A 144,179-nucleotide genomic window follows, 5' to 3' on the forward strand; every position below is an offset into this window, starting at 1 on the left:
TTTATGCAACTCTGCTAATTTTTATTTTTATTTTTATTTTTAAATGGTAGTTTGTTACTATGGAGTGGGAACTAAACTACTAATATATGCTATCGAGTGGGTGCAAACCCAGAATCTCCCCGTGAGAGGCGGGTCTTTAATCACTTGACTAACCCATCATTGGCAATGTGGAAATCGACCATTAGCAGTAAAAAATAATTCTATCAAGAGAGAGTTGATAGAATGGAATCTCTCCTCCTTTGCACAAATTTGATGGGTCCCAATTCAAATATATCATATTGCAACTATTAAACCTTGAACCCGAAAAACATTACTAAATTTCCATTTATTTAAATATTTTTGTCTATTCAATCCATTAAATCTTTAAATCACTAATAAGTGATATCCAAAAATGTAAATTTTCCTTTATAGTGTAATAAAAATAATAATTATTAATAAATAACATTAATTGTTTCATTAAAAAAAGGATAACATTAACCTAAATGTAATGATTACCACTGGTTGATCATACTACCTAAAATACCTTGAAATAACCATAATAATAATAATAATAATAATATTACTTGTCCTATTTAGAGAATTTTATTGTTTATAAAAAAAGAGTACACTGAACCAAACTATTGAAAGTTCAAATGAACAAGTCAATAAATAGTAAACAATAAACTTTAAGAATCACTAATCTAAGTATTGGAAGAAAGAAAAAAAAAACCCCATTAATCTAAATCATGATCCATCTAATTCTGGCTTTCCGGATTTTTCTGAAACCCATCAAAATCCAAACCCCATTAGATAGATTGAAACCGAAATAGATATTTAAAAAGCTAAAGTTATTTAGAAATATTTCTTTAAACATGAAAAACCAACCCAAACCAACAAGAAGTTAGTATAGTTAATTAGTTAATATGATTAAAGATTGATTCATTTTACAGATTGAACCGGATCAGACCCGGTCCAGTTAAGATTCTCTATATTAATTTTTTTTTTTAATTATGAGAAAAGTTTAAGACGTCAAGTTAAGAAAAACGAATATTTTTTGAAATCTATCGGTTTCAGACAGCTGTTGAGACGCGTTGATGTCCTCTTTAGCTTTCAATCAAGAGTTTCAAATCCGAATATTCCTTCAAATCTTCTTCAAATCTCTTTTTCAATATTATTTAATCAATTAAAACCATCCTCCTTTCTCTATAAAAGATTTGTTCTAGTGTCCATCAAACCTTTCTCCATTCTACAATCCATATCTCTCATCTCCGTCTGATCGAATCGTTCTGTTCTTCCTCTGGTTTTGAATCTGGGTTGGCTAAGTATTTCTTTCTTTTCATCTTTCTGGGTTTTTTCTTTTCTTTGATAAATTGTTTGATTTCTTTGCTTATTTCATAGATCTGTTTTTCTGGGGTTGATTTCTTATATCATGTTCTCGGGTGTTTTACGTTTTCTTCTCTGGAAATCACATCTCTAGACTTTATGAGCTACGCTACCCTTCTGCGCAGGATTCGTCTTCTCCAATCTTTCTCTGTTGTGTTTCTCTACTGGTTCTATGTTTTCTCATGAACTCGTTCCTTTCTGATTGATCTGCTTGTACCCATTTTTATTTCTTAATCAATTTTGTATCGTTGTTTTCCGAATCCTTGAAAGTTTGATTCTTTAGGATACCCATCTTTCACATCTTCCCGGAGAATTAATTAGGATGTCATCTGGGCAATCACTCACCAGTTCTGGTTCCGAAGGAGATCCCCAATACGCAGGGGTCGATGATAGGAAGAGGAAAAGGATGATTTCCAACCGAGAATCTGCGAGGCGATCTCGCCAGAAGAAGCAACAGCACTTGGATGAACTGATAATCCAAGCAAGTGAACTCCAGAAACAAAATACCGAGATTGCACAGAGAGCCGAAGCCATCCTACAACACTACAACCAGATCGAGTCAGAGAACCAGGTTCTTAGGGCTCGTATGTCTGAATTGAACGATAGGTTGGGTTCTCTGAACTCTTTCCTTGGCTTCATGGAAGATACTAGCGATCCCTTCATGATGGGCTCGCCTGAGGCAACAGATCCTTTGCTGAGACCATGGCAACTCCCCGGTCCTTCACAGCCTATAATGGCCTCTGCTGATCTGTGCCCATTATCTTTCTAGTGCAGCAATTCATGTCTGAGATTAAAGGCTGAGCTTGATCGTGTTTATCCTTATCCAGTAGTCTCTGTGTGGTTGAATTGGTCATGGTCTATGATGTAATAGGCTTTTTGGGGTTAAAGTGTTGCTTGTGTATCTTACTGTTTGGCATCCATGGTTGATTCTAGATTTCTGAGTCCAGAGCTTCTATGTAATGTTGGTTTTCTCCTTGAATACAAATGGGTTGATGGCTTGATGGGTTTTAAATGTTTGTTATCATTTGTTTGTGGTGATGAGATTATTAACCATCGGATAAAAGATCTGAAAGTGGTATTTGTAATCCGTTCAATCTAATAGATTCTGGGTTTGGAACAGATTTGAAAGTTGAAACAAAATTCTTCTTTATTTTGTGGTTTCAGGATAGAATTCAACCAAGAATGGATAAGGAAGTGTATGGATAGAGATGAATCGTTTTGTAAAGACCATCTTAGATTCATGTATGGATGGACCATCTCTTTGGTTGGTGATTTTTTGTTCAGTTTTTCAATGAATCTTGTTTAAGCAGCACCATCTGGGTCAATATTTGCGTGCTTCAATTCATTTTGGCAAATTCTTTTTCTTTTGCATACCCAGTAAAGAATCAAGCAGAAAAATTATAAAATTTATTTTTGGTCGAAAAATTAAAAATGGTTTAGTAACTTTTGTCATAAAAATAAATTATAAAAGGTAATTACATATAGATCTCTTTGTTTTGTTATTAATTACATCAATGATTCCTTAAAGAAAATAATTCAATTATAGACGCTCCTTACTGTTAAGAATTGAAAACTATAACTGGACAGCTATGCTGAAGCAGTAAGGAATATCTGTAATTAATTTTTTTTAAGAATAATAAATATAATTAATTGTAAATACAAGAGATTTTTATGTAATTTGCCTCCTATGAAATAAAAAATAAGCTTGATAAGTAAATAACTATAAATGTTTATTTTTATATGGGATGCAAGTTGTTGATGGCTTTAGGAAAGTCAATTGGAATTTTTAAGAGAAAAATAGGTGGAGAGGGACATGTTTTTCTAATGTAAGACCAAATGAAATCAAAAAATAAGTTTTTCAAGTCATATAAGCACATGCTCATTAAAACTGCTTCAAACATGATAAGAATGAATTTTAAGCCAAAATCATGCCCAAAAAGGTTATTATAATTATGAGATAAAATAAAAAAAAAAATCAGTGTGAAAACAAATATCAAAAGATAAGAATGAGAACTGATTTAAAAAAAATCCCAAAAATGCCACTGATAGGAATGAAAACCTTTTGCACAGTTACACCAAAAAAAAAAAAGAAAACCATTTGCACAGAAGAAAGAATGCTCTCAATTTGCACAATTAAAGATGATTGCATGGATCTAGAAGAAAGTTTTTGAAATAAGAATTCAGACCTAAATTGAAATCTGATCTGATAATCTCAAACCACAGAGCAAATGAACTGTTCTGTGTTAGCATTCTTCTTGGAATGGGAATCAAATTGCAGGGCTGGCAGCCTCATGGATTACCCAGAAAAACAAAAATTGTGGGGCTGTGCTCTGATGCAATTCACAGATCTGACATCCCATTTGGCTACATGTTAGTAACTGCAGCTTTTCTAAAAGCAATGCTGAAGGGCAAAGTATCATTCTTGATCTCAGAAAGAGGAGTAGGTAGAAAGTGTCTTCAATGGTGGGTTGGTGACAGCATGCATCTCATGTTTAATGGGTGGTTTGATGGAGATATTATCAGTTGTTGTACGACCTTAGGCCCCATCATTCTTCAATGCTAAAGAGATGGTTTGCTTTAATGGGTTGGAAATTGTAACACAAGGTAGTGCAAGTTCTATCCATTGAGTTATATTATACCACAAGAAGGAAATGCATATAAAACTCTCTGGTTTTATGTCCAACATAGAGTTTTTGGTTTGGATTAATATGCTTCAATTACAAATCTTAGAAAGAATTTTTTTTTCAGACCTCCATCAAAATATGTCAAAGTAGACTAATCTTTGAACTGTAGCTAAGAATTCGAAATGCACATTGTTGTTCTAACAACCTATTTGTCAATGTAAATTGAATTGACCTGCAAAACAATGTGCTCAGCTGGGGTAGCCATGGAACACTTCCGACAATCAAGTTAGTAAATGCTCACAGCTAGGAAAAGAATGCAAGTTGTAAAGTTCTGAACACTAGAATGTACCTGACAGTGCCAATAAGTTAGGTTTAAATATGTGTTCGGGCATCACCTTGGCCGTGTGATCGACTTCCATAAGTGCTTCTTGATCGTCTGATTTAGGGCACCCCCGCATTGAATGGTTGTTGAGTCCATCTTGGTCTCTTCGAGTGGTCACACTGTTCTTGTTTGACTAGGAGTGCCATCCTAGGGCTTGGGAAAAGCTGGTTACAGTTCTATGTGTGCATGTTAAAGTAGACGGCCCCGCCTCTTGGTTCAACCGCGGCTTGACAATAGTTTGGGCCGTCAAATCTGGTCGACCACGGTTCAACCACATCACATAATTATTTCTCAAAATCAAACTTAAGGAGAAGTTTTCTGGGTGAAATGAGGCTGGGTTGGGACAGCATTTTCCAAACCTAGGTCAGTGCAAGCCCATCATAATCCTGACTCAGAGTTGAAAAATCTCACCCAGGCCCAACTTTGTCAGGTTCACCCCAACCCAAACTCCCCTTGATTTACCCTAATGGGCTAGGCTGACTTGATCCTAATTGACCCTGTTTTAGCTCTGGTTTGCCCTGTTCGACCTTGATGGACCATGTTAACCCTATTTGTCCCCATTTTAATGCATTAAAAAGAAACAGTAAAATGCACCTTATCAATTGTGAATGGTGAAAACCCCTCCAACAATCAAAAAGCTAACGTTTCAATTGGCAAAGACGAACACCTCATAATGTAAGGTTAAGAATTCGAATTGTCTTGAGACAGCTAAATCACAGATTATATTAAATAGTTATTCCACCCTTTTATGTAAAATTACTCTTTTCCCAAAGAAGAAAAAAATCAAGTTAACGTTAGAATCAATGTTAGGTTGGGCCAAGGGTTCTTGCACTTGCCAGTCCTAAGTTCCTAACCCAGCTTAGGTTGGAAAAAAGGAGCTCAGGCCATGTTCATTGATTTATAAACCCTTAATTAGAGCATAATATCTGGGACAGAAGTTTTTACTCGTTCACAGTGAAATAAAAAAATTTTCAAAAAGGAAAGGCTCTAATTTTCATGTAGGTTTTATTTGGTTGAAAGGGTTTCAAGAAAAAATTGAAATTTTCAGACCTAAAGTAAAATTACTAATTGTGACAGAAAATGACAAGCAGTTCATTTATCATTATTTACCAATCTCAATCTATATTTATAGGAAATCAACAACACAGAATGGCTATGGCATGTAACAGTGCCTATATTTGTTGTTACATTGAAACTATATACATCTAACTTATACCATAAATGATCAGAGTTCTGAGTTTTTGTTTCTTCATGTTTTAAGATCTGAGAATATAATTTTTTCAAAAGAACTGCAAATCCACAGATAAGCAGAGAGCTTAAAAACAGCTAAATGTATTGAAGAGAGGATTGCAATAGAGTAGACTTGAATCAATAACAGGATGAAAAAGGCAGGAGTGCCTCAATCCTCATAGGTGCGGCATTCATCAGTCTCAGGGTTGTCCTTGCAGTAGGCCTCCAGTGGGTCGCTCTCCTTCTGCCTTTGTCTAGCATGGCTGGCTGCTGCACTCACCTCTTCCACCTCATCCCATGCTGCCGCACACTCGCCGCTTGCTGGGTCACCTGCACAAGCCTCCTCTGCACCCTTTATGCTCTCTGTCACCTTCTCAGATATCTTATCTGGTGCAGCCCTCAGGTACATGCGACCACTACCTCTCCCTCCAATGTTCAGCTGCTGCTTCATGCTCATGTTCATCTTCCATGGGTGGAGGCTCACCAGACATGGAGAACTGCTCTTCTGAACCTTGTTGAATGAATCTGTCTTAGCCACCACTGCTGCAGTGGAAGATAGGCTCACACCAGCTATTGTTGTTGCCATTATGGTGTTTCTCTTTTTTCTCTGTTCTTAATTCTTACTCTTGTCCAACCAAATAGTATTAATTTTGAAGTGGGATGGAGGAGGGTGTACACAGCAAGCAATTATAGTTTGGTCTTCTTTCTCTCAGTACACACACTTCTTATCACCTCATGACCAACCAAACATCTCCATGTGGATCAGCTTCGAGATACTTCCGTTCAAGAAAAGATTCTCTGAGACACCCGTCAAGCTCGACATCACATAAAATGACCTCATTGCCCCCACCCGATGAATTGAATCTGGTTTTATTGAAAGAATCACACCGACTGATTCTTGGCTATTTCTGGTTCCACTTCCTTGACCTGGATGCGGGACCGTGTTTTTCTGTCATGAATAGAGATTTTGTCTTGGGGATCAGAACTTCCAATTTTGTTTGGCTAGGGACATTATGGTCATAGGAAATGTGGAAATCAGGATATCTTGGCTGAATTTCTAGTTCTCTTCTGTGGCATGAAAACATCCACAGAAAGAGTTATGGACATTGTTGCTTCTGGCACTAAATAACAAATCTTGCCTTGATTTTTCACACCCTCATACTTGTCTGTATTCTGAAATATCTATAGCTCATCACCCTCTTCAGTTGAGAGATGGTTTCTTGCCTCTTTTTCCTTTTTCTTTTCACCTTTTGTTGTGAGAGCAGTGGTGGGAGTAGTGACAGTTGCACTTGGCTCGTTCCTTTCTTCTTCTTCACCATCAGATCATTAGCTCTATGGTTACACATGCTGATTACTTGGCAAAAATTATGTTGAAAATAACAAAAAATATTTAACAACCTTTCAAGAACAGCAACTTGCTTTTTACTCAAGTGTCTGTAGAACTGAATATTTACCCATTGACCCAAATATATATACATATTCCCAAAAAAAAGTCAGAAGAACTGAATATAGAAAACTCATATCATTAGCCATCACACAGCAGTAGGTTTGGAGTGGTTAGGCCACCCAAGGCATTCAATGGAACTCAACCTAGGGGACTCAAGTCTTATGAACTCTAAACAACCAACTAGAATTCTGGATTTTATAGGCTGTGGTTGAAGTTATTAATGAGGTATTCAATGGAACTCTAAACAACCAACTAGAATTCTGGATTTTATAGGCTGTGGTTGAAGTTATTAATGAGGTATTCAATGGAACTCAACCTAGGGGACTCAAGTCTTATAAACTCTAAACAACCAACTAGAATTCTGGATTTTATAGGCTATGGTTGAAGTTATTAATGTTGGCATACCTTCTAAGTTAAAATAATTGACCAAGCCAACCTGAACCTGAACTAGCATATATTTGTTGGGTATACAAGGAAAAATCATCTCCATAAACTCAAAGCAGCACACCAAACAGCTCTTTCCCAGAAAATATGTAACTAAACTACAAACACTAATATTTCTCTTGTTTGACTGTTTTCGGTTTAATACAACATACACTCACGAAATCCACAAAAAAACTAATTTTCTGTATAACAAAGTTCCTGTTAACTATTGATCTCCTAGAACAATACGATTGTTGTTCAGATAACATCGTTTAAATGCCTCAGAGAACATCCAAACAAGAACTAACATACATAGGTAGCCCACCCATCATAATTCACCATAACTCATGTCCCAGAAACCAACTTCATGATCAAGAACAGAAACAAAAGCTTCCTCGGCTTTTCTCAGAATATCCTCTGATGCATTCTCAAGACGCCTACTAACAATTCTCTGAAGAGATTCACAATATTGCCTAAAACCATTGTTTCCCCATCTCTGGCAGGTTTCCATTAGCTCTGCAGGAGTTTTAGTGTTGTTTTGCAGGCAGAGAGAGAAACTCTCCTGGTAAACAGCTTCAATGGCCCAAAATGCAGTCATAGCCACTGTATATTCAACCTCTGAGCCCATCATGCTTTCTAAAAATCTGACAACAGCATTCTTGATCAGCAAATGTTCCAAAAATCTAATCTTTAGCACCTATAGGATACAATAATTTTACATTTATGTACATTTTTTATCTATATAGATAGACAGCAGTTCACAAATGGTTTTGTAGCCCCTGGACCACCGTAGGGGCTGGTGAGAGTGCACTGGGCATCAACATGAATGAGATTTTATATTTCTGGGCATGACATTTAATTCCATATGTTCCTTTATCCGGCCTCAAGATCCATGCAACCAAGCCATTCTTTTTCCCATATATATATGAGAAAAAGAATTCTGTCTGGAGTCTGGCCTACACCAGGACTCAATTGAGTTTGTCACTTTCTTCCCATATGTGAACATACAACTGTCCCATTGTTTTCAGGAGGAGAAAAGTAGACATGGGAGTGCTAGCATAGGTCACACTCCCAGATACAAAGCACTTTATGTTTTTCATCCACCTATCCACTCCTGACTACTCCCCATCAGCATAAGCCACAAATTAAGCCACAATGATACAGCTAGTCAATGAGCTAAGCTGAGCTTTTCTAGGACAATAATGATATAAAGCTTTTCTAGGACAATAATGATATAGAATCATACTTGAGGAGCCCAGTGAGAATCGACATTACCAAATCAAAGTTGCGGAGCCTGAAGAAACAAACCAGATTATAAACAGTTTGACCTTTAATGGAAGAAAAAAAGTGATGCCATAAAGTGGAGAAAAAGTATGCAGGACATCCACAACCTCCATGCAGGCCTTTGCACCACACATATGGTGGAGGATCATAACTAAGTTATGATGGGTTTATAGACTTTATACAGAATTTTCTATACTACTATTTACTTGATTGGAGGATCGTTTACTGGAATTTCATCCTACATAAGTCATCGTACAACTTTTCTCTACCCAAGCAAAAGAATATGACAAATCGAATGGCCACACTGATATAATTAAATAGATTTTGCCCCAGAAGATTGCTTAGAGGAGCCCAACAGACATTATGCTCAGAAAGAAAGACAGACAGACAGGCAATGAAGCAAGAGATAAAGTATGATGATATTTCAGGTGTAAACATTACTTGCAGTAATCTTGATTTGTCTTTTGTGGTGAAATTCCAGATAGCAGGACATCCCATTTTGAACCTTCCTTCTTGAACCATGAAATCTCATCATTCAGAGAAGCCATGCCACCAAGAATTATGTCAATGTCTGATCCATCTTCTGACTCCCTCCAAGCCTTTAGAAGAACACTAGCTACGAATGGGATGAATTCCCTGACAAATATGTAATCCTGTCCCTGTTCATTTTTATTTGAAGCAGATTAATAATTAGTATTACAGCTTCGAGGTAGAGAGAGAGAGAGAGAGAGAGAGAGAGGAAGTAGCGATGCACACTTTAGTATAACAGGGACAGTGGAAAAGCCATTGTGAACAATCAAAGATAAATGAATCTCTGACATACACAACTCCTTCCCCCACCCTCATTCCCCCCCCCCCCCCCAAAAAAAAAAGTAACACAAAAAATCCCTCACCAGCAAAAGGTATAATAAGCTAAAATTGCAAATTACATGAATTTGGAAATAGTTGATGAGGAAATCAGTGGGCAGTTCCGAGTTTACCGGCAAAGCCGACATAGAGATCATCCCACGACAGCATCTTAGTGGGTTGGGTAGTAGTTTGCTATTGAATTTTTTTAATTTTATGGTTGAGTCTTTATAGGCTGGGCCTAGAGTCTATTTTGGCCCAATTTTGAATTATTTTAGGTTTGGGTTATATTTTCTACTTAAAAGTTGGGGTTAATTTGGGAATTAAGCATGTAGGGTTGGGAGGGCTCAATTCTTTTATTTAAAATCTTGTATGAAATTCATTCTTGGGCAGCAATGAATGAAAAAAAAAAAGATTCTCTCTCTTTTGTGCAGATCTCTCTAGCTTGGTTTCCTCTCTCTCTTGGGCAAGTCCTCACTTTTCCTCCTTCTTTCTCTCTTGCATGATCAGACTTATCTCTTCTTCTTTTCTTCCATGTCTAGGATAGCTGCTTTCTTCTTTCTTCTCTCTCTATCGATTCTCTCTATTCTTCTCAGTTTTCTTTTCTTTCTTCCTCTTTCCCTGCTATTCTGTCCGTCAGAATTTTCTACGTTCTCTGTGTACCCTTTCTTACTTTACTTCTTCTTTTCATTGTCTCCTTCTCTATTCTCACTGCTCATACAACAATCTTGATGTATTTCTCCATCCTAACCCTATGCCCCTTCTTGGATTTCATCATTGTTCTGAAATATTTTCCTTATATTATTTCTGTTCCTAGATATTTTCTAACCCCTGTTTTGGCAGATAGAACCAGCAGGTAACTTTATCTTTCCCTAAATATTTTTCATTTATTCTTTCGTAGTAGTTTTCTTTAAAACAAAACTTCCTAAGATTCTCTTTACATTGTTAATTGCTGAATTCTTTGTTAGAAATCTGATATTGATTAGGACAACTCTATTTTCTTTAAGTTTCTTAATACTCTTGCATTCAATTTAGTGTTATGGTGCCAAGATCACATCCCCTTGTTCCCCTATTGATTCTTGTTTCGTTATGATTATCAGTTAGGACTTATTGTGTTTCTTTCTCTGCTTTAGCTGTCTTATATGCATGATTAATCAGAATTCAGGTGCTGCAATTCCTTTTCTTTACTATCTGTCAAGAATAGGTGTTTCATTCTAAGAGTCTAGTAGCCCAATTTATAGATCCCCTAGTTTCTAGGGTTTCCCCTACATCAAGGCGAAGGCACTTTCTTCCTAAAGTGACAGAGGCCTTGTATTCAAAAAAAGAATAATAGAAGCCTAGAAGAATGACCCCAAACTATAGACGGGAAATGAAAATTTTCTTTATACCTCATAAAAACCTGATTCCTGACCACAATCATTAAATCAAATGAAAATAGGTCTTTGAAAGACAAGTTCTTCTAATGGAACACAAGGACTTGAAAGCAGTATAGATGGAGAATGGTCGTATAAATTTCAAAGAACTCAATTAATCACCTATTTCTCTTGTTTCATTTTCTTCAGGCTCCAAGCTCTAAGCTCCTAGAGAACATGGTGGTGGGGAAGGAGAGGAGAAATGGGGTTCAACATCATTACCTCATCTATGATGGAGAATGAAACAAATTGCTCCATCAACATTTAGAAATCTGATCAGTTCAGAAGGATAGCCAGAACATAATCCAGCTCACTGTAAAGCACAAAAAGTAGGAAAAGGCTATAATCAGAAAAATAAGCACAAAACCTTCAGCCCTGTGGTAGACCAACAACTGGTAGTTCTGTCATTTGTACATTGTCTCTTCAAAAGGTTCACATGCTCGGACACAAGGTGTAATAATTCCTCACGACTCTCTAGTGAACTGTTGACACAACTAGCTCAAAGGTTTATTGATACTCAACATCCAAATAATCTCTACAAGCTAAGCAAGGCACTTATTGGAAATAGTGATGATGAAATTTATCTTCGAAGTTAATATTGGCATATGAAAGCTGGTCTTCTTGCCTCTTGGGTTGAATGACATCTTACATCAGGAAGACTTTCGCTGAGACATCCTCTTATTTAAAATGGCAATATCATTGCTATTGGTAATGATAAGTTGGTAATCCGTGAATTGATTTCGATGCAGATCAAAGGATCAAGAAGAGAAAGACCAAAATACATTTCAGGAAAAAGTTAACTATTCAATGTTCATATGGACAATGTCATAGCAGTACCACCTTGTGCAAGAATGCTTCTAGAAGATTCTGTTCCCTATATGTTATTACAATCCTTATTAGTCTTAGCTAAGTTGAAGCTTCTATTTTAATTGCCTACTTGAGTTAGATTTTTTATTGTAGTTAACCTTCTAATTTCGTGTCTAAGTAAAGTTCAATTACTCGTAACACAAGTCTCAGCTCTTCTAGAAGACCTCCTTCATAGTATCCATTTTGGCCTCAAACCTTTAGGCCTCTATAATGTGATGGCCCTATAGGCCTCACAATTGATTTAATGAAAAGAGGGGATTTGTTTAACCGCCAAGTTACTGTAGGTGACAGTTATCTCAGAAAGAGTGTGGTTTAACTGCCACATTACCGATATCTGGTGAGAAGGCATAGGTGATAGACCCATTCCTCCCCCCTCAACCCCCCACCCCAAAAAAAAAATTTGTTTCTTTTAGCTTCGAATTTTCTGTATTTTTCTGATAAATCTGTGGGAAATTGTTCTACTGCAAGTCTGAGAACATTCATTTGATTCTCTTGCAGAATGATTCTTAACTCAAATACTTCTACATTAATTTCTTTGTAGTGTAGGTTTATGCTCTCAAGAACCCTGTCCTTCTTATTTCATTCTTCATCAACAGTAATTGCTTGTTTTTGGACTACAGTCATTCGGGATCTTGTATGTGGAACTAAATTGAATCCTGACTCTGGAGATCTTCTAGCTTTCTAAATTTTATGGAAGCTCTCTAGTCTCTACTCAATATTCATCACCAAGCTTAAATATTACAAAGAGTAACAGTACTGACAGAACTTGAAGCCAAGTTACCAACTCAACCACATACCTACAACAAAGACTGAATATTTAATTCCGTTCAGGGGAAGACAGGGTGTTTAACTTGTAATTCCTTCAATTTAATGATTTGAAGATATTAACTTCTATCTAACCCACAACAAATTCAGTTGCCTATTAGGAAAGAAGACATGCGGGATAAAATACATCACTGAACTCCTTTGATTTGGTGATCCATATGTTTCTTATTCCACAAGGGTAAGCAATTCTCACAAAATCCCCAAAGCGAAGCGTTTGAATCTCCACGATTATAACTTCTAAAAGAGAGCAACGGATGATAAGTGGGTACAACAACTCTCCCGTTCATATTTTGCTCCAGAGAGAGAGAATGAGTGTGTATGACGAGACAGATGATTAAAGATAAATAACCTGATCTTGTTAGCTTAATCCCATCGACTGTGCGACGTTGACTTTTTACCTTCTACCGTGTTTAATTTGAGAAAAATAGCATTAAACAGTGTTAACCCTTTCGAAATACGTATGTACACTCGACTTCTGGGTTTAACGGTTGCTCGTTCTCTGTATAAATTTAAATAAGATCCATGGAAGACGACAATTGAGCAAACTACGAAGGAAATATTACACTGCAACCACCATGGAAGAAAAGGGGAGAAATTGGAGAATTAGGAGTTACCAGCCATCGCTTGAAGGAGGAGATATCGATCGTTCCGTCTCGGATACTGAGGATGAAAGGATGCTTGGTGGCCTTAGTGTACAGCTGATGGTGTCGATTCAACCATGTCTGAATCACATCACCTCCAAAACCCTTTTCAACAACTTCTTCTGCTTCCATTTATTTTCACTTCACTTCGACTCTCCCAGCGACGAGGAAACAGGAAGACTTGAATAGTAATAATAGCTACAGGGGCTGGGGTTCTAGACTTCTAGTGTGTTTGTTTACGTCAATAATAATCTGATCTGTTCATAATTGCAATTGTAGCCCTCAGTTTTACAAAGCAGGCACCATTTGCGGAATTGCGGTGGGTTGAAAAAAAAAAACGGTAAGAGCAAAAAAATGTTGAATCCATATATAACGACACAAGGGTATAGAAAAAGAAATGAAAGACTTTTTGTGAAAAAAGTTTTAAATATGGTTATCATTTTATTATTTTTTACAAAATTCTATATATTTTGTAAAATTTTGAAAAATAATAGGATAAGAAAATTAGCATATCACCTCAGCAAAAAAACTCACTTAAATTAAGAAAGTTTGTCTTACAAGTTTTTCACATTAGTAAACAAAACAAGCAACACTTAAGCATCTTTTGTTTGCAAAGATGCGACAAAAAAAAAAGTGAAAAATAAACATGTAGAACCCATATGTAATAGGATAGGGAACAAGAAATGTTAGGGTTAGGGTTTAAGCACAAGGTTGCTTAAAGCATTACACCATAGATATATCTAGATTGGAATACCCAGATCGTTGCTTCTAACTAGTATTTATAGAACCACACCAAGTTCTATTGGTAATTAGACTCTCCCACAAATGCCCATTACACTGTTAGATCGTAACTAATCTAATGGCCTATTATTAGAACATAAGTTGAGTATAACTTGAATATCTCAACATAAATTGGGTATGACTAAAATATCTCAACAATCTCCTCTTATGTTCTACATATGGCTTTAATATTAGTCCCAGAAATGTAATGTTCAAACTCAATACAGAATCATTCATAACTTTTCAAAATTGAATAATATCCAATTAAATTCAAATAAATATTTTAAACCAGAATCATTAGCTTTAGAATAAATCTAAACAAAATAAAACCAAATTAAGGTTCTACATAAACTATTTAATTTGTATGGACAATTAATAGTTCCTTATAACTTTGAACGATTTTACTCATCAAGTAAATCATCATCATCGAGCTCAGATTAAGATGATCTCCTTCATTTTCGTCATTCCCTGTAATTATCAATGAATTTCATAAGAATATAAATCCAATCATTTAGACAATATATTTACGAAGAACTAAATTCTTTTACAAAGAACTATTCCATGTTTCTATTTAGAATGTTATAGCATCTTGTCCAACATAGTTATTAATTATATCATCAAATTTGGAATGACAAATTTTTCGATGAAGGCCATATCATCAAATGTGGAATGATATAAAGATAACAATAACATCATTGAAACATATTAACAATTTCCATATTTCTTATTTGGAATAATAAGGTAATCAAGCTTCATATAAAGGTTGTTACATCATCAATGTGGAATGACTTCACAAAGCTTTATACTCCACAATCTTACCAAATTATCTGAAAATATGTAAATTGTCATGAATGCTAATAATGGCTAAATCATATTCGAAACAATTCAAAATAACATAGAATTTTGGATTAATACCTACCTATATGATCTTTGTCTAATCCCTTTGTAAGGGCATCTGTCATATTGTTCTTTGATCTCATATCAATCAAAGAGATCACTCCTTTTTCAATAAAATAATTCAGCACGACCTGTCTTAACCTAATTTGTCTCTTCTTACTATTATAGAGTGAGTATTGGCTAATACTATCATTGCTTGATTATCACAGAACAAACTCAAAGAGGTTACCTTCAAGTTACTAATAGAATATGCTGGATCAAATCTCTTTATCTACTTTGCCTCATCTCTTGTTGAGGCTAGAACATATAGTTCTGATTTCATAGAGCTCAGAGCAATGCAAGTCTGTCTCTTAGATTTCCACACAACAACTGCTCCACCTAATGTAAAAATATAACCACTAGTGGATTTATTGTTTCTATATCTTGAGCACCATGATGCATTAGAATATTCTTCCAAAATTGGAGGATGTCCAGTATAGCAAAGGTTATAGTTTGTAGTACCCTTAAGATATCTCATAAATCTTTCGAAGGCTGTCCAGTGCTCTGTACTAGGATTACATGTGAAGCGACTCAGCATGCCTACTGTATAGGCTATGTCTAGCCTAGTGCAACTCATTACATACATGAGACTACCAATTAGTTTAGAATATTTTGACTGATTCACAGCTTTACCATTATTCGATACAAGCTTTTTATTATAATCATATGGTGTCTCACCGGTTTGCAACCACTGTATCCCCATCTAGAAAGTAGTTTTTTATATAACTGGATTAGCTAAGGATAATTCTTTATCAAAAAAAAAAATTTACTTTCATGCCAAGAATGGTGTCTACAACACCAAGATCCGTCATGTCAAATTATTTAGCTAAGATTTATTTGATGTCACTCACTACAAATTTATCAGAACTAAGAATCAGCATGTCGTCTACATACAAACAAATAATTACAACCTTATTCGACCCAGACTTATAGTAAAGACATTTAACAGAGTTACTACTTACTAGTTTGAAACCCAAAGTTCTTAGCTATTTTGTCAAATTTTTTATGCCATAATTTAGGTACTTGTTTAAGACCATATAAAGATTTGTTTAATTTACAAACTTTATGTTCGAGACCTTTCATGACATACCCTTTAGGTTGGTTTATGTAAATTTCTTCAGTTAAGTCTCCATTAAGAAAGGTTGCTTTTACATCTATTTGATGCACAACGTAGTGCTCAATAGATGACAAAGCAAGAAGAATTCTAATCATGGCTAGATGGCAGACCGGTGAGTAGCCGAGCTACAAATTCATCAAGATTTAGTTTCTTCTTCAAGACCCATTTACAACCTACACACTTAGCACATTTAGGTAAATCAACTAAAGTTCATGTGTTATTTTGTAGTAAAGAGTGCATCTCATCATCAGTTGCCTCTTTCCATAACAAAGAATCCTTAAATCTCATTGCTTCTTTATAGGTAGATGGATCATTCTCTAAATTATATGTTACATAGTCATCACCAAAATCTTTGGGTACTTTATCTCTTTTGGAAGTGCGCCTAGGTTTTGATTCAAGGATCAAACTGGGATTAATGTCAAAACTTAAAAGTAACTGGTTCAGATTCCATAATCGATTCTGCAACCATTCCTGTTAGACCTGGTAAGGTCATGCCTTGATCTCGAAGAAACTTATCGTCAAAGAACATTGCATCCCTAGATTTTATCACCACATTGGTTGATAGATCCAAGAACCGGTCTGCAGCAATATCTTTTGCACATCCTAGGTATACACAAATGTTTGTTCTAAGTCCCACCTTTAGTCTTTTTTTTTGTCTTGTATCCTTACATAAGCAGTACAACCCCAGGTCTTTAAGAGGTCAATTCTATAAGGATGTTTATACCATAGTTCATATGGAGTCTCAATCAATTTTGAGTGTGGTAACCTATTTAAAATGTGATTCGCAATTAATGTTGCTTCTCCCCCAATAACAGGAAGGCATGCCAGTAGTCAACAACATGGAGTTCAACATTTCTGTTAACGTCCTGTTTTTACGTTCAGTTATGTCATTTGATTGGGATGAGTAAGGTGCAGTAGTTTCAAAAATTATACCCTCGGAGGCACAAAAATTTTGAATTCTGTTAAAGAATATTCACCTCCTCTATCCCTTCTAAGTCGTTTAATTTTTAAATTTAACTGATTTTCAACTCTACTCTTAAAATTTTTGAATTTTTCAAATGCTTCATCTTTTGATTTAACAGATAAATATGATAATATCTAAAGAAATTGTCTATAAAAATAATTAAATACTTCCGTTCTCCTCGAGTTATGAAATTCTTAAAATCACAAAGATCAGAATGTATTAATTCTAAAAGTTGTGCTTCTAAAAACCTGACGAAAATGTTTTCTAGTAATTTATGTTTGAGCACACACTTCACATCTGTTAAAGCCATTAGATGTATCTAATGGTATGTTATAAGTTTTGAAAAACTGGACCATCTTCCTATAGTTCACATGTCTCAATCTACAATGCAATGTATTATGATCAATTAAGCGTGAACTAGTATGATTTATTGTCTCATTTCCTAAACTTAGTTTATACATATCATTAATTAGATAAGCACAACCGAAATAGTGAGAGTTAACATATAAAGTTACACTACCACTATGAAAAGAAATACACATGCTAGCATTGCAATAAAAGGCTAAGTGAAATTAAATTCTTTTCTAAATTAGGAACTACTTTAACATCTTTTAAAGTTATTCTCTTACCTGAAAATAGAGTTAGATTTGCAGTTACTCTCTGGGTTATTATGATTGATGCTCCATTTGCAATTGTTACAATCTCTGAAACCTCAATGTTGTCGGTCAACAAGTTCTTATTGTGGCAAACATGACATATAGTTCTTAAGTTTAACCACCAATCTGAAGAAGTATTGGTCTTGACCTCCTTTGCGCCCACCATTGCTACAAAATGTTTAGGCTCAGTGTTATCAATTATCATATTGACTTCTTTCTTTTTAGTGTGTCTATCACTCCTTTTTGATAGTCTATAGTCAACTGTATAGTTTCCCCATTTTTCACAGTTGTGATACTTGGCCTTCTTTTTGGCCTCCAACTTATTAGGTTCACTTTTGTATGACTTGGTTTTCTTAGAATTATACTTGGGATGAGTGACCATATCCTTTGTAGATTTTCGTCTATTCACCATCTACAAGTTGTTTTTAAGTCTATTATCATCTTCAATTTGTATGAATCATTTGAGATCATCCAGCCCCGCTTGTACCTTTTTCCTATACATCTCAGTTCTTAAATAAGTATCAGGTTAATGGTAACTTATAAATAATTGTCTCAACAAAAAATTGATCACAAACATTTATTTTTTCTGTGACTAATTTGGATCTTAGGTTTTCTAGATCTGTGACTTGAGGGAGTATTTTTTTGTCTTCAACAAATTTGAAGTCCATGAATTTGTCCACTAGATGAATTTTGGACAATTATTCCTCCTTCTTATATTGAGTATCTAGGTTGTTCCATATTTCCTTAGCACTTTTCTATTTGCTATAAGTTTTTGCAAGTCTATTTGACATGACATTCAACAAATAGTCTCTACAGAAATCCTCATTTCTTGTCCATTATATTTCATCAATATTTTCAATAATATCTTCAAAAGAGGTTTGTACCATATAAAACACATTCAGAAACTTTAATCTAAATTGTGTCTTTCTTTTTTAGGTATTAAACTCAGATCTAGTAAAGGTCTGCAGTTTGATCATATCAATTGGAACAACATCCATTATAATCATGAATATAATAAATATAGTTAATCAAAGAAGATACAAATAATAATTGTTGGGAAATGCCATGTCAGCATTTGCCACATCAGCCTCTATTGGTTTTGATAATAATAAGCATGAATTACTAATTGCTATATTGAGTTGTGATATTTTAGTTTAAGATGAGAACAAGTGGACCAACTCCAAGTCAAAACCATATGCTCAAGTCAAAGCCAAGATCATGCCAAGATGGACATGAAAATGGACATGAAGTCTAAGTCAAGATGACCATGCCAAGATGGACATGAAGACTGTTGCACAAAATCAAGTCGAAGATCAAGACTTAGGCTGAATTAGGGCTTAAGACACTCTCGCATACACATTCATGTAAATGCATCAATTATATGTAATTCATATTACTATAGTGACCTAGGACATGTTAGTGAGGTGTACAATGCTTAAGGTTGACCAGAAAGTCCAAAAACCCAAGCCATGTCCCAGCCCCAACTTAATTCAGCAAAACAGAGCTCAAACGATCAACCGTCTAGTCTGCATTTCTGATTTTTCAGAAACAGAAGGCCAGACGGACGACCGTCTGGCCCTGACTTAGCCAATAATGGCTAGTTTACAACGGCTCTTTTCCAGACCGGCTGACCGTCTTGGCTAAAAACAGGACAAAAATTATGTCCGTTTTCTATCCGTTGGGGATTGGCTTTAGGCACTCAAAGGTGCTCTATATAACCCCAATTCACCTCATTTGAGAGGTTGAACACTCACACTTGATCACCCACTCCCTAAGTGGTCCTAAGCTCTCAAATTGCAAGAAAGCCTTATGGTTTGCCTCTCACCCTCTCCCAACCTTGAAGAAATATACCAAGGTGTTTCTAAGCTTGTGGAAGCCAAGCTTGAGGTGATTGAAGGCGTCGGTAGTGTATACATTTACATTTGAGCATACAACTCACATTGCATCACACTCACACAAGAGGTAAAGTGTCACACCTTTTGTTAAGGTAACATCCATACTTTGTAATTGTTTCAATTCTAGTCTAGGTTGGTAGATTAGAGTTGGTCATTGGGTGCTCTTGCCCATGAACAAAGATTGCTTGGGTGCTCTTGCCTGTGAACAAATATTGCTTGAGTGCTCTTGCCCTACTTGCTAAACAAAGATTGTAAATGGTTCTCTTGCCCCGTAACAAAGATTATTGTAAGGGTTTGATCTTTACCCATTGTATTGAAAGAGAATCAATAGTGGAATACTCTCTTGAGGCCAAGAGAGGAGTGGACGTACACTTGTATAGTTGAACCACTATAAATCCTGTGTTGTGGTTGCTTGTAATTGTCTAATTCGTTTGAATTTCAATTTACATTGTATTTCCGCATAAACCGCAAAATAGGGATATTGCACTAGTTGCAACCGAGAAGGACCCCCCCGAGGTTGCACCAACAATTGGTATCAGAGTGGGAGCTCAAATTAAGATTGAAATCAATCTTTAAAAGAGTCAAAGATCATGGCCTTTCCTTTTTATGAAGTTCCTTCAAGAACCGAAGGTCTTAACATCGCTAGACCTCCATATTTTGATGGAGAAGACTTTGCCTATTGGAAAAATAGGTTTGAGGACTTTGTGTGTGCACATGATATCGATGTGCGGGACGTCATAACATGTGGACCAAATGATGTTCTCAAAACAGATAAACATGGCCATAAGATACCCAAACCTAGAGCTGAGTAGACTTCGACCGACAAGGTCAAAATTCAATTAAATCAGAAACCAAAAATGTTTTTGCAATGTGCGTTAAGTGAAAAAGTCTACAATAGATGTGGCATTTGCAAAAATGCTAAAGAAGTTTTTGATAAGTTGGTAGTTACATATGAAGGGATTGACCATATCAAAAGGATGAACCTAGACATTTACATGCTTCAATATAAAGAGTTTAAAATGTTAGATTATGAGGACATTACTTCTTTATTTAGTAGATTTACTAACATTGTGAACAAGTTGTATAGCCTTGGAAAAGAATTGGCAAATGAGGACGTAACTATAAAAATTCTGAGAGCTCTTCCACCCTCATGGAGACCCAAAAGGACAGCAATTCAAGAAGCGGGTAATCTGTCTAAAATTACCATTGATGAGCTAATGGGATCTTTGCTAGCTCATGAAGCGGAGCTTGAAGAAGACAAGCAAGCAAGCGTGCAGCAGGATCGAAGGAAGAGGTCCAAAGCTCTAAAGAGTGCCACCAAGGAAGAAAAAGAAAGTGAGAATGAAGAAGAAGACTTGGATAGCGAGCTCTACCAAATCGCCAAAGAGTTCAAGAGACTTCTCAAAAAGAAAAGAGGGAAGCATCTTCACAAAGGAGAATCCTCTAAGGAGCACAAAGGTAAAAATCTTTTTCAGGTTTTCTCAAAGAAACCAAAGCACTATTTGGAGAATCCAACACATAGAGACCATGTTGCAGGCGACCACCAACCAATCGTTAGTCCGGTTCTGCTGTCTTGAAAAATTACTTTGTCCTTGGAAAAAATCACATGGCAATTCAAACTTTCAGTGATCCTGCTAACTGATAGTAAATTTATAGACAAAGATGGCACAAACAATGCATCTGTTTTGATTGAAAATAAATTCAACTTCCCATGTCCTTGAATAGGAACAGTGGTGCCATTAGTAACTGTAATAGGAGGGAAGAATTCCGCTTTATCAGTACTCAAATCAAATAAGCAATATGAAGAACGACACATATTTTCAGTTGCACCTGAATCTACTATAAAGTAATTCTGAGATAGAGTAGAAAGGGCAAGGGGAGTACCAGTGGTGTGAGCAACATTGTTTGATTCAGCTACTGGGTGAACAAAACTATTTGATTGAAGGAGCTGTTGTAGTTGAGATGCAATCTGTTCAAGAAAACCCTGGAAATCTGAAGAGCCTGTGTGCAACAATTTTTGGATCTGATGTTTTAGTGGTGGTCTGATCTTTAGAAGGACGCAAGTGAGGGTGCAACTGCCAGCATCGTTCTTTAGAATGACCATCACGATAACAATGATCACAATGATCACAATGATCACAATGATAAGTAGGTCGAGTTCCACGACCTTTCACACGATGATGACCACAAGAGACTTGATTTCCATAGCCAAAATTAGGAAGAATATTTGTTTTTGCAACATGGGCAGTAGTCTCATTTTGATCAATCCCTGGTTTTAAGGTCGATTGCATAACACGTCTTCTAGTTTCTTCTCTTTGAATAATGGCACAAACAGTAGTGAATGTGGGAATTTCTTGATTCATAAGTATCTGTCTTTTAAAGTCTTCGTATTCAGGATGAATACTGGCTAATAGTTGAAAGACACCGTCATACTCATCTCTCTTCATATATTCATCAATAGTTTGGGCTGGGGGACGATACTGACGAAGTTCGTCCCATTTCTTTTTAAGGTTTCTAAGATGGTCAAAAAAAGACTAAGAAGAGCCTTGTTCAACATGGGCAATCTCTTGTTGCAGTTCATAGATTCCAGAGGAATTATCAGCTTGTCCATACATAAGACTCAAGGCATCCCACAGAGATTTAGCCGTTTTAGAGTAAGCAAAAATCTCATATATCTGAGGTTCCATGGAATTAAAAAGCCAAGTCATAACTTGGTTATCATGGGCAAGCCATTCACCATATTTGGGGTCAGCAATATCAGGAGCTTTGGTCTGTCCATTAATATGAACAATTTTAGAACGCCCACCTAAGGCAACAGTTATTGCACGAGACCAAGTCAAAAAATTTCTCTCATTGAGTAAGGTGGAGGTAAGACGACCAGTGGGTTCGTATGAAACCTTTGGGTCAGTCATGATGAATACTTTTTACCCGTGCAACAACTAATCGACAAATAAACAAATAACCCAACCGGTTTTGCCTTTCCCTCCTTTTTTTGGTAAACAAAATCAAGAAATCAGCGTTTGAGACTTATCTGTCAAGAAACTTCGCCGACGTCGGCCTTTGGGAGATGATGAGGTGAGGAAGACGGCAAAAGAGATGAGCTGCTACAACAGAATTTGGCGAGCTAACTGGGTCACGCCGTGATTTGCTTTCTATTTCACTGATTTCTGTTTCGCCCTCAATAATATTTTGATGTGCCGCAACGTCGGAGACAGGAAGTGCGTTGGGAAAGAAAATTTTTTTCTTAATTTCAAGAGAGAGTGCACAACGAGCAAATCCAGGTAAGCTCTGATACCATGTTCAGAATGAATGCACGATTTTAATGTGATTCGATCTTCAATGTGAAGTCTACGTCCACGGTGAAATCCCCAATCAACTATATTCTGGGGAGAACTTTCATTATCTTTAAATATAGATAGTAGTGTACATGATCTAATATTTTACAATGAATGGAGTTCTACAAAGGATGGGAACTTTACAATACTTAGGATTGTTAGTTTTCATGTTGTACTGAAAGACTACTATCTGATAACAATGTGCATAACAGATACCTTCTCAAATCCATCCTCGTTCTTGATCGGGGAAAAAACTATAGGGTTTAAGATAAAAAGACATTTAAAGCAAGAGAAAGAAACACGAATAAAATATCTAAAACAAAAGTTTACCTGGTCGTTTCAACTTCAGCTCAATCCGTCCTCTCACTGAAATCTTCTCTGCCAGCGAAAGATTGACGATTTAGAGAGGTTAGTTCGTCGCTCTTATCTGCCAGCAAAAGTGAATCAAGAGAGGTTAGTTCGTCGTCCTTCTTTGCTAGCGAAAGTGGATTAAAGAAAACCGATTCAAGCAATGCGCAATGGTTCTCATGCGAAGAGCAGCAGCACATATTGCCTTATATAGGTAACAGGTGGGACCACGGATATTTCGATTAATATTTTACTTATCTTGGACGTGAAGTACCGAAATTTCCAATTAACGAAAAAGTAAATAGCATAAAGCTTAGACATTAATTGAATTAAATAACTATTTATTTTAAAAACTATTCATATAATAAATAGTGTTGAGATATTTTTAATGATAAATTAGTCAAATATATTCAATGGAAATTTAAGTAAAATTTATATAATTATTAAATATAAAGTGGGACCTTAATACTTTAAGGCCTCCATTTTAGAGTGTTAATGCAATTTACTCTATAAATAAATAAAAAATATCTAACGTCATAACATTCCCTAAGAAAATGTATCTTTTGACTCATCTGATTCTAAAAGCTCATGATGTATATGTTCACCTTGGTTTTTAATTCTAATCCTTGGATGTATACGGTCGGGTCCACCTTTATGTGCTCTTTCATATCAATATTGAAGCTTTCACTTAGTTATGCATTTTGTATTCCTCCTTTGAATGTATATTTCATATAACACTTTGGCCATCTGTATTTTATTTTGTAAATATAATATAACTACTAATTTTCTCCAATCATGTAGTACGAGTTAAAGGAATTTCTCTATATAGTCTTAGACTCTACTTCCTCTCGAAACTCATATATACACTTTTACATTATTGATAACAAACTTATTTCATCATTTCTTAAATTCTCTAAATGCTTGATTATATTTTTCATCAAGTGCAATGAACATAAATTGTAACTTATTCTACTAAAAGCCTCATGGTGATATCTTGATTGGTAAAAATTGTTTTGGGGGCTTCCTTTGTGCATGAATTTTAAAAAATGTTCTGAAGAACTATTTAATTAACTTCATTCTCTTATACAAAAGAGCCACATTAAATACAACAAATTCTTTATAATGATTAAAACCAGAGAATATACCAAAAATCATATTTTCTTTATTGGTACTAAAATGTTGAACTAAAGGTACCAACCTCACCGAAAAATGCACAATCAATTGCCATATTGATAGCATCCCAAAATATATTTGTAATCAATGAATCAATATCGAATTGTGTAACGTAAGAAGATGATGGATTAACCCTAATATCATCTTCAAAATATTAAAGCATGCTCCCCACTTTAACATAAGTAATTATCCCTTACTTTCGTCTGGTTTGTAGATAATTGTAATGGTATGAGATAATATTATGCATATAACTTCTATTAGGTTGTACACCCATATATGCAATCATGTTTTTTGTTCTAACTTTAGCTTTATCAGCTAAGTCAATTTCAAACACTTGTGCCTCCAAGATTTTATATTTAGATTTCGAATATGACTCGAAACAATAACAAGAATATTTCTAATAGAATATCTTTCACAATCTCTTAAGAGATAATTCACTAATGGATCAAGGGATAAGTAATTTGACTCATTCACATACCAATCATAAATGTTTGGAATCCATATTATGCAATGAGACATTACTTTTGCTAATTCTAATTGAAATGTGATATCAAATCAATCTATTTTGAGCTTCAGATACATAATTAGCGCATTCGTCATAGTTATTAGTGAGTGGTAGATAGATTGTGTAACTTATGATTATGAACTTCAACAAAATCAAAATATTCATATTTTTCGTTTTCTATAAGCATGATCCCCATGCAAGCTTCATAATTAGTCATTGTCTCCCCTCTTGGATTCTTGAGTGTAGATCCATCACACTTATGTTCCACTTTTAAATCATGTTTGGAGCATGCAACCCTCTTAGATTTTAATTTTAAGCTGTCAACCGTATCCTTTTATACATATTGTTTCTTACTATTAAATCCTATAATATAACTGTAAAAATTGTAGAATTGATAAGCATCTTCTTCATAATTAAATTGCATGCCAAACTTAGGCTTAACCTTAACAATTTTATTTGATTATTTGTTTAACGTCCTTTACTTATCTTCTTTTTTCTTAAAGTATTTAAAAATGATAAGCATTCATCACAAACCTTGAAACAAAAAAAAATGCATAAGAATTAACAAATTGGATTTACATAAGTATAAACTTATATGGAACTCATAAAACTTTAGATAAACACATCGCTATGATAATTAATACATGCATTGAGTCGGTTGTGGTAAATTCACAAACAAGTGAGCACATGCAGAAGATAATATAAAATATTACTTAAATTTGTCCACTATTGATCACCAACATTTTGGGGTCCTTAGTTTACAACTAAGGAAATGTTAAGATTGTGAAAAAAAGATTGTCAATAAAAATGCTAATGAAAATTGTGCAATTTTTCCTTATATAAACAAAAAAATTTACTTCCAGAGAGAGTAGGCATTGAATCATGGTTTTATCTTTCTATAGCTATAAAATTGTTGTGATTTCATAGAGAACTTTCAGATAAAAATTGCATGTTGACAAGTTAATTTCACAAGTAGAAATTTAGAGCCTTTCAGTTAACATATTCACATGTTTTTTCAGCTACCCCTTCTCTAACCTTTATTATTATTATTGAAAAATAATATATATATAGGACTTATTAATGATAATTATTTAAAGTGAATTTAAAAAATGACTACATTCATTGATTTTGTTTAAGGGTCGCAATTCTATTTTTGAATTTTTTTATTAAATTCACAAATTTAATAAGACTTAATTCTTATTTTGTCTTGAAATGTCAAGCATCCAATCACATGGATTGTAAAATTTCCTTTTGATATGAATAAATAATTCAAATCCTTAAATCGTGACTAATATTTTGAAGTTAGATTCTTGCATCATATAAATAGTCATGCATTTTCTAGATAATATTGAACTTTTCAATCTTGACAGTCTCAAATTATACAATGATTTAACGTTTTTGCATCTATAATAATTTTGAATTAAAAAAATAATACTTATATAAACTATAATAAAAAACTATAAAACAACCCAAACTATATATATATATATATATATATATATATATATATATATATTATATTAAGCTATAAATATATAAATTCCACGTAATTGAGTATTATTGGAAGTATCGAATATTTAGTCGTTGAGATTTTTCAAAGAAGGAAGCGCCGAAGCGGTTTGGACTAACAGCCAAGTAGACGGTCAAACGGAGTCTGACGCGGTCCGATTTGATCTCTTGCCTGGAAAGAGCGAAAGTCTTCTGTTTCAGTTCTCAGTTTTCTCTCCATTCTGGAATCCAAAGATGCTTTGTACATTCGTTGCTTTAGTTCTGTTCGTTTCCACTTTCCAGGCATAAAAGATAGATTAGGGTTCCATTCCCAGAAAGTAAAGTAAATAGGGTTGGTTTCAAAGCTTCAGAGCTTGTTTCAAGTCCCGGAGGAACCATGGATTTGCAGAACAAGAGGGTGCAACTCTTGCTATTCATGATTGGGCTCGTTTCTCTCTTCATCGTTGGTATGTGGATCTTCCTCCCACTCTTTCAGTTCCTCTAAATTTGGTTTTTTGCTCTTGTGGTTGGTTTTGATTCAAAAAGCTTTGTTCTTTACACATAAAGACCCACGCATGATACTTAACTTCCTTGTCATTATGAACTTAAATGTGAGAAGCAACCAATCCGCGTCCACGTTGTATAGGTTAAGTTACTGTTCTTCCATAAGATGGAAAGTACGTCAATTAGTTTAGAAATAAGTATTATAGTTGAGGTTCAGTTGAGCAAAATGGGTTGCTTCTGTAATTACTTGTTAATTTATTTATATAAGTTATTAGGGAAAGTCATGATTAGAGTGAAAGAGGTTTATAGAGCTGCATATTGAGTTGATCAGTCTGCCTTCCATCCAGTTCTTTTTCCTTGTACAGATTTTTCTCTGTTTTAGACATTAGGCTCTTCAGAGGATTTTATTTGCTATCTGTCTGGGGCTTAGAGATGAAGTGACTGCATTAAACAAGTTTATTTGGACTATTATGCAGATTGAAAACTAGAAATAGATCAGTTGGTTGTTTAAAATGAAGCAAGAAAGAGTAATCAGACAATATCCTTTCCAATTCGTCTGACTTCTCCATTGACATTTCTGAGGCATTATACCCTCCCTTGTCCTGCTGATTTGTCAGCCAGTTCTTGTCCTTCATTGCCTGACTAATTCTTGTTGCAAGTTTGGTCCATTAGCTGAGGAAGATGAACTATGATACTTGGTTGTGCTTCCATTCTTTTAGGTCATGGTGAGGGGTTAGTCAACTCACCGAGTGATTTAACCCCTTTATACACTTTTAGCTTGAGCCACTGTAGAAGTTCTTAAAGGCACTTCTTATTTTCTTTATCTTGAGCTTTTGTAGTCCTTTTATAGCTTGTTCACTTTTCTGACAGCAGTATATTTAAAAGTCTAGGCTCTCTGATGGCTTGCTGCCTTTACGTGTCTGAGAATATGCAAGTTTTAATCTTTTTGCTGATTTACTTTTATAGCTTATGGATTGTACTATTTTCTTAGTGCGCCCATACAATAAGGTTTATGTCAAATTAGATTTTACCAGATATTGTGGTAAAGTATACATTTTTATGGTATTCCAGGCTAATGTAAGTCAGGTATTGAGGAATACAAGATTAGAGATAGAATCCCACTCAAAGAGGAGAAAGTGGAAGAGCTTAAAGATTTAGTGATAGTGAATCCCTGCCATCACTTCAACACCTCAACCACTAAGGAGGCTTACAACCTAGATGTTTTTCTACCCCAAAAAAAAAAAAAAAAAAAAAGAAGAAGAAGAAGAAGGAAAAAACCTAGCTTTTTTTAGTATGTATTAAATGCATGATACCTTCACAATATATGAGATGAGGATTGGCAAGTCCAAATTCATTGTCTTAGAAGTTGCCTTCAAAACCCAGAAAGATCACAGGTCAAACCAAGAGCTAGAAGCAGAAAGTTTGGAGAATCAATGAAAAGAAAACTTTGTTAGAAACCTTTAAAGAGGCAAAGAGAAGTTCATAGGTTACCTCTCACTTGCTTCAAATGTGGAGGAATTGGACATCTAATGTCCACTCCAAGGGATTTTGGTGAAGTAGGCACTGAGAAGAAATTCAAAGAAGGGACTGGAAAAGGCATACAAGAAAATCTTATTTCCAAGAAATGTGCCATTTTATCAAATGGGTTGCTCCACTGCTGGTTTAGAAAATAAATGTGGTCAGGCCCTTGTTGATGGCTTTTGACTTAAAAGCAAAAAATAGGTGAGAATAGTCTGATAAGAAGATGGGCCAAAATAAGATGAGGTGGAGAATGAAGCTGAAGTAGACCTTAAAAATAAGAGTTGATTGCCCCCTTATATGCATTGAGTGCTGAGTGAAGAAGACATGAAGAATTCCAGAATTTGAAGAGATCTACTGTCATTGTCATGAAGCTGAACGGAATGAGCAAAAGAATAAAAGGTCTAATGGAAGCAGTTGAGGCCCAATTCATCTTAAAGAATGAGAACAGCTGCAACCTTGAAAGAGAGATCACAAACCCGAAACTCAAGTGACCTAGTTGAAACAAGAAGGTGTGTGATTTTTATGAGCTTGAAGAAAGGACATCCAAACTTGATGAGATTCTGAAGAATTGAAGACCCAGTCACATCAAGAGTGGACTTGGCCTCTTAGAAGAAACATTTGCAAGGAAACTGAGTCAATGAAGACCAAGCAGAAAGGCTAAGGCACAACTAAGAATCATGTGAGATGAGAAATAGTGACAAGGTAACAGTAGAGAGGAGAGAAAGGCAAGAAATTCAAGGCAGACAAAATTAGTGGGCCATAACATCTACAACAACATAATCCATCAAAGATGAAGGAGGTACACTGGCCCAACTGTGTGGCATGACCTCAGCTAAGTTCAACTTCTAGACTGCAATTACAGCATGGGACCAAGGAGTAAGAAATCATGTCTCACCTCCAATGGGATATTCTGTGGAGTGTTGTACATGTCATAGCCTCATAGGCATGGGCACATTGCAAGAAACTGTACAAGAGTGACACCATACAAGCAGTGGCAAGAAGAAAGCTGTATTATGAAGCAAGACAGAACAAGAGAACTTTGGAGGGACACTGAAAAAGGGTAAAACAGATGTCTCAAGTAGTTACAAGGAATGTATGGAAAGAAGAAGCCACAAATGAGCAGACAACAACATATACTCTGCCAGACATTGCCCAAGAGGCTCCTAGCTGCATTTGAATTTAGGTGTGGGTACATCTTCATAGCACTGAAGTGCACAGGCACACATGCTGAAAGGAAAGCTGCTGTCATTGTTGTATCTTTTGCTCGTGTCTGAACTTAGTGGGAGTTGGTAGCTATGCCCTTGGGATTGTTGTCAAAGGAGTCGTGCAACATCCTGACCTGGGGGCTATCTAGAGTAGCCTAAAGACCCAGGATTTTTACACAGGCTTCCTTCCTAGACCATCTGATACAATACCCGTAATCGAGGAACATTTGTAATATCCACGCCATTAATTTGTAGAATAGAATAATAAAAGGTATAGAGGTAATTACTTTGAGGTAGCCTATTTGGTTTACATTGCATTTACAGTTATCTATAAGTAAAGTTTAAATGATGCTTCAATGTCATTGTCATAAATCATCTATTTTAAAGCACGTGCCTAGCTCTATAGAGTGAGAGAGTCATAACTCATAACAGTAAGTATTGCAGCATCACGTCACGTTGTGCAACAACACAAAGGCTTCCTTTGCCACCCATACTATCTTGAATCCTGTAATACCATCTAAAAGAAAAGAAACCCGAGGGTTGAGTTCCATTGAACTCGTGAGGGGAAACAATCACATCCAAGATGTAGGCTATTTATGCCATCCAACGTATGTGGTATGCAAGTGTTTAACTATTGTTCCACGCCTTATGTAGATACCAGTCCTTGGAGTTGGGTCTCTCAATTCATGAAAAGAAAATTTAAGATTGGAGATATAAGGTAAGGGCTACTCTCCGTACTATGACCAGGGTTAAGGGGAAATCGGTCTACTCTGGTCCCACCATCACACATCATCACTTTGGAAAGAAAATGCATGATCGTTGGTACGGATTGGCGCGTGTCAGGGAATTGCCTAACCCAATGCAAGGTCTCAATTTATTGTGCACTCCATGGCCAAACTATACTGGCCTCAAGCACCCGATATCTTGGCCTAGTATCCCTTGCCATTCTAAGGGCATAGATTCTCGAGCACCTGCTATCTTGGATGTATACTCCAACAACCCTATGCCATTACCTTAGGTCCCAACATCTTCGATATAACATGAATGGAACACTAAGGTACTAAGTGTTCACTCACAACTCCTATTCCGTCTATTGGGCGCCCATTGGTACCATTATTCTATACCACGGGTTACGGGTTGCCAATCTGTTGGTAGGGTGGTTGCACTCCAGGGTTGATCCTGGTCTAGTGCAACTATATGAATGCGAACCATATGTACAAGCATGCATGATCATGTGAGGTGCATCTGTGGATGAGTGTTTGGAGGCAATGGCAATGGCCAACCCCCCAGCATATTATATGAATGCTATCCCCTATATCCACATACATATCATATTCGCATGTAGTGTTTAAGATATTAGACAGATTAAGTATTGAATGGATGGAGTGTGTGATAAGTGTAAAACCCACATTATTATTCCTCATAAGTGCATGCAACATGATCTTTTCATCCCAACATTCACATAACAGCATAAGCATCATTAACGTAATAACATAGCATGTATTTAAATCCTAATTTAGTGTACAATTCCCCTCATCTTGTTTGCAGTTTCAATTCAATCCAGTTGATGTTCTAAAAAGTGAGGTAATAAACTCTATCTCTGGTCAGTTTCTCTATCCACAGTGTATACCTGTTAGTTCCCCAAACTGACCTCCATTGGTTGCCTTTAAGGTAGTTGGTCGATGCAGCAACACCAGCCGGTCGTTACAGCATCGACCGGCAAGCTTGCTAAATGAAACCCAAATCCGAAAGTTGGGATTTTTCTTCCCGCATCCTAGTGGGTTTCCCAACAAAGGTTCCTGACTGTAACAACATATTTTTGGTGTATTCCCCCTCTAATTAGTCTCTAATCCACCCCTTTCACCTAAGGTTCCAAATTACCCAATTTGGTTTGAAAGCTAACTAAAACTTATTCCTTGCTGAAATTAGAGCATTTAGGATTCATCTAGCTTCCTTTGATGCCAATTCTAGCTTTACTCCCAAATTCCAAAAGTCCTTTGATTAACCCCAATTCCTAACTTCAATCAATTCGTTAATGCTTCTGATCTCAACCACATTTAACAAGATCCATACGTGGATGTAGAAGAAAGAAAGCTTTATCTGATTTCAGCATTTTTTGTAGAGTTCTACTTATTCTTGGGTCCCATTTCCAAGGATTCCAATGTTCTTACCTCTAGCCTTTCCTTCCCCTTTCTTCAAACTCCCAGAAAATTAATAAGCAACTTAAATAATGCCATAGGACAGCACCTTGGGGGTATTTAGGTCCTTTTGGGAGACTCCAATTCAACAACCAGCCAGTTGATGTATGGCAGTTAATACTATAGACTGCTATGTATCAACCGCCAACTGTTTGACAGCAACAGAAATTTGACCTTTGCTCGCTGTTTGGGTCATAGCTTCCTTGATACTAATCTAATTGACTTGATTCTTTTTGCATCATTTTCTAGACTCAAAGGGCTTCATTTTATGTGAAGGACACTTGGTCAAATTCTCCCTTTAAGATCCCCTAATATGGGTTGAAGTCTGCTGTTATGCTGTCAGCAGGTTGTTTGGGTGATTAGTGTTAACAGGTCTTTGGGTCCAGACCTTACATCACCCCAAGGGTTTAGGATTTTGGGTAGGGATATCACAAGTCGTGATCTCAAAATGGAGATTGTCCTTATGGAGGGGAAAGAATTACCCAAATGAAGGGAAGAAATAGATACCTCATGAAAGGGGAGGTGTGCTTTAGAGGACAGGAAAGTTTTCTTTTGTCATTGTAGGTATTCTGCATGGAGGGAGTGCTTTGATGAGTTTGGAGTGTGCATTACCAATAATTCCTAAGGGGGAGATGGTTGCGAAGACTGATGATGCTGTGGTCTTATCGTTATTGTCAATATAGGTTATACACTCTTGAGGGTGATGGGTGGTTTGCCGAGGTCAAAATGTGGTCTATTTTGAAGAAGGCCAAGATTCTTGAAAAATTGAGAGAATATACTTAATCAGATTCAATGTCAAACAAGCTACTTTTCATGTTGAGTGAAGGGTTCCTGACATCAAGTTCCACACATGCTCGATGGTGACATCTAGTACATTCCATGTCACATGATGTTACTAATAAGTCTACCCTCTACACATGTTGAACAAATGTTGAACAGTGTCTAGGATTGCCGGAGGGCAGTCAATGGTCTCTTGAGGTTGAACAAATGTTGAACAGTGTCTCTCTTCTGGTGACATGCATGCCTGACAATTCAGTACTTATTACATTTTTCTAGACACTAAGGATGGGTTGACGTGAAGGGGATCAATTGATGTGTGCTCAATATAACAGCAGTCACGTAGTGCATCAAATACAGTTATAAATGACCAAATATTGTAAGTCATCCTTAGTTCAAGTTGGATATTAGGGCATACAGGATTTGGGGGAAATTCCTACTCATGAGAGAAGGAGAGAAAAAGAGAAGCTCCAAGTCATGAAGTCCCTGAAGAGTTAATTCAATCCTAAGTACATGAATAAAGCAGCTGAGGTCCATATCCTTCCCAATCTATCTTGATTAACACTAACAGTAGGGAGCTCTTGCAGGAACCCTCCCTGAGCCGTTTGTCTTGGCTCTTATATTGATCAATAATAAACGCAATAGCCACACACCCAGCAGTAATCATAGCAAATAGCCAATAGCCACACCCTCTGCAGTAAAGAGGTGATTTGGAAGAGTCCTTTTCTATTTAGGAAGGTGGATATAATCTTGCTCGACCCACTTAAGTCTAATCTTTGCATCATGCTTCCATTAGCACCATGTAGTACATGAAGGCACTCATTTGATGCTTGTTGGTCGGCTGATGTGCCCTTCACCATCAAGAAGGGAGGCCAAGAAGAACTGCCTTTGTGGAAAGACCTAGTTTAACTATGCCTCTAACCCACACCGGTTGGAGTTGCTTGACTTGTGTCACAAATCTCTAAGCTCATTTGACAAGCAAGGCTTAGTTTAGGTAATGAAATTTTGCATCCCAACCCCAAAAGATGGGGAAAGATTGCTTTGAAGGGAATCATCATGGGGATACACATAACATTGGATTGACCCAAAGCCATTTGCAGACTCAGATTGAGAACTAGGTTCAATTATGGAATTTAGTCCATAGTAGATAGATGGTAATTTGTTTATTTTATTGGTAAAAATTATGTTTGTAGATTTTTAATTGGAGTAGGATTATAGTAGTTCTAGTCAGTTTTGAACTGTTAAAGAGTCCTAGTATAATTGTTTTCTAATTTCTATTTTTTCGTCTTTTATTAGAATGGTGTTTGAAGCTCCAAGGGTGTTGAAGTGCAGACTGTTAGTAGAATAAGAAAAGGAGAAGCATATCCTTGTAGGTAGCCTTTAAATTTGTGCCTTTTCTACTATAAGCATAGACAATGGACTATGGCACCTTAGACACATTTGGTGCATTGGCATAATGCCATTGGAATATATTGTTGTATGCTATTCACTATCCAGTGATTGTTTTGTAGAGGTTTGTCTTTCTTTTGTGGTGGGAGACACTTAATTTTCGGTGCAGGTTGTCTTAGTGGGTGCTACATAAATCTGGGAGTTGGTATACATAAATATGGGTCAGTGTTCCTTCCAATTGGTGATATTAAATGTGAATTTTATTGTGCATCATACATAGTCTGGATTCTGGTTGTAGCCCAAACAGTATTTGCACCATGAAAGTGGCCACACTTGCAAATCAGGTGTCCTCTATGCATGGGCTTGCTTTCTTTGTGATTTATGTTCTATATGTGGATCTGTTGATTGTGTGCTGGCTCAACGTGTCAGATCTACCTCAGTCAGCGAGAATTTTTTGTTAGACTGTGGTCAGTGAGAATTTTTTGTTAGACTGTGGTCAGTGATTCTAACTCCTCTTGGTGATAGCCTGAGTTCTGCTGTGTTATAGTTTAGTGGGTTCTACATGATTTTTTGGTTTTGCTAACTGCAAAAGTAGGATTACAACAAGGACAGGCTGGGCTAGGCTTTTCCAATTCCACTCCCATCCTATATGTTCTTGGCCAACCCCCTATATGGCCTCAAATCTGCCCTCGGCCCAAGCCAAGCCCATTCTCGCCCTAATTGTCCTTGATTGGGCCGGGGTTGGGACAGGTTGGCCTTGTCCCTATCCCTGATGGCCTTGTCCTTGATTGGCCCTTTCCCTAGCCCCGAATCATATATAAACATATATGTAAAATCAAGAAAATGCATAATCTAACCTGTTATTCAGTTTGAACCATCTAATGTATAAAAATATTGGTCCAATATAGTTAAGTGACAACAACAACAACAACAACAACAACAACAACAACAAGCCTTGTCCCAACTAAATGGGGTTGGCTACATGGGTTCTTGCCTTCCTACAATTCTGTTTGAGGCCACATTAGATACAAGGCCTAAGCGATGCATATTCTTTCTCACCACTTCTCTTAAGGTTATCTTAGGTCTACCTCTAGCTCTTCTAGTTCCTTCAATCTGGATTATATCACTTCTCCGTATAGGGGAGAACCTATAGATCATGCCATTCAAATTTCTCTTGAGAACCTTCTTTTTTGAAATTTTACTTAGATGTTCCAAGTTAGGATTGTTGATCTATAAAAATTACACTTAGGTGCAAGAATGAATTGAACTGGTTTTCAATTAATGTTTATAGTAAGAGGTTGGTACACATATTTACACTTGTAATAAATTTTGAGTTAAACTTGTTTTGTGCTTTGATTATTAAAAAACACCTATAATAGTTTAATTGGAATTTGATCATAAAATGCCCTAACTTAAGAGTAAGGATTTGTGACCTCAAACTTATGGCCTTTAAAACTTACCCCAATTTAACTAGAATTTTGATTCTAAAACGCCCTAATGAAATCGGATTGGAATTATGATTCTAAGTAAGTCAACAATTATTTAAATAAATATTTTTTAATAAAAATATAGGATTTAACAAACTATTTTAGTTTGTTTTATGGTAACATATTAAAAAATAAAAAAAGGACAATGGATCATATATTTTCACTAAATGACAACAACAAAAGAAATATAAAATAATAGAAAATGAAGTGAACTTAATAGATCAAAATGACTTAGGGTCAAAATTAGGGCTTGGATCAAGTTTAATATGAAGGCCAATGTTAGGATGAAATTCATGGTTAAGTCTAGGGTCAGGAGCAAAGGCCAAAATCAGGGCAGTCAAAGTTATGGTTAGAATTAGGGTCAGAATTAGGGTCAAGATCAAGGCCAAAAATCATGGATGGGTTGGGATGGGCTAGGTGAGACAAATAGAAATCTCAGACTTGCCCTTGCTCCTGATTTAGGGCCAAATTCTTGAGCTCAAGCCCTGTTCAGGCTCATGGCAGGTTAGGGCCACTAGTGCAAAACTTTCACACGTATGCAAAAGTGTATCTTGCCAGATCGCGTAATGAGACAATGCACGTCAGCTGTCTGTCTGTAGCTTTTTCTGTAGCGTGTCAGCATATGGATTTGTCTGCTATTTTCTGCTAGCACATTTGTCTTGTAGGACCAAACAGTGTCTCAATTATGTGTTACACTTGAGCATTTGAATGATTGCTCCAAAAATTGCCCCTGTTAATTGGAAGCCGGGGATGACAAATAAAAGGTGAATCCAATATGATAGAAAGGTTCTTCTGATTGTTAACCATTTGATAATATCTAGGACTAAAAATTGGGGATGCAGGATCAGGTCAATTTCCAGTAATTTTGATCCTTTTCCTGACACCTGGGTGGTTATGCGGAGTTCAGTTACTCTTAAGTGTGGGCAGAAACTGCAGTATATAGACCTTTTCTGCTGATTTTTGGGGAAATCAGGCTTCTGCAATCCGGAGTTGATGTGGCCAGTTCACCTGATCCAATCTTGGTACCTGAAACTATGGATGATATCAGTGCACCTTTCACCTTTAGTATGTCAAATTAAAATGGGCATATAGTGCATGAGACTCCTGCCGCTACAGGTTCTGGGGAGGTCACAATGTATGCCGCCATAGCCCTGCTTTCATGGGAAGGTTCTTTCCAGACTCAAATCCCTGAACAATATATCATTATGGAGCACACATACCATTGCACCAAGGCCTGCTTTGTTAGATGCTATACTGGTAAATTATGAGAGATAACATAGATATGTTTGAAAGCATTAGGCTTTGTCTGAAGCATTGGTTTTGCACTTCTGCTTGTAGTTTTCTGGATGTGTAAGTCTAGAACCGCAGAATTTAACTTGGAGCACCATTGAATTTATATGTGGTCCTTGAGAAAATTATCTTTCCTATGAACATGCAAACTCATGAAAACATGTATTTGGTAAAGTTTTTGTATTCAAGAAGATGACACCTGAAGGAGGAGGTTTTGGGGGATTATAAATTATCTGCAACTGAATTTAAGTCTTCTCAGAATATTCAAGCTTAATATTCTTGTTCAAAAGGTAAGGATTGTACTAATGTCAAAAGAAAGTGCCACACATGGATGATGTAAAAGAAAATCCTGTCCTTGAAGAGAGAGCTCCTTTTTACTATTCAAGACAGCATTCCCCACTAGACAACAATTCAAAATCTCATTTTCCCCATGCCATTAAAGTTCTATGGAGATGATAGACAGAAAAATAGATACAATTCCTACTTTCTTCATCCTGTGCGTAGAAGATTTCTTTTCTCAATTACTATTGGGTTTCTCTCTACTGGGAAGTACACCCATGCTGGAAAAGGACAGTTCTCCCATACGAGGTGAGTTGTTCCATCCATGTGACTCATTTCTCATTCCTCTGACACTGAAACTAGGGGACAATACTTGGGGGGGGGGTCCTGCAGAAAAGTAGCTATGCGGCAGGATGAGAAAAGGCTTATACCTCTCTTTCATGTTACATATTTCAATATCAAAAAGAAAATGTAAAATGAAAAGGTCATATAAAATTAAGCCCCTTGGAGAAATCTGGAACTCTCCAATTTCATACCTGAGAATGCATCTGGCTTTCTATAAGAACAAAACATTCACACACTACATTTTCTTAACCCAAAATGGTGGAGGACAGGGAAGGTTCCTTTTTGTGGGTACTCCCAGGAACAGACCACAGGAAGACTCATCCAGTCCCACTGACTCCAGCATCTCCTGTCATACAGGAGCCACTAACCTACCTCTCAGGAACAAGTGATCAACATCCCCTGCTGAATCAGAATAGAACATGTAGTGGTTCCTTAATCTCTATCCCTTTGATGAGATTATCATATGTGAAATGTGATGTTTGTCTCAGCCTTGCTATCCACAGAAAGGCCCCAAAGGCTCAAATAGTAAATTTTCTGTTGGTTAGATTTTCAATATGTGCATCTTGCTTCCTCTTGTTCTTGTACTGTCAGACAGTTGCCCTGTTTCCTATGGTTTTTATAAAAAAATATAATTGCTTTTCTTTTCCTTGTATAAGAAAGTTGTGCTTTAACTATGACATTGACCTTTTACAGCTGAAAAATGCCGAGAGCTGGTTGGAGAGGAGTCATCTTCCAAGAGTGGGAAATTTACTTTGTTGAACTGTTTTGATATGAGTTCTGGATCGGTTGCATGTGCAGCTAAGGAAGGTGTAAAACTTTATACCTATAACATCAGATCAGCTCATGTTGAGAAGGTAAGGCATCGAGCTATTGAAGCTGCCCTTACCCAAGCATTAGCACAGGGGCTGAGTGCCAGTGATGCAGCCAAGCAAGCACAGAAAGAGGCTGCGAAGGCTGCAAAGATGGCATCTCGACAAGCCAAACGCATCATAGGTCCTATTATTTCTTCTGGGTGGGACTTCTTTGAAGCCATTTACTATGGTGGTACCATGACAGAGGGCTTCCTCAGGGGCTCTGGGACCTTGTTTGGAACCTATGCTGGTGGTTTTCTTGGAGAAGAAAGGATGGGGAAGTTGGGTTATCTTGTAGGAAGTCATTTGGGCAGTTGGGTTGGAGGAAGGATAGGACTCATGGTATACGATGTGGTTAATGGAGTACAAACCCTGCTTCAGTTTGCTGAAACAGTAGAAAGTGAAGTACATGAATATCAGGAGTCTTATGTTGATGAAACTCCTAATTACGTACATGAATATGAGAACTCTGAAGCGTCTCAGGAGTCTTACATTTATGAAACTCCTGACCATGAGGAGTTGTAAAGCATCAATAATTCTTATGAAGTTCTAGATGATCTTCTTCCGTGATTCTGTTTGTTTCTCTCTCCTGTCTCTCTTCTCCCCCTGCCTCTCTCTCCCTCCCCCCCCCCCCAAAACAAACAGACACAAACAAAACCCTTTTCCCCCCCCCTTCTGTAATTAAAGTATATTGAATGTAGCAAAATTAAACTGTATTCTGTTGACATATGCTTGTAGAATCTAGGAGAATTTTGATTATTTAGCCATATACTTGGGTTAATTCGTTTGCAAAGTCCAGAGATTTCTTTAGTTCTATCTGCTTAATTAATGTGGACTGGCCTTACTATATTCACTAAAGTAGCTCTTATATGCATCAATTGTTTATTCAGTTAGGCATTAGCTAGTACTAGTTATGTTGAATTTTTGTTCGTTGACTTGCTCATCTTGCTACTAATACTTGGGGTAAGTTCTTCGTGAGGAAATTTCGGATACCTTTCCATACTTTGTATCTGGAATACTTACACAACATTTCCGCTTCAGTCTTCGGTGTTGGTGGTACTTATCATGCACTTCTTGGATTGATTGGGGACTGACAAAATCCACTCTGTTCTGTTAATGAGATGAGTTTTTGAGGCAGCAACATTGATGACAACCACCTCAGTTTGAGCTTTGGCTTGCAGGGATTTATGAGTTTCCAGAATGTGCATCCACCTTACAGAGTGCATTATGAGGGTGAACTGGGTTTTCTGTGGGGTTGTTGTAGCAGTATGCCATGTGAGTTGAGCATGATAGTCTTGTTCTTTGCGAACTCCCTGAACTGTTCATCCTTCATTGTTAGGGTTCTATCTTGCCTCTATTGAACATGAGCATTACGTCCTAGGGAGGGGAACATGTTTGCCCACTCGCTAACTTGGAAGGCCATGTCCATTTCTAGCCGGATGTATTTGCCAAATTTCACCCATTGGATTCTTGAATTGTGCCATCAAGACTCCTTGTGTTTCAAAAGTTCTTCTCATTAAGATTCTGTGTAATAAAAAAAAGAGACAACATAGCCATTACATCCCGACAAATTTTATTAGAGACATGTTTAAGTGTGTGGATGATGAGAAAACATCATTTGTTGTGCACAACAGTACACTTATATATCAAATAAATAGTTGAAAAAAATAATAATAAAAGACTATTGAGGATTTTATTTATTTATTTAAAATCAAGTCTTTAATCAGAGTCTTCTATTTGGTATAAGGTGTATATCAAAGCACAGTAGAGAGATGTGAGCAAAGATAAAAAAAATTCCGTGTAATAATATATTAGATTGTGAAAATATTTTTTATTATTTTGAAATGATAGTTTTTTATAATTTAAATTTCATAATCAGCGAGGTGTGTGACGCGGGTCGAACACCGGATTAGTCAGGGCAAAGCCTTGGAAACCGGGGTTGGCAACCAAAAAAAAAAAAAAATCATAATCAACATAACTCTTCTAAGAAAATATTTGCTTTTAAGACCCTAAATCATGATAAAGTGGGAGTTGTGAGTCGTGTTATCATACCCTTAGGCTGCGTTTGTTTGCAAAGGTGGGGTCGGAAAAAAAAAATATGGGCCCCATGTGTAGTGGGGTGAGGGAGAACGAATGGAAATGAAAGGGTTTTTGTAGAAAAGTAATAGTGGTGGGTCCCACTTTTTACTTTTTCCAACTTTCCCACAGAGTCCCACCAAATATGTGGGGTTTTAAAATGGCTTGGGTGGAAAAGTTGGGTTGCCACATCACCAGCCATCAAGGAAACTTGTCTCTCACTTTCCCACCCCAAGCAACTAAACAATCTACCATTTTGGGATTTAAGGGAAAAGTAAGAAATCTACATTTTTTTTCAAGAATTTTCCCACCCCACTTTTTTTTTTTTGTGGTTTGCCAACCCCGGTTTATAAACCGGTGTTCGACCAGCGTAGCACACCTAGCTATGGTGGGTGAGTCTCCCAGCGGGGATTTTTTGCATCCACAAAGATTCGATACCGGAACCTTGCTTAAACGAACCAATTTGCTTACCACTTGGACCAACCCCGTTGGTCCCACCCCACCTTTATTCCAGCAAACAAACGCAGCCAAAAAAAAAAATAGAATGGATTTCATTATCATTCCTTTCAAGGATAGAGTAACTAGACTCTATCTCTTAACAGAGATCAACTTATCAAGTCTCAAGGTTTCCTCCTTTCTTGCTTTCTTTCTTTTTCTTTTTCTTTTTCTTTTTCTTTTCTTTTCTTTTTCTTCTTCTTCTTCTTTTTTTTTTTTTTTTTTTTTTTTTTGAAAATCAAATCTCAGGTAAGGGTATAAATAGATCGGATAGTGGTAATACCAGATCCGCATCTTATATTCGGATAATCTCCTATCAGTTTTCAGACAGATTCCGTAGGATTCAGATGATAATTATATTTTTTAAATAAATTCTTCTAAATGGGTATAAATACAAATTGAATACAAGTTTTTGACTATTTGTTGACATCTTTATCAATTTATTTGTGAGGGTCAACTTTGAAACTTAAAAATTTAGCAACTTTTGTATTTATTTTAGTTGAAATTTAGAAAAATATTAAAGTATCTCAAGTAAAACAATTATAAATATTAGAAAACAAATCTAGATAAATAACTTAATTGGATAATTTTATTGGACAGATAATAATGGGTCAGAAATGGTATTACCATATCTGCATCTTATTAGTAATATAACGAATTTGGATATCCCTAAACGATGCAAATTCAGGCTTGATGCATGAATTAATGCATTTATAAAATAATAATGGGATAGTTATTATTTTCCCATGTGCTCGATCTTAATTATTAATTGAACCTCATTGTTTGTGAAATTACATTGTCCCTCTCATTTACAATGGTGCTAACAAACGGTTAAGGTATGATGTGTAATATATCGATTTTGCATTTTGTTAGAACATCTACTTTTGTCCCTCTATTTTCTAGCTTAATTACTACCTTATCCTTTGTATTTTTTTAAAATTAGTCTCCAATCTTAGATTTGCCTCAAATTATTGATGCCCCCTTGCCGTTAAGCTATGTTAGTTAGTTGATGATGTGATACCCTTGTACTTATCAAAATATTGCGAAATAACCTTGAGTATTGTTGTTATTTTTTTTTTTGATCTAAGGTTCATCTAGGTCAGCTTGCGCATACCACGATTACATCCTCAAGAGCTTTTATATAATTAATATAGAAAGGAGCTTTGCCCCTGGCCCAGAGGGGATTCTAACTCTGAACTAGTATTTTATTTATTTATTTTTTGGTTTGCCAACCCCGATTTTTTAAACCGATGGTTCTATTGGTAAATAAGATATAGTACAATGGAACATTAATAATAATAAACCTCGATGTTATCTTGGGGTTTTTGAAAAATGCACTGCGTACTACAAAAAGTAAGATGATAATTAAGTTACAGTAGAAAGTGATCATTAATTGTCAATACAGGGTTGATAGAGTAGTAAGATCCATACATCTCAGTGGAGAGGTTATTGGTTTGATCCTTGTGAACGGGCAAAGTTTCCTCCTAAAGATGTAATCGAGGTGTGCGTTAAACTGGCATAAATGAACCTCAATTAAAAAAAAAAAAACCAATAATTTTTTCCAGTAATCATTGTAATTGTACCATCTAACGCATGAGCGTGAAAGTGTTCTTCAGTTCTAACACGCTGTGCATGACACATTTGACGGCGGTGTGCGAAATTTTCCTCCTCTAATCCGTACGAAATAGATTAAAAAAGTGAGGTAAAAGGTTTTAATGGATTGCAGAAAGCCGCATAGCAATTTCAATGGCATGGCGAAGTCACGCACGCGCTGACCTTTCTATCTTTCTTTAACCACCACACACTCTCGCTCCTCACTGCTATTACCTCATTCCGCTTTCATTCTTACCTCTCAATCCACTCTTTCATGCGTGGCGAGGTGCTTGCGTCATCATGGATTCCTTTTTGGTATATGTTGATTGATTATTGGGTTGATGCGCTGTAGGTTTTTCTCCTCTACAAGTAGTATATCATGCTTCTCCGATGTAAGCTCTACCATCGTTTCTCTTCCCTTTCCTCTTTCTCTCCTTCTCCTCCTCCTCTTCCCATTTCTGTCTTCCCCTCTTCTTTTCCATTTATCCCTTCTCGTGGCCTTCCTCGAATTCACCAACGAAACATTTTGAGGAGCAACATGTCTACCACTAGGTTCCATAATCTTGTTCCTATCAGAGCTGCTGTTGCTGAAGATGGCTCTAATGGCTCTGTTTCGTCTTCCACGATTGAAGATGAAGGTAGCGATGAAACCCCCTTTCCTTTTCTTTATGTTCACTGGGTATGTTCTATTTTTCTGTGGTTTGGGTGGTTTTGATATTGATCCGAGTATCGGATGGCGGCTGTCTGAGTAGTGGGATTACGTTGCTTCAGTTGGAGCTGATACAAATAAACCTAAATTTAGTCAAATTGGATTGTAGCTTGTTACCTCTTGTAACTGGGATTTCTGGCCGGGCGAATTTGAACCAATTTAGGAAGTCAAATTGCTTGGGTATCTATCTGTTCAAGTCTAAGATTATCTAAGTATCCTTTTGGGTCCTCTTTGAAGTTGTTGTCTAAGCTACTATGTGAGGCTTCAGTGGTTTATTGAGCTAAATATCTCAATTTAAGTTTTTTATTTTCTATTTTGGGGGTTCAGATGTCTTTGTAGTAGTTGTTGGATATTCATCCACAAGCACAGTTGATTGATGCATATACTGGACTCATGCCAAGATTCACTCATTGTCGTTGAATAAAGAAGCTATAAATAATACCCGCCAAAGACATGGCTGGTATCTTCTTGTTATTTCGTCTACCTTTCGTGTTTTGTAACAAGAAGTTCCTGAGCAGTAACTGATTGCTTGGATGAATTTTGTCATTTACAAGAAATGGAAAAAAGGAACTAGCTTAATAACATCAAGAGCATATTTCATAAATTGCCTCTGGATACACCTTTCGACTTCTGAACTGTTCTAGTTAATATCTCTGGTTGGTGTTATCCATTGCTGTTTAAATCCATGGTGACCACTTTGCAGTTATAATCTTTGGATTCACCTATTATCATTTGTTGGCTCCAATGTTCTCTGTTACATTTGGTTTTCTTATTTCCAAATTAAATCTGCTTATTAATCTTTACTTTGCTTCAATATGATGCAGAAAATTCGTTGGGCGGTAGATATTGTCTTCCTCCTCCAGAAATTAGAAACATTGTTGATTCACCACCTCTTCCTGCATTGTCATTTTCTCCACAGAGGGACAAAATATTATTTCTCAAGCGCAGAGCTTTGCCTCCACTATCAGAACTGGCTAGACCTGAGGAAAAACTTGCTGGTATTCGTATTGATGGAAAATGCAATACTAGAAGTAGGATGTGAGTGACGAGGAAACTTATTTTCTTAATATGTATAAGAACATATGGATAAGAGTTCTGTAAGTTAGTTCATAATAACACATTTATAGTTTGAGGAATATGCTAGAGGTGGTATCTTTCATCTCCATGACCCGACCTTTGTCCCTGCAAATTGCATGTACTCGTACCCTTACGTTTACCACGACTTGTAAAGTTGCATATAGATACCATTTTCTCTGTCACATTCTTTTGTTGTCTGACCAATAACTAGAATTGTCATTGGGAATTTTACTAGAAGCAAAGAGAGTCAATTGGATGGTTATGGTTTTCTCATCAATTTAGTTCTTGGGTAGATTATTAGTTGATACCTGTCAAGGGATTGGTGGTATGTCTTTGCATTTATGCGAAGATGCATTTGTTGATGATAGGTGTCAAATAAAAAGACATCAAGACATCATGGCTGGGGTATTCCATTTATTTCTGACTATATTTATCTTTAGTTCCTATCATCTTGTTTAAAGCTTCAACGTTAACCAGGTGTTAAAATTTCATCCTCAGGTCTTTTTACACCGGTATTGGGATCCATCAGTTATTGGATGATGGAACATTGGGGCCAGAAAAGGAGGTGCATGGCCTCCCTGATGGTGCGAAGATCAACTTTGTTAGCTGGTAATCTCCCAAAGTTAATGTTTCCTCAACCAGGTCTCTTGCAATGCCAGAGCTGTGGAATAACAATTTTCAACTTTTAGGCCATACTATCTCCAAATATTTGAATGACTTCTTTGTGCTTACTCTGATTCTTTGTTGTATAGCCTATGTTGCTCAAGGTTTTCCAATCTAAGTGACTTAAATCTGTTAAACGTATCAATTCATGGTCCTGGTTTACCATTTTTCATATGAGGAGCAAATTCTTTTGATGGACAACAGTAAATATGATAACATGGCATAATGATAAATTAGTGCAAAGATTTCTATCCTCCCATGGACATTATATGTGTGAAAAAGCTGGAGTGACAGAATCGTGTCACTCTTTTTGTGTAAAAATCCTATCAAAGATGGAAATAGTTGGATATGCTCAGAGCATTGGTAGTTGGTGTGAGACATTGACAGCCAAACACCCATCACCCCCTTCCCAAAAGGGGAAAAAAAAAAGGGGAAAAAAGAAGAAGAAAAGAACCACCACTACCATCCAGTTTCTTTATCAGGTTCCCAACGGATTTGTAAAGTGTCATTTCTCTAGGATATGATTCATAAGGAATAAGGAGGGATGTCGATTGAAAGGAGATAAAATCTAGCCAAGATCAATCATGCGGTGATAACCTTTCCAGTTGTAATGTAGAAGCCTAAAAGACACCAATGAAGTTATGTAGAAGAGACTTACCATTCCAAGAGTAGAAGAACTGATGTAAATATTTAGCAGGATAGACTTTTCGACTGCTCAAATCACCATGATCAGGAGCATCAGTCTTTGTGGATGAAGTTTATTGTGATTGAACTGATTGAAGTCTTTGTTCTTCTGTGGTGGCACCTTTTGCATTTAACATCTTATTTTACTAAGTTACTGAACTTTACTGTGAGAACAATTTATCTGGGCTTCATGATGCTTTGGCATGAGTTATTTGCAAGAATTATGTATGGCATGCTGAGAAAAGTAGCGTTTGGAGCACACTTGTTGCTTAGGGAGGAGATTCATCATACGTTTGCTGAATCTGAGCTTCAGTTGAAACCCTTTAATCATGTTTAACTTTTTTTTTTTCTTTCCGCCTTGCATCCCTTTCTCATTTTCTTCCTGCCTTCTTCCCACAATCCCCCCCTCCACAAACACACACACATGCAAAAAACCAAAAAATCCCCCCTTTTCTTGAATAATTCTACTTTCCATGTGTGTGCATTATTTGGAAGTAGGGAGTTCATTGGCATGAAACAGCTATGGTGACTTGTGGCTAACAGTGTATAATTGAACAGAAATATATTCTTTCTAATTCATATGGGCTTATTATCTGCTTTCTTGATCTTTTAACATTGGGCATGCCCTTTTAGTTTTCCCTCTGCTCATTGTGTTTTCCTTTTCTTGTTGCAACAAGGTCAAACGATGGTCACCATTTATCTTTCAGTATTCGAGTTGATGAGGTAATTGATTCTGTCTTTCAATTATTATTAATTTTTAAATGGATGAGCAGAAACAAACAGCCTACTGCCAGGAAGCTTCGCAGCACATTATCTATTTTTGCCTGTAGTTTTTGAAAACATCAAGCTACATTATCAAAACATTTATCAATGAAATATCAATATCCTTAGACCTAACTGTCCTTCAAACGGTGGCTTAACGGTCTGTCTACTGGATCTCTATGAGTAGGCACCCTCATTTGTTGAAACTATAAAGGAACCTTTTCAAATGATTGGTCTGATAGCATGTTCACAACTTCCATTATATTGTATTTCCTGTTTTGTCAGTTGCCTTGTGTTTCCCATTTTGAACATAAAAAAGCTAAAAGAACGTGTGATAGGTTAAATGATTATAATACTTATGATAATTCAATTGGGTCTAATGTTGCATATATATTCTAGTAGCCTCATGCCACTGTCGGAATGCTATTATGATCTACTTGTGCACTCCAGTTAACTGGGATAATGCCTTGCCTTCTTACCAAATTAGCAGTTTGTGTATATCTTGAGACAACATTTTCGTTCCCAAAGGAGGAGTAGTCTGATCGTGTAGTTTTACCTTTCTCTGAACTAATTTAAAATATGTGAATTGTTGGTGTCTTACCAACTTGGTAGACCACATGGGAGGATAATTTGCTTGGTGCCCCGTACATTTGTGCGCATGCAGGGGTCTCAGGTAGAGTGCATCTTGGCAATTTTATTGAAATCCTACTATGTTAAAGGTGAAAATGCATACAGCTTCTACTTCTTCTCCCTATCTGTTTCTCACCCCCCCAGGTGAATGCTGTTTAGAGATTGAGAGAAAACCAGGAGTAGTTTGGGCCACCTCCCTTCCTCCTTGCCATCTCCATCTGTTGAGCGAACTACTAGATGCAGAAGGATGAACCCTACGTTTGAAATTTCTTGCTGTCTGTTTGCATGCTCACTGCTTTTGTTACTTAGCTATAGATTTTCATCAATAACCAATTTTTTACATATCCCAAAAGAATCATTTTTTACTAATTCTCTTTAAGTTTCTGACACTACTATTCCCCATTGCTGATCATTTGCATGGAGAAAACCTCATTTTTTCCCTTGGCTTTTTTTTTTTTTTTTTTTTTCTTTTTCACTTTTTTTTAGGGTGGAGAGTTGGGGGGGGGGGGAGAGAGAGAGAGAGAGGAGAGGAAAATCCTATATCTGATCTTTCTCAACCAAGGTTGTGCTGTATGAATATGAATTGACCCCATAGTCCAAATTTCAGTTCAAATTTCGAATTTTTTGCCAACTGAGACAAAACCTGGGGCTAATATATTCATCTCAGGGTTGACCTAGATCGTCAAAATTTCAACCAACTTTCAACCATCTCGACTGTTTTAGCCATTTTGGTCCATCTTTCTATATACACCTAGTTTTGACAAGATTTGCATACTTAGCAGATCTTGTCTTGATACTGCCCCTCTCGTTTCACAAATTTCAACCTAGGATCTAACTTTTTTGGCTTTTCTCCCTCAAATCTCTTCACTCCTTTAGTCCTTTGTCAACACACTCCCACTTAGTTGGATGGTTGGGGATTAAACACACCTTGAAGTTAGGTATGTGTATTCATCCCAAACTTTTGATCTCTTGATATTGATGCATCTAAAAATGTTAGTTTCTTTTCAAATCAAGAAATGTTTAGTTTAGGAGGATGGTCTAGGAATTTATCTTATGCTTTTGGTTTTTTTCTTTTGTTGAGTGCTAGTATTTTTTTTCAGTTTCAAAACTTAATTTTCATAAAACGTATTTCAAATTTTTTTTTTTGGTTTTTATACATGATGTATGGCGTTGAATCTAATATAACCATCACTCGATCTATGTTCTGATGGTCTTGAATTTATTTTTCTGTACTTGGTTATTTGTTTAAAATATTTGAAAGTTATTAAGTATTTGCTGTAGTTATCTAAAAATTGATAAAAAAGCCAATTATTTTCTGTTCTATACTTAAAAATTGTGGAATATTTGTTACAAATCTGTATGTATTTATTGGTGTGGTTTATGATGATAATGTTTATGTTTTTCAATTAAAGTACTTTTATTACAATTTACAACTCTTTGTATTTGTCAAAACAAGCACACGTCTCTCAACTAGTAGAATATGAATTAATACTTTTTTGTTGGATATTCAATACCTCTTCCATTGTGTGATTTATGCTTTAAATAGGGTATATGCAAAAACCTAAGCCAAAAACCCGTCAAAACAGGGCCTAAACCACCCATCAAGATATCCTAGAAAAATTTCTAGGTATTTTTCCCCGGGGGAAAAGATAAAAAAAAAAAAATCCCTGAGTTGGTTGAAATTTCTACCCCAACTCGACCAGCCTCGAAACCAAAATCTTGAACTTTGGTCTTTATGTATGAGATGTTTATCTTTGAATACAAGTAGATCAATTGCTCATAGTTATATGTGTTTGTGATTATCAAAACATTCCAAGAGTAGTTGGGTCAATTCCCCCACATAGACTTTGTTGTACTAGAGTAGTCCTGCTGGTCAGCATGCCTAGGTTTTGTTTTATGCCTTGGCCTCCCACTTGGTGTAGGTTTTGGGGCCTATGTCACCATACACCTTAGGTTCAGACTTCAGAGGACCCTTTACATTAGTTTAGGATAGAATTGAAATGGTTTTTTTGCCTGAAGACTATTTTACTTGAATGAATCATTTTTAACAATTTTAACATTTTTATTTGGTTCCCTTAATGGGCTTCCTAGTTCACCTTACAGTCCAACTGGATTGACAATCCCTTTTCTCTTCCTTTTGAAGATTATAGTTCGTGTGCCGAATAGTTGTTCATGTCTTTTCTACTGATGTGGTGAATATTTATCTGCTACTCACTTTAAAAATGCTAATAATGCATTGTTTAATATGTTGAAAATTCCATGAAACAGGAGAAGAGTAGCAGCAAGCTTAGCGTATGGGTTGCAGATGTAGAGACAGCAAAAGCAAGGCCTTTGTTTCAATCACCAGATATTTATGTAAATGCAATTTTTGATAAGTAGGTGTAAGCTTCTTTCACATTCTTAAGATACTTGTGTGTGCCTCTCTACTTTTGTGGTGCCTGACAGATTTTTTGTTCTCTTGTCACAGTTTCGTTTGGGTAGGTGACTCCATGTTGTTGGTTTGCACTATTCCTTTATCTCGTGGGGACCCACCAAATAAGCCTTTGCTCCCTTCTGGTCCAAAAATTCAATCAAATGAGCAAAAGAGCATTGTTCAGGTCAGAACATTCCAGGATTTGCTGAAGGATGAGTATGATGAAGATTTGTTTGAGTATTATGCCACCTCACAGCTTATGCTGGCCTCTCTGGACGGGACATTGAAGGAATTTGGCCCACCTGCTGTTTATACATCACTGGATCCTTCCCCAGATCAAAAGTACATTTTGATTAGTTCAATTCACCGCCCATACTCATTTATTGTACCTTGTGGAAGATTTCCTAAGAAAGTTGATGTTTGGACGACTGATGGGAAGTTTGTCAGAGAACTTTGTGATCTGCCCCTTGCGGAGGACATCCCCATAGCATTCAATAGTGTGCGGAAGGGGATGCGTTCAATCAACTGGAGAGCAGATAAGCCAGCAACACTCTACTGGTATCCAATCTTATGTGGTCCTATTAAAACTTGAATACTTGGTTTGTGCCTTCGAAATTGAGATTTTTTTTTAAAATTTTGAGGGGGGGGGGGGGGTTGGGGGGGGGGGATTCATACAATTTTTTCTTCCAAGCATTGTGTTTATAGTTAGCCAGCTTTTGGACAATTTATTTCGTATTACTTCTGATACTGTTCATTATTGAGTTTAATTTGAAATGCCTATTACCTCTTGGGTCTACTGTCTTTGTAATTCTATTTATTTGTAATTAAACAAATAATTTTATTGTTTACCTTTGTGCGTTCTTTGTAAATTAATTTTATTCTTTACCTTTTGATTCGTTGAAATATTCAGGGCAGAGACGCAAGATGGGGGTGATGCAAAGGTGGAGGTTTCACCACGTGATATAATTTATACACAACCTGCTGAGCCACAAGATGGTGTGCAGCCTGAGGTTCTGCACAAGCTTGATCTTCGGTTTAGGTATGACTGTAGGCTTTTGGCAGTGCAATATGTGATCTTGCATCCTTTTTATACATATGAAGCTTTCTAGCTGATGGCAACATTCATTTAGAGGAAAGGACATTCATCAAGGGAAAGTGGGAAACTTGGTGGTTGAATCAGGAAGTTAAAGCAGCTAGTTAAGCTAAATGTTTCTAGTTTCAAAGCTTGAGATAAGTAAAAATGAAGAGGATTTATTAAATTATATTCTTGTTCCAATTAAAGCTAAGAAGATAATAGGCAAAGCAACAACTCTGCCAGTGTTTGCTGCTGGTTGTGAGCCGGGCAAAGGAGGATGGTTGCTGTGTCAGCTCGGCAGCTGCACCGGGAAAAATCCAGCCAAACCTTTTTTACATGGATTCTACAAGATATTAGGCAAAGCACAGAGTTAAAATATGAGGATCTTTTTAACAATCTACAGAAATATGAGGATCTCTGTAACAGTGTACCCATGGCAGAGGTAGAAAAGATATCTATCATTTAACAAATGAAGGAAAATAGGAAGAGTAGAGATTTCAATTTGATGCGTTAAAAGGTGAATATGGTAATGTGTTAGTAAATGTAGCTTTGAAGGAGAGGAAAATCGATTGAGAAAAATGTAAGAGAAGAATTGCAGTTCCGACTATAAAAATAAAGGTGATGTTCAAGTTGTAGTAGCTAACAACTACATTACATAGGAGTTATGTGGTATAAAACAATATGGTTTCAGCTAGGAAGATCATTGCAGAAGTTATTTATTTGCTCAGTCTAATGAGCTTACTAGAATGTATAGGGGATCTCCATGTGGTTTTTATTGGCTTAGAAAAAGCATATGATAGAGCCTCTCAAGATTTGAATTTTTCAAACTTGGGAGAATTAATCTAACTAAATTAAATCACCTAAATGAGCTTATTTGATTAGAAATAAGCCTCAGGTTGGGTTATGTATGTGATCAGCTTTTTGATCCATGTGTTTCATTGTAATGGACCAACTTAATGGGCCTATAGTATTGGTAGAGGATAGCATACAGGATTAGTTAGTTTGAGTCAATTTATTTTCATTATTTTAATTGTTATTCAGTGTATTAGTTAGGCTGTAATTTTATTTCCTGTAAGCCTAGTCCAATATTTATTAAATCTAGGTTACCTCATTAGTTAAGGATTGTGTTAGCCTTTCCCTTTTAGTGTTAGATCAAGGATGGTTGGTATTTGACCCTCTGGACCCTCCAAACCACCCTGTGTTGTGAGGTTCAGATAGATTATTTATTTACTCCTTGCTCCCTTTTCTCTCATGAACAAGTAGTTACCGTTCTGAAGCCATGAGATGCCCTGAATCTTTTGATAGGCTGTTTCTAAACCCTAGAGGAAGAACTTGGTTCAAGTTTATCTAAGACCAGACCTGTTTTATAGAGATGATTATGTTGTCCTTATTTTGCTTTTATGTCTTAGTTCATGTTCTAATACTGAGTTGATTTGTTGTTTTTTCTATTCTGTTTACTGCTGTATTCATAGTCTACGTTCAGAACAAGGTACGGCGTTTCGCCGATACAAAAGGGTTTGCTGGCGAAAACCCGAATTATCTGCGAACTTTTGCCGACATTTGGGATGGTTTTGATTGGGGAAAAAAAAGGTGTCGTTGGGCTGAGTTAGATGGGAAATATTTGGGATGGGCTTGGGCAATATTAATTGCCTGAGTAGGTGGGTTCAATTTCATATTCGGGGTGGGCCGTGGTCTAATTGTGTTAAGGCCATTTGGGTTATGAACTTTACAAGCTAGGAAAGGCCTATGGGCCTCATGATATTTTATGTTTTTTTCTTGACATATCATTGAGTTAACGAAATTGCGTGATATTTTGAGTTTTTCGCGATATATCACCGAAATATTGCCAGTTTAATGAAAATATCGTTTTGCCTTTTACCAAACCTGCGAAATATTGCCGAAACTTCATACCATGGTTCAGAATCAAACCATCTTTTTACTCCTGTTTTTTGACCTGGTCCTACTAGGATTAGATCTTAACTTCTGATCAAACCCTTGGATTGATTCAAATTTTCAGCAGTTTATCTAAATCTTGTATACTAAATCGAATATGGTGATCATCTGAGCATCTAATGCTTCTATTAATTATTCTCATACCTGAATTTTTATTCTCTGAGAGAAGGTCCTATTTTGGTACAGTTCAAATAACCATTCTCCATTATATATAGTTAAAAATGTATACTAGTGGTTTCCCCCCCCCCCCCTCCCTTTTTTTTTTTAACCCCCATTGCCTTGACTACTAGTGAGATCAAGAAGAGCTGGAACGGCCCTGTTGGGGGGGGGGGGGGGAATGAATTCCCAATTACGATTGCATTACTCCAAGGATCATTTCGAAGCCCACATTTTTCTTTTGTTAAATTATGGAAATCAAAAGGTTTTAAGATAAGTGGAGATAAAACGAAGTATATGGTAATGTTAGTAATACTAGGATTGAAAGCAGTATGGCGAAAATTGATTACGGAAAGATACCACAAAACTGAAAACCTTGGGAACTTCGGTTCTCTCATAATTAAGGAAAAGGAGTAGGGGATAAGTTTGCACAGAGGATTAAGAGTAGAGTTGGATGAAGCGGAATGGTGCTCTGAAGTCTAGTGAGATCGACGTATTCCTTTAAACTAATGTAGTTCTAGGTTAGAGAGGGTTTGAAGAAAAACCAATAACTGTGATTTGCTATGAATTGGTAAATTTGGCTGGGCCAGGGTTTTATCTAAAAATTAAGGTCGGAGTTCGGGTAAGACTTTAAGTTTGATGATGGGGCTATGTCAAGTGAGTGTAGGAAATCTAACAGTGAATGTTTGGATTTGGTAGTGGAAACTGGAACTGAATTAACATCATATTACAGCTTGGTCCCTGGAGTTTTTGAAAGAAGATGATAGTATCTGATGGTCAGAATCGGCTGTAGCTTGGATCGAGTTTCTCGTATGGTGAGAGGATGATTCAATCCAGTAAGGGGGTAAATTTTGATTGCTGGTTTAGGTTGTGGAGTTTTAGGGCTTGTGGATTATGCCTAGAGATGTGGGAATGGTTTATAGGATTAGGAATTTAATTGGGGAATGAAGATGATCCAACTTAATGTTGTTGAAGATCTTCTTGCAGAACAGTTTTATTAGTTGAAGAAAGATATTAAACTTAACAGAGAATTTCCAGCATGTGGAATGTTGCTCAAGAGATTTGAGTAAGGGCAGATGTAGAAATAGGCAGGCAGAAGGAAAATTAAGTAGGTAGCACAGGATTAAGCAATGCTCAGAGTAAACTCTCGCTCATTCAATTGTGTGCCCAATTGAGTAATTACTACTATATTTATAGCCAAAATGACTGACATAAAACTGTAGTTTGAAATTTCAGTTCATCTTGCTATCTTGCCCTCGGGCAAGATGGCTGAAACACCAAGATTGCGCTGAAATTTCGTATTTTTTATTTTATATTTTTTTCCAAATATGATGATAAACTTCGGTGGGTTTTTGGTGTACAACTTAATTTGAGGCCAATAAACACAATGGAAGTGCTTTCTTTGCCTAAAACCTAACCCAAAGTGGTGTTCTTAATCGGCACATGCCTGGATGTATGCATGCGAAACTCAAAGTTGGAATATGCATTTTTACAAATGTAAATGTAGATCTTATGCACGACAATACTAATATTTTCATTACAATGCGACAACAAATACAACAAATAGAATTCAATATCCAAGTATCTGTCGATTTGGATCCATCCCCTGGGTCATGGAGGAGTACTTTGAATATTGAACATAAGCAAGCCATGACATGGTACTGATAAAGTTATGCATTTAGTCTGTTTCTATAGGTAGCATTATCAACATTAAGTAGATATTCAACCCTAGGGAATGTATCGTACTACCATGGACTGTAACTCGGTCACGAGACTATCATAATTGGCTGTGCTACTCCTAATGGATATCCAAAGATGGAGTCCACAAGTGATGCACCTGATCTATCTCCATACTCATAAGCAGACATGCCATTGGAATTAGTAGATGAACCACCAGATCCATATCTATAGCCATAAGCCCCGTACTGTACAACCCCTAGGAATTTTCAAAATTTCACCGAAATTTCTGAAATTACCAAAGCTTTGGCAAAATTTCAGTTGAACTTTGCAGAATTTAATATTGGCCATGGTTTCGTTTCGTGGACTACCGAAATGGTGAGATTTCATACTATGCATAAAACTCAAAATCAAACTAGGACTCAAACTGAAGCTAGGATTCCCAACTAGATTTACTGCCAAAATTTAATTAGAAAGACGATCCAAATAAGACTTGAATAAAAGACAGCGTAAAATAACATAATTTTTAACTACTCCCATGATGGTAATGTTGGCGGGTGTTGGCGGGGGACAAATCTGTGTATCTACTCATGCTTATCCTAGTGCTGGTGTGGGAAATAATCCCTGCACCTGTGGCTGATTTTAAGCAACCAAACTACATAAAAACTCATATATTGGATAGATATTTGGCCAACAATGATGTATGGAGGTGAATGCGAGGCAGTGAACAAACAACATATAAACAAACTTAAGATAGCTGAGATGAGGATGTGGAGATAGACGGGTGGTAAAACTAGAGAAGATAAAATAAAGGATAGAAAAAAATAGAGCTAATTTAGTAGTGGGCCTTGATGCATGATAAGTTTCTAGAAAGTTATTTGAGGTATCATGTAATGTGAAAAGGAGGCCTCTAAGTGCATCAGTACATGGGGATCTCATTGAGATTGAAGGTGCTACAAGAGCTGGCCCGTGGAGCTGATTGGAGAAAGATAAATCGGCATAGCCAACCCCTTTTAGTTGGTGGAAGGCTGAGTTGTTATATCTAGCCAACAAGAAGTAGGTGATTGGCATTCAGATATGGTGATTGACCCTACTAGTACAGTGTATTTATTGTGTAATGATGTTTTATTTGAAAAAAAAAAAAGAAGGAAAAATGGCTCTTGCATTTGGAATGCCCAGTTGCCACCCCTTTTTCCTGTCCAATATCTGACAGCATCACAGGCAAGTAAACAGGGGACAGTTAGGACAATCCTCAGGCATCCTAATTGCACTGGATGGGTCTTTTTTACATGATTTTGTTTCTGTGGCATCCAATTGGGTTTTTGGAGGTCTAGGCAGTGACCGCCTTATCGGTATTCAAATCCTTGGTCCTTATATATGTCTAATGTCATCAAAGTAATTAAATATTATTATTTAGGAAGAAAACCCTCTCTATTTGAATCCAAAAAAATTAGCTAAAACGTCACACTCCAAAAGGATCGAAAGTCAACACTGCAGTTAAAGACAAAAAATGGTTTTTTGATGGGGAATGAAATTTTCGACCTTGTAATGCTGGTTGTTTATTTATTTTTTCTTCTCTTGGGGCAAAATACAGGTATTCTCCCTATTATGTTTACTGACTTCCACATTTGAGAAAACTACTTGTAACTCCTTCATTTGTATGCAATGATATCAACTTTGTTTTTAGTCCACTCCATGAGTTGGCTCTTGTTAAGTGATGATGTTTTCATGTTAAGTTTTACTAAGCGGCAGAATTACCCTTGAAGAGAGGTGAACTTCCCATTTTAATTTTTATTTATCAAATGGTGGTACCAACTCCTCACATCCTGCAGTATTCCACTACTCTACCACCCCCACCCCCCAACATTCCCACCCTGGGTCACACTTCTTCCTCCCAGATTCTGGAATTGTGCTTAGATGCATGTTTTCTGGAAGATAGTTTAGCAGCCTTGAGAAGAACAGCACCAAGCTTAAGAGTCACGCCAATAATCTATTTTTGCTCAGAATCAGATGCCCAATATTCAGGAAGCCATCCAAGAGAGAGGCGAGTAAGGATGGAGGAGAATCCAATTGATGTGGACCAGATTCAGTGCCACACTAGGGGTCGAAACAGGGCCTAGGGTAGTAGCCCAACACCCTACAGCCCTACAGGAATTTTTGCATAAGGAAGGGTGTTTTGGTGATTTTTTTCATGCTCTTGTTGAATCCAAGTAGGGTTTGTTGGATCTAGTATGTTAGTCAGATTCCAACTGTACTTTTGTTTGAGGTTTAGTCTAGTTTTGGTAGAGTTGAGTCCCATACAAGTTAGGAGTACGAATTAGAAAGGGATTCCCTTAGGCGTCCATAGCAGCTTTCCACCCATTGTGTGAGAGAGCCTTATGATGGGATTTTGGAAGAACGTCGATAGATTATGAGGATGCAAAAGACCTGTGCAAAGGACGAAGATGGTCAGTAGAAACATAGTCAACAATTGGATAGATGACAAAGTACAAGAACCATTACCTTTGTGAAGAGCAACTGGTAAGTCAGGATCATTTGCAAGAGCAAGAGGAAGATCAGGGAGAGTCAGAGGAGGGATGGTAACCACTGGTGGCACTGAAGTTGCTGCCGCTTGCCACCTGAGGATAAGACTGGGAAATTGCAGGCAGCATAGGAGTAGGTGAATCATCAAGAACAAGCATAGTCAAAGCATTATGAGAGGAGTAGAAAGGAATATCCTTAGAAAAGGTAATGTTAGCACTTACAAATTGATGACCTGAAAGTGAATCAAAACAATGATACCCCTTTTGAGTCCTAGAATACCCAATAAAAATATACTTTGTAGCACATGGGAAAAGCTTGTCTAATCCTGGTAGACGATTGTGCACAAAACAAACACATCCAAACACATGAGGTGGAAGGGAGAACAAAGGTGTGCTAAATATGTAAAATAGAAACCAGAATTTTATTATCCAGTGCAGATGGATACATTTGATTACTTAGGAAAGAAGAGGTAAGAACAACATCATACCAATTTTTTTTGGAAACTTTGATGTGAAACATAATGGGTCGCTCAATATCTAAAAGATGTCTGTCAATACGTTTAGCCACCTTGTTTGTTAGGGTGTATAAGAACAACTTGTTTGATTTAACATGCCTTTGGAAGAACAAAAGTCAGCAGATAACCAATCTATACCTAATATCACATCAAAATCTATCATGAGAATCTCCATCAGATGGAGCAAGTAACTCTCTGCAAAATATGCTATGTGCAGAGAAGTAATTCATCGTGAGGATTGTTGATAGAGAAGTTCTTACATATAGAGCCGATGAGGTCAAAAAAAGGGGAACTGTAACTTGTGGTGAGTGAGAATTCAGGCTTCCCATGCGTCATGAATCTTATGCTATTTCCTTTGGTCATGCATTCATGTAATATTGTAATGCCAGAATATTTCCTTGCCTATGATAACATGACATATCAATATGATTGATTATTTTGCATATGTTTGAATGCATCTCATGGTGAGCTGGAAAGTGATGGTGGTGCTACTAGTGTGTACAAATGATGTATGCAGTATGTGATAGTGGTTTGGCCGCTAAAGATTCTAATTATGCTGTGGGCACTATGGATTATAGGTGATATGAAAGTGCAGTGTGCATTGTGAGATATATGATGGGCCTGATGGCTTCACTGTTCAGGTGGCATGAATGATATGTGTGCATTACATTAATTATTTGATCTATGTTCATGTTCTGATTATGTATTTGCATCCATGGCTTGCGTGCATATCATCTAAAGGCACAATGGACACAATCACAATTTGGTCCATGATAAGCAGTATCGGAGGCTCACCTCTCACTGGCACATGGAAGTACTGCCGGTTCGTATGGCTTTAGCTCACTGACATCAGCATCGGAAAATTGGGCATCTGTAGAACACAATAGCAAATAATGAGCTCCACTGAGTCCAGTGAGGAGAATACTTTTGCGCATCCATATTACAATTTATATCATGCTATGATGGAACATCCATATGCTCTAATAAGCAACGTGCCTTCACAACACAGGCCCCCCCCCCCCCCCCCCCCCAAAAAAAAAAAAAAAAAAAAAAAAAAAAAAAAAAAAAAAAAAAAAAAAAAAAGAGAAAAAAGAAAGAAAGGGAAAATAAGTAAAGTTCGTAGGTCTTATGAGAATTAAGCTGCACCAGTCCTACCTTGTCATCAAAGGTGCAACAGTGATACCACTAGACCATTTGGGTACTCACGTTCCCCCAAGTGCAACCCTATGGCCAATCACATCATAATACATATACACATCATAAATATCAATAAAGGCCCATGCTGTCTGGCAAATACCTGTCCCCCATTGGCAAGGGGTGCAACATTGGGAATGCTCTAGCCTTGCATTCTAACATGAGGACATGCATGTTTTAGAGTATACTTTATGTCACATAGCACAATTATACTAGAGGCTATTGATACATTTATAATTAGAAGTTCAGAACAACATGAACATAGATTAGATAATTAATGTAATGTAATCACACATACCACTCAGGCCAGTGAAGTCATCATATCATGTATCTCATAGTGCAAACAACATTTCCATGTCACATATTATTCGTAGTGCCCCCGGCACATTCACAGTATCTAGTGGCCAAACCACTATTGCTTGCCTCATCATCAATGTGGTGTACACACCGGTACCACCACCATTACTATCCAACTCACCGTGAGAAGATGCATTCAGAGTCTTGGACATATGCAAAATGAGCAATCATATAAGTATGCCACGCTATGCATTTCCTAGGCAAGCAAATATTCTAGCATCACAGTAATGACTAACGGAAATAGCATATGATCCATGATTCATGGGAAACCTAAATTCTTACTTACCACAAGTTCTGATTCTAATTCCTTAAAGTTTCCGAATCCTTGATATCAGTTCATTATACTTTAATCCTCCCTATAGTACCGTATACATACTGTTAATTCCCAACTCATTCAAAACTTGCTCTCATTCATTTTGAATTAGACCTTACTGTTCTAAGCTTGGTTAAATGCTTAAAGGGTCCACACAGCATTAGGGGAGCATAGGAGCTTTCTGGGGCAAATGCACTGGGCACTTGAGCCCAATGTGTGGCAGCAAAGAGCTGCAGGTCTGCTGAATCTGCCACACTTTGCTGTTGCACCTCTTCTGGGTAACCCTGAGCTGCCAGGGCATTGCCCACTTGTGTAGATTCAGCTAGGTTCCACCCCTAGGCCCTAATGCACACCTAATAGGCTTCTAGGGTCTGATTTTAACTTCCCATTTCATCCTACATTTAGGTACAAAGTCTGATCCTAATTAGGTCATTGGCCTATCGGTGGCATTATCAGAACGAAAAAAATTTAATGGAAGCATTAAACTGAGTCTTTATTTCATTGTGAAGATTATGAAAAACAGAAACAAACTGTGACTGTTCTTTCAACAAATACACCCAGGTCAACCTAGAATGGTCATCGACAAAACTCCCAATGTAGCGAAACATTAACCTATTTTGACTTGACATGGACCCCAAATATTAGAATGTAGTAATGGTGTAACCAGCCCCAAACAGCCCCAAAAGGGGACCTAGACCCATGTGGCAGCAAGAGGTAAACTAGGGGGCCGAAACCAACCAGGGGCAAAGTGCTCATTTTCCACCCCTGGTTCGAGTCATGACTAGTAGGGACAAGTCTAGTTTTATTTTTGGAAATTAATGCTGTTTTTATTTATATTTTTGGAGTCCTAATTTGATGAGTAAATTAGATATTGTTTGTTGGTTGAGTTGTTAGTTGGTTAGGATAGGAGTCCTTATCTTAAGGAACCTTATCTTAAAAAGTAGTTTTCAAGTTTGTTGAGTCCTATAATACTAAGAATTTGTTTGCTTAAGGATCAAGTTAGATCCCAATTAGTTAGGGATTCTTTTAGAGTCTATTTTGGATTTGAAGGCTATAAATAGCCTAATCTTTTAATGTAAGAGTCAGTCTTGTTTATTGAATGAAAATTGAGTTTGAGAATTTGGCTTGAAAGTTGGGGGAACCTCTTAGGTACCCTGCGGCTGGGTTTGTGCTCTTGTTTCTTCAACTCAAAACTTCCATCATCTACTCCATGCATTCAACTACAGATTCTAGCAAGCTCTATCAATCGCAAAAAAGTTAAGAAGCCCCCAAACCCCTCCCTTGCAGTTTCAACCCATCCCTACCCCCTTCTCTTCCCCCTCCTGCATCACAGCAGACCTCCCTCCCCTATCCTACCTCATTCCCCAGCCCCCATAGACCCTCTCTACCCTCCCCTATCATTGCCCTAAACCCTAGAACCTTTTCCTCACAGCCACTGCCCCATCAGCCTTAGTTATACAATCTTGGAAATTTTCTGCTACTTCCAATCGAAATTTGCAGAATTTTTCAAAACCCTAGTTTAACCTAAGTCAGACCTAAACCTCAATCCCAGCCTTTGCTTGGACCTTAGAACCATCCCTAAACCCTTCAGTCTATTATTCCCCCTCTGGACCTTTCTGGGCTAACCCTAAAATCTAGGGAATTTTCCTAAAATCCTAACCCTAGACCCAGGTTACAACAACTAAAGAAAATAAAGATGAACCACAAGTAGTATTACTGCGTGAAGGGACACTCAATGATGTTTCCCTAATTGACAAGCCTCACACTGCGAAGAAGAATAGATTGATAGCCCAGAAGCATAAGTTGAAGTTTAGATAATGAGGGATGCCCAAGATGTAAATGCCATTGTAGAGGAGATATGGTTGTAGAAGCAGCAGCAACAGTAGAAGGTCCAGTGCCATTTAGGTGGTACAGACCACATTGTTCTAGCTCTCCACCAATTATCCTCTTTGTTGGATCTTGAATAACACAATAAGACAAAAATAGGTGATAGAGCAATTTAGATTCTTAGTAAGTTAGCTAACGGACAACAAGTTTAAAGGCGTTTTATGTACAAAAAGAATAGAGGGTAAATGCATGGATGTAGTGGGGGATATAGTTCCATGACCAGTAACCTTGGTAAAGGTTCCATCAACCAAAATAATAGGTGAGGACTATCACAGTTAGTGAATGAAGAAAATAATTTAGGACTTAACCAATTATATGGCAGGAAGCACTGAAATCGAGAATCCATTGGGTGGAAGTAGATGTAGTGAGGCAGAATTACCTATATAGATAACGGTTGCCATGGAAGAGGATTTCAAATTGGCTTCAAGCTAATATAAGTGCTTAAGAATCGTGCTATGGCCATCATGAGAAACATTGCTATATGCAGATGGGCCTCTGAATGCAGATGTAAGGGTTGCCTGTGGATATGCTGTCACAAATCTGGTGTTCGCTAACTCATTAGCCCATTCAGGTTTGCCATTCTTCACCCAACATGTGTCAATAGTATGATTGGATTTCCCATTAAATGTGTAATCACGAGAGGACTTATCTTGTTGCTGTCCACCATGCCCGACATTATGACCACGTCCTCAAATCTGTCCATGATCCCTAGTAAAGGTTTTTCCATGCTCAGTCAAAATTGCAGAATTCTCCTTTACTGGAGCAGGAAGAGAGGTGGAGGAGTTGGAAAACAGCCGAATCTAGCGAGAAAGGACTTCATCTAAGGAAGATACCTTCTCTCTGTTATTAGTTGGCCTTTATCAAATTGGTAATCTGGGTGAAGTCCAACTAACAACTTTGCAACATAAAATTCAGCCTGTTGCTCTTTCAATTTTTCGAGATTAGTAGTGATGGCTGATATGCTTGAAATTCTTCAAGATAGCCTTTGTTGGTATTGAAGTAGTCATTAACAGATTTATCTCCTTGAGAAGTTGAAAAACCCTTTCATATAGTTCATAAGTATGATAGACGTTCTTAGCTTGGGAGTAACTTTTGTGAAGATCATCCTACACACCTTTTGCCAGAGTATGGAACATTACATTTGCAATAATAGAGGGCTCAATACTATTCCACAACCAAATACTAACAATGGAATTTTCTTGCATCCCTCATCATGTCAGCAACAAACTTAGGCATTGTTTGTTTGCTAGATAGAAAGGGGTGGAAAAAATAAACATGTGGGACCCACATGTAGTGGGGTAATAGGAAAGGAAAGAAAAGGACTTTGTAGAAAAGCTGCAAATTTGCGACCCACTTTTATTGTATCCCTCACTTTCCCACAAAGTCCCACTTAATACGTGGGATTTTCAAAGGGGGTGGGGCGGGAAAAGTGACATGCCATGTCGGCAGACAAGCTTCCTTAAATTAAGAAAGCTTGTTTGCCGGCTTTCCCACCCAATTGAACCAAACAAACCATGCTTTGAGATTTCATGGAAAAGTTCCTACCCCTTTTTTCCCACCCCACATTATCTAGCAAACAAGCAATACGTTAGGGTCATTAAGGTCAGCTTTTGGAGGGTCTTCTTTAATATACTTTAGTTTACCTTTAGCATGTATATAAGCTTCAATAGCTTGGGCTCATAACAAAAAATTGGAAACACCATTTAGCTTTATAATAGTAATTTGGACTTGTAGACTGTCAGCTGGGGGTTTTGATTTAGCCATAGGAATCGCGAATAAAAACCAGCCGCAAATCAGTTATAACCAAACACAAAACTAAAACACTTTGTCTTACTAAGTACAGAATCAGCAGCCGAAAATAGAGAAGGAGCAGTAGACTTGAAAGACAGGCACAAACAGTAGTGCCATCTTCACAAACACAAAGACAGTGGCAGAAATAATAGTGCAGATTGTCAAACACATTAAGAGTGCATCCTTCACACAGAGGCAGTACTAGGAGGGAACTGGGGCAGCAAGCATATCCGACTTCATCCAGTCAGAAAGTAAAGATTTTTGTTACCTCAAGAGAAGTCTCGATGCCCTAAGAAATGGATGAAGGAAAAAAAAAAGAAAAAAAAAAAGAAAAAGCTGGCTGTAATATTCCTTTGCTCCAAATGGCCCTTATGAGGATGAAATAACCCCTAATCAAATGCTTCACTGGCTGGCCGAAATAGATCTAAATGCAGTTGGATTGGGTGTAGTTCATCTGGTCCCATTATTCTCCATCGCAGGTAGTAGCAGCTCTAATTAGACTAAGAAAAGGATGGATCCTTTGTAACATAATGGTTGGATTAATTATCAGGCAGTAGGTAGTAGAAGCTGGAAGGGAAAGAAGCTGAGAACCTCTCAAAACTGCAGTTTTAAAAACCGAGAAGGATCTGAAAAATAACTCTGATACCATGTAGCAGTTTCTGTAATTGAGGAGGTCAGAACAGCGGGGAAGAAGTGAAGGGGAGGAGGAGGAGAAAAAGAGGAGGAGGAGAAGGCGAAAGAAAGAAAGAGGGAGATAGCAAGTATGAGACTTTCCCCTATGAGGCTTTATTTATAGTTTAGAAACTAATCTCTGAGTTACAGAAAAATATTGCATGGATTACATAGGATCTCCCAATCTACTAACAAGGAAACTATGCTTGTTAACCATGCAACGAGGAAATAAAAAGTAACTGTATTAGGCAATTGCTGAACTGCACATGGCCAAGATTATCCACAATTTCTTAGCCATGCTAGGATATAATCATCAACAGGTTTGATATTTGGCAAATACAAAGCAGCTTATTATTTTTAGATTTTATCTTGTTCTTCTATGTTTGTTTTCTCCAGTTTAACCTTCGATCTTGTTTCCATTCATATCCTTTTTATTTACAGTGGCATCTCATGGTGTGATGAATCCCTGGCCCTAGTTTACGAATCTTGGTACAAGACACGCCGAACAAGAACTTGGGTTATTTCTCCTGGATCTGAAGACATAAGTCCACGCATACTTTTTGACAGATCATCAGAAGATGTTTACTCTGATCCAGGTTCTCCGATGTTGCGGAGAACTCATGCTGGGACCTATGTTATTGCAAAGGTAAAGAAGGAAAATGATGCTGGGACTTGTATTTTACTGAATGGAAGTGGTGCAACACCAGAAGGGAACATTCCATTCCTTGATTTGTTTGATATGTAAGTCCTATTCAAGTTCTTATCTGTTATATTGGCACCTTGAAAAACGGAAACTTACGTGTTCTTTTACCCCAGAAATACAGGTAACAAAGAACGAATATGGAAGAGTGACAAGGAAAAATATTATGAGACTGTTGTTGCTTTGATGTCAGATCAAAATGAGGGTGATGTATACATTAATCATCTGAAAGTACTGACTTCCAAAGAATCAAAAACAGAAAACACCCAGTATTACATACAGAGTTGGCCAGATAAGAAAATATGTCAGATAACTAACTTTCCCCATCCATACCCTCAGCTGGCCTCATTACAAAAGGAGATGATTAGATATCAGAGGAAGGATGGTGTTCAACTCACTGCAACCCTATACCTACCGCCAGGCTATGATCCCGCAAAGGATGGCGCTCTTCCATGTTTGGTATGGTCTTACCCTGGAGAGTTTAGGAGCAAAGACGCTGCTGGACAAGTTCGTGGTTCTCCCAATGAGTTTGCTGGCATAGGTCCAACATCAGCCCTGCTTTGGCTAGCCAGAGGGTATTATTGATATGTTCTCTTCTGATATTGGCAGGGCTACTTGTGTGCATGTGCAAACCATGCATAACAGATGTGTATTTGTTCCCTTTTGGGGGTCTGCCCTTCCATTTGTTCCTTTCAACTGTATTGTGGCCATTCACTTTCAATATTTATGGTTAGTGAATGCTCCCACTTCATGCAGGTTTGCTATTCTCTCTGGACCAACAATTCCAATTATAGGTGAAGGTGATGAGGAGGCAAATGACAGGTAACTTTTAATGTTATTTCCATATAATGCTCTCTCTGTCTCTCTCTCTTTTGGCATCCTTGGCCTAGAGTGCTTGTAACCTTGAGATGGCTAATGATCTTAACCCTTTTGTTTATTTGCCTGGAGCTCATTTTTGAGTTTTGATCACTAATCTTGTTGGTACTTCGTGCGTGACTATACCTTACCAGTATACAGTCTCTGACCTTGTCCAGACTGAGTCGAATCTCTTCCTTGTCTAGTGCCCAAGTTTCCTTTTCTTTAGTTACTAGTCTGTTGACTCTGTTCTATTTCCTTCAGATAGTGTTTTATCTTGGGTAATATGTATTTTGAAATAAAAAAATATGTTGTTCCCCTTTTGCCTGGCCTTCTCTTGGTGTTACCAACAGGAATAGGAAATAGTAGCAATCGACATCCCTTCAACCTTTTTCTCTGGTTTTCTTTCTCAAACAAGTGTAACAACAAAAACATGTAAAATTTTGTGGATTTCACATCTATTGTTTGTTGAACAGGTATGTAGAACAGCTGGTGGGCAGCGCTGAGGCTGCTGTTGAGGAAGTTGTGCGTCGAGGGGTAAGCTTGTAGTTATTGTTGATCTACTTGGTTGTAGTGAAGGTAGTGATATTGACCAAAAAGTGAAGTAAAATGTGCAAAGTATGTTCACTTTCATTCCAGCCAAGCTTCCCATTGCAAAGTTTATTTGATCTTCTTCCATTCCATTTTGCTTCTCCCTAAATGTGGCTTATGACACTATATTTTGCATTTGTGGCTGTGGGGGTGATTATGCACTTGTTTTAGGTGGCTCATCCAAACAAAATTGCTGTCGGTGGTCATTCATATGGAGCATTCATGACAGCAAACCTTCTAGCACATGCTCCTCATCTCTTCTGTTGTGGCATTGCACGCTCAGGAGCTTACAACAGAACGCTTACTCCTTTTGGTTTCCAGGTGAGTCCTTAACTTCGTTTAGATAAAACTGTCTGGGAGGTGTCATTGTTTAGCTTTCCATTCCCAACTGGCAATCTCTCTTCCCAACTGACTTTTCTACTGTCACCTTCGCAGAATGAGGACAGAACACTTTGGGAGGCCACTAGCACTTACGTAGAGATGAGTCCTTTCATGTCAGCTAATAAAATTAAGAAGCCCATATTACTTATCCATGGGGAGGAAGACAATAATTCAGGGACACTAACAATGCAGGTACGAGGCATGGGGTTCTATAACATTGCCATACAACTGCTGTTGATCCCATATCATCCGTGCTTCATGATGCCTGAATCACTTGGATTATTAGGTTGACACTAACGGATTTTGAACCACTGATGATTAGATAGGCCTTCTGTTTTCCCTCTTTTTTATTTTCTGTGTTTAATTTTTTTTTAATTTTTTTTTTGGGGGTGGGGGGGTTTGGGTTTTGAAAGGCATAGTGAAGTTTGGAGCATGTTTTCCATGTGTAGATCTCCTCAGATTGATAGAGCAGGATTATGTTGCTGGATTCAAATAAGTAGGGGAGGGAAATGGTGATATTGATGTTTCTGTTATCTTGGCACTAACCTTCAGTAGGAAACCTGCCACTAATTTTTTGATGCCCATGATCTGTACATTTACCATCCAACTATAACTAATTCTGCCTTTTCTTGGTGTAGTCGGATCGTTTCTTCAATGCTTTGAAGGGACATGGTGCACTCTGCCGCTTAGTGGTGCTCCCTTTTGAGAGCCATAGTTATGCTGCACGAGAGAGCATCATGCATGTCCTATGGGAGACTGATAGGTGGCTCCAGAAATTTTGTGTACCAAATGATTCTGACGTGGTTTCAGATATTGAAAAAAGTAAAGAAAATGAAAACAAACTCATCAAAGATTCTGAAATTAAAACAACTGTTGGTGGAGGTGGCATCTCTGAACTGGAAGATACAGATTGCGAAGGATTTCTGTCTATGCCAAGGTCATCATTGTGGTAATTCTCTCCACTAGCTTTATTTCCACGTTTTCTCTTGTAGTTTCTATTACAGTAAAGGGGTACAATTTTTGTATGTTGAGTGTGCAAAACCTGGGTTGAAGACATGCCTACATCACATTGTACGATGTAAATGCTATTATACTAAGAATTAGAAAGCTTTTCGTGGTTGAATTTTCAAGAAAATTTTATGGGGTGATGATCCCAGAGCATACCCTTGTACAAGACTCGTGGGAAAGAATTATGGGATAACATGCCATGGGAGTTAATATCTTGATAAAATACCAGATCTGTGTAATATTCTGATTCTCAGTAAGATCTTGGCGTACCTCATAATTTTTCCGTAATTCAATGCTAATCTGGTTTTTCGTTTTAACCAAAAAAAAGTTGCACCGAAAATCTAGTTTTCAATCCATGAACATACCTTGTTGGATGTCTGCTCCTTAGGGTGGCATACCAAGTCTTTTCTCAAGAGCAATTGGAAAATGACTTGGTGGCTAGTGTAGGCACTTTATTGTTCCTGCTTGCAGGGGAACATAACTTGTTACATTCACATTTGGTTCTGTTAGGGCTTTTGGATGACACCATATGGAGGAGTGTTAGTGTTGGTTTTTATGTTTTTGGTAACCAAGTGTTGTTGTCAGTGGAGGGTTAATAAAAAGGGAGAATGAGAGGAGAGGGTATTGAATGCATATGTGAGTGGTTTTGGGCAGCCTATGGTTGAGGGGCAGCATTGAATGCTGTGGGGTGACTAGCATCATTAAAGTCAGATTATCTTTGTTAATTTGACTGGATTATGTTCAAATTGCGGTGAAGGAAGGCTTGGAACAGGTTCTGGTCATATACCTGAGAAGGATGGCCTTGGACAACAGATGCGGTTATGGGACTGAGCCTACCATTGGACTTCTGAGAAAGTTACTGAATTGGCATGGCTGTGTGGCGAGCATGTTAAACACCAAGCTTCAAATTTTCCTTCACCTTGAGGGCAAGTAGCATTAGGGCCTTTGGATATGCCTTGAGGAGAGAGAGTGTTAGTGTTAGTGTTAGCTGAGGGGTAATAAATAGGGGGGATTTGAGAGGAAGAGGGTATTGAATGCATATGTGAGTGGTTTTGGGCAGCCTATGGCTGAGGGCACATTGAGTGCTGTGGGGGGTGACTGGCACCATTGAAGCCAGATTATCTTTGTTAATCTCTTTGTTTTGTTATTAAATTTTGGATTGGATTAGTGGGGTCTTATCAGATTCGTGTTCTGACTCCTTGCTATGTGATTCCATAAAAAAATTATCTTTTAGTCGGAGGGGGAAGTGTGATGAAGTTAGGCTTACACATGGAATAGTAGGTTTCATTTATGGTCATATCCTTTTTGTGTACACAAGGAAAGATAAAAGATATTGTATGCAGCTTCTTCCTTGTTTACACAAACCTTAATTCTTACCACATTAACTTTGCAAGTAGCTTGAGGAAGAGGTTCATTATGTTTGATAGAAAATAGCTGAGAATGCATACTGTTAAGGCTGTTTTGCTTTCTGATCCAGACAATGTTGTTTTACCGCTATATTTGCTGAGAACTTTTATTTTGGAATTGATAATGCAATTTTGCCAAAAAAACATATATTCGTAAATAATTATTCTACCATGAAATCTCTAAATATCAGTATAACTATTTTGTAACACTCTTTAACACTGTATTTCCTTCTGACCAAATCAAAATCTTCAACGAAATAAAATTAAAGATCCAAAAAATATTTCCAAGCACATGATCAAATCCATTGATTCAATGATCATGAAATATACATCTATTCTCATTTTCAAGATTCTTTCTTTTTAAATGTTTCAAATGTAACTGTGTAATCTACTAGTTTTTTAAACAGCTCTATTGACAATTGTTTTTGCAGAGCAGGGAGACAACATCTCAGATACTGACTTATCGAGAACTCTGATTTCATGGATGTACACTGAATGGACCTTCCATTATTCCAAAACCATTTGGTAAGTTCACAATTCAAACCAGTTAGTATGAGGCAAGCCACTGCTTTTGGGATGTATAATGGGTGGTTTTTTCATCTGTGAGTCATTTCAGATTGCATCTAAAACACAGTAGAATATTCCACCACATCTGGCATTTATATGGTCCTGATTGTTTTCTTCAGCACTTCATCCTGGGAATTGTATAATCAGTGATTTCCTCTTTCCTTTGATTCAAATGAAGGCATACACCTTAATAAGAGCCAATGTGCTGCCTTCATGATTATTTGTCCAGATAAAGAGAACATGCTGAAGCTTGCCAAATGGTTTCTGGGATGGTTGGTTATGAATACATGGTTTTGATTTGGGAATCATATTACACTTTTTGATTTTGCACACGCTTCTGTTTCTTGATGCTACTAGTAGTTCCAGTAAATTGAGTTAGGCGCCTCGAGGAATTGAGTAATGTGGATATTTGTGGTAACAGAATTAGCAGTCTGATACCCTATGGATATTACAGAAGACTTGGTTTGATTAAACCTTTCTAATTAACAACTTGTTCTTCACTGCAACATTATGCACACGCTTCTCTTTCTTAGAGGGTGTGTTCCAAGGTGCAAAATTTTGCCAAGACTAGGGGTTTCTTTATCCAGTGAAACTATTAAAATTTCGAATTTGTGCAGAAATTATAGGAATTTTTTTTCTTCGGATTTCAACCTTTTTTTTATAGTTAGGGCAAAGATTGCTGTGAAATTTTGGTGAAATTTTGGAATTCATTGAAATTTCATTGAGATTTCAGAAATTTCCCCCGCACTTCAATTATAAGTTACAACTTTTCAATTTTGCCTGTGATTTTGTTTCACCATTTGTCGAAACACAGAATGTTTGGCAAGTTTCTGCAAAATTTAGCAAAATTTCTTACCATATATGGTGTGTTCTAGCATTCAAAGATATTACTCTATTAAGATGAATCAAGAATGGAAGGTAATTTGAGAAAATACATTTTGATATGGTACTCCTATAATCTCTTAACAATTAAAATATACATTATACTTATTACATACGGGATTGGGTTGCTTCACTTTTGGCTTGAGGCCTCAACCCTAACTCAGCTAAGCTTCAAACTCTTTAACGCATGTTAATTTTCAACCCTAATCCATTAAACCTAGTCCCCATTTGAGCTCAAGGCAGGCTGTTTGCATCAAATTTGTAGCCCTATCTAATACGTGAACACCATATTATCTTAAATTTAACCATGGCCGGTTCTACCTCATCCGTCTTACTCCCCATAGGTTTAACCATCTTAAATTTTATTTTAATAATTTTCCATTTTCAGGGTCTGTTTGGTTATCTTGATCTAGGGATTTGAAATCCCTAGATTCATGAATAAGAGATTTATACTTGTTTGGTTGTAAAACATCCATAATAGATCTACAAAATCTAGGAATTTCATTTTTTTCTTCAGTATTGGGTGAAATTCATGAATTTCACCAAAGTATAAAATTGATGAAATTTACAGATTCACGCAAATCCCACCCAAGTATAAAATGATTAATTTTTTAATCATGAATCTACTGATTTGAAATCCATAAATATAAAATCTTATTTCATTTCAAAGTCCTAGATTCATGTAACCAAATTGCCCCTAATGTTTTAATCTCCCCAACATCCACCATAAAAGTGTATGAAGGCACCAAAAATTAGAAGAAGATTGGGAAAATATATACCTTTATCCAAACAAATATAAGTAATTCCATTGTGTTATAAAATAAAGAGAAAATATAGAAATACAAAGAAGAAAGACAAGATGAGTATAATCAGAACTGATCCATTCAGTTGAGTGCATTATATATTTATAGTAGAAGAAACATCTACTCTGATATGGAAATATCAGAGTCTACAAAGAAATACAATATATGATTCTTACACACAATAAGATATTCTTGATATGGAAAGATAGATTGCCACCCAAGATAGAAGGTGCATAGAATGGAAATATTGACTGCCAACATTGTGTGTTGAGATCACTGTAATCTTCAATTAAGATGGGAATGTGAATCATCAAGATTGTATGCTGAGGTGGTTGAGATCTTCAATTGGAAGTATTGTCTATTGGGGGATGATGGATATCCACAATCAATATTATTTATAACACTCCCCCTTGGATGTCCATCAATAGATAATGTACCTTGTTAAAACCTTACTAAGAAAAAACACTGTGGGAAAAAATCTTAGTGAAGGAAAAAGAGTATACATATCTAAATAATACGTATTAGTAGCTGCCTCATTAAAAACCTTACTAGGAAAACCCAGTGGGACAAAACCTTTGTTAACGGAAAAAGAGTGCAGCACGTATTTTACTCCCCCTGATGATAACATCATCGAGTATCTTTGAATACGCATATTCCAATACCATGTACTAGCTTCTCAAACTTTGAAGTAAGCAATGCCTCAGTAACTAAGTCTGTCAAATTATCAATTGCACGAATTCAATGAACATCGATTTCACCATTTTGTTGAAGATCATGAGTGAAGAAGAATTTCGGTGAAATATGTATCGTTCTATTTCATTTGATGTATCATCGCTTCAATTGAGCTATGCATGCAGCATAATCTTCATATAATATTGTTCAAACCTCTTCTTCTAGTAGAAAATTGCATGCTTCCTGAATATGTTGTATCATTGATCTAAATCAAATATAAAATAGCTAACATTCACTTGTGAATAAATAGCCTGTTTGAGATCTAGTTGTATATAGATCAGATAAAAATCTTACATCTGCATAACAAGTAAGTTGATGTCCACATTCATAAAATAATATCATGTCAATAATTTATCGAATATATTGAAATATATGATTTATAACATTTATGTGTCTTCGTATTGGAGAAGAGATAAATTTGGTAATACACTTATAGAAAATGCTATATCCGATTGTGTATTATTAGCAAGATACATTAACGCCCCAATTGCACTTAGATATGATACTTCAAGACCAGTAAGTTCTTCATATTTTCATGGGGTTGAAATGAATCTTTTATTTATGTTAAACGATCTTACAACCATTGGGGTACTCAATGGATATACTTTTTCTATGAAAAATCGCTTCAAAATATTATCTATATAAGTTGATTGATGAACGAATATTTCATTCGTCAAATGATCAATACTTTGTCTCTCCAAGATCTTTCATTTCAAATTCTTTCTTCAAATAGTATACTGTTTTTGGAAGCTCTTCAGGAGTTCTAGTGATATTTAAATCATCATCATATGCACTTATTAAAATTAGATCCATATCCTTTAATAAAGGCACAGTAATAAATTGGATCATTTTTATACTTTTCATTTAGTAAATATCCACTAAGTAGATTATACCATATATGCCTTGATAATCTTTAAAGCCTTATTGAACAAACTTCCTAGGAATTTTTATGTGCTTCAGGTATTTTGAATTCTTCAAGGATTTTCATATAAATTTCACACTCGAGTGAGCCATATAAATAGGCTGTAATAATATCCAATAGATGCATGTCAAATTTTCATATACTGCCAGATTAATAAGATATTTGAAGGTGATTGCATCTACCACAAGAGAACATGTTTCCATGTAATCAATGCTAGGCCTCTGCAAAAATTCTTATGCCATAATTCATGCTTTATATATCACAATTTCATTATTTTCCTCATTTCATTTTTCGCACGAAAACTCATTTGTACCCCATTGGGTTTATATCTTCAGCTGTTGGACTATATGTTCACTTTTTCAAGTGAATTCAATTCTACTTGAATTGCGTCTGTACATTTTGAGCCAATCATTTCTTCTTTATATTCATCAACAAATTTATATTCAAGATCCTTGTCTAATTGTATTATTTCAACAATAACATAATATGCAAAAATGTTATCGACAACTTTATCTTTTCGGTTCCATCTTTTTCCTGCAATGACATAACTAATCGAGATCTCTTCATTATTTTCAGGTACCTGAACCTCTTCTGGGGTTTCATAGAAGTTATGTCTTCAGGATTTTCATAATCAATTGTCTCCATTTTATGACCATCTTGATCATTTGCTCCTTACTTTTTCTAGGATTTTATCCTTGGAACCGATTGATCTTCCACGTTTTAAATGTGGTTTAATTTCATTTACACTGATAGATTGTCCTGCTGGAACATCAATTATAATTGGAGCATTTACAACTGGAATATAAGATTTAGAAACTTTTAGCAGGTCAGCAAATCTGACAGTTGATTTATAATATTTATTGCATTATCCTTTGAATTTCAAGTACACAGTGCTCAGTGTGAGGATCTAATGAGATAATGATAATGCATACAATCAATCTCTTTTTCCAATTGTTTATTCTCTCCCCCTCATGTTGGAAAAACTAATTCACCAAAATAATACTCAGCAAATATTGCATTAAATAAATCTCATATCCTTAGCAATATATTGAATTATATAAGGAGATTCATATCCAACATATATTCCCAACTTTATTTTGGGACTCATCTTTGTGCGCTGTGATGGAACAATTGGAACGTAAGCCACACATCCAAAAATTTTAAGATGAGAAATATTTGGCTTCTGACCATAAGCTAATTGTAATAGGAAGAATTTATGACAACCTTTTGGCATGATGCGTACAAATGATGCTTTATTCTCATAAACAATGGTTTAACCATTAATTGGAGATAATTAATAAATAATTTTACCAAACCATTTTGGATATAAACATGAGCAACAGACTATTCAACTGTGATCTTAGTTGTTATACAATAATCATAAAGCCTGAGATGTAAATTCACCAGTATTATGCTCTTAATCTCATTATTTGAGCAAACAATCTTGCAAACACCAAATGCGAGTTCATAATGAACATATATGTGACCATTTTATAGATGTATCTACTAAAATCATATATTATCTGAATGGTTCACATGATTGGTGAATGAGCCCATATATTTCACCCTCTATACGTTTCAAAAACGTAGAATGTTCAATCTCAACTTTAGATGGTGAATATTTAATAATAAATTTTTCTTGAGAACAAACAATGCAAGAAAATTCACTTAATTGAAGAATCTTCTGGTTCTTCAATGGATGACAATTGAATTTTCAATAATTTTTTGCATCATACTTGATCCGGGATGGTCCAACCGGTCATGCCAAATAATAAAATTATTGGAATCAATGTTTATTTGATTTACCCAAGCATATGTTTCAACCATGCGATACTCGTGTAGTACAAATTGGGAGAAATATCTAATACCTTTGTATAGATATTTACTTATACCATTATTTGTAGTCTCAATCTGATAATCATTTTGACAAATAGCTTTGAAATTTAATAAGTTTCTTTGAGACTTACTACAAAATAATGAATTATTCATAGCCAATTTTATCTCCTAGATAATAATAGATTAGCTTTTCCAGAGCTTCCAATCAATGCTGTACTACCGATTTTATATAAACATTGGCTTCCGCATCATCAAATAAAAGAAATATGTATATTTTTCTCTCAGTATAATATGCGTCACAGCATATAAGAGAATATTCACATTCTTCATCAAAATGAAACAAAATATATTAAAAGATATATAGAAAGTCAATAAAAAAAATTATAGAGGAAAAAGATTAAATTTAAAATAAACTAACATATGAGATGAGATTTGAAGAGAAAAAAACTACAAACTAATATAATATTAATTTTATTTTTATTTGAATTCTACTAACATAATCAAATCTTCAACTATTATCTTCAAAGAAGTTTGCAGCATCTAGATGTGTAGTCTCTGTGAGGCCATCAAAATCATTCATTTTATAGGCAAAAATTGCTCAAGTAACATAATTTTGGAAAATCCAATTTATCTCCACATTATTTTTATTTCTTTAATTAAGGCTTGACAAAGCTTAATTAAATATTGTGGAGTATGACAGAAATACTCTGAATGATATCATGCCTATTTGTGGCTGAGTAAAATAATGGACTATTAATGAAAAGTCATAAAGCTCGTCCTATTGGTTATGTTCCATTCCCTGAAGTGAATGCAGCAATTCATGATATGCCTGAAAGAAGGCAAAATTAAAATTATGGTCATGACTGTGGAAGAGGATGAGGCAATAGATGGAATAATTACCGTCATTATTATGGAAATAAATAAGAGACCAATAAGGATTCTCAATATGAAAAGATAGATTGCCACCCAAGATAGAAGGTGCATAGAATGGAAATATTGACTGCCAACATTGTATGTTGAGATCACTATAATCTTCAATTAAGATGGGAATGTGAATCACCAAGATTATATGCTGAGGTGGTTGAGATCTTCAAATGGAAGTATTGTCTATTGGGGGATGATGGATATCCACAATCAATATTATTTATAACACATTGTTAATTGTTATCACTCTTTTTAAAAGAAAAATCGATTTTCCATGTTAAAAGGCAATCACCGTTCCATTGCTTATGTAAATTTGAAGACTCCAAAACACAAGGAAAGGCATCTTCCAAACTCTGTAATGACTTTCTCACACCAAAGAAGTCTTCAAGCGTTCCCTTTACCCAAAAAAAGAAAAAACGTGTTTGCCCAGATGACCCGCCACCCACTAAGAAGTCTTAAAGCATTTGCTTAGATGACCCATTACTCACTCCTAAGTTCTTCTTTTGGTAGTCTTAAAGCTAAGTTCACATCTTATTTTCTTCAAAATTTGATTCTTAGCCTCACCCCATAAGACCCATCATGCAGTTAAGGTCAAGGAAAGAAAGCTAGCAGCAATTAGATGCATTAGTTTCTTTTCTTCTCTTTTTCACTCTCTTTCGTCCATTATTAGTTTGCCTTTTGTCTTATTTGTTCCAATTCATTCATGCCTAGAGGCTTCCAAACTTTTTAAAGACTAGCATAGCAGAGTATATGGCATTACTTGGAATGATCCGGTCATTCTAGTCAATAATGTGTTGATATGTTGTTTTCTCAAAAAGAATCTTCCCAAAAGATCCGTGAGGCACTCACTTACTATCAAGACAGAATTACACTGAGAAGGGAGTGTACTTGGAAATGCAGAAAATTTTAACCACCTTCACCAGCATTGATCTATCCAACAATATGGGAAAGATCCCCAATGCATTGGAAAATCTAAAAGCATTGAAAGTGCTCAACTTGTGCGGAAATAGCCTACAGATCAAATTCCATTTTCCATGGTAAATCTAAGTGGACTTGAGTCACTAGATCGATCTATCAAGAAACAAACTCTCTGGAGAAATCCCAATGCAATTGGTAGATCTGATGCTTCTTGAAGTCTTGAATCTATCCTTCAATGACTTAAAGGGCATTATTCCTCAAGGGAACCAATTCAATATGTTTTCAATTGCGTTCTATGAGGGAAATGAGAGATTATTTGGTTTTCCTTTAACAAGTGTAGAGTTTTAACTCCCACATCAGCATTCCAATACAGATGATGATGATAATGAAACATGTATGTTTGATTGGAGGCTGCCTTGGTAAGATATTGCTCTGGTTTAATAATTGGATTGGTTGTTGGAAGAGAGTTATTCTGGAGAAAAAAAATAGATATTCTAAGTTCATTTCTAGGTTTATGAAATCCTAGCTGAGAATATGGTCAAGAAAAATCAAATGCCACAATAGAAGGAAATGAATCAATGTCCACAACCTGAATAAATTAGATTTATTACTGCACCACACAAAAAAAGTTCCCTTTTGTAAAAGTTTTGCAGCTACTATAATCATAAAAGTCAATACAAAATCTCAAAGGGCGTTTTGTAAATAAAATTTATGCTCTTATTGGCAATTTTATTTATTTATTATTTATTTATTTGTTTATTATTTTAAAGTGACATTTCCATTGCCAAGAGTTAAACCCGGGTTTCCTGGGTGAAAAACTAGATATCCTAACCGTGACAACAGATTGGTAATTGTTTGTATTCATTTAACTTTTTTTTTTTTTTTTTTTTTTTTTCTCATTTATGCAATGGGAGTATGATGTTTGGCAATGTCCTACTAAGAATTTCTTTGATTTCTTTCCAAAACTCATCATCATCATTATACACGTCAACAAGAATTTCTTTAGATTTCTTCCAAAATGTGAAACTGGATGTATCAATTAAGAACAGCAAAGATAAAGACATTCCGATTGGGCTAAATTAAAACGGAAAAAATTCCTGCACGGTGAAAACGCTATCAGAAATGCTTCGACTGAGAACCCTTCTTGAGCCTGATATTTTTCAATTAAGCAAAATTATTAGTTATCTGTACCCGCAAAATAAAATTTCTTCGGTGTTCATCAATACTTTCTTTCCACATTTTGGCCTTGGGGGGCCTATCCCCGGGATGTTTAGTTAGAGATTTATGTGTGATTACTTATAAAATTCCAATCAAATAACATTTTGTGGCTGTAGTTTAGTGGTGAGAATTCCACGTTGTGGCCGTGGAGACTTGGGCTCGAATCCCAGCAGCCACAATGTTTCCGACCTTAGCTCAGTTGGTAGAGCGGAGGACTGTAGTTGGAAAATACCTAACAGGTGATCCTTAGGTCGCTGGTTCGAATCCGGCAGGTTGGAATTTTTTCCCCTCAAATACCAATACATTCTTCTTCTTTTCTTTTTTTTTTTTTTTTTTTTTTTTTTTCTTTAAGTGTGGTAGTTGTTATATATAATTTAAATATGAGGCAAAGTTTCGCCCATGGCCCCAAATTGCAATACAATTGAAAGATGAAGATCTTTAGCCAATCCGGAGAGTTTGATGTTGCAATCGAGTGACCACAGATGAATGAGGTTGAGTCACACCTTGAGTGTTGTCTTTAAGGTAATTGATGCACCCTACTACCAAGGGTTCTTCGCACCACCACCTCCAAGATAAATTAACCTCCAATTAGAAGATGAGGTAGTTCTTCTACTCCTTTCAAGGAGCCAAAAGCTAGAGCACACCACTTAGACAAACTCAAAGGAAGAAAACTTTTAAAATAAATAACAAATAATACAAGTGTGAGGAGATTTATTTAATGCAAAAATTAATTTTCACACTTAATGTAGATTTTAATAAAAACCCTGACAATCCCCCACAAGTTTTAAAATTACAAAAAAGGACACATGTTGTGAATGTATTAGACAGTAAAGGACACATCACTGTAGGTGTCTTCTGGACTTGAACCTACACTAGGTCTAATGAGTTGCGCTATAAAGTACGTGTAGAGTCGAACACCTTGAACCTTTCCTCATTACCGTAGCTAACCGTCCCATCATCCATATCTTAAAGGTCGACTTTTGGAGCTACCCTTTATATAACACATTGGACTTTTGAACCGGCCATGTCCCTTATCTTGGATTCATGAATGTTTAGAGAACTCGCCTATAAGTTTTCATTGGCGGCGGCCAAACCCCCTACATCCACTTAGGTTAGTCTCTGATGTGCACTACAACTAACACGCCCCACATTTGCCCTATTAGATAACATGTCCATAATTAAAATTTTGGAAAAGAGACCACTCTTTGGGACTCTTATAGCTTACACAAGTATAAAAGCCAACTGGAATGTACATGCAAGTATCAGCCCAAAAATGATTTCTATCAACTCCGTGTAGGTGATGTGATACTTTTCACTTGCTTCTATGTCTAGACATACGAACCATGCACAGGGGCGGACCTGTAGAGGGGCCGAGGGGGGCCATGCCCCCCCCCAGATTTTTAGAAAATAGTACTAATTCCTTTATTTTTTTTATAGTTCTTATATAAATTTCCTTAATTTTTTTTCGGTTTTTTCTCTTCCCACATGTGAAATGTCATTATTTGCCCCCCCAAATATTGAGAACAATTTTGAAAGGTAAAATAATGGGTATAAACATCATTCCTAATTAAAATCCAACTCTTCAATCCCTATTTATTCTCTTCTCTCTTCTCTCTCATCTTTTCTTCCTATTTATTCTCTTCTCTTTCTATAAACGTGGGTTAAGGAAAATTTTGAAAAAAAAAAAAAAAATTAAGTATTCAAAATTTATTCCTAATTAAAAACCAACTCCTCAATCCTTATTTATTCTCTCTTCTCGTCTCTCTCATCTTTTCTTTCTATTTATTCTCATATCTTTCTATAAACGTGGGTTAAATAAATTTTTGAAAAAAAAACTTATTAGGTATTCAAAATTTCATTCTTAATTAAAAACTAACTACTCAATCCCTATTTATTCTCTCCTATCTCTTCTCTTCTCCTTTCTTCCTATTTATTCTCTTCCCTTTCTATAAGCGTGGATTAAGAAAATTTGGAAAAACATATACTACACAATTAGGTACTCTTTCTCTCTCTCAATTTATTTATCATTTGTCTTTTTCTCCTTTGTTTTTGTTATTCTTTTTATTTGATTTTATATTATATGTTTCTTTATTTTTTCTGCAATTTTTATTATGTGATTTTGTATTGTGATGTGTGTGTGTATATATAAACATGAAAAAAAAAAAAACTTAAAGTTCAAACCACCTTTCTATAGAGAATTTGATTTGGTGTAAAGAAGCTGCTAATTCTTTTAGTTGTTATTGTAGGTAATAAGCACCACTTTTTAAACTTGCCAATCCTTAAGTTACTGGTTCGTCAATTGGTATTGGCTTTCTCATATGCACAATCAAGTAATCATCTTTTGCACTTGACGGAATTTCAACACCATAATTGATGCCCAACTAATTGATGCATTAAAATGAAAGGGCATGTTTAAATCATTAAACCAATATACAAAAACAATAAAAACTTCATTTGAAACAATTGGTGTACATTGTGTGTACAGTAATCTTCTTTTCTATTTCAGCGATCTATTGTTTCAAATGATCAATTTATAATCCATCGGCAAATAGTAGAAAGACAGATCCACATTAAAGACAAAAATTTCAATTGGGTGCTTTGACACTCTAGCAATTAATTTCTCTTGCCATTTAGTCATTTTATTATTTTTTTAATTAATTCAAACTTATTTTTGGTATCGATTACATTATATCTCGTGATTGGATTTAATTACACATTTAACTAAAATGTCGTATTTAATTTGCACTGTAGCTTGAGGGGATGCTCAACACTGATTTAGCGCGCCTATCAATCTCTTTTCTTGAAGAATCTGTTTTGCAGACCATTTTTCCTCAGTATTTCTAAACGTGTATATACACAAGTAAGAAGAAGATGAGAAACATATTAGTAAGCGGGACAAAAATTAATACTATTTCACAAAGGTTACTTTTGTTTCACATTAACTCATTAGGCATTCCCTTACCCCCCCCAAAAAAAATTCATTAGGCATTCCTTCCTCCAATGTTTGGACCGGTCAAATTGTCGGATCATAGGTCCTAAAAATTCAACTTCAAGAGTTGATTAAATTATAAAAGATCAATACATTATAAGTAAGAATTCAAATTTAAATCTGCTTAAGCCTTGTCTTTCTCATGCATTTGCCCCTCATGTTATGAGGGATTAGCTTCAAAAGGAATTAGGAAATACGAACATTTACTCGATGTTGGTGGTCATTAGAAGATCTAGACTTGGAACTAACTTAACTTAACTACCAACAACAACTTCTTGAATTAAAAGACTGACTGATAACAAAAGACTCCTAACCTAACTAAACCACAAATTCTAAAAAAAAAACAAACTCTTAAAAATAAGAACCCTTCTTGTAAAAGAGTCTTACTGTTGGTGCTAAATTTGTTGGAGGCTTTGAACCGTAATCTTAGCACAAAATCGCTCTGATCTGGATCGATCTGGTTTGCTCCATAGTGAATCAATTTCTCGTTCCTGGAAAATAGAACACCAGTGAGAAACGGAGCCGATATTCTTGATCGGCATTGCGTCTCCGACGGTCTAGTCAGAAATGAAGACAATGCTCCTGAGCTTGAAGGAGCTTCTGAGGTGCTCTAATGGTGTTGAATCAAAAAAGTACTGGTGTTTAGATTGATCTGAGAGACTTACTTTTGACGAGTTCATCATCCCTTTTATACATAAATTTCCCGCCTATCTTGCTTTTAACTGTGACCGTCGGATAGTAACATAGGATTGAATGGCTATGATTAGACCTTCCTCCAAGTTCTTGGGCGGACCCATAGATTGCTTTACTTGATAATTAATACCAACCGAATTGTCATAAGATCGGAATGAACCGGCCTGAACCGGGATTAGGATATTTTAGTCACAACACGAGCCCCCAAGCCTGCTGATCAGGTCGAACTTATATGAGACTCTGGTCAAGAGGCTTGAATCTTTCTTTCAAATAATATCAGAATGCTGTGTTTGTCGTAATCTCGTAGATTTCATCAGAATCATCCAACTAGAATAAAAATTTCCTCTTTAAATGTTGACTCTTGGTATCCCCTGTTAGTCTTTCCAAAATTTCTTCCACGTGGCAGAACTTCACTGGATCAATATCCTAAAATTTTTCCCAAGCAATTATGATTTTCAAAACTACAGCCTCAGGTTCCCAAGTCATCATTAACTTGAGCATTGATCCATGGTCCATTTCTTATATAAAATTGTAATTTTCTCGGAAATCAAGCCATTCCTCGTAATCATAAAGTTACTGTGCTCAGCCCCCAAATCATCCTGCAGACCAGCCGAAATCTTTATCTTGTCAGACCTTTTATAAATAAAACTTTTTGTCTTCCTTGACGTTATCCTTCTTTGCACCATTTGATCATAAATTTTGTCTCTTTCCAATCTCCAGCGTACGGTTACCACATCCTTTCCAACCCCTTTTAATATTGTCCTTGTGTCCAACCGTAATGCCTCTAAATCCACCGATTGACTCCAAGCGTCGATTATGAGTAGCTACGTCCGTCAATCTTGAAACATCGTATATTTCCCTCCACTTTTCAAGAAAACTCCTTCGCCTCACTTTATCTCTAATATTTATTCACCTTCTGCTATCTATTCTCGCCCATACCCTGTCTGCATTATGTGAAAATACAACATATTCATCTGCCATCTCCGCTGTTCTTCCTGCTTCCACCTTCATTCTGCAAATCTTCACTCCCTACCTTTCCTTCTTCGCCATGGACCTCACACTTCTGAGTGACCCACTATTCCTTCGAGTGACAACCAACCAGAGAAAACCCTAGGTATCATCTCCCCCGATCAAACTTTTCCTTAGACTGGAAACCCACTCCTTACGCTCACGATGAAGCCATTGTTCCTTACACACCTGTGGACATGTCTAAGGAAAAGAAAGACCCACGATACGCTAGTCCTTGCGCATGACAAAGCTCCCCTGCTCTATTGACAATTGTTTTTGCTTCACAATTCAAACCAATAAGTATCAGGCAAGCCATTTCTTTTGGGATGTATAATGGGTGGTTTTTTCATCTGTGAGTCATTTCAGATTGCATCTAAAACACAGTAGAATATTCCACCACATCTGGCATTTATATGGTCCTGATTGTTTTCTTCAGCACTTCATCCTAGGAATTGTATAATCAGTGATTTCCTCTTTCCTTTGATTCAAATGAAGGCATACACCTTAATAAGAGACAATATGCTGCCTCCATGATTATTTGTCCAGATAAAGCTTCATATGAAGAGAACATGCTGAAGCTTGCCAAATGGTTTCTGGGATGGTTGGTTATGAATACATGGTTTTGATTAGCGAATCATATTACACTTTTTGATTTTGCACACGCTTCTGTTTCTTGATGCTACTAGTAGTTCCAGTAAATTGAGTTAAGCGCCTCGAGGAATTGAGTAATGTGGATATTTGTGGTAACAGAATTAGCAGTCTGATACCTTATGGATATGATAGAAGATTTGGTTTGATTAAACCTTTCTAATTAACAACTTGTTCTTCACTGGCTGGAATTGCCATTACCCATTCACTCTTGCAACATTATGCACACGCTTCTCTTTCTTAGAGGGTGTGTTCCAAGGTGCAAAATTTTGCCAAAACTAGGGGTTTCGTTATCCAGTGAAACTATTAAAATTCTGAATTTGTGCAGAAATTATAGGAATTTTTCTCTTCGGATTTCAACCTTTTTTTTATAGTTAGGGCAAAGATTGCTGTGAAATCTCGGTGAAATTTTGGAATTCATTGAAATTTCATTGAGATTTCAGAAATTTCCCCCGCACTTCAATGATAAGTTACAACTTTTCAATTTTGCCTGTGATTTTGTTTCACCATATGTCGAAACACACAGTTTGGCAAGTTTCTCCAAAATGTAGTGAAATTTCTTACCATATATGGTGGGTTCTACCATTCTAAGATATTACTTTATCAGAGATGAATCAAGAATGGAAGGTAATTTGAGAAAATACATTTTGATATGGTACTCCTATAATCTCTTAACAATTAAAATATTACATACAAGATTGGGCTGCTTCACTTTTGGCTTGAGGCCTCAACCCTAACTCAGCTGAGCTTCTACTCTTAACGCATGTTAATTTTCAACCATAATCCATTAAACCTAGTCCCCATTTGAGCTCAAAGCAGGCCAAGGTGGATTTGGCTGTTCGCATCAAATTTGTAGCCCTATCCAATACGTGAACACCATATTATCTTAAATTTAACCATGGCCAGTTCTACCTCATCCGTCTTACTCCCCCCATAGGTTTAACCATCTTAAATTTTATTTTAATAATTTCCCATTTTTAGAGTCTGTTTGGTTATCTTGATCTAGGGATTTGAAATCCCTGGATTCATGAATAAGAGATTTATACTTGTTTGGTTGTATAACATCCATAGATTTACAAAATCTAGGAATTTCACTTTTTTTCTTCAGTATTGGGTGAAATTCAAGAATTTCACCTAAGTATAAAATGGATGAAATTCACAGATTCACGTGTATACCACCCAAGTATAAAATGGTTTATTTTTTCAACCATGAATCTACATATTTGAAATCCATAAATATAAAATTTTATTTCATTTCAAAGTCCTAGATTCATGTAACCAAATTGCCCCTAATGTTTTTATCTCCCCAACATCCACTATAAAAGTGTATGAAGGCACCAAACTAGAAGAAGATTGGGAAAATATATAACTTTATCCAAGCAAATATAAGTAATTCCATTGTTATCACTCTTTCTAAAAGAAAATCGATTTTCCATGTTAAAAGACAATCATCGTTCCATTGCGTATGAAAATTTGAAGACTCCAAAACACAAGGAAAGGCATCTTCCAAACTCTGTAATGACTTTCTCACACCAAAGAAGTCTTAAAGCGTTCCCATTACCCAAAAACAAGAAAAAACGTGTTTGCCCAGATGACTCGCCACTGACTAAGGGGTCATAAAGCGTTTGCCCAAATGCCCAAAGCATTTGGGCCCGCCACCCACTAAGAAGTCTTAAAGCATTTGCTTAGATGACCCATCACTCACTCCTAAGTTCTTCTTTTGTTAGTCTTAAAGCTAAGTTCACATTTTATATTCTTCAAGATTTGATTCTTAGCCTCACCCCATAAGACCCATCATGCATTTAAGGTCAAGGAAAGAAAGCAAGCAGCAATTAGATGCAAGCATTAGTTTCTTTTCTTCTCTTTTTCACTCTCTTTCGTCCATTATTAGTTTGCCTTTTGTCTTATTTGTTTCAATTCATTCATGCCTACAGGCTTCCAAACTTTTTAAAGACTAGCACAGCAGAGTATATGGCATTACTTGGAATGATCCGGTCATTCTAGTCAATAATGTGTTGATAATCTACAATAAAACACATCAGAGTATATGAAACACCCTATCGAGGGTTGGAAATTGAGAAAACTATTTTTTTAATGGGATTTTTTTTTTTATTTATGAGCTCCACGTAATTTGTGATTGTAAAGCCATCAGCGGAGCACAAGGTGTTCCCGTAAGGGGAGATGATCCACACTCTACATCATCATGTAAACTCAGTTCTGACGACTCCAATTCCTCCTAACTCACACTTAGCCTGAATTTAAACACTAAGTCTAATTAATGATTTAAGGTGAATGAGGTGGTCAGTGCACATGAAACTTGCTCACTTTGATATAGTCATAGTTTCCCAAGTTGTACATGAGCGAGCTGTAGACTCCTAGTTGTCACTTTTACTCCTCTTTTTTCTTCACATCCACTATAAAAGCGTAGCAGAAAAGTAAATCCATTGTTAAATCACTCTAAAAGAAACCTCGATTTTTCATGTTAAAACAAATCACAATTCCATTGCTTGTGTAAATCTGAAATTGAAAGCTCAAACCAACTAGGTACGTAAGGCATCTTCAACTCACTAGCTAATGACTTTCTCAACCACAAAAGTATTCTCATTGATTTGTTGTACGGCCAAAGAGTCAAGGTCAAAGTCACCGGCAATTATTTCCTTTCTTCTCCTTCGCGGGACCTCTTCATATTAAATAACCCCAGTGATTGAAACCCATGCAACGCGTATCCACTGATAAGATTCTTCTCTGAAACAGACTTTCAATTTGAAATATTATTTATATATGACTGACTGAATGTGACTAATCTTCATCATAATTTATTATTTCTCATATCATACCCATTCCACATTTCACGTTCAGGCTCCGTTCTTCCTAGACATGAGTTAGGCGCTTCATTAATATTCCATCTTCACCTCCTTCTCTTGTTGACCTCACCTCTATAAAGCATGTCAACTTCATATATCCTGTATTTACATACTATTTAATCTAATTATGATAATGGATCCAATTTGTTGTATGACTACCCCATAGATTCAGAAAATGGATAATTTATAATATATCCTGTATTTACATACAAAACGTTTCTATTAGGATTCTTCATAAGGATTGTCTCTCATGGTTTGTCTATAAATAAGTGGCAAGGAGAACTCCTTCATGCATCAATCGTCCAACATTTACAAAACCCAAACCTTTTTTAGTTCTTTGGAAGAAATAGAAAGGAAGCATGGGTTGGCAATTCCTTCTTTTCTTACTAGTTCTGTTTAAGACTTGTTTCTTTTCTTCTCCTTCTCCTTCTCCTTATTTATGTCTTCATGATGAGCACTCTGCTTTGCTTCAATTTAAGCAGAAGCACTACAATGTCTCTATAGACTATCCTACATCTCTCAACTCGTGGAAGCCAAATACGGATTGCTGCTTCTGGGAAGGCATCTCTTGTGATAATGCCACTGGTCATGTAGTTGGCCTTGCTCTCTTGAATACATTGCTTCATGGTTCTATCCATTCCAATAGTACCCTCTTCAATCTCCTTCACCTTCAAACGCTTGACATCTCAGGGAATAACTTTCAAGGCCAAATCCCATCTGAAATCTCAAACCTCACCAAGTTGGTTTCTCTTGATCTTTCTTACAATGAATTTCAGGGCCAAATCCCATCTGAAATCTCAAATCTTACCAAGTTGGTTTCTCTTGCTCTTTCTTCTAATATTTTTCAGGGCCATATCCCATCTGAAATCTCAAATCTTAACAAGTTGGTTTCTCTTATTCTTTATGGGAATAACTTTCAGGGCCAAATCCCATCTGAAATTTCAAATCTCACCAAGTTGGTTTCTCTTGATCTTCATGATAATAACTTTCAGGGCCAAATCCCATCTGAAATCTCATATCTCACCAAGTTGGTTTTTCTTGATCTTCATGGGAATAACTTTCAGGGTCAAATCCCATCTGAAATCTCAAATCTCACCAATTTGGTTTTTCTTGATCTTCATGGGAATAACTTTCAGGGTCAAATTCCTGATTACTTTTTCAAGGGTATGTTTCCCAATCTTATGTCACTATATTTGGGCAACAACTTACTCCAAGGGCCCATCCCTTTTTCATTGTTTCTTCTCCCGTCTATAAGTTTGTTGGACTTGTCCAATAACCAATTCGACCGAGTCATAAATGAGCCTCCTCCTGTTCACAACATCTCCTCTTCTTTCCTACAAGAACTTCTTATGAGTGGCAACCATTTGAAAGGAGAAGACCTAATGAGATCAATTTCAAAGTTCAAAGGTATATTTCAATACCTTGACCTTTCACTCAATGACTTTAGCTACTTAGAAGAAGATAAAAATCTTTCCTATGATGGTCTCCCCAACAATAAGCATAGTGGTGACATCAATTTTGTCAGTGTTCAGATTTCTAACTTGAAGTTGGATTCTTGCAACATCAGTGAATTCCCGAGAAATTTCCTCAAGAATCAAAATCAATTATATAGTCTGAGCCTTTCTGACAATAGAATTATAAAATTCCCAGATTTCCTTAAGGATATCAAGGAATTGGATGATTTGTCTATTGCTAGTAATAGACTTGGTGGTGAGATACCCAAATGGATATGGAAAAAGAATTTGAGATATCTGAACCTTTCTAACAACGTGATCACAGGTTTGGAATTGCCATTACCTAATCACTCCTTCAACATGTTAGAATTACTTGATCTTCACTCAAACATGATACAAGAATGTCAATCATCTACACCATGCTCTCCCCAAACATTTGATAGGTATGATACTGAGGTTGTTTCCCATATCTTAGGGAGTCTCACTTCCCTTCTCTCTAAAACCGCTTATTTCTTTTCAATTTTTGACAACAAATTAACTGGAAAAATCCCTTCCTCAATCTGCAAAGTAAGAAATTTTGATATCTTGGATTTGTCCAAGAACAAATTGAGCAGCAGCATTCCAACTTGCCTCGGCAAAAGCAATATGGGGGTGCTAAATTTGGAAGAAAACAAATTACAAGGATCCATTCCTGATTTATTCAAAGATGAGTGCAATCTACATACCCTCAAACTCAACAAAAACAATTTGCAAGGAGGAATTCCAAGATCCCTAAGAAATTGCAAGTTACTCACCTTATTAGATATTTCAGACAACCAGTTGAATGGTACCTTTCCTCATTGGTTGGGAAATCTTGTTGAGTTGCAAGTTCTTGTTTTGAGGTCTAATAGATTTGCTGGTCCAATTGCTCAACCCGTCCAACCACATTCTCGTCCCTTCCCAAGCCTACATGTCTTTGATCTGTCTTTTAATAGTTTTAGTGGAGATTTACCATTGCAATACATTTCTCACTGGAAGGCTATGGTGTCTAACGACGATACGTCTGATTTGAATTATAGTACAAATTATGCATACTATCAAGACACAATCGTAATTATTGAGAAGGGAATATACTTGGAAATGCAGAAAATTTTAACCACCTTTACCACCATTGATCTATCCAACAACTTCTTTGTAGGAAAGATTCCCGATGCATTGGGAAATTTAAAAGCGTTGAAAGTGCTCAACTTGTCTGGAAATAGCCTAACAGGTCATATTCCATCTTCGATGGGAAAACTAAGGGGACTTGAGTCACTTGATCTTTCAAGAAACATACTCTCTGGAGAAATCCCGGTGCAATTAGCAAGTTTGACGTTCCTTGCAGTCTTGAATCTATCTTACAATGACTTAATAGGAATTATTCCACAAGGGAGCCAATTCAACACTTTTTCAAATGCTTCCTACGAGGGAAATGCAGGATTATGTGGTTTTCCTTTGACAGAGAAGTGCGGAGTTTTACCTCCCACAACAATTTTCCAAAAAGGAGATGATGATGATGAAACATGTTTACTCGATTGGAGGTTTGCGTTGGCAGGATATTGCTCTGGTGTTATAATTGGATTGGTTGTTGAACGAGAGTTACTGTGGAGAAAAAAAAGATGTTCTAAGTTCATTTCTAGGCTTGTGGTGTCCAACCAGAGCAAATGATCAAGGAAAACCAAACACCATAATAGAGGAAAGTGAATCCATTTCCACAGTGAAATTTCTTGTATTTGCTTTTACAATTTTGTTCTTTTATTATGTTTGTATGTACTCATCTTTGGGTTCAGTAAGATTTTGAGCCCTCTTCAAATGTATCTATATTTTATATTTTCTATGAAAAATTTTCAAAGACACCCACACTTAAACTTGCACTACAATACACTGTGTCAGTATATTACATTAAGAATCATCATTTTTTGTCTTATAAATTCCAATCCCTTCCAAGAAGGGTGATGTCTACTAACGTGTTTCATATTGATTCACTCTGAGCTCCTAGCTTACCTTTCCTGAGTTTAGATCACATCCTTTGATGCTTCCTTACCACAAAATTGGGTGGGGTTGATGTGGGACCCACCAAAGGCCACTTTAACATTTATTTATTATTATTATTCATATGTGAGTACCACACCAATTTTTTTGTGAAGAAGCTTAGGGGGAGTAGTCTGTGCTACCCCAACAGGAAAAGTGATCCACTATGTTCCCTTATCTACCTCGAGTAAGCTCCCTCTCATTGCAAGTCAACCTGGATTATGTGAAGCGTGGCTCTTCGTTTCACTTTGGAAAGAAACAATTTTCTACCAATTTATTTGAGATAATAAAGAGACTCCTTGATGTCTTCTTCATCCAAATCTCAGGTATTTCATATCCCATCTCTTTTTTGTTTGTTTTTTGGTTAATTCATTTTCTGTAAATTTTTTCCCGCCAAATTACACCCCATTGTTCATAGCATAATTAAGTAAACCCTGCATATATATATATATGGACTTCGTGTCTAATGAAGGAGCTATTTTAAGACCCTTGTTTACAAACCCAATAAGAGAGGGAAGAAGGTCACATGCTTAACAGGACAAGGTAAAGCCTCGCATAAAGTCCTACAGTTAGTGATGAGCTTGACCAAAGATATCTACTCAAACACATCCAATTCATCCACTACAATAAGAGCATCCATCGCCGCATGCATCTTGTTCCGAAGAAGAACCACTTTCCTGCCTTTAGCAAAACACTAGCTCCTTCATTCACCATACAAAAAGCCCATTTCCATTCATTTACTTGCTGTAAAAATAACCCTACAATCCAAAGACATTGGTTATCATCTGTGGCCAGCTAAGATTTATTAATGTAGATGTGGTGAAAGAAAGCGTTCCCAAAGGAGCATCAATTAAAATTCCCTATCTCATATAACTTCAAACAAGTTTGCCAGTACTTTACTGTTTTAGTGGCTTCCCTAGGGTCAGTAGATTTATGTTGAAAAGCTAGCTTGTTACAACTATCCCAAATATAATAAAAAGAGATGATAAGGACAAAGAAAACCCAAGATCTCAAACTTGGGTCTTGTTGAAGGGATACAAATAAGTTCACGAAAACCTCCATTTGGTTCAGAGCAACATAGGAACAAAAATCTGTCCCCAAAGTTCCTTGTTTCCAAATGTGGGATATCCATGAGCACCGAAAGAGGAGGTGCATGTCAGTTTTTTATTCTAAACCACATAAAGCACCGCAGGGGGGGGGGGCAAGCAATTAGACCAACAGGTCATCACGTCTTTCAAATAAAGATAATTGTTTCGTAACCTCCAAATTTTTTTAATTTATTTATTTTTATAATGGGGCAAGATATTCAAATGCCATAAAATCTTCCACCACTTTTTAAGCTTAGGGGGGTTGGAGATGGTAGATTGTGAATAGACAGATAAGCAACTTTGGTTGAAAGAGCACCTGATTTTAAAGGAGTAAACAACCAAGAATCTCCTCTCAATGACACCTTAATTTCAATGATAGTAGAAACAAAATGAGGGGGGGAGGATATTCATTACCAAAGATGGAATATTCTAGCAATCGTGATTGAGAAATTCCCTAGTACAGGTAGAGGGAAAATGGTTAGAGAAATTAGGTGGTACAGAAAATTTAGGTACAAACGTAAGCCCAAGGTCAAAGGCAAATAAGTATAACTTCCCAAAACAACATATCAAATTACTTTCTCCTTCAGAAATTTTATAGGACCAGTTATTCCATTTCCAAATACGAGAGCCAGACTGTAACCCATCATTTCAAGTCTGCAAACTTGGAGTACGAGTATAAGGCAACTGTGGACCATTCAGGTTGAGCTGGGGAGTTTGGAAATCGAACCTCTGGAGTTGGATGAGCAAGAAGAAGATCCGGCCACCCTAGTTGAGTTAGAGTGAAAAAGTCAGTGCAAAAGGCATAAAAAGGAGACTTTCCCATGCATGAAAATCAATGCTCGGGGACTCAAATGCCAAGGTAAATTATACCATTGATTGCAGGGGCGGACCTATGAAGGGGCCGAGGGGGGCCATGCCCCCCCCCCCCGGATTTTTAAAATTTTTATATAAATTCCCTTAATTCCTTTGTTTTTTTTTCACTTTTTTCTCTTCCTATATGTGAAATGTCGCTATCTGCCCCCCCCCCCCAATATTGAGAACAATTTTTAAAGATAAAATAATGGGCACATATGTCATTCCTAATTAAAAACTAATTCCTCAATCCCTATTTATTCTCCCACTATTCTCTCTGATCTTTTCTTCCTATTTATTCTCTTCTGTTTCTATAAACCTGATTAAAGGAAAATTTTGAAAAAACATCTTATTAGGTATTCAAAAATCAAAATTCAAAATGTCATTCATAATTAGAAAGTAACTCTTCAATCTCTATTTATTCTCTTCTATATCCTCTCTCCTCTTTTCTTCTTATTTATTCTCTTCCTTTTCTTTCTTTCTATTTATCTCTTCGCTTTTTATAAGCGTGGGTTAAGAAAATTTGGAAAAAAAAAATCTACTCCACAATTAGGTACTCTTTCTCTTTCTCAATTTATTTATCGTTTCTCTTTTTCTCCTTTTTTTTATTCTTTTTATTTGATTTTATATTCTATGTTTCTTTATTTCTTCTGCAATTTTTGTTATTTAATTTTGAATTGTGAATAAAATAATTGTTGTTAGTAGGTAAATAATTGCCATTGGTTTGCATCTCTTACCTAAAAAAAAATGGTTTACATCTCCTACCAAATAAAATATTAGGTTGCATCTAACTATTTAGGGTTGAAGTCATGTGTATATATTTTTTTCTATATTGTTGCTTTAATTTTACCTATATTTTGTCGAAAAAAAATCAGTATCAATAATTTACCTTTTTTTTCCAAATAGGTGTGGGCCCCACAAAATATATGTGGGTCTATTCTTTAATATAATAAAATAATTTAGAAGTGGGACCTCAAATGAATCTTATAAGGGCCCACATAATGTGTGACAAAAAAGCATTAGTGCTTCCCTAACGGGAAGGTTATCTGGCTTTCGTTCTTCGGCCCCCCCCCAATATTTCATCCTGGGTCCGTCCCTGATTGATTGGGTAATGTTTAGAGGTTTCTACCCTTCGAACCCCTTAGAAATTGGCCTTCGCATGAAGGATATAGAGGGACAGTTGCATGATTTGATCGACACGCCCCTTACTTGGATTGGGATATTTTCAAAATTTTGCTCTTAAAGCCGTACTTTATTATTCTCTCACCTCGTAAAGGATTTGTTTATGCTAGAGGGAGGCTAAGAACGTGGGAGAGAAGGAGAGCTTGGAGTTTTGAAGAATTTTTGCTCCTTCGGTGGTGCTGAAGAACGAGTCGCAAAGAGAATTTGGTGTTGAGGTAAGAGGACTCAAAAACCCTCTTTGCATCCTTTCTCTTGGAGTATTCATGATGAGGAATTGCAATAATGGTGGTAGTTGTGGAAGTTGTGTAGTATTGAATGCTTGTTGAAGTTTTCTTTATGTCTCCTAGCCCTTATTGAGTGTTTGTTAGTCCCCTTTCACTCATTTGAAACCAATTGAACCTCTCTGAGATGCCTGTAGGCGACTTTCTGAAAACCAAATTGGGCCCTTTTACTTTCGGACTAATTGGAGTGATTGAAAGGTGTTTTTGGGACAATACTAGTGTCCCATTAAAGTCCCGAAGACCCTCAAGTGAGTAGATTTTGAGAGAGGCTCGAAATCGAACATTCTGGAAGCCCTTGGGGGCGGTCTATCGGCCTAACGGGCCTATCCTGTCGCTCCCTGGTCCGTGCATGTGTTTACCTCATTTGACGCATAGTCGATTCCCAAATGATACCTAATCTCATCTACTTGTTTTTTTCTCATGCTATTAATAGCAAGCACCTTAATTATGAAGAGTTGCACTGAGCTAAGCTCATCACCTCATGGACGGTGAAGTAAGATTTTTTTTGGGTAAGCTTTTCCCATCTACCTTGGTTGGGTGAACGGCATCAAGGTTTTTTGTGAAGCAGCTTTTTATTTTTGGTGACATTTTATTATTCAGTTAAGGTGGAGAGTTTGATGGGAGAATGAGGTCTCCAGTTGTCTTCATAGAAACACTACTTTGGTTATTAAGTGTATATGAATATTTCGATTAGCTTTAATTGATTTATATTTTTTCTCTCTTTTCATTTGATTGAGACAAATGAAAATCGAGCAACAAAGTCTGTAGTAAGTCTTTATATCTCTCTTTGTTCTCTTTTATGATTGTCTTGTAGCCTACCTATATGATCAATGTTCAATATTGATTATCTTTCTCAAGTTTACTCTTGTCTTGTACATTTTGAATTATTGCTTTGTAGCTCTGTTTTCATCCACTACATGCACTTTGTCGCTATATTTTTCATGCGGTTTTGGTGCTCAAGCGCATGATTTGCTCATAGTTATTTAACTCGACAAACTTGTTCTCAGTAGTTGTATCTTGGGGCTGATTAATCACAATCACATTCAATCACTTCTCTCACCAAGGGAACCCTACCATTATTGTTCACAGTTGTTTAGTTCGACCAGCTTATGGCTCAATCCAATGAGAGTGGAAGATACGATTGTTGCTATGCAACTCTTTTCATTTCAAGTGCAAAACATCCTAGAAAACAAATCAATAAGTGAAGAACTTATGATGCATTTCATTCCTCTGTTTTATGCATTGATATGTTGAAGTGACGATGCATTTCAGTCCTCTGTTTCATGTAATTATATGTTGCTTTCCTCTATAAACTTACAAAACTAGCCTACCAACACAGGTTAGAAACCTCATTTCACTCTATAGAGTTAAGGAAACTCAAGTTTCGTCTTTTATTTCGGAGCTAGAATGGCCTGCAACAAATTATATCGATTGAAATTCATCAGAATCCAAAGATAAAATCACTAAATTGTGGGACATGTTGTCTCATTATTTATGTCTTATTTGACATATTTATCTTTTTCCTTCAGAAAAAAGAATATCAACCTTTATGAAATGTCCAATTGTTTCTTTGAATTGGTTCCCAGGTTGGGAATTTGGCAGGAAAAATGGTCAAATTGTTGGAGGTTGGTGGGGTTGTTTTCCTTAGAGAATCATGTTTTTGTCAATCTAGAGACAGGAAGCTGAGTCTTTTCTAAGACATTGCATCTTTATTTTTGTTTTTTTGTTATGAAACTTTTATCACATAACAATAAGATTTGTTGAACCAATTTACTCTTTTTTAATAACTGCTCTTTCATGAGAAAATGAATAGAAAAGTTGGTAATTCATCAGCTGTGAAAAACAATTTCTTTGCTTACTATAAGCTTCACCCTTATAATTTTGAGCTTCAATGCAAGGGTTCTTAAATAATGCAAGTTTAAGAAATAATGCAAGGGTTCTTACTATGCCAAGCTATAATTTTCACTTATATCTTGAGCTCAAATGCAAGTTTATATAGAATGCCACATGAGTAATGGTTCTGGGAAGTCTTCTAAACTGTCTCTTATTGGTTTCATGTGCACCGGAGCTTATGTAAGAAATAAGAAGAATCAGAATTAGGCATGCTTTTGGGTATCCGTCACTTCTCTCATTTATGCATCTCAGTGAGACCCAACCTATGGAAGGCTAACTAATATGGGTTATTGTACAATACATGTCTACTAGATATGGCAAGTCGACTTACTTGAGGATAAAAAATTACAGATGTTCTTGAATAATTTCCAGTATAAATATAGTGCCATATTGCATTATGAACGCCTATTTGATGAAGGTTATGTGAAAATGGGGGAAAAAATAAATATATTTCTCAAACAAAACTTAGTGAAATTAATCTCTTAATTTACTTATAAAAAAATTTTAAAAAGTTATCCTTAAAACAAACAAGTTGATCTCTAAAAAAATCAAAAGAAACTTCATTTTTTACATGGTATATATAATTAAGTTTTGCTAACACTTAAAAAAAAAAAATGTTCTCCATTATCTCTCTCTTCTCTTCTTCTTCTGAATCTTTAAATTTCTATTTGTAAAATAAAAATAATTAGAATTAAAGAATGCTTACCATACGAAAATTGACTCCACATTTTTCTATCTAATCTAAATGTTTGGGGAAAAAAATTTAATCAAAATAAATGTGGCAGGTCCATGTGTATATATATATACTTGTTGAATCCTTTTGAACTCATCCGTCGTGGATTGTTGTTTTAAATTGTCACACCCCACCCGACAGTATTAGTTTGCCCCAACAATCCGTGGGTTTGATTCTTCCACATTATCTTTGTACAGGATTAAAGGTTCCAATCCAAAGAATGAATACATAATATTAAAGTGGGTTTTTTTTTGGGTTTACAATTATCTTTCAACATTCTAGGGTATTCTTCTTCAAATTTCTCTATGAAATGAGTCATAAGACCCTCTTTTATCCCTTTATCCCAACAACAAACAGCTAGAGCTTTATTCCCGTCAACGAGTGCTGTAAGAGCATTCCATGCATCCATAGGAAGCTTCATGTTCTTCATAACCAATTCCCACTGGCTACTCCAGGTATCTCTTCATGGGGTTCTCCCATAGATGCGGGGCTTCTTCTATTCCTGCATAACCATCTAAGAAAGAAAAAATACGGATAAACGTGCTAAGTTCTCACAATTAACTACTCTAGTAGATCCAAGAAAACCCTAAATTATGTTCATTAAGTCACATTAGGGTTTTAGGATTCAAAGGAAAAAAAAAAAAAAAAAAAAGGGGGGGGTGGGTGTTTTTGGTGATGTGGTGGGGTTTGTGTGTTTTTTTTTTTTCCTGTTTTTGTGTGGGGGTGGCGGTTTGGGGGGGGGGGGACGAAAAGCTATACAATTGTACATTCACAAAAACATGTCATCAAAAAATTTTAGGATGAACACGGATTCATCCACAACCAAACACTTAATTTTATAAATCTATAACTCCAAGATTGAGTCTATAGACTTGAAATCCAGTTGTCTCAGACTCCAACGCCCCTAAGGTGGTTGGTCAAATCAATCGACCGCCATCCCTTTTGACAAATTTTCAAGTCCGAAATTCAAACTTTTGATCATCCATCATCGACAAATTTTGGGATGATCTCAGATCTAAATCACATTCTTAGAGGACTACAAAAGCCTCTTTAATTAATGAGAAATGAAAATAAAACTTAACACAGATCTAGAATTAAAATCTCCTTCAAAGAGTAATCGCCATTAAAATAGACATAAGATCTATTCTCCCAGCAATTTAATCGAAAATAATAGAAATAATAATTCTCATCTCCAATCAATTCCAACAGAGATTCGAGATAAAAACTACTCCTACAGAGGAAGAATTAATAGGATAAGAAATTAGCCCAACTAACCTTCTCAAGAGTCCATTGGTCAACCCAATCTCTGCGAAATTCACTGTGAATCGAGCTCTTTCTTCTCCACGTGTTTTCTGACGTTGCAATCATCCCCAGTAGTCTAGAGAATTAAAATAATGTAAAATTAGGTTTTAGGGATCTTAAATAAGGTGTTGCATGGCAAAACAAACATTTTTTGCCAAAATTTCCAATCAGCCGCCACTATTTGGCCAATCGACCGCTGTAAGCAACCATCCTCTAGTACTCTTCAGTACTCGAGCTTTTTGCTTTATGATTGATTGCTAGTCTACTACAACCTTAACAAACATGTAAAGAGCTCTTACCTTGCTCTTAGACAACGTCCAAACTTGACTTTCTCGCACTAGATATTCATGTGCCCAATCCATCCGGATTTTGACTAGATCTTCCTTTCAGTTCCCAATAAGGCATGTTCTTTACCAACTTCATGCAAATCCATGGATTCTGGGGCGAAACATGGACTTCAATTCAGATGGCCCACAACTTCTTCTTACTAGAGACACAGGTACTCGACCTATATTTTGGGTTTCAAGTTCGAATTATGGGGGTTATTACATAGAATTTGTTGCAGATCAAGATGCCTCTACGTATCAAGATCCTGAGACACTACCGATCGATGTGTACGACATACCAGATTACTAGAGTGACAACGTGCACGATGACATGTGTGCATGTCTTGACTATGCATATATAGATTAATCCTACGCTTGGAAAGACGAAGATTATTCAAGAAACCGAGACTTTTGAGTTTCATATTTACCATTTAATTAAGGACACTTATTTGATGTAAACCATAGGAGATTTTATTTCTTCTCTTTCCAGTTTCACTTTCCCTTTTGGATAGATGTTATATACTAGTTTTGATTTCACTTCTACATTGTTTGAGATCTTTTAATTATTCTTGATACTCAATATAATTTAAACATTTTGATTATTTTATTGATTTTTGCTTATGACTATGCTATTATGTGGAGTGGTGTGTGATTTAATATGAAACTAATCTTGCAACTGTGGATCACTCCCTCGGGTATTCAGGTGGATTGAATACTGGCTAAGTGGATGTGACAATACCCACCCCCATCCCCTGCTGGAAAAATACCCACCACCCCTCCCCCTATTGGAAAAAAGCAAACACTAAATTGAAAAAACCCTAAAACTGAAATTGGTAAGTAAATCAGTAACCAGAACCTCAAAGAACGCAAAAATACCTGAAATTGGTTGTCATAGCCAACATTCTCTTTCTCCCCTAATTTCAGAAAATGATGCTAAAGACGATCAGGGTTTTGAATTCTTCCTTTTCTCTACAATGAACTCACGCAATGATGAGGGTTTTGAGTTCTTCTAGCCAGAAATTGGTTCATCACATCCAACATTCTTTCTACCCCATTTACAAGCAACAATGCAAAGACGATGAGGGTGACCACCACCAGCTACCAGAGCCTTCCTCAATGTTGAACAAAACTGACCAAATAGTCTTTCCACCATTGCTGGTTCATCCTGTTGCCTAAAGCGGAGCAGCACCTTCCTAAGGTGGCTTCTCTTTTATAAAACTGAGCCACATCTTCGGCAATAACAACTCCCATTTGGTCTCTGCAACAAAAGAGGAAATGGTTCCTCTTAATATTTATTGATGTTGAGGGAAAGAAAAAAGAAAAAGAAAGAGAAGAGCAATAGCCCGAATTTTTTTGATCTATTAGGCACCAATTTTAACACATCAAAGTCACTTTCTTCCCAAGCTGTACCGGTGTTTTCCCCTTCAGATTTGGAATATTATCTTTAATCGTAAAATAAAAGCGAAGAGCAACCAAAAACCCCTCTTTGCGGGCGAAGGAGAAGACATCACATGGAATACGAATTCAGGTGAATCGGTGGACCCAGGCAGTTTTTTTTTTTTTTTTTTTTTTTTTTTTTTTGTATTTTAAAAAATTAAGTGAGGCTTTTGTAAAATTAAAAAAAAAAACTATATTTTCCTTCACCCATGGACAAAATGGTCATTTCAATTTCAAAATTAATAGAAATAACAATGGATAACTTCTAATTTCTCAAAATGGCCAGTGTAGGCTGCATGCAATTTTTGCCACTTAAGTGGACAAACAAGAGTTTTGGCCCAATTTAAGTGGGCAGCATGAAAAAAAAAAAAAAACTCTAAATTGAATGGTTTGTGACTGAAAAATTCCCCATATACCATGCCACATATAAAGTATTTTACCTCCAACTGAATGTCAAAATTAGTAGCCCATCAGGTCCAACAACTGTGTAGGAAAGCATTTCAGCGACAAGTGTGCTAAAATAAATTTCCATTGAACATATTCTCTAAATTTTTTTTTTGATGCAAGAAAAACTTAATTAAACGAAAAGTTTAGTGCCGAAGGCACTTACATATTGTACTTGATTTAGTACTACAATTAACCAACTATGAAGCTGCAAAATGTGCATACTTTTCAAAACATAATTGAAGCACCGGGTTAGGAAAGTCTTCAAATTTCACCTGTCTTGTTGTATCAGCTAAATCCATTAGCCTTGGTAATTTCTGTAAAGGCCATTTCTCAAATGTTGGCCAAGGTAATAGATTCCTAACTTTATGATAGTTAGTCCAGATTTCATCTACAATTATCCCCCTTCTTTCCGCAATCTGCATGCCTAACTGTAGGCCAGAAAGTATGGTATCCAGCAATCCAAATCGTTCCCGCTTTCCAAAATTGACAGACTGTATATGCCCGTCTTTGCAGATCCCAATGCTCCAACCTGTTGTTCCTAGGTGCTGGTAAGGAACCCCTGCGCATATCAAAATGTTTTTGTTAGTTTGAGAAACATGCATACAAAAGTTATCATCTAGATTATTTAACTCCACATTATTGTTGCGGAAATCATTATTATTTAGTGAGATGGTTTCTTCAAGCCTTTGAAGATTCAACATTTTAATCCAATGGTTTGTGTTAAATAACACCACTGTTGGATTAGGTGATTTAACGTTAAATACCCTTTCATTCCTACCCTTCCAAATGAAATAACATGTTATTATGAATACCGACATAACCCATCGCGCCTTTTCTTTAGGCAATTGTGACAACATATTGATGCATTGATTAAGAAGCGAAGGACTTTGCCAGTATTCAGTACGGAACCCTAGTGGTCCCGCAGCATGAATTCTTTTTCCCCACTCACATGAAATTAAGATGTGCCATATCGTGTCCTCAGATTTTCCACATATTGCACATTCCGCACTCATATTTGACCACCGAGCAAGTTTTGCCCTAACTAGAAGTCCTTCATTCAACACCCGCCAAAAGAAAACTTTAAACTTGGGATGTATGGGAAGTTTCCACATATGTATCCACCACTTCGTAGATGGCATGTCATTGTTCCCTAACCTTTGTTTTATTATTTCCTTATAGGCAAGTCTAACAGAAAACTCTCCATTTGGAGAGATTAATGAAGACCAAGAGTCTTCAGAACCCAACAAATTGACAGGACGAATAAACGAAAATAAAGAGTTTGGGAAGAACTCCCTGTTTTGATTCCGGTTCTGAAAAGCTTCAACCATTCCAGCTACTGTTGCTTGTCTGGGCCATGTCTTGAAGTCTTGGTATGTCCTAGTACTTTGTGTATGATGTTGTACCCATGGATCAAACCAGAAAGAAGTACTGCGACCGTTCCCTATCTTTCTAGCAACCATTGTCCTTAACTGGGGAATCACACTGGCAATACTATTCCATATCCAGGAGCCCTTTTTTGTAGAGACCACTGGGTCAAAGATGCTTCGATCCTTGAAGTATTTGGCTTTGAGAATCTTCGCCCACAGAGCTTCAGAGTTAGTGATTAATCACCACCCTTGCTTAAGTAACATTGCCGAGTTGTAATCCTCCATTTTTTTGAAGCCCATACCACCCAATTCTTTTGGTTAACACAATTTGCCCCATGATATGAGATTCAACTGTTTATTTTTATTTGGGTGCCCGTTCCAAAATCTTTGACAAATGGCATCTATTTTTTTGCACGTGGTCTTGGGAAATCTCAAGACCTGCATTTGATAGAGTGCCATTGATTGGATTGATGCTTGCATCAACACTCCTCTTCCTGCAAAAGAGAGGTTTGATGCCTTCCAAATTGCCATTTTCTTTGACATCCTCTCCACCACAGTCTGTAGCGTCTTGGCTTTCCCCCTTCCCGAAATCAAATTCAATCCCAAATACATGGTTTCTTTTTTGATTTCTTGGACCTTCAATATTGAGAGTAAGGTATTTCTAGTACCCCTTGTTACATTCCTGCTGAAAAAAACTCCACTTTTCTCGAAGTTGATTTCCTGACCCGTAATATCGGAGAACAGTTCTAGGACCTCTTTGAGAGCCAGAACTTCTTTTGTATCTGCTTTGCAAAATAAAAATGTATCATCTGCAAAAAATAGGTGAGAAATTTCGGGAGCCCCCCTCCCCACCTTGATTCCACTTAATAACTTCAATGCATTGTTCTCATCTAGGAGCCGTGAAAGGATTTCCATAATGAGTAAAAAGAGGTAGGGACTAAGTGGACATCCCTACTTAAGCCCTCTTGACCTAGAGAACCAAGAAAAAGGAGAGCCTCTGATTTTGACCGAGAAAGTGGGTGAGGAGATTAATCCAGAGATGAGTTTACACCACATTTCGTCGAACCCTAAGAATTGAAAAATCTTAGTAATTACAGTCCTGTCCGTTCTATCATAGGCTTTGGACATATCCAGTTTGAGAGCAATGACCCCTTGCTTATTGTGCGTGTTGCGCATATAGTGAAAAATTTCATGTGCCACCATGATATTGTCCGTGATTTGCCGGTTGGCCACAAATGCACCTTGGCAAGGGGAGATAATACCGGGAAGTAGTCCTCTCAACCTTCTAGCCAAAATCTTGGCAATGATCTTATAGGATGTATTACAGAGACTAATGGGCCCGAAGTATGTCACCAGACAAGAATTATCCTTCTTGGGGATAAAACAAAGCAAGGTATGATTGACCCCTTGGGGTAGGGATCCAGAGAGAAAGAATTCAGAGACAAACTTCACAATGTCTGAATTAATAAATTCCCAAGATTTTTGATAGAAAAAACCATTGAATCCATCAAACCCTGGCGCTTTATGGGGCCCAAGTGAGAATACCGCCTCCTTAATTTCTAATAAATCAGGAGTCGAGGAAAGCCGATGGTTGCCCAATTGAATTCTGGGGAATAGGCATTCGATGAAATGAGGATCCAGGGTCTACGATGATTGGTAGAGATTTTGCATATAGTTAGCAAACACTCCAGCAATCGCGCTCGGTGAATGAAACTGACGCCCCCCTTCTTTAATAACAGAAATACTTCGTTTATGAAGGTTAATTTTGCTATTCAAATGATAAAATTTGGTATTCCTGTCCCCATCAGTTATATACATCCCTCGCGATTTTTGAAACCAAAACATTTCCTCTGCTTCGAGGCCCACTCCATTTCCCTCTTCTTGTCCTGGATGCGGTTCCAGTCCGGGTTTACTTCTTGTTCCAACCTATCTACTTCAAGTGACTTTCTCTGGTAAATGTTGTCTACCAGCCCAAAAACAGATCAATTCCACTTCCTAAGAAATCGAGAAAGGATCCCCAGTCTAACATTGAGCGGGATTTCCAGGTTACTTTCCCAATTGATTTGAAGCTCAGTCTGAAAAAGAGGGTGTGAGAACCAAGCATTCTGAAAGTGGAAAAGCTTAGGAAGGAGGCACAATTCTCCTCTAGGTTGAAAAATCAGAGGATTATGGTCCGATCCGATTGCCGGTAATTTTTTCACCAGCTGATTCGGGAAAAAGCTAAACCAGTTAGGTGAAACGAAAACTCTATCCAGTTTCTCTTTGACCAAATTGGGGGGTTTCTGTTTGTTTGTCCAGGTAAAATAACATCCTGGAGCCGAGATTTCCACCAAATTCTCGTCATTGATTATCCCCAACAGAGCAGGCAGAGCACTTGATGCGCGGAAGACCCCCCCAAACTTATCACTAGCATCTAAAAGTTTATTGAAATCGCCAAGAACAGCAAAGGGTTCGGACAAATTATGCAAATGAGAGGCCACAGTGGTCCAAAAGACCTTTCTATCAGAGTAAGTCGGGGGGGCATAAATGAAGCAAACAATAAAACTATGGCCCTCCAACCATAACCGAATTAAACACATCGAAGAGTCTGATATGATTAATTCAGCTTTACAATAAATAGATTGGAGCACTAATAAGCCCCCCTTTAATCCTTTAGACCCAGTGCTCCCTTCATGGCCTATCACTTCATACTGTCTAAACAGGCCTTTCCTTCTTTCCCACAGACTCACATGATCTCGGCATTTAGTTTCACAGAGAAACACCAAGTCCGGTCTATGTTTTTTTAAAGTTTTCTGTAGGCATAGTTGAGTAAAGGATCCATTAATGCCTCTCACATTCCAGGACAAGAACTTCATTTCAAACACCACGAAGGACCACCAGGACCGACTCCAAAACCCAAAAAGCCTAGTATATTGCCAAAGTCTATAACCCCACCCTCTCAATCTCTCTCCAAGGATTATACATAATAGAAAAACACCGAAGTCAAAGAAGATAGGACAAAAAAAGAAACTCAAACATAGATTTCTCCAGCTACTCACATTCATATGGAAAGAAATATATGAATATCAAACATAGACACATGCATCTCAAGCAAAGAACCTATTCCTAGATTTAGGGTCAAGTCTTTTTCTTCACATATTCAATATTGCAAGAATAGAAATAAAAAACACAATACAGAAATTGAAGAATTCAGAGTATTTATGATATGGAAAGACCTGGGAAAAGGCCTGGGGGATGCCCGCTTCCGGTTCCGCCATCGATGTAGTGGTTGCGCCCTGTGAGTTGTGTGGAGGGTGTACCATTTGTTGCAATGGCATAGCCAAATTAGGATTGTGCATATATCGGGCCTCCATGGAACTCCATGTTTCCAAAAAAGCCGATCTAGGATTAGGAGACTCCCGTAACAGATTATCCAAATGAAAGTTAAAACGCTCAATAGGACGAAGTTGGATGAGTACAGGAACATCTGGAACTTCGGTTGAGTCCCTACCGCGCTTCCTACTCAGGAAGATAATTAATGCATCCGAATTATCGGCCCCATCCGCAATGGGATAGCCCTCATCAGCCTGCGTATTCGTATTAGCGGGAGCGGGACCATGAGTGATCGGGTTTGGAGTGAGAATATCAGGTTTGGGCACCTCCCCATTCATCACAAAAGTCACAGCCTGTGTTTTTAAAGTTTTTATCGAAACACGGTCTAATTTTTCAAGCCTTTCCAAGGCGTCCAGTACCTTCTTCAGAATATGAGGCTCCTCCACCAAAGAATCCCTCTTATCATCTTCCATTTCCACGTGAAAACCCTTATTTTCTGGAGTTTTCACATCAGCACCGTCAACACCCATCTTCTTTTTTCCCTTGTCATGTTCTTTATTTTGTCCTCCTTCTTTTCTTTTTTCATCACTATCTCTCTGATTCTGTCCATCGAAAATCAGAACATTATTTCCCATTTTACCTTCATGAATAGGCTTGGCAATTTCAACGACCTCACCAGCCCCTAGTCTCTTACCGTTGCAGCTCTCAGTCAGGATTCCCTCATGACCAGCTACCACCACGTGATTACCAACTGCTCCCTTATCCACCTTGATGGAATCTTCCAAGTTGTGGATGAATTCATTTAGATCTAAATCGCCAAAGCCATATTTGAAACTCGGTTCGATTCCCATATCCAGATTTGCCACAGATTCTTCAGATCTAATTGCCTCCTTCAACAGATGCAGCTCTTCCTTGCCAGCCACTGTTCCGTTTCTGCAACAGACCCAGAAACAATGTCAACCTTGCCAACTTCCTGCACACACTTTGAGTTAGGACTCGCACTCCTAACCCCTCCAACTCTACCAACGACTTTCCCGACTTCTCTACCCATCTTAACTTTACTTGCATCATCACCTTTTTTCACCCTGGCATTAGCCTTATTAATATCGGATCTTTCCTCACCTCTGATTCTGATTCCCTTAAAGTTAGCCGCCTCCTGATTGTAACCATCAACACCACCCCTTTTTATCAGTACCGGCAGCGAAAAAAGGTTAAGCAGCGCCCTCGAAGACAGCACCCGTTGAACCCCAAATTTTATTGGTCTAGTTATAAGATCACAGTAGATCTTTTCCTTCAGCAGATCCGAATCAACAACACGTTGATTAAAAGTCGGACACCTCCTTGTGGAGTGAGTAACTCTTCCACAAATTTCACACAACACCCATAGTTCATACTGAATTTTCACACTAACCCATTCATCACCATTGCTTCGTATTTGTGCCAAAACCTTCACCGGATTATTAAGGTCAAGCATCACTTTGACCCTAGCAGACCCATCCGGTAAATTCATCGCACCCACCTCCATCTGAACTTCAACAACCTTGCCCAACTCATTTGCAGCATTCAAAATTAACCCATATTCAAAGCAGTCGAAACAGATCCTTTGTAGCTGAATCCATACTGGAGTAGGAGGAAGGAGTTCTCTACCTTGGAAGTCAGGAATCGGCTCAAAAGATAACATCACCATCCTCTCACCAAGCCACCATGGGGCACGTGAAATGACCCCATTCCTATCGATTTCAGTAGTGAAGAGCACTCGCACTCCATCCCTCCCGAAAAAAGCAACATCAATCGCTCCCAGAGGTACCTAGAGTTCGATAAGCAGCCTACAAACTTCTGAAACAGGCGTCGAAACATCTCCAATCACCTTCCCATACAAAGTTTTTGAAGACAGAGCACGATCTGAGCCTGTATACATCCCTCCTCGACCAGACGCACCTCCCTTGACTCCATCCAAACCCCTCCCACGGTCATTCCCAGAAGCGACAGATCCCAACTCTTTGGATAAGCACAGCGAAGGCCGATGAGAGCTAGCATTAGAGAATCTTCCCGATTGCGCCATCAGGACTCAAACCCACACAGTCACCAAACAGAGGAGTGGAGAAACAGAGCTAAAATTGGGACAATGAAAATAACCGAACAGCCTGCACACAGATAGTAAAAACAGAAAAACAGGGCAACTCCAAAAGATCCAGCAAAGAGAATGAACATCAGAAGTATTAAAAGCAACAGCCGAAAGGAGATCATCTCAAAATAGATGACAGACATTGCAAGATATGCAGAGAGAAAGAAAGATATGCAATAAATGACAGACATCGCAAGATAGATGGCTCGTTTCAAGACTCAGAGAGGATAAATATTCTGGGTAGCAGTCACTGTAGCTGAGTGTTTAATAACTCCACAGCATCGGCCCTTAAATACACAATCCTACCAGATCACCCTTTCAACGACTCGCAGATGCCACCCCTTTATCGATTAAACTTCTCCATGGCCGGCAGCCCCCAGGATGAACTTAGTTCATCACTGCAGTGGTAACCGACACGAGGAGCACCGCACCACACTAGAAAAAGGAAGCAGACAGGACGAGAACAGAGATGAGACGGGCGGAAGACATCTTTCGTGTTAAAAAACTTGCTATTGATTGTTAGATATCAGTTTAGTGTTTGATCTTCCTTGGGAGACTCTTTCAGTAGGAAAAGGGTTCTTCCCTCACTAGGATCCTGATCCCTTTGGGATAAGAGTTCTCTTATGCAGAAGATTATTCTCTAAAATTTTATGTGACTAATCTGACCACAATTTCTTGTCGCCATATCCTCATTCACATTTTGAGGAACTATTCTTGAATGACTTAATTTTTATTCCAAGGGGCCATCCATTCATTATTGCTTTTTCTGTAGAGAGAGAGAGAGAGAGAGAGAGAGGGGCTATGGTTGGATTTGTCTAATAACAAATTATTTTTAGTGGCGGTCGTAAATGAACTTCTTCCTGTTCACGACATCTCATCCTATGTTAGGTACCACTTGAAAGGATAGGGCCTTATGAGATCATTTTCAAAGATTAAACATTTAATTAAATACTTGACTTTTCATTGAATGACTCAGGCTACTTAGAAGAAGATAGAAATGATTTCCCTGACAATAATCATGGTGGTGACATCAACTTTGTCCATGCTCAAATTTCTAACTTGAATTTGAAATTCGTGCAATAGGGACTAGCTGCCCTATTGATTTTTTTTTCTTGATTTTTTATATCAAGTTTAATAGCAGGTCGGTAGTTTTATTGCTTCATACAATTTCCATATGTTAGATTACTCAAATTTAATGACATGTTAGATTATGAAATTTTTATTTTTTTGTTGTGCTTTTAACTTGAAATATTATTGATATCAGATTTAACAAAGACGATAGCTTGGAGATTCCATTGTTTCTTCACAAATGATTTAGAATTTTTTTTTTGATAGTAAAATAAAAGCTTTAAATTAAGATAGAAATTCATATTGGTTACAGTTCCTGCTGTCCGTTATGGCCAACATAGCTAACTTACTAAACCATTCCTGTAGTGCTGAGGATTTAAAATTACCAAAAGATGATCTAGGGTAGTTAAATAAGATCTTAACAAAAAGAGGTGTTAAATGTATCTGCCAGGCAGAATAAGGAGTCTTTAATTGGTTCAGCACTGCCTTTTGATTACACCAAATTTCCTGCATCGTAATTTGGTGTTTCATCACATATTCCTGTCCCATCGTAATTGCCTTAAGTAGTGCCTCCATTTCTCCACCATTAGCTATTTGTCCCGTATCCAAGTAGCTGAGACGCCCTTCCAAAACTATCCCCACGCACCACCCTGCTTTCTTCAATAGTGATATACCCCTGCACATAACATAGTGGTTAGTTTGATTGTTGCATAACTATTAAAGACAGCTTTATTATCACACCATTTACTAAGAACACTTCCACCATTGGCTTTAGTGTTATATTTCATATTTTCATGTGGCATAGGATTCAGTTGTAAGTTATTAGCCCATCGATCTATATTATACATAACCCTATGTGGATTAGGCTGTTCATTTGAAAAGCATATTTTGTTCCTTTCCATCCATATAAAGTAACATGTGATAATAAAGTAGGAAAGAGTCCACCGTTTAGTTTGCTTTGGTGCTGGCATATTTAATATAGCATTTCTGCACCAGTCAAGGATTGATTCCCGAGTAATAGCCTTAGTTCGCAATCCTAGTGTTCTAGCAGCTCATATTCGTTTCGTCCATTCGCAAGAGAAGAATAGATGCCAGATCGTTTCTTCTTCCTTTCTGCAAAGGACACATCCCGTGTCATTCTCTGCCCACTGTCCCAGTGCGCTTTTGACCAGTATTCTTGCATTTGCCAAATGCCAAAAAAAAAACTTTAAACCTTGGATATAATGATAGCTTCCAAAAGAAATTCCACCACCTTTTTTCCTCAGAATCATCAAGTTGATGTTGTTGACTCCTTACAAATTCTCCTGCTAGCTTTGTCTAGAATTCACTTGAACTTGATAGCAATAAATCCAATCTATCCTCTTCATGGGTTTGTGAGAAATTGGGCAATTGTGATAACACCAAATTGGTGTTGTTTAGTCCTTGTAGGCACTCCTTGTTATACCTGACAATATTGACGACGTCAGCTACCGTAGCTTTTGATAACCAACAATCCATACCCGGGTTCTCCTTTGCTATTGTTGGGCAATTTCTTCTCCATGGGTCAAACCATAATGAGGTTTGAATTCCATTTCTGACTTCTCTGAATATCATCTTTCCAAGGATATGGAACACACTACACAAACTTTTCCAAAGTCCACGATCCACCTTTCCGCTTGACCTTCGTTTCAGAAAATCGAGGAATGGGGAAAGTATTTATCTCGAAGTACCTTGACCCATAATGTATCAGGTTCATTGATGAGTCTCCATCCTTGTTTTAAAAGGAGAGTCGTGTTGATTTCTTCCATCCTTCGGAATCCCAGACCACTATGACTCTTTGGCTTGCAGCAAGATCGCCAAGGTATTAAGGTTAATTGTTTGGTTTTCTCCAAACAATTAACCTTAATCCATTCAAATGATTTAGATTTAACAACTGAAAAGACCATGGAAATTTGTGTTTACGTTGTGCATCTTGTTGATATATTATTATATCAAAACTAACACATGAACACCAATATTACCTTGGAATTTTTTTAATTTTTTTTTTTAATAACAGTTAGGATTTTGAAAGTTTTATTGTTTGATTGGGCATCTCATTTACAATTAACTGAGATGTTTTCAAATCAAATTTGCTAAGGCCAATGCTAGACTTTAGAGGGACAAGGCCAATAAGGACTGGAATGGGTTGGCTCATCAGGATTCAAGGATAAGAATTTTCAGCCCTGAGCCAGGGTCATGGCAGAAATAGACTTGATACGAGCATTCTAGTCCCTTAACAGATGGTTATTGACCAGCCCGGTCCTGTAGCAGCCCCAAGTTCATATATCAAACTATTAACAGATCAAATGCTTTTAGTCCCTTACTATCAATTGGAGTGCAAATTACTCTCCATTGATGGGCCCACTCAAAAGTAAAACAATTTATCTATAAAGCCCACAAGTTAATCCAAGCCCAATAATTAACATATGGATCACTGTCCAAAACTATGAGTCTATAACTAATTAAGTTAGTGGATATTAGAAGGCCTAAGTGGAGTTAATGGAAAATATATCAATTTAAACAAAACACATGAGAAGCCTTAACATAAGAAAATAAAGACCCATAAATTAACTTAGGACCTGTTTGGTTACATGAATCCAGAGATTTCAAATCTTTGGATTCACAAATGGGAGATTTATGAATCCCTGTATTCATGAAATCTAGGGATTCACCTTTCTATACTAAAATCGTGAATCTGTAGATTTATGGGTATGAGGTAAAATCTAGAGATTTCATCCCTACTATAAAAGCGTTAAACATTTGAACCATGACTTTATAAATGTTTTTTTAGGATGAATCTACAGATTTCATTCCAAAGATTCAGGTTAACCAAACAGTTAATTTTATGAACCATGATTCATAGATTTGAAATCTCTAGATTTTTAAAATCTTCAAACTCAAATAACCAAACAGGCCCTTAAAGAGCTAAGAATATGAGCTCAAATCCAGAAACTCTTTTTTGGGTCCAGGGTCTCAGAGATTTCTTGTATTTTACTTTCGGTAAAAAACAATTCTCAAGGATTCAAGCAAAACAGCCAAATAAATTGGGTCTTGCGTAAAGGTATTACGCACCCCTGTATTCCAAGGTAGAAGATGATTTTCTTGATCTAATAATTTTCAATTGTCAATCCATGTTAGGTTTGGCTACAATCTGATCTTAGAATGAGATTAGAAGGTATATCATACTATCATACTTTATTATATATGAAAGCATGAACTTATCTTTCATGGCAAATCATACTCTAATTTTTAGATTAAATTATTCTAGATGATTGAATCCCATCACTTCATGGCTAGATTCTCACCTGCGTTTCAAGTTGGTTAAGAAAACAGAGCATAAGTGCTAAACAACAAATTCTTCCATATAATTGTCATCCCATATACTTTTGGCCTATACACGGATTAAATGATCATCAAAACTATGCTAAGGGAAAACAATTCTATGATCTTCACCCAACTGAATGCAAATCATTAATGATGATGATACTGTAAGGTTCAAAGCAACAACATGAACTGTCAATCAAATATTAGAATTTTTGAGTTCAACAATAAGATAGTTCAGAGATGGACTCTGTTCAATTAGTTCATCATGTTAGGCTTGAAGCTATCTTAAAATCAGAATAGTCAACCCCGGCATTAGGCAGTCCACAAGGATGGACACTGAATAATGGACCTTCCATTATTCCAAAAACCATTTGGTAAGTTCATAATTCACACAAGTTAGTACCAGGCAAGCCACTGCTTTTGGGATGTATAATGCGTGGATTTTTCATCTGTGAGTCCTTTCAAATTGCATCTAAAACACAGTAGAATATTCCACCACATGATCTGGCATTTATATGGTCCTGATTGTTTTCTTCAGCACCTCATCGTGGGAATTGTATAATCTGTGATTTCCTCCTCTTTCCTTTGATTCAAACGAAGGCATACACTTTAATAAGAGCCAATATGCTGCCTTCATGATTATTTGTCCAGATAAAGCTTTATATGAAGAGAACATGTTGAAGCTTGCCAAATGGTTTCTGGGATGGTTGGTTATGAATACATGGTTTTGATTTGCGAATCATATTACACTTTTTGATTTTGCACAATCTTCTGTTTCTTGATGCTACTAGTAGCTAGTTCCAGTAAATTGAGTTAAGTGCCTCGAGAATATTTGTGGTAACGGAATTAGCAGTCTGAAACCCCATGGATATGACAGAAGACTTGGTATGATTAAACCTTTCTAACTAACTTGTTCACTGGCTGGAATTGCCATTAGCCATTCACTCCTGCAACATTATGCACACGCTTCTCTTTCTTAGAGGGTGTGTTCCAAGGTGCAAATTTTGCCAAAACTAGGGGTTTCGTTATCCAGTGAAACTATTAAAATCCCGAATTTGTGCAGAAATTATAGGAACTTTTGTTCTTCAGTTTTCAACCTTTTTTTTATAGTTAGGGCAAAGGTTGCTGTGAGATTTCGGTGAAATTTTGGAATTCATTGAAATTTCATTAAGATTTCGGAAATTTCCCCCGCACTTCAATGGTAAGTTACATTTTCAATTTTGCCTGTGATTTTGTCTCACCATATGTCGAAACACAGAAAGTTTGGCAAGTTTCTACAAAATTTAGCAAAATTTCTTACCATATATGGTGTGTTCTAGCATTCAAAGATATTACTCTATCAAGATGAATCAAGAATGGAAGGTAATTTGAGAAAATACATTTTGATATGCTACTCCTATAATCTCTTAATAATTAAAATATTACATACAAGATTGGGCTGCTTCACTTTTGGCTTGAGGCCTCACCCCTAACTCAACCCAGCTTAAAACTCTTAACGCATGTTAATTTTCAACCCTAATCCATTAAACCTAGTCCCCATTTGAGCTCAAGGCAGGCCAAGGTGGATTTGGCTGTTCGCATCAAATTTGTATCCCTATCCAATACGTGAACACCATATTATCTTAAATTTAACCATGGCCAGTTCTACCTCATCCGTCTTACTCCCCATAGGTTTAACCATCTTAAATTTTACTTAAATAATTTCCCATTTTAGGGTTGGTTATCTTGATCTAGGGATTTGAAATCCCTAGATTCATGAATAAGAGATTTATACTTGTTGGTTGTAAAACATCCATTGATTTACAAAATCTAGGAATTTCACTTTTTTTCTTCAGTATATTGGGTTAAATTTCACCTAAGTATAAAATGGATGAAATTTACAGATTCAAGCGGATACCACCCAAGTATAAAATGGTTAATTTTTTTAACCATGAATCTACAGATTTGAAATCCATAAATATAAAATCCTATTTCATTTCAAAGTCCTAGATTCATGTAACCTAATTGCCCCTAATGTTTTTATCTCCCCAACATCCACCATAAAAGTGTATTAAGGCACCAAAAACTATAAGAAGATTGGGAAAATATATAACTTTATCCAAGCAAATATAAGTAATTGCATTGTTATTAGGGGTGTAAACGGACTGGATTCTGATCCGGATCGGATAGTGGTAATACTATATCCGCATCCTATTATATTCGGACGGATTCGGATTCGGATAATATCCTATCGGTTTTCTGAAGGATTTAGTCGGATTCGGATGATAATCGGATAATTATTTTCTTTAGTAGATTCTTCTATGTGGGCATGAATACAAATTGAATACAAGTTTTTGACTAGCTGTTTACATCTTTACCATTTTATTTGTGAGAGCAAGGTTTGAAATTTAAGAATTTATCAACTTTGGTAGCTATTTTAGTATAAAATCTAGAAAAATAGTCACATATCACAGGTAAAAAATTTATAAAAAGAAGAAAAATAAATCTAAATAAGTACCTTAATTGGATAATTTTTATCGGACGGATAAGAATCTGTAAGAAAGAGGTATACCATATCTGCATCCTATTAGTAATCGGACGGATTCGGATACCCCTAAACGAATGTGGATGCAAATTCGAAAGCAAATTTCGATTATCCATGTACGCCCCTAATTGTTATCACTCTTTTTAAAAGAAAACTCGATTTTCCATGTTAAAAGACAATTATCGTTCCATTGCGTATGAAAATTTGAAGACTCCAAAACACAAGGAGAGGCATCTTCCAAACTCTATAATGACTTTCTCACACCAAAGAAGTCTTAAAGCGATCACTTTACCCCAAAAAAGAAAAAACGTGTTTGCCCAAATGACTCGCCATTGACTAAGGGGTCATAAAGCGTTTGCCCAAATGACCCGCCACCCACTAAGAAGTCTTAAAAGAATTTGCTTAGATGACCCATCACTCACTAAGGAGTCTAAAAGCTAAGTTCTTTTGGTAGTCTTAAAGCTAAGTTCACATCTTATATTCTTCAAGAAAAGAAAGCTAGCAGCAATTAGATGCATTAGTTTCTTTTCTTCTCTTTTTCACTCTCTTTCATCCATTATTAGTTTGCCTTTTGTCTTATTTGTTCCAATTCATTCATGCCTAGAGGCTTCCAAACTTTTTAAAGACTAGCACAGCAGAGTATATGGCATTACTTGGAATGATCCGGTCATTCAAGTCAATAATGTGTTGATATGTTGTTTTCTCAAAGAATCTTCCCAAAAGATCCGTGAGGCACTCACTTACTATCAAGACAGAATTACACTGAGAAGGGAGTGTACTTGGAAATGCAGAAAATTTTAACCACCTTCACCAGCATTGATCTATCCAACAATTTCTTTATGGGAAAGATCCCCAATGCATTGGGAAATTTAAAAGCATTGAAAGTGCTCAGCTTGTGCGGAAATAGCCTATAGGTCAAATTCCATTTTCCATGGGAAATCTAAGCGGACTTGAGTCACTAGATCGATCTATCAAGAAACAAACTCTCTGGAGAAATCCCAATGCAATTGGCAGATCTGACGCTTCTTGAAGTCTTGAATCTATCCTTCAATGACTTAAAGGGAATTATTCCACAAGGGAACCAATTCAATATGTTTTAAATTGCGTTCTATGAGGGAAATGAGGGCTTATGTGGTTTTCCTTTAACAAGTGTAGAGTTTTAACTCCCACATCAGCATTCCAATACAGATGATGATGATAATGAAACATGTATGTTTGATTGGAGGTTTGCCTTGGTAAGATATTGCTCTGGTTTAATAATTGGATTGGTTGTTGGAAGAGAGTTATTCTGAAGAAAAAAAATAGATATTCTAAGTTCATTTCTAGTGAAATCCTAGCTGAGAATATGGTCAAGAAAAATCAAATGCCACAATAGAAGGAAATGAATCAATGTCCACAACCTGAATAAATTAGATTCATTACTGCACCACACAAAAAAAGGTTCCCTTTTGTAAAAGTTTTGCAGCTACTGTTTTGTAAATAAAATTTATGCTCTTATTGGCAATTCTATTTATTTATTATGTTATATTTGTTTATTATTTTAAAGTGACATTTCCATTGCCAAGAGTTAAACCCGGGTTTCCTGGGTGAAAAACTAGATATCCTAACTGCGACAACATATTGGTAATTGTTTGTATTCATTAATTTTTTTTTTTCATTTATGCAATGGGAGTATGATGTTTGGCAATGTCCTACTAAGAATTTCTTTGATTTCTTTCCAAAACTCATCATCATCATTATACACGTCAACAAGAATTTCTTTAGATTTCTTCCAACATGTGAAACTGGATGTATCAATTAAGAACAGCAAAGATAAAGACATTCCGATTGGGCTGAATTAAAACGGAAAAAATTCCTGCACGGTGAAAACGCTATCAGAAATGCTTCGGCTGAGAACCCTTCTTGAGCCTGATATTTTTCAATTAAGCAAAATTATTAGTTATCTGTACCCGCAAAATAAAATTTCTTCGGTGTTCATCAATACTTTCTTTCCACATTTTGGCCTTGGGGGGCCTATCCCGGGATGTTTAGTTAGAGATTATGTGTGATTACTTATAAAATTCCAATCAAATAACATCTTGTGGCTGTAGTTTAGTAGTGAGAATTCCACGTTGTGGCCGTGGAGACCTGGGCTCGAATCCCAGCAGCCACAATGCTTCCGACCTTAGCTCAGTTGGTAGAGCGGAGGACTGTAGTTGGAGAATACCTAACAGGTGATCCTTAGGTCGCTGGTTCGAATCCGGCAGGTCGGAATTTTTTTTCCCTCAAAGACCACACAATACATTCTTCTTTCCTTTTTTTTTTTTTTTTTTTTTTTTTTTTTTTTTCCCAGTGTGGTAGTTGTTATATATAATTTAAATATGAGGCAAAGTTTCGCCCATGGCCCCAACTTGCAATACAATTGAAAGATGAAGATCTTTAGCCAATCCGAAGAGCTTGATGTTGCAATCGAGCCACAGATAAATGAGGTTGAGTCACACCTTGAGTGTTGTCTTTAAGGTAATTGATGCACCCTACTACCTTAGCTCAGTCGGTAGAGTGGAGTACTTTAGTTGGAGAATACTTAACAAGTGATCCTTAGGTAACAAATAATACAAGTGTGAGGAGTGTCTCTATAACACACCACATGCAAGAAAGGGGTTTGCTTTATATAGTTCCAAACCACACTTACACCCTTTGAGATTCTCAAGGCAATGAATTGGGTCATTAAATCACAATGACTCACCTCATCACAAGGGGGTTAATCAATTCCCTACTAATAGAAAATCAATGGACTTGTCCCTTCTCCCTTCTCCACTAATGAGAATAAACCACCTTGACTTAACCTCCCCATTAAATGGAGAATTAACTCTCATATTCACTACTTTTGTATGAGTTGGTTTTAATCCATTCATTAACCTTAACCACACTCATGGTAATGACCATGAATGGTCATGAAGTTTAAATGAGAATTGAAGGTCAATAATTAGAATTTGAGTAAATTCCACCCTATAAGTAAGCTCATCTCATCACCACGATCAAGACCTTTAAGACCCATGATTAATGTCATGAAGAGCCTCATAACCAAGGTCATGAAGGGCCTCCTTTACCCATGGGTGCCTCATTACCACCCCTACCTCATGGGTCCCACACACTAACAAAACAGTTAAATAAAAAAAATGCAAAAACTAATTTTCAAACTTAATATAAATTTTAATAAAAAACCTAACAATCCCCCACAAGTTTCAAAATTACAAAAAAGGACACGTGTTATGACTGTATTAGACAGTAAATGACACATCAATGTAGGTGTCTTCGGGACTTGAACCTACACTAGGTCTAATGAGTTGCGCTATAAAGTACGTGTAGAGTTGAACACCTTGAACCTTTCCTCATTAGCGTAGCTAACCGTCCCATCATCCATATCTTAAAGGTCGACTTTTGGAGCTACCCTTTATATAACACATTGGACTTTTGAACCAGCCATGTCCCTTATCTTGGATTCATGAACTTTTAGAGAACTCGCCTATAAGTTTTCATTGGCGGCGGCCAAACCCCCTACATCCACTTAGGTTAGTCTCTGATGTGCACTACAACTAACACGCCCCACATTTGCCCTATTAGATAACATGTCCATAATTAAAATTTTGGAAAAGAGACCACTCTTTGGGACTCTTATAGCTTTACCCAAGTATAAAAGCCAACTGGAATGTTCATGCAAGTATCAACGCAAAAAAGATTTCTATCAACACCGTGTAGGTGATGTGATACTTTTCACTTGCTTCTATGTCTAGACATACGAACCATGCACAGGGGAGGACCTTTAGAGGGACCGAGGGGGGCCAGCCCCCCCCCCAGATTTTTAGAAAATAGTATTAATTCCTTTATTTTTTTTATAGTTTTTATATAAATTTCCTTAATTTTTTCGGTTTTTTCTCTTCCCACACGTGAAATGTCACTATTTGGCTGACATTTGGCCCCCCCAAATATTGAAAACAATTTTCAAAGGTAAAATAATGGGTATAAACATCATTCCTAATTAAAATCCAAATCCTCAATCCTTATTTATTCTCTCTTCTCTTCTCTCTCATCTTTTCTTTCTATTTATTCTCATATCTTTCTATAAACGTGGGTTAAGGAAATTTTTGAAAAAAAACTTGTTAGGTATTCAAAATTTCATTCCTAATTAAAAACTAACTCTTCAATCCCTATTTATTCTCTCCTATCTCTTCTCTCCTTCCTTTCTTCCTATTTATTCTCTTCCCTTTCTATAAGCGTGGATTAAGAAAATTTGGAAAAACCTATACTACACAATTAGGTACTTTTTCTCTCTCTCAATTTATTTATCGTTTCTCTTTTTCTCTTTTGTTTTTGCTATTCATTTTATTTGATTTTATATTATATGTTTCTTTATTTTTTCTGCAATTTTTGTTATGTGATTTATATTATGATTTGTGAACAAAATATCTATAGTTATTAAGGTAACTACCATTGGTTTGCATCTCTTACCCTAAAGAAAAATTTGGTTTACATCCTACCAAATAAATTTTTGGCTTGCATCTAACTTTTTAGGGTTGAAGTCATGTGTGTGTGTACATATATATATATACTAGTAAAAAATTACACGTGCAAATGCACGTGATTATACATGAAAAAAGAGAGATAATAATAAGGAAGAAAAGAAAGAGACTGCTCAAGAAATATAAACATGGGAAACAGAATAAAAAAACAAGGATTTTAATCAATGTTATACAACCTAACTTTGAATTCGTATTTATCTTAAACTTCAAGGTCATTAGTTAATTGATGTCTATAACAATAGATTTTTATTTGCTTAATCCAAATAAACTTAAAATTGTTGTTTCATTTTTATCATCTAATGCTTAGGTATTCCTTTGAATTTGTCTTTGTTTTTTTATATTATTTTCTTTGGTGTTCTTTTTTGACAATACTCTTTTTAATGTATGAAAATTTCAACTTTGAAACTACAAAAAACTTTATAAAGAATGTTTTACTTACAAAGCTATATCGAATAACAAATTAGAATTTAGCTATATCAAATTTCTTATATTGTATGTTAGGTTCTCACTTCTTTGATTGAACTCCACCTCATCATAGAGAATTTAAAGTTCAAACCACCTTTCTATAGAGAATTTGATTTGGTGTAAAGAAGCTGCTTATTCTTTTAGTTGTTATTGTAGGTAATTAGCACCACCTTTTTAAACTTGCCAATCCTTAAGTCACTGGTTCGTCAATTAGTATTGGCTTTATCATATGCACAATCAAGTAATCATCTTTTGCACTTGACGGAATTTCAACACCATAATTGATGCCCCAACTAATCACTTGATGCATTAAAATGAAAGGGCATGTTTAAATCATTAAACCAATATAAAAACAATAAAAACTTCATTTGAAACAATTGATGTACATGCGTGTACAATAATCTTCTTTTCTATTTCAGCAGTATATTGTTTCAAATGATCAAATCATAATCCATCGGCAAATAGTAGAAAGACGGATCCACATTAAAAACAAAAATTTCAATTGGGTGCTTTGACACTCTAGCAATTAATTTCTCTTGCCATTTAGTCATTTTATTTTTGTTTTTAATTAATTCAAACTTATTTTTGGCATCGATTACATTATATCTCGTGATTGGATTTAATTACACATTTACTAAAATGTCGTATTTAATGTGCACTGTAGCTTGAGGGGATGCTCAACACTGATTTAGCGCGCCTATCAATCTCTTTTCTTGAAGAATCTGTTTTGCATGCCATTTTTCCTCATTATTTCTAAACGTGTATATACACAAGTAAGAAGAAGACGAGAAACAGATTAGTAAGCGGGACAAAAATTAATACGATTTCACAAAGGTTACTTTTGTTTCACATTAACTCATTAGGTATTCCCCCCCCCCCCCCCCCCAAAAAAAAAAATTCATTAGGCATTCCTTCCTCCAATGTTTGGACCGGTCAAATTGTCGGATCATTGGTCCTAAAAATTCAACTTCAAGAGTTGATTAAATTATAAAAGATCAGTACATCATAAGTAAGAATTCAAATTTAAATCTGCTTAAGCCGTGTCTTTCTCATGCATTTGCCTCTCATGTTATGAGGGATTATCTTCAAAAGGAATTAGCGCGCCTATCAATCTCTTTTCTTGAAGAATCTGTTTTGCATGCCATTTTTCCTCATTATTTCTAAACGTGTATATACACAAGTAAGAAGAAGATGAAAAACAGATTAGTAAGCGGGACAAAAATTAATACGATTTCACAAAGGTTACTTTTGTTTCACATTAACTCATTAGGTATTCCCTTACCCCCCCCCCCCCAAAAAAAAGAGCAAATTGCACTGACACCCCAAAATGAAGGCTTTAAAACACTGATACCCCACTTTAGGTTTTAAAAACACAGACACCCCATTCATTAAACATACTAGTCCATTCTGTTAGTAAAATCATTAATCCACTGTTCATTTCTCTTTAACTCCAAAAATGCCCTTACCCTATCTATTCTCTCTCCTCAATCGGATCTCCTCTGCTTCACCCTGTAGGTAGCTTAGCAGCCAGAGAGGAAGCAGCGGTGAAGCGGAGAGTCGAGTCGATGTGGAGGTGGCTGCAACCGCCTCACCTGCAACAAACCCGAGCAACTACATCCTAACGATAAACTTCAAAAAACAAACCTTCATCAAAGCACTGGCTTGGTCTTCGTCATCTTGAGATCCTTTTAACAGCTTCTTTTTCTACCTGTTCTTGTTAGTAACCTGTAGGGAACTTGTACTTTCCAAATTCTGCAAAACAAAAGCAGAAAATAGGTAATTGACCAACTTTAATCCATCAATCAACGTAAATCAAAGGATTAATTAAACCCTAGCCAAGATAAAGCTCCCTTCCATGGAAGAAATCAAAAGGAAGAAAGTAGATTCATGGCCTAAAAGCCCCATTATATCTGAAAAGATTTAAAGATCTCTGGACCAAGATGACACTTTTGGTCCAAACAAAGTGTCTCCAGCCATCTCTAATCTTTAGATCTCTTCACAATCTCTCACATTGCGGTCTACAAAGACCAATTGGAAAGTGAGGAAAAATGGAAAAAGTAGAGGAAGTGAAGACTATTGGAGACCAGACCATCCATTTTGCCTTTCCTGCAACTCAACGGTTAGCAGAAAGCACCACCTACTACTACTCCGGCAGCTGTAGGCGGCAGAAGAACTAAGTTCTCTAATACCCAATTTACGAAAAATTAAGAATGAATGATGGAATGTGTAAAGAAGAAGACGTACTGGGAGGTTGAGTGACGACATAGGCAGATCCTTGGAAATCACAGGTACCCATTTGTCTTCCCTTCTTCTGGTAGTAGCTGTTGAATCCAATTTACGAAAAATCTACTTCTTCTGGTAGTAGATGTAGTTGCTCGGGTTTTGTTGCAGGTGAGGCAGTTGCAGCCACCTCCACATCGACTCTCTGCTTCGCCGCTGCTTCCTCTCCGGCTGCTAAGCTACCTATAGGGTGAAGCAGAGAAGATCCGATTGAGGAGAGAGAATAGATAGGATAAGGGCATTTTTGGAATTAAAAAAATGAACATTGGGTTAATGGTTTTACTAACAGAATGGACTAGTGTGTTTAATGAATGGGGTGTCTGTGTTTTTAAAACATAAAGTGGGGTGTCAGTGTTTTAAAGCCTTCATTTTGGGGTGTCAGTGCAATTTGCTCAAAAAAAAAAATTCATTAGGCATTCCTTCCTCCAATGTTTGGACCGGTCAAATTGTCGGATCATAGGTCCTAAAAATTCAACTTCAAGAGTTGATTAAATTATAAAAGATCAGTACATCATAAGTAAGAATTCAAATTTAAATCTGCTTAAGCCTTGTCTTTCTCATGCATTTGCCTCTCATGTTATGAGGGATTATCTTCAAAAGGAATTAGGAAATTTTCATTAGAAATACGAACATTTACTCGATGGTAGTGGTCATTAGAAGATCTAGACTTGGAACTAACTTAACTAACAACAACAACTTCTTGAATTAAAAGACTGACTGATAACAAAAGACTCCTAACATAACTAAAACACAAATTCTAAAAAAAAAACAAACTCTTAAAAAATAAGAACCCTTCTTGCAAAAGAGTTTTACTATTGGTGCTAAATTTGTTGGAGGCTTTGAACCGTAATCTTCGCACCAAATCGCTCAGATCTGGATCGATCTGGTTTGCTCCACAGTGAATCAATCTCTCGTTACTGGAAAATAGAACACCAGTGAGAAACGGAGCCGATCGTTTTGATCGGCGTCGCATCTCCGACGGTCTAGTCAGAAATGAAGACAATGCTCCTGAGCTCGAATGAGCTTCTGAGGTGCTCTAATGGTGTTGAATCAGAAAAGTACTGGTGTTTAGATTGATCTGAGAGACTTACTTTTGACGAGTTCATCATCCCTTTTATATATAGATTTCCCGCCTATCTTGCTTTTAACTGTGACCGTCGGATAGTAACATAGGATTGAATGGCTATGATTAGGCCTTCCTCCAAGTTCTTGGGCGGACCCATAGATTGCTTTACTTGATAATTAAAACCAACCAAATTGTCATAAGATTGGAATGAACCGGCCTGACTAGGATCAGAATATTTTAGTCACAACACGAGCCCCCAAGCCTGCTGATCAGGTCGAACTTATATGAGACTCTGGTCAGGCGGCTTGAATCTTTCTTTCAAATAATATCAGAATGTTGTGTTTGTCGCAATCTCGTAGATTTCACCAGAATCGTCCAACTAGAATAAAAATCTCCTCTTTAAATGTTGACTCTTGGTATCCCCTGTTAGTCTTTCCAAAATTTCTTCCACATGGTAGAACTTCACTGGATCAATATCCTACAATTTTTCCCAAGCAATTATGATTTTCAAAACTGCAGCCTCAGGTTCCCAAGTCATCATTAACTTCAGCATTGATCCATGGTCCATTTCTTATATAAAATTGTAATTTTCTCGGAAATCAAGCCATTCCTCGTAATCATAAAGTTACTGTGCTCAGCCCCCAAATCATCCTGCAGACCAGCCGAAATCTTTATCTTGTTAGACCTTTTATAAATATAACTTTTTGTCTTCCTTGACGTTATCCTTCTTTGTGCCATTTGATCATAAATTCTGTCTCTTTCCAGCGTACAGTTACCACATCCTTTCCAACTCCTTTTAATATTGTCCTCATGTCCAACCGTAATGCTTCTAAATCCACCAATTGACTCCACGCGTCGATTACGAGTAGCTACGTCCGTCAATCTTGAAACATTGTATATTTCCCTCCACTTTTCAAGAAAACTCCTCACTTTATCTCTTATATTTATTCACCTTCTGCTATCTACTCTCGCCCATACCCTGTCTGCATTCTGTGAAAATTCATCCGCCATCTCCGCTGTTCTTCCTGCTTCCACCTTCATTCTGCAAATCTTCACTCCCTACCTTTCCTTCTTCGCCATGGACCCTTCAACTAATCTTCCTGCATCTCACACTTCTGAGCGACCCACTATTCCTTCGAGTGCCAACCAACCAGAGAAAACCCTAGGTATCATCTCCCCCGATCAGGTTTCCTTAGACTGGAAACCCACTCCTTACACTCACGATGAAGCCATTGTTCCTTACACTCCTGTGGACATGTCTAAGGAAAAGAAAGACCCACGATACGCTGGTCCAGAATGGTACCCAACCAAGGTAAAGAAATCTCACCTGCTGTCTTACTTAGAAGATTATCACTTTCCCTTCGATGCCAAGGTATGGGTCCCTGAACCTTCTGAACGTCCATATAGTGTTGAACCTAAGGTCATTACTATTTATCTTGACCACCTTGAGTCTGGTTTTAGAGTTCCTCTTGTCCCGATAGTCCAATCCTTGCTTGACTACTACCATGTCTGCCGTTGTCAGCTTACTCCAAACAGTTGGAGATTAGTGAACTGCATTTTTGCTTTCATTCACAAAATGAAGCGTCTCCCCTCTGTAGAACTTTTCAGAAATTACTACACTTTGAAGGTATTCCGCGAACGCGGTTACATTCATTTTGCCAGAAGAACCTGTATTACAAGTGAACTGGGTCAAGATACCCGAATTTTCACTGACTCCTCCATTCCTCATGACAACAAATAATGGCGAGAGAAATACTTTTTCTGTGCCATACCCAGTCCAACTATCATTCCCGATGGTGCCTGCATTCCTTGAATTCTCTTCTTCCTCTGAACAAGCGTCCTGAACTCAACGAATACGATCGAGAGACTTGGGACTTGATTTTCACCGGAATACCGATTGATGCGGCTGACCTGAAAACCGATGCAAGTCTGGCCAACCATGGTCTTTTTCCAGGTAAATAACAATAATGATGATGACGATTTTTTTTTTTTTTCCTTACTTTCTTCTCTCTCTCTCTCTCTCTCTCTCTCTCTCTCTCTCTCTCTCTCTTTATATATACATAAATATAGGAATTGTTGTTCATCAAGTCCCCAGCATCTCTGAACTTCGAATTTTTGATCTCAGGAATTTAATGCATCCAGATTCTGAGAGTTCTTCAGGAGATGCCAATGATGAAGATGATGTGGACTCTGAAAAAGAAGAAACTGCTAGCTCTGGTTATAGCTACTCCTCTAATGATGATGATGATGGGTCTCCTCCGAAAGGTGACAAGAATGCTGCCATTGACTACGATCCTCCAGTTGACCCTCCTGTTTAAGAACATATTCTTCCTTGCTTTTGATATACCTTTTTATTAACCTTTTAATGTAATGGTTGTGACTGTTGATCTTCCTGATTTTTTCCCTTTTTGATCAATGGAGTTTCCCTTTCTTTTCTTTTCTTTTTTTTTCTTTCCTTGTAACTTTGATTAAACAATATTTTGAAGTGAATCTTAGCAATCTTTGACCTGCCACACTTTGATCAGGTGCTATATTGCTTAGATAATAGTTGAAAAGATTCTTGATAACTGTGAGTAGAATCTTCAATATAACCTGTAGTTTCAAGAAATCCTCTTGACCAGCTTCTGTGACTATGATCAGTTGGGCTGCCAAAGGGAAGGCTGGCTACTTGAGCCTGACTTACGGAAAGTCGGGACCATCCTCGGAAGGAATGATCCTTGATTAAGCTAGCATGAACTTGTGCCCCGAAAGGCTGGCTACTTGAGCCTGATTTCGGAAAGTCGGGACCACCCTCGGAAGGAATGATCTGTGATCAGCTTCGGAAAGCATGACCAGACCTTAGAAGGCTGTTTACTTGAGCCTGACTTACGAAAAGTTGGGACCACCCTTGGAAGGAATGATCCGTGATCAGCTTCGGAAAGCATGACAAGACTTCGGAAGGCTGGCTACTTGAGCCTGACTTACGGAAAGTCGGGACCACTCTCGGAAGGAATGATCCGTGATCAGCTAGCATATCAGGCCTCGGAAGGCTGGCTTACTAGAGCCTGACTTCGGAAAGCCGGGATCACCCTCGGAAGGAATGATCCTGGATCAGCTTTAGAAAGCATGATCAGAAAATTGGTTTGATGAAAAAGACCTTTTGCACAATTTGAAGAAGAATCTTTTGGTGACAATGGTTGATAGAAATAATTTCTTCAATATCAGAAAATTCTGCTCCCTTTCTATTGATAATACTTCTTGAGGTGAATTACATTCCATGGTCGCTTTAAACAACTTCCATGAACATCTTTGAGCCAATATGTGTTTTTGCTCACAGTCTTTGTTATCACATATGGTCCTTCCCAGTTTGCGGAGAGCTTTCCACAATTTCTCGGGTCTGATGCTGATTTTTCCCTCAAGACCAAATCTCCAACTTTAAAAGATTTAGGCTTGACACGAGCATCATAGTATGCCGTTGTTCTCCTCTGGTACTCTATATTTCAATACAGAGCCTTCTCCCTAACTTCATCCAAAAACTCTAGATTCACCCTCAATCCCTCTTCGTTAGTTACTAGATCGAACCTCTTTGAGCTATCTGACCCAACCATTACCTCTATTGGAGCCAAGGCTTCAGACCCATATGCCAACTTAAAAGGTGTTTCTCTCGTTGGTGCTCTGACTATAGTCTTATATGCCCATAACACATGAGGTAACTCATCAACCCATAGGTTGTTTGCTTCATCCAGCATTTTTTGATTCCCTGTAAGAGAGTTCTGTTAGTTATCTCAATCTGACCATTGCATTGAGGATATGCCACAGAAGAGTTTTTGTATTCGATGTGGTAATCTGCGCAGAATTCCTTGAATCTTTCATTGTCAAACTGAGTTCCGTGATCTGTTAATAAGACTTTTGGCAGAACATATCTGAAGATGACCTTATTTCTAAAAAACTTCTCAATTTGGTTTGTCATAGTTGTGGCTAAAGCTTCTGCCTCCACCCACTTTGTAAAATAATCAATTGTAGCTATCACAAATTTTCTTCCTCCAGATGCAACAGGAAATGGACCAAGTAAATCCATCCCCCACATTGCAAATGGAATGGGATTGAGAATTGATGTCAGTTGTTCTACTGGTTGTTTCTGGATTGGAGCATGAATTTGGCACTGATGGCATCTCCTTACATATTCAGTTGCTTCAGCTTGCATCCGTGGCCAATAGAACCCTTGCCTCAAAATTTTATAGGCCAAAGCTTTTCCACCTAGATGACTCCCACAGATTCCCTCATGAACCTCTGCTAAAGCATATTGTGCATCGGATGGTCCTAAACACTTCAAAAGTGGCCCTGAAGTTGTTCTTTTATACAATAGTTCATTCTTTAGAATAAACATTGCAGCTCTTCTTTTCAAAGTTCTAGCTTTTTCACTATCCGCAGGAAGAAAATCTTCTTTAAGGTATTGTATAATGGGGTCCATCCAAGACACTTCTGTATCAATTTCCATTATCTCTGGCTCCAAATGTGCCGGAATATCTAGCTCTTAGATATATACAGCTTGTGGTAGAGAAGTAAATTTTGCAGATGTTAACTTCGCCAGAGAATCTGCCATCGTGTTTTGATTTTTGGGTACTCTCATAATTGAGAATTGTTGGAACCACCCCTTACAATCCAGTGCCTTCTTAAGATAACTGATCATCCTGTCCTCCTTTGCTTCATATACTCATGTAATTTGGCTAACCACCAGCTCAGAATCACTTTTTAATTGAATTAATTCACTAAGCTTCATTTATTTTGAATTAAAGAAATGGGCAAAATCCAAATCGATTTGGTTTCCCACATTCACTAAACTTCATTTATTGTGAAAATATTTTAGGTGATATTCAGTTTTCAATTTGAGTTGAATTAGATTTTCCTTCCTCTTCGGTTTCTATTTGAGTTTTATTCAATCATTCTTTCTTTATCTGGTGGTTTTTTTTTAGAATAAAATGGATTATAGTTATTTTTTTCTCCCCAGTTAATTAAGGATGCTATTGTAACTTGACAAAAGGGTATAAGGGTATTTTGGGGTTTTTGAGAAACTATAAAGATGCCACATCATCAGTAAACTAACAGAACTTAATAGTAGGGGGCAATAGTAATTGTAGACAAAGTTAATGGTTGGATTAGTAATTTTGAAAAGTACAGGGGATACAGTAGTAATAAAATCAAAGTACAAGGGGGCAATAGTAATTATCCCTTTTTTTGATCTATTAGGCACCCATTTTAACACATCAAGGTCACCTTCTTCCCAAGTTGTACCGGTGTTTTCCCCTTCATATGTGGAACATCATCTTCAATTGTAAAATAAAGAGTGAATAACAACCAAAAACCCCTCTTTGCGGGCGAAGGAGAAGACATCACATGGAATACGAATTCAAGTGAATCAGTGAACCTAGGGATTTTTTTTTTTTTAAAGAAAATTAAGTGAGGCTTTTGTAAATTTAAAAACAAAATTATATTTTCCTTCACCCCATGGACAAAATGGTCATATTTCAATTTCAAAGTTAACAAAAAAATAACAATGGATAACTGGTAATTTCTCAAAATGGCTGGTGTAGGCTGCATGCAATTATTGCCACTTAAGTGGACAACCAAGAGTTTTGGCCTAATTTAAGTGGACAACATGAAAAAAGCACTCTAAATTGAATGGTCTGTGACTACAAAATTCCCCACATATCATGCCACAAATAAAGTCTTTTACCTCCGACCGAATGCCAAATTAGTAGCCAATCAGGTCCAATACTACTGTGTAGAAAAGCATTTCAGCGACAAGTGTGCTAAAATAAACTTCCATTGAACATATTCTCTAAATTTTAAGTGACTAATCTAGACCACAATTTCGTATCGCCATATCCTCATTTACATTTTGAGGACTTATTCTTGAATGACTTAATTTTTATTCCAAGGGGCCATCCATTCATTGTTGCTTTTTTTGTAGAGAGAGAGAGGGTTGTGGTTTTTTTTTTTTTTTTGATAAGAAGAAAAGTTTCATTAAATTAAAAACACTTACAGTCATAATTTTGAGTTGCATTACTTGTTCCTATTAGTTCGGAATCAAATAGTGCTAACTTTTCAAACAAACCTTGGAGCATTGGGGATGGGAATTTGTCAAATATTACATATTTGGTTGTCTTCGCAACCTTAATTAACATAGCTATATGTTGTAAAGGCCATGTGCCAAAATTTGGTTTTGGTAATAGATTTGGCAACTCTTCTAAATTGCACCAAATTTCCTGTATCCCAATCCCTTGTGTTGCTGCCTTATCCATCCCATATTGTATTCCAAAAAGAGCTGCTTCTAGCTTGTCCGGTATCTGCACGGTTCCAAAATCGATGGACTGTATATGTCAATTCTGTGCATCCCAATGCTCCATCCTGCCATCCCTAGGTGCTGGTTAAGTACTCCTGCACATATTAAAACAATATTATTAGTTTTTGGGATGATGTTGCACCAATTTAAATTCTGAAGGGTTAGGTTTCCTGCATTTGGGATTGGAGAATTATGAATTGTAATTTCATTTTTCTGTAGTTTAAGATTTGCAATTCAGTGATTCAGGCTATTTAACACCTTAAGAGGGTTAGGATTTTTTTGTTGAAAAACTTTAAGATTTCTTTCCTGCCAAATGAAATAACAAGAGATAATAAAGACAGAAAGAAACCATTTGGATTTGGATATTATCCAAATGGGTTTCAAGGTTTTGACACCAACTCAGAATTGACGAGTCTCTCCAATTTTTAGTTCGTAAGCCCAGTGGTCCAGCAACATGTATTCTTTTGGCCCATTCACATGATATAAAAACATGCCAACTTGTTTTGCTCGCTTCTTCCCAGAGAGCACATTCAGATGAACAGTTAGACCACTGGGCTATGGTTGGATTTGTCTAATAACCAATTCTTTTTAGTGGCGGTCGTAAATGAGCTTCCTCCTATTCATGACATCTCATCTTCTATTAGGTACCATTTGAAAGGACATGGCCTTATGAGATAGTTTTCAAAGATTAAACATTTAATTAAAATACTTGACTTTTCATTGAATGACTCAGGCTACTTAGAAGAAGATAGAAATGATTTCCCCGATAATAATCGTGGTGGTGACATCAACTTTTTCCATGCTCAAATTTCTAACTTGAATTTGAAATTCGTGCAATATTGGTAAATTTCGTAGAACTTTTCTCAAGAATCAACAAGGACTAGCTGCCCTAGACCTTTCTGACAATAATTGGTGTAAATGCTATATTTGTTTTAGGATCTCAAGGAATTGAGTCTAGCTCGGAAGGCTCAATTGAATGTGGATACAACCATTTGGCTACCCTTCACTTCCTGGCTCAGAGATATTTGCTTTGTTGCTTGGGTCTCTCCGCTTGAATAATGAATTTCCTACCCAGAAAAATCTAGATGGGTGCTAATATAATTATTGGTGAGATACTATTGGGCAGTACTTGATCTTTCTAACAATGTGTTCACATTTTCGGAATTCCCATTACCTTTGATTACTCCATGGGCATCATTGTAAGTATTTGGTCTTCAATCAAACATGATACATGAGTGTTATTAATCAACTCCATGCTCACTATTTTATTTTGAATATATCAAAATAATGAGTATATTTATTTGTCACTACCGAAAAGGCCCTTCTTAGGCTTAGGGAAGGTCCCCCCTCCCGAATTTGACATTAATACTGATCTTTATAATCTTGGTCCAGGCACTGATCTTGATCCTGCGTAACTTCATCCTACAACTCCACTTCTATGTTTTTTTTCTTGATTTTTTGTATCAAGTTTAATAGCAAGGTTGGTAGTTTTATTGCTTCATGCAATTTCCATATGTTAGATGACTCAAATTTAATGCCATGTTAGATTATGAAATTTTTATTTTTTTGTTGTGCTTTTAACTTGAAATATTATTGATATTAGATTTAACAAAGACAATAGCTCGGAGGTACTATTGTTTCTTTACAAATGATTTAGATTTAACAACTGAAAAGACCATGGAAATTTTGTGTTTCTATTGTGCATCTTGTTGATATATTATTATATCAAAGCTAACACATGAACAACAATATTACCTTGGAATTTTTTTTAAATAACAGTTTGGATTTTGAAAGTTTTATTGTTTGATTGGGCATCTCATTTACAATTAGCTGAGATGTTTTTATATCAAATTTGCTAGGGCCAATTCTAGACTTTAGAGGGACAAGGCCAATCAGGATTGGAATGGAATGGCTCATTAGGATTCAAAGATAAGAAATTTCGGCCCTAAGCCAGAGTCATGGCAGAAATAGACTTCATATGAACATTCTAGACTGGGATTGAATTTTAAAAAACTCCACCCAGCCCGGTCCTGTGTGGCAGCCCCAAGTTTATATATCAAACTGTTAACAGATCAAACGCCCTTAGTCCCCTTACTATTAATTGGAGTACAAATTACTCTCCATTGATGGGTCCACTCAAAAGTAGAACAATTTATCTATAAAGCTCAAAAGTTAAGCCAACGTAGAGCTGTTCTAGTGGTTGAAACCAACACCTCTTAGTGAAGAGGTCATGGTTTGACTCTTGCTGAGGCATATTAATATCCCATCCTCCAGCTTAATAAAGCCCCTTTGAACCCCAAAAAAAAAAAAAAAAAAGCTCAAAAGTTAAGCCAAGCCCAAGAATCTGCATATGGATCACTGTCCAAAGCTATAACTAAGTAAGTTAGTCGATATTAGAAGGCCTAAGTGGAGTTAATGGAAAATATATGAATTTAAACAAAACACATGCGAAGCCTTAACTTAAGAAAATAAAGGCCCATAAATTAATTTAAAGAGATAAAAATATGGGTTAAAACCCAGAAACTCTTTTTTGGGTCCAGAGTCTCAGAGATTTCTTGTATTTTGACTTTTGGTAAAAAAAATTCTCAGAGATTCAAGTAAAACCGCCAAATAAATTGGGTCACCATTTTAAAGGTATTATGCACCCCATATTCCAAGGTAGAAGATGATTTTCTTGATCTAATAATTCTCCATTGTCAACCCATGTTAGGTTTGGCTGCAATCTGATTTTAGAATGAGATTAGAAGGTATATCATACAATTATACTATTTATTACATGTGTTAATGGTCAGATTCGCCGATGGTCCAACCCATTGGTCTGGGCCGATTAGAAAAAGAAATGTCCGACCGTAAGAGCTAAGTATCACAGAGAGTTCCAATCACAATCAACTTTCATGATGTTCGGGATAAGTTTTGCAGTTGGGTGAAAGATCCTTACTTTGTAGAACCCAACTCGAATTCTACAATTTGAACCCTAATCGGACTCTACAATCACCATACAAAAAAGCTACCTAAATATCTATATAAACCTAACAGATGGGCAGGAGGAGGTGAGTATTCTTGAGTTATTCCCTTTGGTATCAACAATTTGCATTGGGTTTTCTGTTCTTTAAATTCTGCTTGTTACTTACTAGTTCGTTAGAGGCGTTACTCAACTAACACGGTCGATCACATTTTTGCAGGTACACTAGCTTGGACGGTTGAGCAGGATTTTGCATCAACAATATGAAAGCATGAACTTCTTTCATGGCAAATCTTTTTGTATTCTTTGTTTTTGTTCAAATGTTATACTTTATATATTAATTTCTTTTTTATTTTATTTTTTATTTAAACTAGTAAGGTTACACGTGCATTTATTTTAAAATAAATTATGTAATTCCCTTTTATAATTGCATATTCTCTCAATTTGGACATGTGAGAATTTTCCTAAATTCCCCATTACTTATTGGTATACATCTAGGCTTAAGAGTATTCATTGGATTTACTCTAATTTTTTGATTAATTTATTCCACATGATTGAATCCCATCACTTAATGGCTAAATCTCTCACCTGCATTTCAAATTGGTTAAGAAAATAGAGCATAAGTGCTAAACAACAAATTCTTCCATATAATTGTCATCCTATATACTTTTGGCCAATACACGGATTGAATGATCAAAACTACGCTAAAGGGAAAACAATTCTATGATCTTCACCCAACTGAATGCAAATCAATGATGATGATACTGTAAGGTTCAAAGCAACATGAACTGTCAATCAAATATTTGAATTTTTGAGTTCTGGACTCCAACAATAAGACAGTTCAGAGATGAACTCTATTCAATTAGTTCATCACTTTAGGTCTGAAGCTATCTTAAAATCAGAATATTCAACCCTGGTATTAGACGGTCCACATGAATATGCCTTGAATACCACAGATCCAAATTATAACTATATTATGACACTCTTTAACGAAAGAAAACTAGAGATCCAACAAATATTTCCAAGCCATGATCAAATCCATTGATTCAATGATCATGAAATATACATCTATTCTCATTTTCAAGATTCTTTCTTTTTGAATGCTTCAAATGTAACTGTGTAATCTACTAGTATTTTACACAGCTCTATTGACAATTGTTTTTGCAGAGCGGGAAGACACAACATCTCAGATACTGACTTATGGAGAACTCTGATTTCATGGATGAACATTGAATGGACCTTCCAGTATTTCAAAACCATTTGGTAAGTTCACAATTCACATCAGTTTGTTGGGTTATGAAAAACCCACCGAATAAAACAATCAGCAAATAAGAGAAAAGAAGAACACAATAATATATGGGCAAGAGAGAAAACTCCACTATAAATAAAGAAATATATAAAGGAAAGATATTTGGGATGAATTACATATGGAGGGGGAATCATTCTTTTATAGCCTCTCCCCATCATACCTTCTCCCACATCTACTCGAACTGGGACTAAAACTCTCAACAAACTCCCACTTCTTTATGATGTGGGATAACAACTCCTACTTCTACTAAATGTGGGACTACGTCTATACAACAATCTCCCACTTGGAGATTAGATTGAGAACCAATTAATTTCATACCATTTTCTATCTTGCCACCACCACGCTGTCTACGTCTCTGTCAAGCCATACAAGGATTTGTACCAAATGAACTTGTCAGTGTTGATTGCCTTTGTCAATGCATCTGCTAGGTTCTCTTTTGTGTGGATTTTCTGCATATCCACCCTTCCGTTTTCCACCACTTCACGAACAAAATGATATTGTACTTCTATGTGTTTTGTCCTGGAATGAAAAGCTGGATTTCTTGCAATGTGCAAGGCACTCTGACTGTCACAATACAAGAGAATCTTCTCGTGTTTGTGCCCAAGTTCTTCCATGAATCTTCTTATCCAGATTGCTTCTTTACAAGCTTGTGTAGCTGCCATATACTCAGCTTCTGTTGTAGACAGTGCTACAACTGTCTGTAGTTTAGATACCCAACTCACAGCTCCTCCTGCAATTGTAAACACATAGCCATTAGTGGATCTCCTTTTATCAAGATCACCTGCAAAATCAGAATCAACATATCCTCTGACAGTAAATTCAGATCCTCCATAACATAGAGCAACATCTGAGGTTCCTTTAATGTATCTTAGGATCCTCTTCACTATAATCCAATGCTCTTGTCCTAGATTCGCCATATGCCGACTAATTACTCCCACTGCATGTGCGATGTTCGGTCTTGTACATATTATAGCGAACATCAGACTTCTCACTGCTGATGCATACGGTACTCGAGACGTCTCCATCCTCTCTGCTTCATTGCTAGGACACATACTTGAGGATAACTTGAAATTAACAGGAAGAGAAGTAGAAATTGGCTTACAGTCTTGCATATTGAAGCGGCACAAGACTTTCCTTAAGTAACTCTTCTGAGATAGCCAAATTTTCCTGTTATTTCTATCTCGGTGAATTTGCATCCCTAGAATCTTGTTTGCGGGTCCCAAATCCTTCATTTCAAATTCCCTAGCCAACTGAGCATTTAATTCTACGATCCGATCTTCATTGGGGCCTAACACCAACATATCATCGACATACAACAGTAAAATGATGAAATCATCAACACCAAACCTCTTGTAATACGCACAAGGGTCTGAAGCAAGTCTGTTGTATCCAAGGCTCAATATGAAGGAATCAAATCTCTTATACCAACATCTTGGCACCTGTTTTAAGCCATATAGAGATTTGTTCAACTTGTAAACCAAGTTCCTCTTTCTTCAAAACCTTTTGGTTGGAGCATATAGATTTTTTCTTCAAGATCTCCATGAAGAAATGTAGTTTTTACATCTAATTGCTCAAGATGTAGATCAAACATAGCACAAAGTGCCAGAACTATCCGGACAGTAGTAAGTCGAACCACTGGAGAAAAGATTTCTGTAAAATCGACACCTTCTTTTTGAGCATATCCTTTGATCACCATTCTTGCACGATACCGCTCTACTTGATCATCACTGTTTTGTTTGATCTTGTAAACCCATTTGTTATCAATGGGCTTCCTTCCGTGTGGTAAAGGTACAAGCTCCCACGTCTTATTCTTATGAAGAGCTTCTAATTCTTCTTGCATAGCTGCCATCCAAAGTGACGCTTCTGAACTATCAATCGCTTCTTTGAATGTTGATGGCTCCCCATCTTCTGTTAGAAGACAGTATGCAATGTTGCTTTCCATAATATAATCAGACTGCAATGTTGGTGTATGTCTTTCATGAGGTGACCGTCAAACTTCTACAGTTGTAGACTCAACTGGTACTTGTTCCTCGTTTTCTGATTCTGCTCCAGAAGAATTTTCTGGATTGGATTTCTCTTCTTCCTGAACTGTTGTACTCTCCGGAATTTCTATTGAAGTGCTACTCACATCTTCCTTTTGTAGCTTATCTTCTACCAAAATAATGTCTCTGCTGCTGACGACTTTGTGGGCAGTGGGATCCCACAGTCGATACCCCTTGACTCCATCAGCATTTTTTGGATTTTGGATTTGCTTGTAACACAGTGCTCACAAAAGGGTAATGAAACCTTTGTGAGACCCGGGAGAAATTTCTGTTCTGCGAGAACCTTCAACCCTTGCTCTGACATGTGGGCCAATTTTCGATGCCACAATTTTGTCATCTCTTCTGTAGTACTGGTTGATGCAACTAATGCTTTTGCCTCCAGACTCGTTTCTCCCATTAGTTTGTACAAATTTGCAGCGCTTCTTTCAGCCTTCATTACAACTAGCGCTCCTTTGACGATCCTCATCATTCCATTTTGGAGCGTGTCTTGCACCCAATTTCATCTAATTTTCCCAAAGACAATAGATTCTTCTTTAAGCCCTTCACATGCCGCACATTTTGAATGGTGCGTACCATACCATCGTACATCTTCAACTTGATGGTGCCAACTCCAGCAATCTCCAAAGCATGATCATTTCCCATGTACACAGACCTTGTAGATATAGGTTCATAAGTTTGAAACCAATCTCTACGAGAGGTCATCTGCCATGTTGCTCCCGAATCCAAAATCCAAGCATCAGTATGCTCCAATATATCCTTGGCTGCCATTGCTGATTCGCTGTAAAGAATATCTCCTTCAGCAATGCACTCTTGAGATGTCTCTACCTTATCTACACCCTTTTTGAATCGACACTCATTTTTGAAGTGTCCCTTTTTGCCACAATTGTAGCACTTGAAATTCTTCTTACCCCTGGAATTTGAACTCCCTTGATTGTGACTCCCGCTGAAATCACGTTCCGTTGACCTTCCTGGCGTCATAGACAGAGCTTCCGCTTGTTGTGAGCTTGCCTGTCTATCTTCCCTGCTTTTTCGTCTATTTTCTCCTTCAAGAATTGAAGCAGTGACATCATCAAATACTAGATAATCAGAGAGGATATTACTGGTTAAATTGATGATGACTGGGTCATATGAATCTGGAAGACTTTGGAGTAGAATTTCAGCATGTCTTGTGGTGAAACATTATGTCCCAAAGTTGAAAGTTGAGAATATAATGAAATCAGAGTATGTAAGTGCTCTGTAACTGATGTAGATTCTGCCATTCGTAAGGTATACTACTTTCTCTTCAAGAAGATTTTGTTGTGAAGTGATTTGGCTTCATATAATTTGATGAGATGATCCCAAACCTCCTTAGTAGTTTTCTTCTCTTCTACGCCTGCTAAAATATCATCAGATAATGCCAGATGCAAATTGAAAATTGCCATTGCATCTATTCTGTTCCATTTTTTGTTATCTGTGATCTCCGCCGGCTGAACACTGATGGCTTCCAGGCAGTTATCTTTTATCAATAATGCATTCATCTTCATTTTCCATAATGAGAATTTCGTGCCGTCAAACTTGCCGATGTCAATCTTTGCTGCCATTGCTTCTATCACGAACTGTTTTTCACTATAGAATAACCCCCACTATTTCATGTGAAAAGTATCTCCTCAAGTTACCTCTAACTGGTATATTGTTGAACCAAAGTACACCAGGAAAATTTCCAGGAAAGACTGAAGGGACACAACCGGTCCGCTTAAATACCAGACTCTTTAGACAAAATTTTCCTAGACATGCACTTAATCACCCAATATACATTTCCAGGATACCTGAAAAGAAAACAAACACGTGAATAATGACTTCAAAAAATTTCTGCACTACCTCTGTATGATGAAAACAAAACCTTGCTCTAATACTACTGTTGGGTTATGAAAAACTCACCGAATAGAACAATCAGCAAATAAAAGAAAATAAGAACACAATAATGTATGGGCAAGAGAGAAAACTCCACTATAAATAAAGAAATATATAAGAGGAAAGATATTTGAGATGAATTACATATGGAGGGGGAGGCATCCTTTTATAGCCTCTCCCCATCCTACCTTCTTCCACATCTACTTGAACTGGGACTAAAACTTTCAACAAACTCCCACTTCTTTATGATGTGGGATAACAACTCCTACTTCTACTAAATGTGGGACTAAGTCTATACAACACAGTTAGTATCAGGCAAGCCACTGCTTTTGGGATGTATAATGGGTGGTTTTTTCATTTGTGAGTCTTTTCAGATTACATCTAAAACACTTCATCCTGGGAATTGTATAATCAGTGATTTCCTCTTTCCTTTGATTCAAATGAAGGCATACACCTTAATAAGAGCCAATATGCTGCCTTCATGATTATTTGTTCAGATAAAGCTTCCTATGAAGAGAACATGCTGAAGCTTGCTAAATGGTTTCTGGGATGGTTGGTTATGAATACATGGTTTTGATTTGCGAATCATATTACACTTTTGATTTTGCACACACTTCTCTTTCTTGTTGCTACTAGTAGTTCCAGTAAATTGAGTTAAGCGCCTCAAGGAATTGAGTAATCTGGATATATTTGGTAACAGAATTAGCAGTCTGATACCCTATGGATATGACAGAAGACTTGGTTTGATTAAACCTTTCTAAGAACTTATTTTCTGGCTGGAATTGCCATTACCCAGTCACTCCTACAACATGATGGCATTAAATCTTCACTCTTAACATGATACAAGAGTGCCACTCATCAGTTTCGGGCTCTCCCCGAACATGCAGTGGACTTCTCTTCTCACTGAAATCACAACTTTCTTTTCATTTTGCTTTCTCAATCTGCAAGGGAAGCAAGTTTGATGTCATAGATTTGTCCAACGAACAATTGAATGGCGACATTTGAACGTGACTCAGGAAATCTTGGGGACCCGTTCTTCCTAATTTCAACAACAGATGCAATCTCAAAACTACGGATAAAAGCACTCTCACCATATCAGATTGTTTTTGTTTGTTTGTTTGGTTGTTTGGGTGCAAGACAATATCAGATAATCATCACATTTTGAAAAGATCATGGTCATTATACACGCTAATAAGAACTTAGATTCCTTTCAAAATACGAGCTGTATGGATCAACAACAGCAACCATAAAGTCATTTCCAACAGGGCTGAATTGAAAAGGATTTGCACGTTGATGGCCAGAAATTACATGAATTCCTCATCGAAAGGTATAAGTTTTAAGGTTCCGAAAACATGAAACAATAGGAAGTATGGGGACTAGTTCTCTATTCTCTTACTCAAGATCATCAAATATATCCTTCTAGTTCTGTTCCAATCTGACATGCATTTCCCATCTAAGTCAATCTATGAACAATTAGGTTCTAGCACTAGAAATTTTTTACACCCCTTCTTCTTAGAGGGTCCAAGGTGCAAAATTTTGTCTAAATTAAGGTTTTGCTACCCAGTGAAACTTCCAAAACTCCAAAATTGTGGAGAAATTTTAGAATTTTTTGTTCAGATTTCAACCTTTTTATGGTTAGGGTAAAGATTGCTGTGAAGTTTCGGTGAAATTTTAGAATTCACTGAAATTTCATTGAGATTTCAGAAATTTCTCCCATTTCAGCGGAAGTAACAATTTTTCGCTTTTGCTTGTGATTTTGTTTTATACTTGAAAGACAGAAATTTTGGCAAGTTTTTGCGAAATTTTACAAATTTTTTTACCATGGTGTGTTCCAGAATTTTAATATTACTTTATCAGAGATGAATCAAGAATAGAAGGTAATTTGAAAAAAATACAATTTAATATAGTACTCCTATAATGTCTTAACAATTAAAATATACATTATACTTATTACATCTAAGATTGGACTGCTTCACTTTTGGCTTGAGGCCTCAACCCTAACTCAACCCAGCATCAAACTCTTAACGCATGTTAATTTTCAACCCTAATCCATTAAACCTAGTCTCCATTTGAGCTCAAGGTAGGCCAAGGTGGATTTGACTGTTCGCATCAAATTTGTAGCCCTATCCAATATGTGAACACCATATTATCTTAAATTTAACCATGGCAGTTCTACCTCATCCGTCTTACTCCCCATAGGTTTAACCATCTTAAATTTTATTTTAATAATTTCCCATTTTTAGAGTCTGTTTGGTTATCTTGATCTAGGGATTTGAAATCCCTGGATTCATGAATAAGAGATTTATACTTGTTTGGTTGTATAACATCCATAGATTTACAAAATCTAGGAATTTCACTTTTTTTCTTCAGTATTGGGTGAAATTCAAGAATGTCACCTAAGTATAAAATGGATGAAATTCACAGATTCACGCTTATACCACCCAAGTATAAAATGGTTAATTTTTTTAACCATGAATCTACACATTTGAAATCCATAAATATAAATAATTATTTCATTTCAAAGTCCTAGATTCATGTAACCAAATTGCCCCTAATGTTTTTATCTCCCCAACATCCACTATAAAAGTGTATGAAGGCACCAAACTAGAAGAAGATTGGGAAAATATATAACTTTATCCAAGCAAATATAAGTAATTCCATTGTTATCACTCTTTCTAAAAGAAAATCGATTTTCCATGTTAAAAGACAATCATCGTTCCATTGCGTATGAAAATTTGAAGACTCCAAAACACAAGGAAAGGCATCTTCCAAACTCTGTAATGACTTTCTCACACCAAAGAAGTCTTAAAGCGTTCCCATTACCCAAAAAAAGAAAAAACGTGTTTGCCCAGATGACTCGCCACTGACTAAGGGGTCATAAAGCGTTTGCCCAAATGCCCAAAGCATTTGGGCCCGCCACCCACTAAGAAGTCTTAAAGCATTTGCTTAGATGACCCATCACTCACTCCTAAGTTCTTCTTTTGTTAGTCTTAAAGCTAAGTTCACATTTTATATTCTTCAAGATTTGATTCTTAGCCTCACCCCATAAGACCCATCATGCATTTAAGGTCAAGGAAAGAAAGCAAGCAGCAATTAGATGCAAGCATTAGTTTCTTTTCTTCTCTTTTTCACTCTCTTTCGTCCATTATTAGTTTGCCTTTTGTCTTATTTGTTCTAATTCATTCATGCCTAGAGGCTTCCAAACTTTTTAAAGACTAGCACAGCAGAGTATATGGCATTACTTGGAATGATCCGGTCATTCTAGTCAATAATGTGTTGATAATCTACAATAAAACACATCAGAGTATATGAAACACCCTATCGAGGGTTGGAAATTGAGAAAACTATTTTTTTAATGGAATTTATTTATTTATTTATGAGCTCCACGTAATTTGTGATTGTAAAGCCATCAGCGGAGCACAAGGTGTTCCCGTAAGGGGAGATGATCCACACTCTACATCATCATGTAAACTCAGTTCTGACGACTCCAATTCCTCCTAACTCACACTTAGCCTGAATTTAAACACTAGTCTAATTAATGATTTACGGTGAATGAGGTGGTCAGTGCACATGAAACTTGCTCACTTTGATATAGTCATAGTTTCCCAAGTTGTACATGAGCTGTAGACTCCTAGTTGTCACTTTTACTCCTCTTTTTTCTTCACATCCACTAGAAAAGCGTGTAGCAGAAAAGTAAATCCATTGTTAAATCACTCTAAAAGAAACCTCGATTTTTCATGTTAAAACAAATCACAATTCCATTGCTTGTGAAAATCTGAAATTGAAAGCTCAAACCAACTAGGTACGTAAGGCATCTTCAACTCACTAGCTAATGACTTTCTCAACCACAAAAGTATTCTCATTGATTTTTTGTACGGCCAAAGAGTCAAGGTCAAAGTCACCGGCAATTATTTCCTTTCTTCTCCTTCGCCGGACCTCTTCATATTAAATAACCCCAGTGATTGAAACCCATGCAACGCGTATCCACTGATAAGATTCTTCTCTGAAACAGACTTTCAATTTGAAATATTATTTATATATGACTGACTGAATGTGACTAATCTTCATCATAATTTATTATTTCTCATATCATACCCATTCCACATTTCACGTTCAGGAAAAGTCTCCGTTCTTCCTAGACATGAGTTAGGCGCTTCATTAATATTCCATCTTCACCTTCTTCTCTTGTTGACCTCACCTCTATAAAGCATGTCAACTTCATATATCCTGTATTTACATACTATTTAATCTAATTATGATAATGGATCCAATTTGTGGTATGACTACCCCATAGATTCAGAAAATGGAAATAATTTATAATATATCCTGTATTTACATACAAAACGTTTCTATTAGGATTCTTCATAAGGATTGTCTCTCATGGTTTGTCTATAAATAAGTGGCAAGGAGAACTCCTTCATGCATCAATCGTCCAACATTTACAAAACCCAAACCTTTTTTAGTTCTTTGGAAGAAATAGAAAGGAAGCATGGGTTGGCAATTCCTTCTTTTCTTACTAGTTCTGTTTAAGACTTGTTTCTTTTCTTCTCCTTCTCCTTCTCCTTATTTATGTCTTCATGATGAGCACTCTGCTTTGCTTCAATTTAAGCAGAAGCACTACAATGTCTCTATAGACTATCCTACATCTCTCAACTCGTGGAAGCCAAATACGGATTGCTGCTTCTGGGAAGGCATCTCTTGTGATAATGCCACTGGTCATGTAGTTGGCCTTGCTCTCTTGAATACATTGCTTCATGGTTCTATCCATTCCAATAGTACCCTCTTCAATCTCCTTCACCTTCAAACGCTTGACATCTCAGGGAATAACTTTCAAGGCCAAATCCCATCTGAAATCTCAAACCTCACCAAGTTGGTTTCTCTTGATCTTTCTTACAATGAATTTCAGGGCCAAATCCCATCTGAAATCTCAAATCTTACCAAGTTGGTTTCTCTTGCTCTTTCTTCTAATATTTTTCAGGGCCATATCCCATCTGAAATCTCAAATCTTAACAAGTTGGTTTCTCTTATTCTTTATGGGAATAACTTTCAGGGCCAAATCCCATCTGAAATTTCAAATCTCACCAAGTTGGTTTCTCTTGATCTTCATGATAATAACTTTCAGGGCCAAATCCCATCTGAAATCTCATATCTCACCAAGTTGGTTTTTCTTGATCTTCATGGGAATAACTTTCAGGGTCAAATCCCATCTGAAATCTCAAATCTCACCAATTTGGTTTTTCTTGATCTTCATGGGAATAACTTTCAGGGTCAAATTCCTGATTACTTTTTCAAGGGTATGTTTCCCAATCTTATGTCACTATATTTGGGCAACAACTTACTCCAAGGGCCCATCCCTTTTTCATTGTTTCTTCTCCCGTCTATAAGTTTGTTGGACTTGTCCAATAACCAATTCGACCGAGTCATAAATGAGCCTCCTCCTGTTCACAACATCTCCTCTTCTTTCCTACAAGAACTTCTTATGAGTGGCAACCATTTGAAAGGAGAAGACCTAATGAGATCAATTTCAAAGTTCAAAGGTATATTTCAATACCTTGACCTTTCACTCAATGACTTTAGCTACTTAGAAGAAGATAAAAATCTTTCCTATGATGGTCTCCCCAGCAATAAGCATAGTGGTGACATCAATTTTGTCAGTGTTCAGATTTCTAACTTGAAGTTGGATTCTTGCAACATCAGTGAATTCCCGAGAAATTTCCTCAAGAATCAAAATCAATTATATAGTCTAAGCCTTTCTGACAATAGAATTATAAAATTCCCAGATTTCCTTAAGGATATCAAGGAATTGGATGATTTGTCTATTGCTAGTAATAGACTTGGTGGTGAGATACCCAAATGGATATGGAAAAAGAATTTGAGATATCTGAACCTTTCTAACAACGTGATCACAGGTTTGGAATTGCCATTACCTAATCACTCCTTCAACATGTTAGAATTACTTGATCTTCACTCAAACATGATACAAGAATGTCAATCATCTACACCATGCTCTCCCCAAACATTTGATAGGTATGATACTGAGGTTGTTTCCCATATCTTAGGGAGTCTCACTTCCCTTCTCTCTAAAACCGCTTATTTCTTTTCAATTTTTGACAACAAATTAACTGGAAAAATCCCTTCCTCAATCTGCAAAGTAAGAAATTTTGATATCTTGGATTTGTCCAAGAACAAATTGAGCAGCAGCATTCCAACTTGCCTCGGCAAAAGCAATATGGGGGTGCTAAATTTGGAAGAAAACAAATTACAAGGATCCATTCCTGATTTATTCAAAGATGAGTGCAATCTACATACCCTCAAACTCAACAAAAACAATTTGCAAGGAGGAATTCCAAGATCCCTAAGAAATTGCAAGTTACTCACCTTATTAGATATTTCAGACAACCAGTTGAATGGTACCTTTCCTCATTGGTTGGGAAATCTTGTTGAGTTGCAAGTTCTTGTTTTGAGGTCTAATAGATTTGCTGGTCCAATTGCTCAACCCGTCCAACCACATTCTCGTCCCTTCCCAAGCCTACATGTCGTTGATCTGTCTTTTAATAGTTTTAGTGGAGATTTACCATTGCAATACATTTCTCACTGGAAGGCTATGGTGTCTAACGACGATACGTCTGATTTGAATTATAGTACAAATTATGCATACTATCAAGACACAATCGTAATTATTGAGAAGGGAATATACTTGGAAATGCAGAAAATTTTAACCACCTTTACCACCATTGATCTATCCAACAACTTCTTTGTAGGAAAGATTCCCGATGCATTGGGAAATTTAAAAGCGTTGAAAGTGCTCAACTTGTCTGGAAATAGCCTAACAGGTCATATTCCATCTTCGATGGGAAAACTAAGGGGACTTGAGTCACTTGATCTTTCAAGAAACATACTCTCTGGAGAAATCCCGGTGCAATTAGCAAGTTTGACGTTCCTTGCAGTCTTGAATCTATCTTACAATGACTTAATAGGAATTATTCCACAAGGGAGCCAATTCAACACTTTTTCAAATGCTTCCTACGAGGGAAATGCAGGATTATGTGGTTTTCCTTTGACAGAGAAGTGCGGAGTTTTACCTCCCACAACAATTTTCCAAAAAGGAGATGATGATGATGATGATGAAACATGTTTACTCGATTGGAGGTTTGCGTTGGCAGGATATTGCTCTGGTGTTATAATTGGATTTGTTGTTGAACGAGAGTTATTGTGGAGAAAAAAGAGATGTTCTAAGTTCATTTCTAGGCTTGTGGTGTCCAACCAGAGCAAATGATCAAGGAAAACCAAACACCATAATAGAGGAAAGTGAATCCATTTCCATAGTGAAATTTCTTGTATTTGCTTTTACAATTTTGTTCTTTTATTATGTTTGTTTGTACTCATCTTTGGGTTCAGTAAGATTTTGAGCCCTCTTCAAATGTATCTATGTTTTATATTTTCTATGGAAAATTTTCAAAGACACCCACACCTAAACTTGCACTACAATACACTGTGTCAGTATATTACGTTAAGAATCATCATTTTTTGTCTTATAAATTCCAATCCCTTCCAAGAAGGGTGATGTCTACTAACGTGTTTCATATTGATTCACTCTGAGCTCCTAGCTTACCTTTCCTAAGTTTAGATCACATCCTTTGATGCTTCCTTACCACAAAATTGGGTGGGGTTGATGTGGGACCCACCAAGGCCACTTTAACATTTATTTATTATTATTATTCATATGTGAGTACCACACCAATTTTTTTGTGAAGAAGCTTAGGGGGAGTAGTCTGTGTTACCCCAACAGGAAAAGTGATCCACTATGTTCCCTTATCTACCTCGAGTAAGCTCCCTCTCATTGCAAGTCAACCTGGATTATGTGAAGCGTGGCTCTTCGTTTCACTTTGGAAAGAAACAATTTTCTACCAATTTATTTGAGATAATAAAGAGACTCCTTGATGTCTTCTTCATCCAAATCTCAGGTATTTCATATTCCATCTCTTTTTTGTTTGTTTTTTGGTTAATTCATTTTCTGTAAATTTTTTCCCGCCAAATTACACCCCATTGTTCATAGCATAATTAAGTAAACCCTGCATATATATATATATATATATATATATATATATATATATGGACTTGGTGTCTAATGAAGGAGCTATTTTAAGACCCTTGTTTACAAACCCAATAAGAGAGGGAAGAAGGTCACATGCTTAACAGGACAAGGTAAAGCCTCGCATAAAGTCCTATAGTTAGTGATGAGCTTGACTAAAGAGATCTACTCAAACACATCCAATTCATCCACTACAATAAGAGCATCACAAGGATACATGTTTGCAAGCCTACATGTCATTGATCTCTCTTTTAATAATTTTACTAGAGATTTACCATTGCAATACATTTGTCACTGGAAGGCTATGATGTTTGACAAGGATACATCTCACTTGTACTACCAAAGTGAAAATAGTTCTGCATACTATCAAGACCGGATTGAAATCACTGAGAAGGGAATATACTTGGAAGTACAGAAAATTTTAACCACCTTCACCACCATTGATCTATCCAACAACTTCTTTGTAGGAAAGATCCCCGATGCATTGGGAAATTTAAAAGCATTGAAAGTGCTTAACTTGTCCGGAAATTGCCTAACAGGTAAAATTCCATTTTCCATGGGAAATCTAAGTGGACTTGAGTCACTAGATCTATCAAGAAACAAACTCTCTGGAGAAATCCCAATGCAATTGGCAAGTTTGACATTTCTTGAAGTCTTGGATCTATCTGACAACAACTTAATAGGAATTATTCCACAAGGAAGCCAATTCAACACTTTTTCAAATGCTTCATATGAGGGAAATGCAGGATTATGTGGTTTTCCTTTGACAAAGAAGTGGAGAGTTTTACCTCCCACATTGACAATCCAAGAAGGAGATGATCATGATGATAATGAAACATGTATGCTTGATTGGAGGTTTGCCTTG

The 144,179-nt window shown here is 36.7% G+C and overlaps 7 protein-coding genes, 4 non-coding genes and 2 pseudogenes across 13 annotated transcripts in view; 9 read left to right on the plus strand and 4 right to left on the minus strand.

Moving 5' to 3' along the window:
* The first annotated feature begins 1,684 nt into the window (after nucleotides 1-1,684).
* LOC149011173 (bZIP transcription factor 53 pseudogene) lies at nucleotides 1,685-2,131 on the plus strand (annotated as a pseudogene).
* Nucleotides 2,132-5,681: 3,550 nt separating this feature from the next.
* On the minus strand, nucleotides 5,682-6,186 carry LOC149011174 (calvin cycle protein CP12-1, chloroplastic pseudogene; annotated as a pseudogene).
* On the minus strand, nucleotides 6,102-13,596 carry LOC149011175 (heme oxygenase-like, multi-helical). Of its 2 annotated transcripts, XM_089161401.1 has the most exons (4): nucleotides 13,317-13,389; nucleotides 11,233-11,323; nucleotides 9,194-9,411; nucleotides 6,102-8,112 (listed from the first exon to the last, which is right to left on the minus strand). In XM_089161401.1, exons 2-4 carry the CDS (start codon nucleotides 11,272-11,274, stop codon nucleotides 7,797-7,799), a joined length of 576 nt encoding a protein of 191 aa, XP_089017527.1. In that variant the 5' UTR covers nucleotides 11,275-11,323; nucleotides 13,317-13,389; the 3' UTR covers nucleotides 6,102-7,796. The 2 variants fall into 2 exon arrangements, with proteins under 2 accessions (XP_089017527.1, XP_089017525.1); XM_089161399.1 differs by lacking the exon at nucleotides 11,233-11,323 and having other exon boundaries at nucleotides 13,317-13,596.
* Nucleotides 13,597-22,225: 8,629 nt separating this feature from the next.
* LOC149011176 (uncharacterized) lies at nucleotides 22,226-22,603 on the minus strand. The gene has a single exon (XM_089162577.1). The coding sequence runs from the start codon at nucleotides 22,601-22,603 to the stop codon at nucleotides 22,226-22,228; it is 378 nt and encodes a 125-aa protein (XP_089018703.1).
* Nucleotides 22,604-26,669: 4,066 nt separating this feature from the next.
* On the plus strand, nucleotides 26,670-39,014 carry LOC149011177 (uncharacterized). Its single transcript, XM_089161776.1, has 2 exons — nucleotides 26,670-27,007; nucleotides 38,229-39,014. The coding sequence occupies exons 1-2, from the start codon at nucleotides 26,938-26,940 to the stop codon at nucleotides 38,909-38,911; spliced, it is 753 nt and encodes a 250-aa protein (XP_089017902.1). The 5' UTR covers nucleotides 26,670-26,937; the 3' UTR covers nucleotides 38,912-39,014.
* A 3,739-nt stretch (nucleotides 39,015-42,753) lies between these two features.
* Nucleotides 42,754-69,531, plus strand: LOC149011178 (Prolyl oligopeptidase family protein). Of its 2 annotated transcripts, none has more exons than XM_089163263.1 (15): nucleotides 42,754-43,188; nucleotides 44,084-44,297; nucleotides 44,835-44,945; nucleotides 46,361-46,406; nucleotides 49,344-49,450; nucleotides 49,543-50,046; nucleotides 50,399-50,527; nucleotides 64,042-64,341; nucleotides 64,417-64,875; nucleotides 65,057-65,122; nucleotides 65,632-65,692; nucleotides 65,918-66,067; nucleotides 66,182-66,319; nucleotides 66,766-67,076; nucleotides 68,978-69,530. In XM_089163263.1, the coding sequence occupies exons 1-15, from the start codon at nucleotides 42,930-42,932 to the stop codon at nucleotides 69,015-69,017; spliced, it is 2,895 nt and encodes a 964-aa protein (XP_089019389.1). In that variant the 5' UTR covers nucleotides 42,754-42,929; the 3' UTR covers nucleotides 69,018-69,530. The 2 variants fall into 2 exon arrangements, with proteins under 2 accessions (XP_089019389.1, XP_089019390.1); XM_089163264.1 differs by having other exon boundaries at nucleotides 42,755-43,188; nucleotides 68,973-69,531.
* A 7,918-nt stretch (nucleotides 69,532-77,449) lies between these two features.
* On the plus strand, nucleotides 77,450-77,521 carry TRNAH-GUG (transfer RNA histidin (anticodon GUG)). Its single transcript has one exon. It is a non-coding gene; the product is annotated as a tRNA-His (tRNA).
* Nucleotides 77,522-77,527: 6 nt separating this feature from the next.
* On the plus strand, nucleotides 77,528-77,621 carry TRNAY-GUA (transfer RNA tyrosine (anticodon GUA)). Its single transcript has 2 exons — nucleotides 77,528-77,564; nucleotides 77,586-77,621. It is a non-coding gene; the product is annotated as a tRNA-Tyr (tRNA).
* An 8,263-nt stretch (nucleotides 77,622-85,884) lies between these two features.
* Nucleotides 85,885-88,702, plus strand: LOC149011181 (uncharacterized). The gene is made up of 2 exons (XM_089163160.1): nucleotides 85,885-86,952; nucleotides 88,177-88,702. Exons 1-2 carry the CDS (start codon nucleotides 85,905-85,907, stop codon nucleotides 88,683-88,685), a joined length of 1,557 nt encoding a protein of 518 aa, XP_089019286.1. The 5' UTR covers nucleotides 85,885-85,904; the 3' UTR covers nucleotides 88,686-88,702.
* A 9,893-nt stretch (nucleotides 88,703-98,595) lies between these two features.
* LOC149011182 (uncharacterized) lies at nucleotides 98,596-106,123 on the minus strand. The gene is made up of 2 exons (XM_089162407.1): nucleotides 103,172-106,123; nucleotides 98,596-99,148 (listed from the first exon to the last, which is right to left on the minus strand). Exons 1-2 carry the CDS (start codon nucleotides 104,117-104,119, stop codon nucleotides 99,128-99,130), a joined length of 969 nt encoding a protein of 322 aa, XP_089018533.1. The 5' UTR covers nucleotides 104,120-106,123; the 3' UTR covers nucleotides 98,596-99,127.
* Nucleotides 106,124-114,407: 8,284 nt separating this feature from the next.
* Nucleotides 114,408-114,479, plus strand: TRNAH-GUG (transfer RNA histidin (anticodon GUG)). Its single transcript has one exon. It is a non-coding gene; the product is annotated as a tRNA-His (tRNA).
* Nucleotides 114,480-114,485: 6 nt separating this feature from the next.
* On the plus strand, nucleotides 114,486-114,579 carry TRNAY-GUA (transfer RNA tyrosine (anticodon GUA)). The gene is made up of 2 exons: nucleotides 114,486-114,522; nucleotides 114,544-114,579. It is a non-coding gene; the product is annotated as a tRNA-Tyr (tRNA).
* A 25,104-nt stretch (nucleotides 114,580-139,683) lies between these two features.
* LOC149011185 (receptor-like protein 47) overlaps nucleotides 139,684-144,179 on the plus strand; it is a 4,532-nt gene continuing 36 nt past the window's right edge. The window contains exons 1-2 of the mRNA XM_089162578.1: nucleotides 139,684-142,434; nucleotides 143,582-144,179. The exon at nucleotides 143,582-144,179 is cut by the window's right edge and continues 36 nt beyond it. Coding sequence (XP_089018704.1) covers nucleotides 139,712-142,434; nucleotides 143,582-144,179 — 3,321 coding nt within the window. The 5' untranslated portion in view covers nucleotides 139,684-139,711. The remainder of the gene's footprint in view (nucleotides 142,435-143,581) is intronic.

The sequence above is a fragment of the Hakea prostrata genome, chromosome 7 (assembly GCF_041222555.1).
Source record: "Hakea prostrata isolate BN-2017 chromosome 7, UWA_Hpros_2, whole genome shotgun sequence".
NCBI classification, from domain to species: domain Eukaryota; kingdom Viridiplantae; phylum Streptophyta; class Magnoliopsida; order Proteales; family Proteaceae; genus Hakea; species Hakea prostrata.

Bases quoted from the DNA above. Each gene is read 5' to 3' on its own strand.
- LOC149011182 (XM_089162407.1), bottom strand. From the start codon at position 104,119: ATGGGAATCGAACCGAGTTTCAAATATGGCTTTGGCGATTTAGATCTA. The intron at 99,149-103,171 runs GTCTTTCCATAT...TGATATGCGCAG, and splicing joins TCCCCCAGGCCTTTTCCCAG to GGGTTCCTTACCAGCACCTA.
- LOC149011181 (XM_089163160.1), top strand. From the start codon at position 85,905: ATGGGTTGGCAATTCCTTCTTTTCTTACTAGTTCTGTTTAAGACTTGT. The intron at 86,953-88,176 runs GTATATTTCAAT...ACTTCTTTGTAG, and splicing joins ATCAATTTCAAAGTTCAAAG to GAAAGATTCCCGATGCATTG.
- LOC149011176 (XM_089162577.1), bottom strand. From the start codon at position 22,603: ATGACTGACCCAAAGGTTTCATACGAACCCACTGGTCGTCTTACCTCC.
- LOC149011175 (XM_089161399.1), bottom strand. From the start codon at position 13,475: ATGGAAGCAGAAGAAGTTGTTGAAAAGGGTTTTGGAGGTGATGTGATT. The intron at 9,412-13,316 runs GTAACTCCTAAT...AAAAATGAACAG, and splicing joins CCTCCTTCAAGCGATGGCTG to GGACAGGATTACATATTTGT. The intron at 8,113-9,193 runs GTAATGTTTACA...TGCTGTTGTCAG, and splicing joins ACAAATCAAGATTACTGCAA to ATTTTTAGAAAGCATGATGG.
- LOC149011177 (XM_089161776.1), top strand. From the start codon at position 26,938: ATGGATTTGCAGAACAAGAGGGTGCAACTCTTGCTATTCATGATTGGG. The intron at 27,008-38,228 runs GTATGTGGATCT...GACCTTTTACAG, and splicing joins CGTTTCTCTCTTCATCGTTG to CTGAAAAATGCCGAGAGCTG.
- LOC149011178 (XM_089163263.1), top strand. From the start codon at position 42,930: ATGCTTCTCCGATGTAAGCTCTACCATCGTTTCTCTTCCCTTTCCTCT. The intron at 46,407-49,343 runs GTAATTGATTCT...TCCATGAAACAG, and splicing joins TCAGTATTCGAGTTGATGAG to GAGAAGAGTAGCAGCAAGCT. The intron at 49,451-49,542 runs GTAGGTGTAAGC...CTCTTGTCACAG, and splicing joins GTAAATGCAATTTTTGATAA to TTTCGTTTGGGTAGGTGACT.